Raw genomic sequence first — 141411 nt, 5'->3', positions numbered from 1 at the left:
TGTCTAACATTCCTGATGCCTTGGGTTCGATTCCCAGCACTGCGTAAATAGGGTTTGGTGGTGCATGACTGTAACCCCAGCACTTAGGAAATAGAGGCAGGAAGATCAAGAAGGTCAAATTCATCCTTGTTGTCTACATAGTAAGTCCAAAGTCATGTCTGCACAAATGCATGAGACCCTATCAAGAGAGAAAGAGAGAGAGAGAGAGAGAGAGAGAGGCAGCCAGACAGACAAAAAGAGAAATCCTCATTTCGCCCAGCTTCAAAGATACTGGCCTGGCCTCACCCTGCAGCAGCTGCAGCTGCGGGTAGAGCTGGTCTTTTTGCAATCTCCCTGTGATGGAGCCTGCGGCACAGGCGGTTGTGAGATTATGAACTCCGCCCCCTCCCTGCCTGCCCACTGCTCTAATTTGCCAAGCTCCTGCTTAATGTAAGCGTTAGACAGACCAGAACTTACCAGGAATCCCAATTTTTTCCTATATTTTCCTTTATGGCCTAAACCTAGTTTTTTTTTTTTTCCTTCCCACCCCCCCTCCTAAATCTAGCTTTTAAAATGAAACATTGGTGAGCCTGAATATCTCTCACTTTGCACAGGCAGAGCGTTAATGTCATGGTCCCCACATCATAGAAACTGAGTGAGCATGCTCTAAAACCTCACCGTGCAGTGTAAGTGAATGTGCTTCTCATAGCCCAGCCTGTATCCTGACCCACGTCTTCAGTCCAATGTTTGACTCCCTACAACTTCACACATTGCACATTTGCCCTCTCCAAGATGGAAGGGGGGAGAAGTGGGGTGACCGGAGCCAGCACGAGTTTTGTGTAAGCAGAGGGAAGAGTTAGGAGTGGGGGGCAGTGCTAGAGATGGTGGCCAGTAAAAAAAATTCATAATTGTGTTAAGATCCTGTAAGACTGATTGATTTGAACTTCATGATGTGGGTGGTGGAGAGATAGATGGCTTGCAAAGCCTAAGGACCCAGGTTCAATTTCCTAGTACCCATGTAAAACCAGATACACAAAGTGGCACATATGTCTGGAGTTTATTGGCAGTGGCTGGAGGCCCTGGTGCACCCATTCTTTCTGCTTAAAAATAATAAAAGTATTAAAAAAAAACAACTTCATGATTGTAGAGAGTTGAAATGTCACAGGTCCAATTAGCTTGGCCTTTAATATTAGTCCTTTTAATAACTTCTCAGTGCTCACCCCTGTTTTTGACCTGACATCCTTAGGGTGTATTAATAGATCACTAACTACTACCAACCCCCAAAGGCAAGAGAACACCTGACTCAGTGCAGGGGTTTCCCTGCCCTGCTGAAACCCACCTGCCTGATATTTGCACCAACATATTTGGAAAGTGTATTGATAAACGATTTTCTCTTATTGTGTAACAATAAAAACCTATTGAAAGCTGGGTGTGGTGGCACATGCCTTTAATCCTAGCACTTGGGAGGCAGAGGTAGGAGGATCGTTGTGAGGTCAAGGCCACCCTGAGACTACATAGTGAAGTCCAGGTCAGCCTGGGCTAGAGTGAGACCGTACCCTGATAAACCAATAAATAAATAAAAATAAATAATAATAATAAATTAAAAAAACTATTGAAATCATTTCTACCCAAATCCACATTCCTTGGCTATGGTCACTTATATCTAGCTTAGAATAAAGGATCTCTCTCTCTCTCTCTCTCTCTCTCTCTCTCTCTCTCTCTCACACACACACACACACACACACACACACACACACACAATGTGGTGGTTTGATTCAGGTGTCCCCCAAAACTTAAGTGTTCTGAATGGTAGGTTCCCAGCTGATGGAGATTTGGGAATTAACACCTCCTAGAGGCAGTGTATTGTTGGGGGTGGGCTTATGGGTGTTATAGCCAGTGTCCCCTTGCCAGTGTTTGGCACACTCTCCTGTTGCTATTGCCCACCTGATGTTGGCCAGGGGATGATGTCCACCCTCTGCTCATGTCATCATTTTCCCCTGCCATCGTGGAGCTTCCTCTTGAGCCTGTAAGCCAAAATAAACCTCTTTTTCCCACAAGCTGCTCTTGGTTGGGTGATTTCTACCAGAAGTGTGAACCGGACTGCAACAGTAAGGTGGTACCAGTAGGGGGATTGCTGCTAGACACTGACTGTGTGGCTTTGGCCTTTTAGAGCTGATTTTCAAGAGGAATGTGGAAGGATTTGAAACCCTGGCCTTAGAGACGCCTTGCAGTGCTGTAAGTACAGCTTGATGGACTATTCTGGTCAGAGTTGAAAGACTTGAATGTAGTAAGAACTATGGACTGTGAGGTTTGGCTTATGAGGGTGAAAAAGAGCTTTGCTTGGACTGGGCTAGCAGTTTGTGTGAAAACTTGCTGTTATGCCCGTGTCTGAGAAGTTGTGCAGGGTTGCTCTGCATAGAAATGAGCTGGTGTGAGCAAAGGGATATGGCACAGAAAGAAAAATCTTTGGGTGAACTGTTGCCCGTTCAACTGCAATTGAGAGGTTACAACCTTTGAAACTGGGTCAGCTGACCTGCACTGGTACAACAGGAAGAATGTAGAGAAGGGGCCTGAGTGCTCAAGGAGTGTCCTGTTCTTCAAAGCCTGTTTTAGTCTACACTGGATTAACAAATTGGCACCCTACCTGGTATTGTGAAGTATAAGAAATGCAGGAAAGAGAAGGTCACTGAGTTTGCGACATGGTCTTGTGTTTTGGAAACAGCCATGGGCAATGTGAAGCAGGTTTGCTTGATACCTGCATGGAGACCTGATGGAGCCATGAGGATGAACCGTGGATTGCAGTGGAGACCCAGTGGAGATGCCGGGACCACGAGATGGCTGCTAAGGAAAGCTGCCGGCCCCAATGAAGTTTCCCAGGACTGTAAGTAGCCTAGCTGGAGGGGCAGAATTGGAACTCCAGAGACTCGCTGCTGGTTAGAATTACCAGAGTTAGAGATTTGCCACTGGCTAGAGTTGTTGGACTTGAAGCTACAGAGTTTAATGTTTGCCCTGGTTGTTTTAAATCTTGTATTGGTTGAATATTTCTTTGCTATTGCCAATGCCATCTTTTGCAGTGTCAATGTTTATTCTATGACATTATGGGGTTTTTTTGGAGATTTTTTTTTTTTTTTGTATAATGGTTCAGTTAAAAGATCTTGGACTATGGGGATGTATGAATATCACTGGAATTGATAAAACCATGGGGACTTTTTTAAAAAAATATTTTATCTTATTTGCAAGCACACAGACAGAAAGAGATCGAGAAGAGAGATAGAGAAAGAATGGGCGTGCCAGGGCCTCCAGCGTCTGCAAATGAACTCCAGATGCGTGCGCCCCCTTGGTGCATCTGGCTAACCTGGGTCCTGGGGAGTTGAGCCTCGAACCGGGGTCCTTTGGCTTCACAGGCAAGCATTTAACCGCTAAGCCATCTCTCCAGCCCCCATGGGGACTTTTTTTAAAAAATATTTTTATTTTTTATTTATTTATTTGAGAGCGACAGACACAGAGAGAAAGACAGATAGAGGGAGAGAGAGAAAGAATGGGCGCGCCAGGGCCTCCAGCCTCTGCAAACGAACTCCAGACGCATGCGCCCCCTTGTGCATCTGGCTAACGTGGGACCTGGGGAACCGAGCCTTGAACCGCGGTCCTTAGGCTTCACAGGCAAGTGCTTAACCACTAAGCCATCTCTCCAGCCCCCATGGGGACTTTTAAAGTTGGATTGAATGCATTGTATTTTACACCATATATGGATGTCAGTTTATGGGGGCCAGGGGCAGAATGTGGTGGTTTGATTCAGGTGTCTCCCATAAACTTAGGTGTTTTGAATGGCAGGTTCCCAGCTGATGGAGATTTGGGAATTAACACCTCCAGGAAGCAGTGTATTGTTGGGGACGGGCTTATGGGTGTTATAGCCAGTGTCTCCTTGCCAGTGTTTGGCACACTGTCCTGTTGCTATTGTCCACCTGATGTTGGCCAGGGGGTGATGTCCACCCTCTGCCCCTGCCAGCATTTTCCCCTGCCATCCTGAAGCTTCCCCTCGAGCCTGTAAGCCAAAATAAACCTCTTTTTTTGTTGTTGTTGTTGTTTTGGTTTTTCAAGGCCGGATATCACAATAGCAGTCCAGGAGACTGACCTGGAACTCACTCTTGTAGTCCCAGGCCAGCCTTGAACTTACAGTGATCCTCCTACCTCTGCCTCCCAAATGCTGGGATTAAAGATGTGTGCCACCATACCTGGCCAGAACAAATGCTCTCTCACGCTCTTTCAGATGAAAGCTGTGTTTAGCACAGTCACACCTTATTCTCCCTTTTCACACACATCCAACTTCCAGCCTCTCTTTCCCCTTACGTCAACTCTGGCAAAGACCACACTGAACCAAAAGCCCTGCAGCCCACATGTGAGCATGTGCCCGCGTCTGGAGCCCTGTATAGTATCTGAGCTGCGTTCTACCTGAGCCCTCACAGGTGCAGGTCCGGACCCAGCCCATCTAGATGCCATGTGTCTGTATTGTTTGGACTGAAGAACCCACTTCCTCTTGTCCCAGCGCCCATCACGACCCATGTCTTGAATGATGGTAGGTTATGCAAACAAACAACCTGCCCGTGCATGTCATAATCAGCCCTTTGGTCCTTGAGTTACTTCAAGCAATGGCTATGGATTGTAAACTGAGATAGAGATTTCTGAAGGAGGATTATCATTTGGCAGGGACTTGGAGGATTGCATTAATGAACAAAGAACACGTGAGGGCTCTTCTTTATTCATCAGAGTTCTAAAGATCCTCGATTCTGGTTGTTTGGTCTGAATGGGAGATTTGGACTGATGATCCAATGAAAACAAATTTAAACCTGGATAAAGTGTCTCTTAAATCTGTTGAATGGAATTGGAGGCCCCCAAAGGCAGTAAAACCACATAGTCATAAGGAGGGAGCTAAAGTCCAGGGACGCATGCCAGCACAGGGCATTGTTTGACATCTGCTGATTGGGGGCAAAAAGCTGGACATCACTTTTGGACCCAATTGTGAGGCAGGAGATCAATAGCAGGTTCCAAAGTCTGCCAAGGTCAGGGCATTCAAGCTCCCCAAAGGGAAAGTTTCAGTGTTGTGGAAGAAGCTGGCTCACTTCATCAGACATCCACAGCAGAGAAACAAAAAAGAGTAGCCAGAGCTTGAGCTGCTCAGAACACACCTGGTGGGCTGGACTCGAGACCCGCCCCCAGTGACACACCTCCCCCAGCAGGGGCTCCGCCTGAGGAAGACTAAGTAGGAAGCATCATCTTTTATTTATTTATTGATTTGAGAGAGAGAGAATTGGCATGCCAGGGCCTCAGCCACTGCATTGAACTCCAGATGCTTCTGCCACCTAATGGGCATGTGTGAGCTTGCCTCACCTTTGTGCATCTGGCTTATGTGTGATCTGGAGAGAGATCAAACTTGGGTCCTGTGGCTTCACAGGCATGTGCCTTAACTGCTAATCTATCTCTCCAGTCCAGGAAGCATAATATTAATCATAATCACCTAAGACTGTGGGAGGAATTACATTCAAACCCTCATAGTATCTCACTATGTAGCCCAGGCTGGCCTTGAACTCGTGGCAATCCTCCTGCCTCAGCCTCCCAGAGTTCTGTAATTATAGGTGTGAGCCACCATTCCCTGCTCATCCTGGCAATCTTGAGGTCAAGCTCCATCCCATGGGGCCTAACATTTGAACTTGGGGAGAGGGAGGCCACAGAAATGTAGGGCATAGCAAGGCATCCATTTCTTTCTGGCTTTGACTGGTTTGTCCACTGCATGGAGAGCTTACAGTTTGTCCACTCATTTTTCTATTCCTAGAAATTTGATATTTTAAGAAAATTATTTAGTTGCTAGCAAAGAGAGATAGAAGAGAGCAGACAGAATGGGCACCCCAGGGCTGCCAGGTGCCGCAAGAGGACTCCAGATATATGTGCCACTCTGTGCATCTGGCTTTACCTGGGTACTGGGAAATCTAACTTAGGTTGTTAGGCTCTGCAGGCAAGCACCTTAACCACTGAGCAATCTTTTCAGCTCCTTGGATTGGTTTTGACTGGGGCTATGAGGAATAAGTGTCTATGAATATTCATATTTAAGTGTTTTTGTGAACACAGCTTTAGTTTGGAGTTACTGGGCTTTGAATTGGTAAAAAAAAAAAAAAGGTTTAGCTTTTTCTTTTTTAATGTTAGAGAGAGAGGGAATGAGAATTAGCGCACCTCAGTCTCAGCCACTGCAATCGAACTCCAGAAGCTTTCACTACCTAGTGGCACGTGTGACCTGGTGCTTGCATCAGCTTTGTGCGTCTGGCTTATGTCGGATCCAGAGAGCCAGACATGAGTTCTTAGGCTTCCCAGGCAAGTGTCTTAACCACCGAGCCATCTCTCCAGCCTTGTTTAGCTTTTTTTTTTTTTTTTTCAAGGTAGGGTTTCACTCTAGTCCAGGCTGACCTAGAATTCACTCTGAAGTCTCAGGGTGGCCTCGAACTCACAGTGATCTTCCTACCTCTGCTTGCTGAGTGCTAGGATTAAAGGCATGCGCCACCACACCTGGTGGCTGCTTGTCTTAATTTTTTAAGTAATCATTTCTTTTGTGACTCCACTGTTTTTTTTTTAATTTTTATTTATTTATTTTCAGAGAGAGAGAGAGAGAGGAGAGACAGACAGAGAATGGGCACACCAGGGCCTGTAGCCACTGAAAATGAACTCCAGACACGTGTGCCTCTTGTGCATCTGGCTTATGTGGGTCCTGAGGAATCAAACCTGTGTCCTTTGGCTTTACAGGCAAATGTCTTACCCGCTAAGCCATCTCTCCAGCCCTTGTTTAGCTTTTTAAAGAACCAGCCAAAGAGTTCTCCAGAGTGTAGATACAGTTTTACATTCCACTGGGGATCTAGGTGGAGGGAACCTCAGCAATGGTCTTGCCCTCAACAGCTACAAGGCGTGAACAGTCCAGTAGCTCTGCATTTTCCCCTACATTGGGAATTGTCTGTATGGGCTCATGGAAAGTTCTTACTATTGTGTTGATATGATGGCATTGGCATGAATATCATAACATTATTGGCAATGTGCACTGTTCCCTTGTGTCCATTTGATCTCCGGCATGGCTGCCCCCACTGAGCATCTGCTCATGGGCTTACTCACCATTCATGTCTCCTTAAAAACATGGTTTTTCAGACCATCAGACTGCATTTTTTTATTGACTTATTTGTCTCTTTAAATTGGACATTATGGGCTAGAGAGATGCTTAGTGGTTAGGGTGCTTGCCTACGAAGCCTAAGGACACAGGTTAGATTCCCCAGGACCCACATAAGCCAGGTACACAAGGGGGCACATGCATCTGGAGTTCACTTGCAGTGGCTGGAGGCCCTGGTGCACCCACTCTTTCTCTCTAACTGCCTCCTTTTTGCTTCAAGTCTTTATCTCTCTCTCCCTCAAATAAGTAAATAAATAAAATAAATTACATTGTTTCAGTGGAGTGTGGTAGTGCATACCTTTAATTCTAGCACTTGAAAGGCTGAGGCAGGAAGATAGCCGTGAGTTTGAGGCCAGTCTGGGCAACAGAATGAGTTTCAGGTCAGCCTGGGCCAGAGTGAGATGCTGCCTCAAAAACAAAAACAAAAATGTTTATAATTTCATCTTACAAAGTGGCGGCGGGTTACAAGTTCTTTATCACATATATGATATATACACATACATATATCGTTACAATATTTTGTCTCAGTTTATGTTACCTGTTAATTTTGTTGATAATTTTTCTTAAGGTAGGGTCTCACCACGCACATACATACACACACACACATATGCAAGAAGAGGTGGAGGAGGAGGAAGAAGAGAAGGAAGAGTAACATGAGGAGGAAGAGGAGCAGAAAGGACCATCAGTTGACCAGCTTAGAGCAGGTCTGTCTCCGGGCGCCCTCTCAGAACCAGAGCCCTTCGCCCTTGATGTCCACGGCCTTGAAGCAGGATTGCTCAACCCTTTGGCTTCTGTGGGCCACTGTGGATGCAGGCTTGTCTTGGTCCACACATTAAACAGGTGTGCTTAGACACCACGTCCTGTGGTCCGTGTGTTGCGGTATGTGTGTGCATGGTCATGTGTGTGTGCATGTGTGAGGGTGCCTAATTAATTCTGCTCCCATTGCATCTCCATGTCAATTCTGGAACTAACTGATAAGGTTTTACAATTCAAAAGACCTGTTGGACCTAATCTGCAGATGTTGGGGCCTTTGAGCTACCAGGATGCAGCCGCCCCCATCCAATACCTTTAACCCCCTTGCTCTTTTGCTGAACAACTTGGCCTTCACAATGACAAGCTGCTTAGAGAGCTCCCATCCCCAGAATGCTGCAGTGGCCTAGGAGTTCACACCACATCCAGTATGGGACGCTCTGGTCCTGTCTGCGGCGCCTTGGCACCTGGCTGCTTACTGACCAGTGACCTCACCTTACCCATCTGACATGGCAGCTGGGAAGGAGCTCTGCTTCATCTTGCTGCAGCTAGGCCTCTATTGCTTGGCAAATTTCCTCTGCATTGAAAGAAGTAAACTATTGCCAGCTTTATCAAAAGCAGCTGGGACAACTCCTGAGAAGACATGGGGAAGGACATCAGACGGCCCCCCACCAACACCCCAGAGATGTCAGGTGCCCCTGTGGCAGATGTACACAGTAACATGCGAGGTCTTGGGATCTCGGGGGAGAAAGGTATATGGAGGGTGAAATATCTAGAACAATGAGCTCCACCGAGGTGGTTTCTTTGGAGTCTTCATCTGTATGTGTAATTGAGCTGTCACCCCGAGGCTGGGGGAAGAGCATCCATGGGGGTAATCCCAATATAGTGAGCCCCACTGAGGTGCTGCTTTGGGGTCTCATGCTCTGTAAGGTAGCTGTCACCCCAAGGCTGAGGGAGGAACATCTGTGGGGGTAACCCTGACACAAGGGGCCCCACTGACGTGCTGCTCTGGAGTCTCATGTTCCTGGGCAGGGACAAGGAGCTTCTAGAAGCAGCCATGGAGAAGTTGACATTCAGGGTAGGATGAGGCTTCTCTGAGGTCCTCATGCCCTGTGAAGGAGCCCTCATCCTGAGGCTGAGGGACGAGCATCCAAGGAGCAATTGTTCTGGTTTTTCAAGGTAGGGTCTCACTCTAGCCCAGGCTGACCTGGAATTCACTCTGTAGTCTCTTGGTAGCCTTAAACTCAGGATGATCCTCCTGCCTTTGCCTCCCGAGGGCTGGGATTAAAGGTGTGTGCCACCACGCCCGGCTCGAGGAGCAGTTTGACAAAGTGACGGCTTTGGGCGCTTCACGTTCTTATACGTAACTGTTCTCCATGCTCAGTAAGTGACCTCGCGAACTCGCTGCTGCTGGTGTAATCACACTTTACTCCGCCATCTGAGCCCTATTCGGGGTGAAGACATTTGTTTGCATCTCCCCAGGGGAAAAGTTTCCAGTGACAGCCTCTTACTGACTTTCCCAAAGAAACCTGGCAGGTATTTGTTCAAGTTGATCCTATGGTGACAGGTGCTGCTGGCATGACCCTGGCCTTGACCCTGGCCTACTGGGTCCTTGCAGTGCTCACGGATGGGCCATAACTGTGGTTCACATGACCTGAAGTTTCCGAGTCTTCATCTGTTTGCATAGCGTGTCCATCTCCCAAAGAAAGGCTCTGGTGAAGTCTTGCATGCTTAGGATTTGTTGCTGTGGTTTGCAAGGTAGGGCCTCACTCTAGCCAGGCTGTCCTCAAACTCATGGCGATCCCCTTATACCACCCTCCTGTCTGCTGAAATCAATGGTGCATGAGCAACACAGGCTATGCTTGAAAGTTTTAAAACACTAGGGCCTGCTTAATGGTCCATGAACTTATTAAATGCTTAGAAACCAGAGCTGAAGATTGGATATATAGAAAGGGTTGGCCTCCCTCCCAGGATACACCCACTTCAAATTTCTGTTTGATGGCTTGGGGGCCACAGGTTGTGCACTCTGTTTCCCCCTCTGCTCAGCATCTCACGCCACTGAGCAGGGTCTGCTGTCACCTGCTGCACAATGAGCACCTGACCTATTCCCCAAGGACATGACCTTTTGAGATACCAGCCTCCTGCAGGGTCTCCGTGCCACAGGGCTACTGGGCTGCGCCTTGTCTCCAGCTTTGAGTCCACGTTTGCCCATCGTCAGTACAGAGAGCTCCTGCTCTGCTGAAGGAGGACCAGCGTGTCTCCCCTGGGGCTGGAGGCTTGGTGGCCTGGGTGTCCCAGGGAGGGTGTCTGTGACAGAAAGGGCATAGGGTGAGTGACTGGCCACCCCTCTGTTGCCCTGCTGACTCTGGGTGACCAGAACAGGAGATCGGTGAAGGGAGGTCTGAGCAGCTCACCTGTGCTCAAGGGACCCAAGGGACACGGACCTAGGAGCAGCCTGGGGCCTGTCCACCCGGCTCTCTTCACGCCTCCCGAGTGGCAGCTCCGTGTCTTCCTTTCCCACCTCTCCCAGCCCTGCCTGCTGCTGCAGCTGGGCTCTGCCTCTTGAGCCCCTGCGCTCATTCTTATCAGGGTCGGAAAAGGAGAGGGGGCCCTTCCAAAGCCTGGAAGTGAAAGGCAGTCAGGCAGCTCTTTTAGGCAGTTACAGTGACTCCCTGACATTAAAAAGGCAGGATGGTCTGCACTTGCTAGAAATCAACGGATGATCTGGATCCTTATGTCTTACCTAGATCCGTTTTTCCACAAACAGCCTGGGCCTCTCCTGGGAGGGAGGTCTCTCCTAGGATTGAACATTGTGGCTGGTCAAAGTCCAGGCCCCAGAACTTGGTGTCAGGACTAGCCTCTTCCTTAGAAAGCCCTTAGCCCTAACCAACCAGCTCTTTCTCCTGCTTACCTGAGCCAGGAGATAGGGCCTACCACCATAAGGTTATACATATGTTTGTGGGGAGAGGGAATACTCTCTGGGCTTCCTAACCTCTCCCCAACTTCCAGCTATTGGTGAGCTCCTCCTTGGCTCGGCCCACCTGTGCTGAGTTGAGGGGAGCCTCCTAGCCCCTGTTCTCCACGTGGGCTCTTTAATCCCAGCAGCTCCCATGTGGCAGGAGCTCTTTGAACTTTCTTCTTCCTCTGCGGTTTTCTCAGGCCTTCTACATAGGATCTCTAGCCACGTGGGTGTCTTGCTTTGGTTCTGTACTTCCCTAAATAAATAGAATAATTTAATAATTATCCTTCTCAGTTCTTTTTAATTCAATTCTTTGATTAAAAGTAGACACGGACCGAGGCTTTAGTGTTCAAGGGACTTCCTGAGCCCCTCGCACCCTGTTACAGAAGGACTAAGCCTGAGCTTTGCTACCATTCAGGGAACTGCAGTTCTGGAATTTACCCTGTTCTCTGCTCTGCTCAGATCATAAACTGAGTGGCCACTCCTGTCTTCCCTATGGACCAGCCCAGCATGGCTGAGCACTGTGGAACAGTCTGGAACAGAGGTTACAGTTCAAATATGATTAATGTCATGCCAGCCTGACGTCCCCATAATATTCCAGTGAGGCTAAGTGCCTGAAACCCTTCTTTCAGCAGCTTCTGGCCCTTGATGGTCTCTGCCTGTCCCCACAGAACTTGTGTGGCTAATCCTCCCTCCCTGCTGGGAGGTGGTGCCTCCTCCTCAAAGGGACAGTTAACTTTCCTTGTCTTTTTTTTTTAATTTGAGAGCGACAGACAGAGAGAGAAAGAGGCAGAGAGAGAGAGAGAGACTGGGTGCTCCAGGGCCTCCAGCCACTGCAAACAAACTCCAGACATGTGCGCCCCCTTGTGCATCTGGCTAACGTGGGTTCTGGGGAATTGAGCCTCGAACCGGGGTCCTTAGGCTTGACAGGCAAGCGCTTAATAGCTAAGCCGTCTCTCCAGCCCTTCCTTGTCTTTTAATGTCCCTTTGTACTAAGCCTTTCAGCTGTCACCAGAGTGCACAGCTGTTTATATGCTAGTTCCATACTGTCCCCCTGCCTTTCGGAAACCACTGGTTATGGCCCCGGTCCTTTCTCGGATCGTGGGGGTGTGATTAGATTGGTCACCTCAATGAGCGTTTCACCGACTCTGGGAGACACCTATGCAGAATCTGTGACGTGGTGACGGGATGACAACTAGCCTGGAGGGATTGTCTCTGTGAGGACAACTACCCTGGAGGCACCAAAAGTCCTGGCCACAGGACACTAGAGACAGGTCATCTCTCAGTGACATCTTGGTGCCCAGCCAGGGCCATCCCAGTCACAGCTGTGTGATCGACTCGCCCACTCTTACTCTAGCATCCATCAGCTCCTTGTCATGAGGAAATGGGCAGCGAGGGAGTGTCCCACCCCATGGGGGACTTCAGGCCAGGGCAGATCTTAGTCGTTTGTGAAACTTCCTCAGGTCTCTAGGGACCCATCACACGCCCGTCTCCCGGGGTTAGGATGGAACCACCCATGGCTGTCCTATCCCAGTGGGCAGGGCAGGGACAAGGGAGTTGGTCTCGGAGCCAGGCCTTCCTTCCTCTGGGAGCTCCTGCTGGTGTGGCTCTTTAGTGCCCGGGGGGTTCTCTGGAGCGTACAGCTTGGGCAGAGTGGACCTGGTGAAGACTCGAAATCAAAGATCACTTCCTTCGCCTTCTGACTCTTCCAACTCCTCTCAGTCTTAGGAAGCCAGTGGCTCCTCCGCCCTCCTCTTTTCTCGATAAAGCACTCTGGCGAAAGAGGTTTAGTTGATAACAGTTCTCACTCAAGTGTACATTGCATCTCTTGACGTGGCAGCCGTATGGGATGGGGGTGCGGTCTCCTGGGGGGGGGGGCTGTGTTGTAAACACCCTGCAATAAACTTAGAGGGGCTTAGGATGGTGAGGAGTGTTTGGCTCACCCTTGCCTGGCTCATCTGGACGGGGCAGATGGGCAGAGCAGGTACCAGGCGCATGTGGGCTCACCCCACGGAGTGGCTGAGAGGGCATGAAGGCTGTGCAGCCTGGCTTGGGGGAATCTGCACCCTCTGAGGGCCACAGGGAACTTTGCCCAGGAGGAAGTGAGGCTTTTTGGGGAGAGGCAAAGGGGAAGTCAGGGCATTAACCTAGCAGAGAGGAGGCAAGAGCATCCAGCTGCAGGCACAGTGGTCTGCTGTAGCTGCAGAGCTGGGCACTGAGGCTGGCAGGCTGTGTGTGTGTGTGTGCATGCACACACATGTTCCTGTGTGCCACGTTGTGAGCGTGGAGGTCAGGCTGTCACATTGATACAAATTCTCTGTCTCTTGTTGATTTTATTTATTTATTTGTTTATTATTATTTTGTGGGTTTTTTTTTTTTTTGAGGTAGGGTTTCACTCTAGCTCAGGCTGACCTAGAATTCACTATGGAGTCTCAGGGTGGCCTCGAACTCACGGTGATCCTCCTATCTCTGCTTCCTGAGTGCTGGGATTAAAGGCGTGTGCCACCACGCTTGGTGGCTCATGTTGATTTTTTCGTTGGTGCAAATGAGCAACTCACTAACTTGTGAGCTTTGGGATTCTCCTGACTCTTCCCCCAATCAGTGAGGGCACAGCGGGGTTACCTATGTGCATGCTGCTTGCGTTTGGCTTCCTGTGGGTTTGGGGGTCCAGATTCTGGGCACCAGGCTTGCACAGCAAGTGCTTCTGGCCACTGAGCCATCCCCCCAGCCGCCCGCTCCTGCACTAAACCACCTGTAGTTCTAAAGAGACAGGGACTCCTTCCCCTCTCGCCAGATCTGCACTTAGCATATTGAAAATCAGTCTACAACTGATATTTTTTTCATTCACCCCCCCCCCCCCCCACTGGATGATGTTGCAGTCAGGCTCACGCTGCTGGCAGAGATCAACCAATCAAGAGCAGCTTTTGGGGAAAAAAAAAAAAGAATTTACTTTGGCTTATAGACTTGAGGGGAAGCTCCACAATGACAGGGGAAAATGATGGCATGGGCAGAGGGTGGACATCACCCCCTGATCAACATCAGGTAGACAACAGGAGAGTGTGCCCAACACTGGCAAGGGGAAATTGGCTATAATACCCATAAGCCTGCCCCCAACAGTACGCTGCCTCCAGGAGGCGTTAATTGTCAAATCACCATCAGCTGGGAACCTAGCATTCAGAACACCTAAGTTTATGGGTGACCCCTGAATCAAACCACTAAAAACAGTGATCACTTTCATTGTGTTGTGTGACACTAGTTAAGTGTTCTAAGGTTCAAACCCGGTAACTGGCTGTCTTTCTGTAACACGCATGGTGTGAGCAATCCTGCATTTTGTGTGGCTTGAGGGGGTCCAGGTGACAAGTAGGACTCCCACATTGATTTGAACCCAGCCTCAGAGGAGCACACACAAACGGCTGTGATGGCTGCTGCCTGGAGGACCTCAGAGACACCAAACTTTTTGTTTCAGGACTTCAAAAGTCTTGCAAAACAGAGCTGGGCGTGGTGGTGCACGCCTTTAATCCCAGCACTGGAGGCAGAGGTAGGAGGTTCGCCGTGAGTTCGAGGCCACCCTGAGACTATATAGTGAACTCCAGGTCAGCCTGGACTAAAGTGAAACCCTACCTTAAAAAAAAAAAAATAAGCAAAATAAAGATTTAAAAAGTCTTGCAAAACAGACAGCGATAGATTTCAACACTGATGCTTGAAAAAAATATTGTCGGGGGGATTCAAGGTGACTGAAGAGAGGAAGAAGCTAAGAAGGCCAAGATAGGGATATTTCACAAGGGCCGGTGCCTGCTTGCCTTGTGTGCTCCAGCAATGAAAAAATATAGAAAGCAAAGAGCAAAAGGACAGGACTGGGGTAGACAGGTAAGTTTAGGGTCCTGGTGTGGAGGAAATGAGAACAGGGAAGAATTCTGTGGTGATTCAGGGTGATTCGGGCGGTACGAGTTCCAGGTGGTTTGTCTTCCAGCTGTCAGGTAGGATCAGGAGGGCGGAGAGGACAAGAGAGGAAGAAGCCAGAAAGTACACACACCGTGCCGCACAGCAGCCTCCAGCTGTTGGAGAAGGACCCTGCAGAGACAGTCACACGACCAGCAACAAGGAAACAGCCTTCCAGGAACTGGCGGTCCAGGAACCTGCCTCTCTCTCTCTCTCTCTCTCTTTCTCTGCCCAAGCGTTTTGATAAGCACGGTGAGAAACTCAAAAGGATCGTGAGCAGATGGGCGGGGGCAGCCCTGGGAATTTTCTGTGCCTTGGGAAGAAGACCCCAGTGCTGCTCAGGAAAATCCGAGGGGTGGGGGGGGTGGAGGCGAAGGTGACCAGGACACCTGGTGGTGAAGGGCCAAGCAGAGGTCAAGGCGGCTGCAGAGCTGGCTAGCATGGCGGCCCTCACACCTCCTCCAGGTCAGCCACTTCCTACCAGCACAGCCAGGCCACCTACCTGCAAGTTTTACGGGTGTTACTTAATAGAAGGCCACGGGCCCCCAGGCGACAGTACAACTCAAGGACAAAGTCAAAGGCGGTCTTGACCCCAAGCTACTTCTTTCTGGAAGCTAAGTGAACACGGGGTGGAACAGCAGCTGCAGAGCAGGGAGAGGGTGTGGCACGAGCCTTGGTTCCTGATGTCCTGGGCCAGGGGAGCCCCACCAGTCTCCCCCCAGCACCCTGCCTCCCAGGGTGTCCTCACGGACCCTCACTCCCATTCCTTTCTTTCTCCATCTTGGTGGGCAGTGACGCAGCCTCCCACAAGGCACTCTGCCCCACAGGCTCTTCTCCGACCTGTTCCTCGTCTGTCTCACTTTCTTTACATGTGTGGGGTTCTGTCCAATTATCAAGGAGCCCCCCCCCCACTTACCTGCAAATATCTCACCACAGCAGCATCTCACAGCCCACCTCCTCAGGTCTTGCCCTATGGCACCCACCTGGGGCTGTGGAAATTTTGGGACACATCCTCCTCCACAATTTGGGGTCTCCACGATGCACCAAGGGTCTTGCAACTCTGTGGTTAAAGACCTTTCGAGGGCTGGAGAGATGGCTTAGCGGTTAAGTGCTTGCCTGTGAAGCCGAAGGACCTCAGTTCGAGGCTCGACTCCCCAGGACCCATGTTAGCCAGATGCACAAGGGGGCGCACGCATCTGGAGTTCGTTTGCAGAGGCTGGAGGCCCTGGCACGCCCATTCTCTCTCTGTCTATTTCTCTTCTCAATCTCTTTCTGTCTGTGTGCTTGCAAATAAAATAAAATATTTAAAAACAAAAAGACCTTTCGAGACTCTTAGCGGAGAAACCTAGAGCCTTGGCCGTCTGGATTCAAGGGTCACAGCCAGGAGTCTTCTTCAGGCAGGCCACTATAGCAAAGGAAGGGAAGAAGCAAAAAAAAAAAAAAAAAAAAAAAAAAAAAAAAAAAAAAAGTGGAGAGATGGCTTAGCGGTTAAGGCTCTTGGCTGAGAAGTCTAAGGACCCATGTTTGACTCTCCAGATCCCACTTAAGCCAGACACAAAAAAGTGAGGCAAGCACAAGGTTGAACATGCCCACTAGGTAAAAAATGTGGAAGGCTGGAGAGATGGCTTAATGGTTAAGGCCTTTGCCTGAGAAGTCTCAGGACCCCTTGATCCTCGGGCTTGCAACTGCTGTTGGCCTACCATAAACTAATCCAATAAATTCCCTTTTTAATAGAATTCTTTCTAGTGGTTCTTTCCCTCTAGAGAGCCCTCACTAATACAGCTAGGCTGTACAATCCCAACACCTGCCCCCAGTGACACTCTTCCTTCAGCAAGGCTCCACTTCCAAAGGTTCCACAGTCTTCCAGAACCATACCACCGGCTTGGGTGTAAGAATTCAAACACGTGAGCCTATGAGGAGCATTTGACATTCAAACCACCACATGGACAACAGGCAGATTTCTGTGTTGTGGAAGAGCCCTGATACTGGAAAGTAGCTCTTCAGGGCCCCTCAACATAGCTTCAGAAGAGTTTGGCCCTGGCTGAATCCAGTGAAATGAGAGTAATATAGGGTGGCATAGGATGGCGCAGACATGCAGGAGGCCTGAACTGGGGTGTTTTCTGGCTGGTTCTGTCCCAGTGCTGGGAACTGAGGGCAGCTAATTTCCTCTTAGAGCCTCAGCTTTCCCATGTGTAAAATGATGGAAGCAAATCAAATGGTGGCTAAGGACTTCCAAGCTCCAATGTCCTTAGACACCTAGCAGGGCACGAATGACCCAATTTCATGCCCTTGGTGAAGTCCAAAGTCCTTCAGCTACTGCCAGTGGCTGACTGCTCCCTGCCTTGGGGTTGTACGGCCTTCCATGGTGACAACTGTCACTGTTGCCACTGAGTCTCCAGCATGGGTGCTGATAGGGAAAGAAAGAAATGACTTGTGTATTTCTCATGGTGGTCACTCTGCTAACGTGGCTTTCCGGGTGTGAAAAGTGGCCTTGGCCTGGATGCAGTCCACACAGACACACCTGGCTGCTAAGGAGGGAGCCACGTGCTTGCACAGACAGGGTTTCTCACAGGGCGACTCCTCCACCTGACATGGCTTTCGGTGGTGGGCCGGTTTAAAATGCAAAGTCCTGGGTCCTGCCTTAGACCCACTGACTCCAAGTCTCACAGGAACAGGATCACGTTGGCGTCAATGAGAGCCATGGCCTCCTCATGGTTAGCTGCTTCCTGGGCTTGTGAGAGACCACTGCACTCCAGGACTCTTTGGCATTGAAGTTTGCCTCAGAAGGGTTATTCACGATGCTCTGCTGCGGGCACGGCCGTGGCTTCCTCACACTGGGATCGTCTGTGCCAGGAAGCGGGGTCCAGATGCAGTGCTATTGGCTCAGTCCTTATCAGTGCTTTTAAAAATGAATTAAGATTACTGGACTCCCATGAAAGCTCATGAGTATTCCTTATCAAACCGTTTTATAACCAATTCACATATGGGATGGGCTGGGTTTTCCCACTGTACCCTTAAGGAAGTAACCCATTACCCCATAAACTGACTCATCCAAAGTCCTCCAGGAGAAGCATGGTGGTCACCTCAAATGAGCTGGCAGACCTGGTCATGAGAAGCAGAAGCAAGGCAAGAATAAACACATAAGTGCAATGCTTTCAGCGACCAATGATGGCTCCTTACCCAAGGTAATAGTGGAGAGGAGCCCTGCTCATCCCTTTGAAAGGACTCAGCAAGCTATTAGTGTCTAGAACTCTCTAGAGCCTCTCACCAGATTTACCTCTCTCCTTCCTCTGATGTCCTTGACCAACAGAACTCCAATTTCACTGTAATTGAGGTCTAAATCACTGATGAAGGCTCAACTTCAGAGAGTGGCTCAAAGCAGGGAGAATTAAAAAAAAAAAAAAAAAACAACTCCCCAGAATACCCAATATCCAGTATGCTCAAGGCCACAGTAGAATCCAGTGGCCCAACTGGCCTCTCCCAAATACATGCAAAGTCCTTGAAAAAATGAGTGAGAAAGATTAACTTAACGCAGTCTAAACCAGGTAACATTCAAACTGCTTGGAAACTGCTGCTCTAAGCAATGCTCATCTGCAGTGGACCCCTTTCCACACACAGGCAACCACAATGGATCCCCTTCTCACACTCGGGCAACCACAATGGACCCCCTTCTCACACGCGGGCAACCACAGTGGACCCCCTTCCCACGCGTGGACAGCTGCTCACTGTGAGCTGATGGAGCTCATTATTTAGTTGCTCTTGGTAGCCACTTCTGCATTCAGCTCTCCTCTGCTGGGGTCAGGAAGTGGAACAGAGATTCAGTCCTGGCTGAACACTGGAAAAATCCCAGAGATTCAAAAGTCTAGGTGCCTAGTTGGGGTGAGGCCAGAGCCTTGAAAATGGTGGATTTTAGGGGTGACCAAGATTGAGAACCACTGATTTTTGTAGTTCTTTCATTAAAATTTGTGTGGGCTGAATGATTCCAGGACTGTTGAGTCTGAGGGAGGAGGCGGAGGAGAGGTCCAGCGCTCAGCAAGGCATTATTTTCTAGAGGTCTCCAGAACTGCTTACCAGCTTCCACATTCCTCCCTCTTTGGGCTATTTACTGAGGACTCCGCCTTGGTAGGAAACAAACTGCAATGAGTGAGGTAGGCCTGTGGTTAGCTCTGTCTTTTTGCGTTTGAAGTCTTCCATTTCGCATTCAGCCATTTGGTGTCCACGGCGCGCGAGATCCGCTGGCTGTTCTCCTTTGCCTTGCAAAGGCTTTCTTCAGGCCCCTCGCACTGCCTGTTGAGACCTCAGCCCTCCGCTCTCCACTGCTGTGTGCCGTGCCTATCTTTTCTATTTGGGAGCTTTGAGATGTTAGTCCTTGATACTCTGCATCTTCATCGAAATGCATTAACGGGTTTATTTCTAGCCATCTTTCTTGCTCCTTGACATTAGCTGTCCATTTGAAAAATTATGCCCTTACGTTTTGGAAAACTGACAGATGTTGTAATGTGATTACCTCTGCTTCTCCTTCTTACTGTCTCAATCCTGGAGTCCTGGGGAGTGTCTGTTGGAATGTCCTATTTTATTCTCCGTATTATTTAGGTCTCTTTCATGTCTCTGACTCTGCTCTGTAAGCATTAAGACCTTTGTGAAATTTTTCTACCTCATGAATTCTCTCTTTTTTTTTAAATATATTTTTTTAATTATTTATTTATTTATTTATTTGAGAGCGACAGACACAGGGAGAAAGACAGATAGAGGGAGAGAGAGAGAGAATGGGCGCGCCAGGGCTTCCAGCCTCTGCAAACGAACTCCAGACGCATGCGCCCCCTTGTGCATCTGGCTAACGTGGGACCTGGGGAACCGAGCCTTGAACCGGGGTCCTTAGGCTTCACAGGCAAGCGCTTAACTGCTAAGCCATCTCTCCAGCCCTAATTCTCTCTTTTTTTAAAAAAAGTATTTTTATTTTTACTTATTTACTAGGGAGAAAGAGAGAATGGGCATGCCAGGGCTTCCAGCTACTGCATATAAACTCCAGACACTTGTGCCACGTTGTGCATCTGGCTTACATGGGACCGGGGGAGTCAAACCTGGGTCCTTTGGCTTTGCCGGCAAGTGCCTTAATCGCTAAGCCATCTCTCCAGCCCTCTAATTCTCTTTTTTACTTGTATTTTTATTTTGTTTTTGAGGTAGGGTCTCACTCTGGCCCAGGCTGACTGAATTCACTACATAGTCACAGGGTGACGTTGAACTCATGGCAATCCTCCTACCTCTGCCTCCCGAGTGTTGGGATTAAAGGCGTGCACCACCACACCCGGCTCTAATTCTCTCTTTAACTGTCTTAGGGCTTATCCTGTTATGAGGTTATCTTGATACAATATTTTAAAATTTTGTTTCCAGGATCTCCAGCTAGTCATATCAATGTTTGATTTCTGTCAGTTTGAGTTACTTTGTAGCATCTTTTTTTCTTATCCTAATCTCTCCTCTGTCTTTTGGAGCATGACATACATTAGTATTTACTCTGTCATTTAGATTTCCTCTGGAACATTCTCTGATTTTTTTTTCCCAAAGAATCATTTTTCTCCCAGCCTTTTTTTTTTTAAGGCAAAGACTGTGTCTTTTTTTTTTTTTTTTTAATTTGAGAGCGACAGACATAGAGAGAAAGACAGATAGAGGGAGAGAGAGAGAATGGGCGCGCCAGGGCTTCCAGCCTCTGCAACCGAACTCCAGACGCGTGCGCCCCCTTGTGCATTTGGCTAACGTGGGACCTGGGGAACCGAGCCTCGAACCGGGGTCCTTAGGCTTCACAGGCAAGCTCTTAACCGCTAAGCCATCTCTCCAGCCCTCTCCCAGCCTTTGAAATGCCATTTTGCAAGTTCGCTAAGTTCTCTTCTTCCTCTTTTCTTCCCATTGTGTCTGGCAAGCTTGTGGTTAACTCCACCTTAACTTCCCTCCTTCCAAAGTCAGGCAAATGGCCCATGTTCAAAGCAATGTGACCCTTCATGCATACTTCCCTGCTTCCGACAGAGAGCAGACCCCGGACTCCGGGCACACACGTGGGTACGCTGGTGCCCCTTCCCAGTGAAGTCCTGGTGGCATTGCCTTTTTTAGTGGCAAATAGATGTGAGGTTTCTGTCCCTTTTGAGTCTCCATTCCACTTCTAGTACAAAGTATTTATTCAGAATACCTTGTATATAAGATACTTTGTGCACACACACATACAAATATCACATCACATCACCACACCACAACACACCACAACACACCACATCACATCACACCACAACACACCACATCACACCACGCCATGCCATGCCACACCATGCCACGCCACGCCACGCCACATCACATCACATCACATCATCACATCACAGGATACGAAAACAAGCCAGAAAACAGCAATTCAGAGAGAACTTGCCATTGAGAGCATTTACTGTGCTCTCACCTGCAGGCTCAGTTGGTCCAGTTGCTTGGATGTGTAAGCTGCACTCTTTTGCACTGCTCAGTCCCAGGTCACATCCCTTCCTCCTTCCTGGCTGCACCTGCCCTTTGGTACTGCCCGGTCCCAGACCACATCTTTCATCCTTCCACGCTGCACCCACCCTCGGTACTGCCTGGTCCCGGGCTGCCTCCTCAGACTCCCAGGTGGGTTTGGGAACAGGAAGTCCCAGTGGGAGGGAGATAGTACAGTGGGAAAGCAGTTTGGGTTCTTTCTTCTCCCAGCTGTTTCCTTGAAGGGCCCTGTGGCTGGTACAGCCTCTGTGAAGACCACCCCCCAACAAACCTCAAAGGGCCCTCATCACATAGCCAGTCCCAGGTTCTGGGAGGAACCCCCTCTTTCAGGGTGTATATGTGTCTATGCATGGGGTTGGGCACCAACAGCTCCTCCCACTGTTTTCATTCCCAACAAGCCTTGAACCTCACAAAATTGTCACTTTGTGGCCTGGGGAGATGGCTCCGTGGATAAGGGCACCTGTTGAAGAATGAGGGTCTGAAAGGGCCTGAGACTATGTGAGTTCAATTTTCCAGGACCCATGTAAGCAGCTGGGCGTGGCCATGCATGCCTGCACCCCCAACCCTGTAGGGAGCAGAAACAGGAGGATTGCTGCAGCTCGTGAAAAACCACAGCTCTTTATCTCAAGAAAATACATAGACGAGTGATCGAGGAAGGATTCTCAACGTTTTCCTCTGGCCTCTGCACATATATGTGCATACACCACACACACACATACACACACACACCCCACATGCTACACAATAAAAAAATTCCACTTTATTAGATTCACCTTAAATCATTCTAATACAAAAGTGCAGTCTATGGGGACTATTTGAGAAAAATTCAAGCATTTTGGTCTCCGATCTGCCTTCACCCTAAAGGCTGGTGGCTCTGCTATGACTTCCAGCAGTAGCTGTGGGCTTGCCGTCCACGTAGAGGAGAGGAGGGAGCTACCCCTACAGAGAGAAGAAGTTCCTTCCCAGGAGCCCCTGCCAGCCTCCACTGGCGTTTCCTTAACCTTAATTGACTGCATGTCCATTTCTTGCACTGGGAAAATGACACGTATCAATTGGCATGTGGCACATGCATCTGGAGTTTTCTCGTTGCAGTGGTTGGAGTCCCTGACACACCCCTTCTCTCTCTGTCTCTCTTTGCTCTATCTCTCTCTGCTTGCAAATAAATAAATAAGAATATTTTACAGTAGGTGTATGAAATAGAGCATCTGAGACTGGAATGACTTTGCTTTCCTTCATTCACTCTTCCTTCCGTTGACTGTCAGTGGACTCTAAAGCCACACCGTCACGCTGAGTGAGTCTTGACTCTGAGAACGGAGCTGCTGAAAGGAAAACAAACAATGGTGTGTGTGTGTGTGTGTGTGCACGTGTGTGTGTGTGTGTGTGTGTGTGTGTGTGTGTACAGGTATCCATGTACATCTATACGTTTGATGTAAATATACGTCAAGTGCATTGCAAGTGAAATCAGGAGATTCACATATATGTAGGAAAATGCACATGTGTGTGCACAGGTATGTGATCTTGTACACGTATGAGCCTAGTTGCGCACATTTCAGAGTGCATGGATCCCCTGAGCTCCTGAAACCAAAAGTAGGATCACCTCTCTTACAGCTGTCCATGGTGACAGTGGACACCAGGGGAAAGACCCCGAGGTCTGCCAGCAGTGGCCTGTCCACTCTGCAGCAGGAAAGGAGCTTGCTGAGAACGGCAGCCAGAATGGAGAGCAAGGAGCATCCACCAGCCCTGGAATGGGAACCCATGCTGTGTGAAGTGACAAGTGGCCCAGCAGTTTTCACTTTCTGATTGGAGAGCTTTGTATGTATCTTTTTTTTCAAAATGTAATTTAATTAATCAATTATTTCCTTTTTTTTTTGAGGTAGAGTCTCACCCTAACCCAGGCTGACCTGGAATTTGCTACGTAGTCTCAGGCTGGCCTTGAACTCATGGCAATCCTCCTACCTCTGCCTCCCGAGTGCTGGGATTAAAAGCGTGCGCCACCACACCCGGCTATTTGCACATAACTTGATCTGTGCTGAGGCATGGTCACTAGCTACTGGTTGCTGCCCCCAAATACCTGACCAGGAGCCATTTAAGGAAGGATCAAGTTTATTTTGGCTCACAGTCTACGGGGACACAGACCAAATGTGGTGGGGAGGGCATGGTAGTGGAAAAACTAAGGTCAGGAAGCAGAGATTGGACAGGAAATGGAGATGGGCTGTAAAACGTCAAAGTCAAACTGGGAAGATGGGTCATCAGTTAAAGGTGCTTGCTTACAGAGACTGTGACCCAGGTTCAGTTCCCTAGGACCCACATAAAGCCAGATGCAAAAAGGAGTGCATGTGTCTTGTTTGCAGAGGTAAGGGGCCCTGGTACACCCATGCTCGCTCACTTACTTTCTCTCTCTTTCAAATAAATAATTAAAAAAAAAAACACCTTTAATCCCAGCACTTGGGAGGCAGAGGTAGGAAAATTGTTATGCGTTCGAGACCAGCCTAGGACTACAGAGTGAATTCCAGGGCAGCCTGGGCTAGAGCAAGACACTACCTCGAGAGACCAATATTAATAATAATAGTGATAACCCCCTTCAAGCTTACCCCCAGAGACCTATTTCCTGCAGCTAGGCTCTACCTCCTAAAACTTCCACAGCCTTTCCACCAAGTGACCAAGCATTCAAACTAGCGAGCCATTGGTGGAGTGGCTCAGGGGGTGGGGGGTGGCTCCGGTGCTTCACATTGAAACTGCAATACTTTGGTTGTGGGTAAGGCCTCATCCATGCCTATTTATCTGGAAGGACTTGGGGAAAACAAATGGGCTCCACTGGTATGAGGCTTCAGATTTAGTTACTAGAAAATTCTAGATCAAAAATAAAAAAAATCCAATGGGTGTCATTTTGGGTCAGTCAAACAATCCAAACTGACAGCAGTGAGATAAAGGGTGGAGGTGATTCACAAGCAGAAAGCAGGAGCAAGCGAGACCACAGCCACCTCTGACTACACGACAATGCCACAAGGCTGCGCTCAGGGTCACAGGATGGTGCTGCCTTCTGTACAAGACCTGAGGAAGCCTCATGTTAAGCCCTCACTCACTCTTATATATTTTTAAATATTTATTTTTATTTTATTTATTTGCTAGAGAGAGAGAAAAAAAATGGGCATGCCAGGCCCTCTAGCCACTGCAAACGAACTCTAGATGCATGCGCCACCTTGTGTGTCTGGCTTACATGGGATCTGGAGAATCAAACCTGGGTCCTTAGGCTTCTGCAGGCCAGTGCCTTAACCGCTAAGCCATCTCTCCAGCCTTTTTTTTTTTTTTTATTTGTGGCAGGGTCTTGTTCTAGCCTATGCTGGCCTGTAATTCATTATGTAGTCTCAGGATAGCCTTGAACTCATAGCAATCCTCCTACCTCTGCCTCCTGAGTGTGGGATTAGAGGCGTGCACCACCACCACGCCCGGCTTCACTCTTACTGCTTTTTTTTGGTTTGTTGAGGTAGGGTTTTACTCTAGTCCAGATTGACCTGAAATTCACTATGGAGTCTCAGGGTGGCCTTGAACTCACAGTGGTCCACCTACCTCTGTCTCCCAAGTGCTGGGATTAAAGGTGTGTGCCACCACTCCCGGCAACTGTTACTTTTTTAATTAATGTTTTATTGTAAAATACCTTATCAATTGATTTACTAAATTAACTGATTCCTTTTCACAAAAATCAAGTGTCGTTTTCCAGGCAGCACAGTGTCCTGAAATGACCTCAGCCAGGCTGGCCTGGATGCTCACCCAGCCACCTGGCTGAATCATTAACAGAAGAGAAAGAAGGAAAGATACTTAACTGGGATGGAAGTATTCCAGAGGGCATGGATGGCTTCACTTTCACCACTTTACTTCAATTACCCTGGGATGCCCACCCAGGTGGCACAGGGTGTGGCTTGGGCATCCTGAGATTCAGGAGTGAGGGGGCTGGCACCACAGTGAGGCAATAGGGGGACCCGTCTGGCTTGGAGGATGGTGGGCGGAGTGGCGCTGAGCAAGGAGGTGCAGACGTCCTAGCAGCCTGCAGCTACGGGCCCACCAGGCCGGAGGGTGGCCTCTGGGCCTGCTGTGTGTTCTGACCACGGTGAGCACCCCCGGACTTCTAGCTTGCATCTGTCCACAAACCCGAGCTCCTTGCCTTTGAGCTTTGGGACATACCTCCACCCGCTCCAGAGACCGGGATCATTGCAGTTTGTACATAGAATGACCCCCAAGGCTGGGGTTGTGGCGGCACATGCCTTTAATCATAGCACTTGGGAGGCAGAGATAGGGCGATCACCGTGAGTTCAAGTCCACCCCGAGAGGAATGCCTGTGCTGATGGCGTGGCCGTAGTGGTACTATTGGGAATGGTGGAAGCTTAGTTCACATATGTGGGAAGTGGCTTATGTGGCTAAAGTAGAGAAAACCTCATCTTTCTTTTTTCCTTTTCCCTTTTCTCTTCTTGTTTTGTTTTGTTGTTTTCAAGGTAGGGTCTTGCTCTAGCCCAGACTGACCTGGAATCCACTATGTAGTCTCAGGATGGCCTCGACCTCATGGCTGTCCTCCTACCTCTGCCTCCCGAATGCTGGGATTAAAGGCATGCACCACCACACCTGGCTTCTTTTTCCCTTTTTAAAATACTTTTTATGTCAGGAGTGGTGGTGCATACCTTTAATCCTAGCACTTGGGAGGCTGAGGTAGGAAGATCACTGTGAATTCAAGGCCACTCTGAGACTACATAGTGAATTCCAGGTCAGCCTGGGCCAGAGTGAGACCCTACCTCAAAAGAAACCCAACAACTTTTAAAAAAAATATTAATTTATTATATTTATTGAGGGAAGTACAGAGCCAAGGAAAAGCACTCACGTGGCTAGAGATCCCACATGGAGGGGGGTTGGGAAAACCATGGAAAAGAGAGAGAAGAAAATTCAAAGAGCTCTTGCCGTGTGGGGAGCTGGAGGGCTTAAAGAAACCATGTGGAGAGTAAGGGTTAGAGGGGTCTTTCCCCCAGGCCCAGGTGAGGGAAGACTCACCCACAACTGGAAATTCCCAAGTGGTCTTAGACACTGTGACTTTTTTTTTTTTCTTTTTTGGTTTTTCGAGGTAGGGTCTCACTGTAGCCCAGGCTGACCTGGAATTCAGTATGCAGTCTCAGGGTGGCCTCGAACTCGCGGCGATCCTCCTACCTCCGCCTCCCAAGTGCTGGGATTAAAGGCGTGCGCTACCACGCCCGGCCCCCAACGACTTTTTATTTACAAACTTCCTATATAAAAATGCTCTGATGTGACCCTCCTGCCATTCTCCTGTGTCCCCCACCCTGCCCCTCCTCCACTGAACCCCTTCTTCTCCAGCTAGTCCCATTACTGTTTTGATGTCTTCTTTTTTCTTGTCCTCCTATTACGCAGGTCTTGTGCAGGTCACATCAGCTACTGTGAGGTCAGGAATGCGAGGGTGACCGGAAGGCTCGTCCCACGTTTGGCTCCTCACCACCTCTTCCACAGCGGCGCCTGAGCCTTGGAGGTGCGTGGGGGACGTTTCTCAAAGCTGAACACCCCACAGCCACTTCTTCACAACACTCTGATGGCTTTTGAGTCTCCTCAGTGGTCACGCCCACCTGAAAAGAGATGCTTCTCTAAGCAAAAGGGAGCGTGCCATCAATATATGGGCATAAGCATAAATATTTAGAGGGCAATTTGGTTCTTGTTATTTATTTATTTATTTTAAAATATATATTTTATTTATTTATTTATTTGAGAAAGAAAGAGGCAGGGAGAGGGAGAGAGAGAGAGAGAGAGAGAATGGGTGCGCCAGGGCATCCAGCAAACGAATTACAGATGCATGCGCCCCCTTGTGCATCTGTCGTACATGGGTCCTAGAGAATCGAACCAGGATCCTTTGGCTTTGCAGGCAAACACCTTAACTGCTAAACCATCTCTCCAGCCCCATTTGTTTATTTATTTATTTAGTTTTTTGGATTTTTTTTTTTTTGTCCCAGTGCTGAGGACTGAACCCAGGACCTTGTGCTTGCTAGAGAAGCACTCATCCACTGAGCTAAATCCCCAACCCAGTAGAGAGCAATTTTGTGGCATAATATAGTCATTTAACCAAACAACAGTAGTAGATTCTCCCCAGGGCTTATGAATTTCCTAGTTGTAGGCTTTTGACTAGGTATTCAGTGCCAGGCATGAACCCCCTCCTATGAAGGGGACCTCAAATACAATCAGAGAACAGTTGTTTTCCCCATAACAGACATGCCACCAAGGGGTATAATGGAACCTGATTGTCAACCAGGATCTGGATTCAAGACACATACCATAGTGCAGGTCAATGGGGCATTTCCAGCAAAGATTAACTGAGGGGAGAAGAGCCTCGTCCAGGGTGGGCAGCACTGTCTGGTGGTTGGTCCGGATATAAAGTGGTCTGAGGTAAAAACAGTACTGTCCTCTGAGGCGTCTAGCTGCATGGACTGAGTAGCCACTGAGTTCTTAGATTTCCCAGGCTTCAGGAAGGTACGTTGAACTAGCCGCCCTCTATTGTGTAAGCGACTCCCTCTGATGACATGCCTACCTTCTATCTGTTTTGTTTCCCCACAGAACCCTGACTAATGCTGGAGGTAAGACCTAGTTGGAAGAAAAGGTCATCCTCTCTCTGCTTCCTCCACCACACGTTCCCACCAGGATTTCTCAGAAGCAGTGGAGCCAAGTCAGGGTGGACAGATGACTCTGAAACCGTGAGCCAAGCTAAACCTTTCTACTTCCAGATGACTGCGTTGAATGTTTTGTCACAGTGACAGAAAGCAGACTGACACAGTGACCTTCAAATTCAGAATTGTGGAACCTCCAAAATGCTTTTTTTTTTTTTTTTGGCTTTTTGAGGTAGGGTCTCATTCTAGCCCAGGCTGACCTGGAATTCACTACTTTGTATTCTTGGGGTAGCCTTGGACTCACAGCAGTCCTCCTACCTCTGCCTCCCAAGTGCTGGGATTAAAGGCGTGTGTCACTACGCCTGGCCCAAAATGTTTTTGAAAGACCCTTGCACTTTTTCTTTTCTTTTCTTTTCTTTTTTGAGGTAGGGTCTCACTCTAGCCCAGGCTGGTCTCGAACTCACAGCAGTCCTCCTACCTGTGCCTCTCCAGTGCTGGGATTAAAAGTGTGTGCCACCATGCTCATCACCCACCCTTGTACTTTTGATGCCCACCCTTTCTCCCTCGCCCTCTTCATCTGTCTGTGAATGATGATGAGAATGGGATCCAGGACATTGCACAGGCTGGGCAAGTGCTCCTAACCACTTAGGTAAGCACTCATCTTCAGAAAGCTGACAGTTAAATAGCTCCTATCACACATTTAATTAGTCACGTAAGAGATGCAGCGTGTTGTGGACATTTTTTTTAAATTATTTATTTATTTATTTGAGAGTGACAGACAGAGAGAGAAAGACAGATAGAGGGAGAGAGAGAATGGGCGCGCCAGGGCTTCCAGCCTCTGCAAACGAACTCCAGACGCGTGCGCCCCCTTGTGCATCTGGCTAACGTGGGACCTGGGGAACAGAGCCTTGAACCGGGGTCCTTTGGCTTCACAGGCAAGCGCTTAACCGCTAAGCCGTCTCTCCAGCCCTGTTGTGGACATTTTTAAGTTAAGTTTCATCGCCCATGAATGTAAAATGGTTCTTCTGGCCACCCAATCCCAGCCACCAGCCATCTGCGAAGCCCAGACACCAGGTCTTCTTGTAGCCAGACACCCACCCAGCTTACTTGCTTTCTCAGCTTGCTCATCCCTCTCACAGTGGACGCTGACTGCACCCCAGTATGACATGCAGAGGTTCCTCCTCTCGCCATCAGCCCACCGGCCAGGGCACGTATCCCAGGTGGAAGATGCCCTGGACGCGCTTGGCCTGCCGTACGTCCATCCTCTGTCACGCAGCACGCTCGCCGCGGTGCACCGGCTCTTTCCTGCAGCGACCACGGGCTGCTCCTGTCCGTAGCCACACTGCTTGGCTTCAAGGGAAGGCCCACTCCTGCTGCTAAGCTAGGCAATGCCAAACTCAGACCTTCAACTGTGCCGCCTGCTTTAGGTGTCGCTTTGGCACCATCATTAAGCTGGAAATTGGTAAGTGGGGACTGCTGAAGTCATAGGCAGTCTGAACTTGATACTGATTGTGATTCATTTTACTTGAAGGGGGAGAGATCTTCTTTCGCATTTCTATGTTCTAGAAAGTGGCTTCCAGGAGCCACCTGCCTCATTTGTTTTTTAAAATATTATTTATTTAGAGTCAGGCATGGTGGCACACGCCTTTAATCCCAGCACTTGGGAGGCAGAGGTAGGAGGATTGCCATGAGTTCAAGGCCACCCTGAGATGACAGAGTTAATTCCAGGTCAGCCTGGACCAGAGTGAGACCCTATTTCGAAAAACAAAACAAAACAAAAAATTATTTAGAGCTGTACAGCTTGCTTAGCAGTTAAGGTGTTTGCCTGTGAAGCCTAAGGACCCATGTTTGATTTTCCAGATCCCATGTAAGCCAGATGCCTGAAGGTGAGGTTTCACATGCGTCTGGAGATGGATTGCAATGGCTGAGGCCCTGGCATGCTCATCTTCTCTCTCTCTAATAAATAAATAATGTTTTTATTTTAGAGAGAGAGAGAGAGGATGGGCATGCCAGGGCTTCTTGCAGCTGCAAGTGAATTCCAGACACATGCGCCACTTTGTGCATCTGGCTTTCCATGGGTTTTGGGGACTCGAAACCAGGTCGTTAGACTTTGCAAGCAAAGGCCTTTGACTGCTGAACCCTCTGTCTAGCCCCACCTAGTTTGTTTTTGACATGACTCGGCTAGGCCCTGTGGCTTGGTTAGGACAAGGCCAGGCCTGGCCCATTGCTTGTCTCAGAAATGCTTAGCTGGGCTGCATACTCCCTGGATGAAGCTGAACAAATCAGGTCAAGACAACACCTGCCCCCATCCGTCGCTCCTGAGCAGAAGTGACCTAGGGTTGAGTACAGAGCAATCTGCCCCCAGCCTGGTGGCCTGGCCATCACATCCTCTGCCTCTCTGAGAGAGGCCCTTGCTGGCCAGGGTCAGGGGGCTCAGCCCGGGGACGCTGCTCTCTTCCCCTCTTGTCGCTCTGGAGAAACAGTACCTACCTGCTGGTGCACCCTGCTTCTTGTCCACCCCCAGGTTCTTTCCCTTCCTTCTTCCTCTCTCAAACTGTCAGACTTCTTTTTCTGCACGTGTTTGTGTATGTAGCGTGTAGTGTGTAGCGTGTGTATGCCTGTTCTGTGTGAGGGTGTGTGGCAGTCAAGGTCAACATTGGGGGTCTTCCTTAGTTCCTTTCCACCTTTTTTTTTTTTGGTTTTTCAAGGTAGGGTTTCACTCTAGCTCAGGCTGACCTGGAATTCACTATGCAGTCTTAGCGTGGCCTCGAACTCATGGTGATCCTCCTACCTCTGCCTCCAGAGTGCTGGGATTAAAGGCATGCGCCACTATGCCTGGCTCCAATTTTTTAAAAAAAAATATTTTTATTTATTTGTTTGACAGAGGAAGAAGGACAGAGAGAGAGAGAGTGAGAGAATGGGTGTGCCAGGGCCTCCAGCCACTGCAAACAAACTTTCTCTGCTTCCTTCTGGTTGGAGCTGGGCATATGCCTGATCTTTCAATGATGACCCTCCCTCAACAAGCATGCTTCGCTACAGCTCTAGGATGTGAGGAAGGGACTGGGGTGGAGGTCAGTCAGTAGAGTGCTTGCACAGTGTCTGTCGTAGGACACAAAACATCCTTGGTTGGGGGCTGGAGAGATGGCTCAGCAGCTAAGGCACTTGCCTGCAAAACCTAACCACCAAGGGTCGATTGCCCAGTACCCATGTAAAGCCAGAGGCACAGTGGCACATGCATCTGGAGTTCATTTGCAGCAGCTACAGTCTCTGATGTGCGCTCTCTCTCTCTCTCTTTCTCTGATTGCAAATAATAAAGGAGTCCTGCTGGGCATGGTGGTACATACCGTTAACCCAGCACTTGGGAGGCAGACGTAGGAAGACTTTCATGAGTTCGAGGCCACCCTGAGACTACATAGTGAATTGTGAATTCCAGGTCAGCCTGGGCTACAGCGAGACCCTACCTTGAAAAACCAAAGGGCGGGGGTGGGGTGGGTAGAGAAGTCCTGGGTTTGATTTGAAGCACCACATAAACCAGTTGTGGTGGCGCATGCCTATAATCCCAGCACTGGGGTGAAGGCAGGAGCCCCAAGAGTTCCTTGGCTACATAGTGACTTCCAGGCAAGCCTGGGATATAGGAGATTCTGTCTCAAAAAAAAATAATAATAATAATAATTTAAGGGCTAGAGAAATGGCTTAGCGGTTAAGGTGTTTGTTTGCCTGCAAAGCCAAAGGACCCAGGTTCAATTCCCCAGGACCCATGTAAACACAAGGGGCTGCACACATCTGGAGTTCATTTGCAGTGGCCAGAGACCCTGGCATGCCCATTCTCTCTCTCTCTCTCTTTCTATCAAATAAAGAAAGAAAAATAAAATATTTAAAAAAAAATAATTTAAGCAGTGTTTGGTGGCACAGCCTATAATCCCAGTACTCAGGTGGCTGAGGAGGGAGGATTATGAGTTCAAGGCCAGCCTCAGCTACATAGAAAGAACTTGTCTTAAAACAAACAGGGCTGGAGAGATGGCTTAGCACTTGTTTGCAAAGCCAATGAACCCAGGTTCAATTCCCCAGTACCCACATAAAGCCAGATGCATAAGGTGGAGCATGTGTCTGGAGTATGTTTGCAGTGGCTAGAGACCCTGGTGCACTCATTCTCTCTCTCTCTCAAATAAGTAAATAATATTAAATCAAAACAAAAAACCAACCAATAAACAAACCATATCACACATCCAGATAAAATAATGTACTTGTTTTTTTTTTTTAATTAATTTTAGAATACTGTGCAGACACCTGTCCCCTCAGAGCGGCACTAACTACCCAGCCAGGACTGGCATGCTCTGTCAGTGTGCCTGACCTCTATTGACCCAGGCCAAGAACTTGAAGAAGAAAACACCCAAGAAACCCAGCACTAAGGCCCTGTCCCACTGGGACTATGGTTTTGCACCGTGTCCTGTGATTGTTTTGGGGGTTCCCCCCTCTGCAGAGCACTATCAGCCCTGTCTCTCCCCTGTGACTTCCTGGGACCATTGACTGGGTGGCCACCAAAACCTCTGCCCAGCTGAGACCGATGCTAGGGCTTGGTGGTTGGCAGCAGCCACCTGCTGGAAATGGGGGGCTGCAAGGTGAATCCGAATATCCTGGCTGGACACACACAGGGTCATTGAGAAATGCAGTCTGAGGGCTCAGAGGCAGCCAAGATGTACCCAGGGAAACATTCTCTCCCTCAGGCCCAGGGTGTATATGTGGTCTGCACACATGTCCTGCAGGACTGGAAAAACCAGTGCTCCTAGGCTCTGGGCGACCACAGAAGGAGAAAGGTGCTTCCAGATTCAGTACTGAGAAAAGAAGCCGGTATCCCCACTGCATTACTGATGGTGGGGGAAAAGGTCAGTGGGGACCCCGTGCCTCACAGGCACCTTGGTCGCTCCACCCGCAGGTGGGAGTAGGAGGGACTCAGGACCCACTCCTTCCTTATGGCTCCTCTCAGCTGCCAAATAGGGCGAGGGGGTCATTCTCTTCAGACATACTTAGCCCTGGACAGGGCTTTCTTGGGAGCCTAGAAATAAATCTAGAAGTTTGGACCTACGGACTCCCAGAGCTGAATCATGTGGAGTGAGGCGGGGGGGGGGGGGGCAAGTTATCTAGGGGCTGCTCAGTGGCCCTCCTCCATGTAAGGAGGGGCTGGCCTGGCTTTCACAATCTCACCAACGCAGACGGCATAGTTCCCTTAGTTGCCTGGTGCAGTGCACAGCTTCAGGTCCCTGGGACGAATCCCCAGACCAGGTACAAGTTATGGGAGGAAGGGATTTATTGAAGCTTACAGATTTAGGGGAAGTTTGACAATGGCAGAAGAGGTTGGCCCCCTTTCCCAGGCCCATGTAGACAGAGCAGAGCCCCCACTCGTACCAGAAGCACATTTCAGGATTCCAGACAGTGCTCCAGTGCTCTGTATATCTTTAGACTGGAGTTTCAGATCCGCCCCCAGTAACAAACATCGTAGGGCTGGAACCCCTACCCCCGCAATCCACCTAGTGATACCTCCTCTAGCCAGGTGGCTGGAGATCTAAATTACAAGCTTTAATAAACTCCTAAAGGTATTGGGGGCATCCATTCAAAGCACCACATTCTCCCCCTGGCCCCCAATAGATTCATAACCATCTCTGTATCACTGTATATTGTGTTCAGTCTAAATTTAAAGATCTCCATAGTCTTTACCAACTTAAGGTAGTTTTAAAGTCCAAAGTCTTATCTGACGAGATTTAAGATTGTCTTTTAACTAGGAGTCCTGTAAAAATAAAACAGGTTATGTATTTTAAACATATAAAGGCACAGAGTAAACTTTTATAACTGTTATGAGGCATAGCAAGGTGAGACTGGAACAATGCAAACTTAATAACCACTGAGCAATCATCAAACATCTGTAGTTCAACTGGAAGAAAAAATAGGAGGAACTCTCCATGATATAGGACCGAGGAAACACTTCCTGGACAGTACTCCAGTAGCCCAAGAAATTAAACAATGACTCAACCCGTGGGATTTCATGACGTTAAAAAGCTTTTTCACAGACAAACACACCATAATCAGAGCTAATAGATTAGCCACTGAATGGAGAAAACCTTCACCAGCTATACCACTGACGGAGGCCTAATATCTAGAATCTATAAAGAACTCAAGAAATGAAACAATAAAAATCACAAACAACCCACTCAAAAAATGGAGCAGAGACCTGAATAGGGAGTTCTTAGAGGAAGAAATAAAAATGGATAATACTCACTTAAGAAAATGTTCAGCATCCTTAACCATCAGGGAAATGCAAATTAAAACAACTATGAGGGCTGGAGAGATGGCTTAGCAGTTAAGCGCTTGCCTGTGAAGCCTAAGGACCCCAGTTCGAGGCTCGGTTCCCCAGGTCCCACGTTAGCCAGATGCACAGGGGGGCGCACGCGTCTGGAGTTCGTTTGCAGAGGCTGGAGGCCCTGGCACGCCCATTCTCTCTCTCTCCCTCTATCTGTCTTTCTCTCTGTGTCTGTCGCTCTCAAATAAATAAATAAAATAAAATAAAACAACTATGAGATTCCACTTTACTCCAATAAGGATGAAAATCATTAAAAAATCAAATGACAATAAATGTTGGCAAGGATCTGGAAAAAGAGGAGCCCTCATTCACTGTTGGTGGGAATGTAAACTTGTACAACCACTATGGAAATTAATATGGAGACTCCTGAAAAAGATGAATATAGATCTATCAATATGCTCAGTTATTCCCCTACTGGGCAATTACCCTAAAGGCTCCACACTTCACTGTAGAGATATTTTCTCAACCATGTTTATAGCTGCTCAAATCATATGAGTGAACTGGAGTCAACCCAGGTGCCCATCATTGGATGAATGGATAGTGAAGTTATGGCACATTTCCACAATGGAATTCTACTCAGCAGTAAGAAAAAAATGATCCAGTGTAATTTGTAGGAAAATGGATGGACTTGGAACAAATCATACTCAGCAAACACACAGATAAAAACTCCACACGTTCTTACTCATCTGTGATTCCTAGTCTGGAACAACTTCAGTTGCTGGCTTACCTCACAGGCAACTTGAGGCCCAAATCATATGGATGGAAGGGTTTTGGGGGGGGGGGAATAAACACAAAACTAAACCCAAAATGAATTGGTACCATAAAAACCTTTCTCCTTGAAGGTTGACGAAAAGATTTAATCTTCAACAGGCGTATGGGGGAGTGCCTGGAAAGAAGGGCCTTTACTATGATGTATTTATGCATTATTTTTGTTTTCAAAAATAATACCAGGTGTGGAGCACACAGCCATATTCTCAATTTAGTGACCTTGAAGAGCAATTTTTTTCTCCAGTCAATTCCTTCAAAAGAGTTTGTATTTTTTCTGATTTATTAATTATTATTATTTATTAGAGACAGAGAGAAAGAGAGAGAGAGAATGGACATGCCAAGGCCTCTAGCCACTACAAATGAACTGCAGATGCATGCACTACCATGTGTATCTGGCTTATGTGGGAGCTGGAGAATCGAACCTGGGTCCATAGGCTTCACAGGCAAGCGCCTTAACTGCTAAGCCATCTTTCCAGCCCAAGAGCTGTGTTTTTATCATAGTCCTTTTTAGGCATTTAAAAAATTGTTTTAATGTAAAGTAGTGGGCCATCTTTCTTTTAAATGTTAATGTATTTGGCAACAGCAATTTTAGTAACTAGTCTCTGTGTCACTAATTTTAAACTTGTTTGAATTTTTCCAACTTAAAATCTCAAATCTCTCAGCCCCATATCTTTAGCCAAGCACATCAATCCATTACAAATTTAACCTTGATCAAACTCTCTGGTCATGGGGCAGCAGAACACAGCCAGCCCTTATCAGTTCCAATAAAGTCATTTTTCTTCCTTAGAAAGTTCATAATTTCAGCCTTTATAATTTTTTTCTGTACTTAACATTTTAAAACTTTCATCAGAATAGTCCATAATACTTGGCTTACTGCTCCAGAAGGTATCTTTAGTTGTTAGGACCAAGATATATATATATTTTAGCAAGTTTCAAAAGACCAAAATCCACATAGTGAGATTCATCTCAGCAACACCCCACTTCTGGTACTAATCCTGTAGTAGACTGCTTCAGGCCACTGGAATGAACCTCCAGACCAGGTACAACTTTTGGGAGGAAGGGATTGATTGAAACTTACATATCTACAGGAATTTTTATAGTGGCAGGAGAAGTTGGTCCCCTTTTATAGGCCCATGTACAGAGAAAAAAAGAAACACCAGCAGCACCACAAACAAACACACTTCAGGACTTCAGGAAAAGTTCCAGCACTTTGTATATCTTTAAACTTAATTTATATCTGTCCCCAGTTAAAAACAAAAACAAAAACAAAAACACTGTAGGGCTGGGCTCCCAGAATCCACCCAGTAACACCTCCAAATTACCCTGAAGGGGTGTGGTGGGCACAGACTCACCCTCTCCTCATCATCCTTGACCCTCGGCTGCTCTGACACCACATTAAGCTTTGGACCACAGGGTTTCCAACACCTGCCATCCACCAGACCCCAATAGGACAAGCACTGGCAGCCACTTATGAAAGTTCTGAGCCTATATCACATCCTGGCTTATGTGGGACTTGGAGGATCAAACCTGGGTCCTTAGGCTTCACAGGCAAGCGCCTTAACTGCTAAGCCACCTCTCCAGCCCCCCACATTCATTTTTAACAGGACAGGGTTTCCAGTGTACTGGCATTGCTCTACTTCCTCTGCCTTGGAGTACAACCCGGAGCCCACCTGGCTATGTGCAAAGCCTACCATGCACCTTCGGGAAAGCTCTTCTCCTTAGCTCTGGGCCCTTGCATGGTTGCCTTCAATTTATTTTGCTCTTGGCACTCTCTGGCTTGCATGGTTACTGTCTGTCTCTGGTGGACAGGGGCATGGAAGTGTTCTGCCCTCCCTGACTTTCACAGCCCAGGAGAATAGAGCTGGCATAGCTGTACCATCACCTCCTCAAAGCTTTAGGCTAAGGAAACCAGGAGGTGCCCTCAGGGAAGTAGAGATGTTGATCTTGCTGGGAGGCGGCTCCTGAATTCCACGGTGGAGGACACAGACCGCCTGGGCCTCGCTTTGGGTCAGAAGGCTTGGGTTGGGCTCTGGTGCCTTTGAGGACAGCTTGGGACAGTGGTGTTCTGGCCCCAGGCTGAACTGGCCTCCCGGTTCCTGAGGGGGGTTAGCTGTCCCTGGCCTCTGAGCTGAGCCCAGAGAGCCACCACTGCTGAGGTTTTTATTTATTTATTTATTTAATTGAAAGCAGTGAGGGAGAGACACAGATGGGGAGAGAGGAGAGAGAGAGAAAGAGAGATAATGGGCACACCAGGGCCTCCTGTCACTGCAAACTCCAGATACATGTGCCACTTTGCACATCTGGCTTTACGTGGGTACTGGGAATGGAACCCAGGTCTTTAAGCTTTGCATGCAGGTGCCTAAACTGCTGAGCTATTTCTCCAGCTCTCTGTTGAGGTCCCCCCCCCCCCCCAAGGTAGGATCTCATTGTAGCTCAGGCTGGCCTGGAATCCACCTTGTCATCTCCAACTGGCCTCAAACTCACGGTGATCCTCTTACCTCTGTCTCTGGAATGCTAGAATTAAAGGTGTGCACCACCATGTCCAGTTTATACTGAGCTTTTTTTTAAGAAAAACTTTTATTTTTATTTATTTGAGAGACAGAGGCAGAGAGAGGGAGAGAGAGAATAGGTGCCCCAGGCCCTCCAGCCACTGCAAATGAACTCCAGACACATGCGCCCCCTTGTGCATTTGGCTTATGTGGGTCTTGGGCAATCGAACTGAGGTCCTTTGGCTTTGCAGGCAAACGCCTTAACCGCTAAGCCATCTCTCCAGCCCCTATAGTAAGATTTTAAGAGCAGCTAAGAAGCTAGGTTTTAATGTAAACTGCCCCCTCACTCTGGTTTTAAGTTGCTAGTGCAAATGATTTTAAAAATGCTCTGTTTGATAAAACCTACTGTACCTGGCTTCACCAGGTACATCTAAAAAGAACTGATGAGGAGGTTTAGCTCAGTAGATAGATTTCTTGTCTAGCATGTGCCAAGTACTGGTTCCCAGCCCAACTCTACAACTACATATGTACATATACAATGAATACATATAAAGTTGATTATTTTATTTTATTTTGGGGGGTTTCTTGAGGCAGGGTCTCACTCTAGCTCAGGCTGAGCTAGAATTCACTATGGAGTCTCAGGCTGGCCTTGAACTCACGGGGGTCCATCTACTTCTCTCTCCTGAGTGCTGGGATTAAAGGCATGCGTCACCATGCCCAACACTTAATTTATTTTTAAATTAATTCTTTAAACTTTTTGGTTGGTTGTTTTTGAGACAGGATCTCATTATGTAGCCCAGGCTGGCCTCAAATTCATGCTCCTCCCCTCAGCCTCCTGAGTGCTGGGGTTACTGGAATGTGCCACCAGACCCTGCTTGACTGAGTTTCTTTCTGGCCTTTGACCATGTAGTGAGGACAAAGAACAATTAAGAATCACAATTATGGGCTGGAGAGATGGCTTAGCGGTTAAGCGCTTGCCTGTGAAGCCTAAGGACCACAGTTTGAGGCTCGGTTCCCCAGGTCCCACGTTAGCCAGATGCACAAGGGGGCGCATGTGTCTGGAGTTCATTTGCAGTGGCTGGAAGCCCTGGTGCGCCCATTCTCTCTCTCTCCCTCTATCTGTCTTTCTGTCTGTGTCTGTCGCTCTCAAATAAATAAATAAATAATTTTTTTAAAAAAAGAAACATGACTTAAAAAAAAAAAAAAAGAATCACAATTATAATCTTAGTGCTCCAGAGGCTAAGGGAGAAGGAGCATAAGTTCCAACCCAGCCTGGAGCTACACGGAGACCTTGCTTCAAAACAAGCAAGTAAGTTGGGCATGATGATGCACACCTTTAATGACAGAACTTGGGAGGCAGAGATAGGAGGATGGTCATGAGTTTGAGGCCAGCCCGAGACTACATAGTGAATTCCAGGTCTGCCTGGGCTAGACTGAGGCCCTACCTTGAAAAAACAAAACAAGAGCAAAGTAAAACAAACAAAACAATTAAAAAAAAATCAAGATACAAGCTGGGCGTTGTGGTGCACGCCTTTAATCCCAGCACTCGGGAGGCAGAGGTAGGTGGATCACCATAAGTTCAAGGCCACCCTGAGACTACATAGTGACTTTCAGGTCAGCCTGAGTTAGCATGAAACTCTACCTCAAAAAAAAAAAAACAAAAATAAAAACAAAAAACCCACCATACACACACACAAAAGCTAACTCACTATTAGAACCACATAGAGCATGGGCAGATAACCTTACCATGCAACTGCTTGGTTCTACAATATGATCTAGAATTAAGTCACCTTTTTCACAAGATATCTTATGACCACTGTTACACATCGAGAGACATCTCCATTTGTACGGTATACAACCTATTAGCCAGCCCTGAAGGTCCAACATCTCTACAGCCCATCCCAGTCCTACAGTGCGTTGGCAGTCGTCTAAATTCTCTGCTCCTTGGTAAACATAGCTTGCATTTGCTTAGCCCTGTAGCAGAGTCTCTTTCTTGTCACTGGCGAATGCAGTCCTCTTCAGTCCACACACTGCATGTATGACTGTGTCTGATTTATGCAGGAAGTCAGTCTCCAGTGGGGAACTGGTTATAGGGAGTGGAAAGTGGAAACTCAGAGTTCTGACCTCAAAGGTGCCTGGAGCTCAGAGATGCTCCACCCCACGTGGCTCTAGCATCTTCCTCCACATCCTCACCCCAACCTCCCTCCGCCAGAGCCTCCCAGGGCTGAGCTGCCTCTCCCTGCATTGCAGGGCTACTCAGAGCCTGGATGCACACAGACAGCTGCACTCAGGTGTCTGTCCTCAGTTTCTCACAATTGATAGGGGCTCCTCTCCATAAACACATACTGTGTCTCTCCACTGGTGACAGTCACACCTCTTTCGGTCTAACTCACGGTCTCAAGCTGTCTGGAAGTTCTTAACATTCCTGAAGATCCCAGATGTTTTAATGCTACCTCCGGCAGACATTTTCCCAAGGAATCTCAGGTAACAGTTTTTATTTTCTTTTTTATTTGTTGTATGGACAAATCATGTGTTGGTCCCACTCCCCTCCTCCCCACCACCATGCCACTGAGGACCCTCCTAAGAGGGGTGATTAATGATGGTCTTAATGAGTGATAAGTTATGTGAGCGGCAATCATTGTGGGGGGTGCTTTTGGATACCCCCTCTCACTCTGTGACTCTTTCTATCCCCTCTTCCACAATGTTCCCTGCGTCTTAGCGGGTGTGTTTTAAGTCTACTTTAGTGTTTAAGCTCTCAGAAACTTCTGGATTTCTGCTTTGATAGGTTCTGAGTGTCCTCAGTGTCTCCCATCATCTCCCTGGTGAAGGCTGTCAGGCTCACGGTGAGAGCAGCACTCATGCTTAACTCCCCAGGTCCTGGTGGTATCACCCCCAGTGGCTCAGCTCATGATAGGGTGTCAACCATCTTTTCTTGTCATGTTGGTGGATTTTGGTTCTCCAGTGGTGAGAACAGCATGGGATAAAAGGGATAGGCGTAGTTCATTAAGAGACATTTTGATGGGTGCATCCTCTATTTTGGCCAAAGACTAACGTGAGCTTTTCACTTGAGTTCATGACCCCATCTTCGTGGGATTCTGACTTGGATCCCAGTACGAGCTAAGAGATCCTCCCCACTGAGTGGGCCTCTTATCCAGTCAGAGAGCCTTTAGTTACCTGCCTAGGCTGAGTGCCACTACTGCACGGTTGTGTAAATCTTGTCTGACTGGTTGATTTTGTTTCTGGAAGAATCCCTTGCTTGTTCACAATGTTGGTGGCCATTTCCCCCAGCAGCTCACGGAGCACTTTCCAACCCTACGTGGGCAGGCCATCGGGGAGCTGGCTTCCTTCCGGGTTCTAGCATGATCTCCCAGGGTTCTGTGTTGGCGGCTTGCGGTGTCTTACTTTTGTGCTCAGACAGGTCCCCAAGTGCGTTGACAGAAGCCTGCCTGGTTTGGGCGGACCCTCTTAGTCTCTCCGAACAATAGCTCACTGTGGGATGTAACCCATTTCCAGTACTGGGAGTTACAAGCCAGAACCAACGGATTAGGCTTTCTCTTGCTCTCTTGTGGGTCCCTCTGCCCAGAAGATCCCCCCCAAACTCCTATTGAGGGCTATATGTTTTAGTTTGCTATCCAGGAGAAAAGTGTCTATGGCATGAATTCATGTTGGCCTTAGAGTTTTGTATATAACTACCTTCCCCCACAACCCAGTACCTGTCCTTCAAGGTGCCTGCCAAGTATGCCTTACTGGTAATGTTTGAAGGGCTCACAGGCGGAGGAGGAATACTTTTTACTTTTTTTATTTCTTTTTCTTCTGTAGGGCACAGTGATTTACTGTGTGATAGCAGATAGCTTGTACCCAGGGCTGGAAGACCTTCATGGCTGACAACAGAAGAACTGTTTCATTTTCTTTATTGGTTTTATTGAGTAACAACCACAGTATGTGACTACCATTATTGACATAAAGCTGCTCTGTTCGTATCAGATGCGGGCTTCTTGGCTATCACGAAGATCTCAAGGCACAGCCGGGTTCCCCGGGAGTCACGGGGCCAAGACAAGGTTGCAAGTGAGGTGGGGTTGCTCAGCGCAGGCTGAGGTGGGCCTCAAGCCCGTGGGCTGGAGTGGGGTGCGGTGTGGCTGCAGGCACACAGCCCCGGCCGGGGGAACAGTGGGCAGGCTGGAGGAACCACTGGGGTGGCGTCTTTTTATGTTTTCTGCAGCTGGAAGAAAGTGCCCGAGATGGCAGTTTGCACACATGTTTGCTTCGCTCACAGGTCTGGAGGCTGGGAGCAGGGCTTTCACTCTAGCAAGACAGAGGGCAGCACGTGGGGAGACAGCAAGCGTGCCAGCTGGGCTCTCACCCGTTCTTCCAGAGATGGCAGTGCCACCGTGGAAAGCCCCTCCCCATGACCTTGTCAAACTCTCATGACCTTACCAAACCCCAGTCACCGCCAAAGACTCTTCGTCCAAATCCCAATAATGTATGGATTTGGGGATTAAGTTTCTAACCAGTGAATTTGGGGTGATGCATTCAAACCATAGAAGAAGCTTTTCTAGAAGTTTCTGTAAGAAATGCTCAAGCCATTGCCTGGTCCAGGATCTCCTTTAGTCATTGTAATGAGCAGTGGGACAGTATGATGCGTCCCATGTAGACAATGAGCTCCTGGATATGGACCATCGTTTGTTTCTCCTCCCTTTCTTCCTTCCTCCCCCACTTTCCTCCTTCCTTCCTCCTTCAACTATTTCTTTTTTTTTTTTTTAATTTTTATTTATTTATTTATTTGAGAGCAACAGACACAGAGAGAAAGACAGATAGAGGGAGAGAGAGAGAATGGGCGCACCAGGGCTTCCAGCCTCTGCAAATGAACTCCAGACGCGTGCGCCCCCTTGTGCATCTGGCTAACGTGGGACCTGGGGAACCGAGCCTCGAACCGGGGTCCTTAGGCTTCACAGGCAAGCGCTTAACCGCTAAGCCATCTCTCCAGCCCCAACTATTTCTTTTTAGTGTTTTGAGATAGGGTCTCAGGTAACACAGGCCAGCCTGGGACTCTATGTAGTCCAGTTTTGCCTTGAACTTGCAGCAATCCTCTTCTCTGCCTCCTGATAATGAGAGAACTTGGGGTGTCTTTGAGAGCAACAAAGCCTTTCTCAGCTCTGGGTTGGGCTGTAACTCAGGAGTCAGGGTGCCAGAGGGTCAGTTACACAACACTTCTACTGCGTCAGTGGTCTTCGGGTTCTTATCTTGTGAATTTGATGAATGAAATTCAGAGACCATAGGGGGCAAAGTTTAAGACAATTTTATTCTATTTATTATAGAGCTTAAGAGACAGAAGAAGACAGAGCTCTTGCTGTAAGGCAGAAGGGGGAACCATCCCCGGAAATGGGAGAGCCTACCTGGTAAGCCTGTTTGGGGTCTTTTATGGGCGTTGACTGAATGGGGCTGAGCTAGTCGGAGTAACCTTATTTACATCTTCTTATCAGATTTCTAGGGAAGGGGAACTCCTTTAAGGAAGAAGAGATTAGGAAAAACCAGGTCCCATGCCAAATATTTGGGCACTTAGTAATCTTGTTCACATCCTCTGGCCAGGTTTTAGGGTAAAAAGAGATAAGGAAAAATAAAATAAAACAAAACAAATTCTTCCCCCTGTCTTCCTTACAGCCTCAAGGACATTTTCTGCTTTGATCCGAGGAAAAAAAAAAATTCTTTGGGGGACCTGTGATCCTCAGCTACCTAGTCCATTTCTATGTCCTTATTCTCTCCTCTAAAGAGGTCGCTGTAACTGTCTCACTGAGGGCTGGCATTACCAGGCTGAGCTGCCATGCCCAGCTTGACATGGTGACTTCTGTTCTCGTGTTTTAAAAGATAGATTTGACAAAGTAGCTATGACTTCCAAGAGCCAGAGAGAAAAACACGCATGTATGTGTATGTGTATGTGTGTGCTAGTAACAGGCTTAATAATGATTTGTGCTTTTGTGGATAAAATACATGCAAGGGTGGGGGAGATGACTCATCAGTTAAAGGCTCTTTCTTGCAAAGCCTGCTGGCCTGGGTTGGATCCCCCAGAACCCCCATAAAACCAGATGCACAAAGTGGTACATGCACCTGGAGTTTGTTTGCGGGGGCAAGAGGTCCCTGGTGTGCCCATACCCACTCTCTATTTGAAGTAAATATTTAAAAATAAAAAAATATATACTAAGCCGGGCGTGGTGGCCCACACCTTTAATCCCAACCCTTGGGAGGCAGAGGTAGGAGGATCACCGTGAGTTCGAGGCCACCCTGAGACTACATAGTGAATTCCAGGTCAGCCTGAGCTAGAGTGAGACCCTACCTTGAAAAACCAATAAATAAATAAATAAATAGACCATAGCATTCATTTAGGAACAAATTTGGATAAAATGCAAATAATATACCGACAGTGGAATATTATTTAAAGGCCAGGGTATGGGCATGACCCCTGAGACTGGAGGCTGGCCTTTTTTTTTTTTTTTTTGGTTTTTTGAGGTAGGGTCTCACTCTGGTCCAGGCTGACCTGGAATTAACTCTGTAGTCTCAGGGTGGCCTTGAACTCACGGCGATCCTCCTACCTCTGCCTCCCGAGTGCTGGGATTAAAGGCGTGCGCCACCATGCCCGGTGAGGCTGGCCTTTTGAGAGGTCTATTTGGCAATGAGCTATTCTGGCCTGATTGGTTCCACATCTAGAAACAACTCGAAAGCGCACAGCAGCTGCCATCACACCGCCATTGCTTGTCTGAAACTGCCGGCACATGACGAGGCAATGAGAAAGCTGATATTGAAAGAAGAAAGCCTTCCACTCACCGGGGGCCAGAAGGTACAGCCAGCAGCTCCAAGAGGGGGTTAGCAACTGGGGTGGGTCTCCCACGCTCCAAGGTGGGAATGGTCGTGTAAACAGGGGACCGCTTGAGATGCAGCAGGCCGATGTGGGGGGGTCCATCTGTCAGAGGCTGATTCAGAGATGGGCAGATGAGAAATGGGGTCGGTTCACACGTGTAGGAAGAGAACGCCTGTCATGTGCGGCTCTTGGGGTTTCGGGCGCCACCTTGGCCACATTGTGCCGTGACATGGGGGTGGAGGCAGGTGTCCTTCCATGGCTGTGGGCCGTTTTCTAGGGGAAGGGTTGTTCTGAAAGCTAGTAGCAGTCTTATGGTAAGCACGGGGCAGTGGGTGTCAAGCCCTCCTCTAAGGCATGCTTAGCACATGTGGGCTGCACGAACCCAGGAGAGAGAGGAATGTGGCTCAGCATGGTGCAGTGAACTTCCTCCAAACGTTATGAGATACTTCTAGCATTTTTGTTGTTGTTGTTTCGAGGTAGCGTCTCACTCTGGCCCAGGTTGACCTGGAATTCACTATGTAGTCTCAGGGTGGCCTCGAACTCTCAGCGATCCTCCTACCTCTGCCTCCCAAGTGCTGGGATTAAAGGTGTGCGCCACCATGCCCTGCACAATATTTTTTTATTTTTTATTTTTTTAATTTTTATTTATTTATTTATCTGAGAGCGACAGACACAGAGAGAAAGACAGATAGAGGGAGAGAGAGAGAATGGGCGCGCCAGGGCTTCCAGCCTCTGCAAACGAACTCTAGACGCGTGCGCCCCCTTGTGCATCTGGCTAACGTGGGACCTGGGGAACCGAGCCTCGAACCGGGGTCCTTAGGCTTCACAGGCAAGCGCTTAGCTGCTAAGCCATCTCTCCAGCCCCATTTTTTTTATTTTAAAGTAACTTGATCGCTCTGTTTCTGAGCATGAACTTTGCGACGGCAATGTCTGTTGCAGGGATCTTGTTGTCCTTTAAACCTAGTTGGGCTTCACAGAGGAGGACGCTAGGCTGGGTGTGGCTCTGTGATGGATCACCTGACTAGCACAGGTGGCATCCTGGGTTCAATCCCCAGCAGCATAAAAGAAAAATAAGAGAACGGGGAGGAGGAAACCAAGGCACAGAGAGGTTAAGCAACTTCTATTCCTTTTGTTTTTAATTTGCAAGCAGAGAGACATAGAGAAAAAAGAGAAGAGAGAGAGAGAGAGAGAGAAAGAGTGCACTAAGGTTTTCAGCCATTGCAAACAAACTCCAGATGCACACACCATCCTGTGATTCTGGCTTTATGTGGGTGCTGGAGAATCAAACCTGGGCCATTAGACTTTGCAGGCAAGTGACTTAACTACTGAGCCATCTCTGCAGCCCAACTTCTACTTTTGTTAGGTCTCCAGGGTTAATAAGTTTCTTGGGAAGCTTTATGGGATGAACATTTTCAGGGAGTAAGGGAAGGGTCTGGCAGAGTGAGGATTTGGGCTCTGGTCATCACCAAACCCTCTGGCCATGCTCCTGGGGAGACCTGTAGAGCTGCCTGACTGGAGGCCTGGAATGCTCTTTTTAACCTGGGATTAGATGGAACCTCAGAAAGGGGCTGAGACCATGGCAAGGGCTTTCCATGAGCATTGATTCTGTTGGTTGGATGGATGGTGGGTGGGGTCAGGAGGGTGAGGAGGGGTTGGGAATCAGCACGCCCACAGCTAGAAGTGAGAGTGCTCTGTGCGAGGGGGCTGTGATGGCAAAACCCCAGCATCCACTACACTCACTCTGAATCATGGCCAGAAACTGACCTGAACACAGGCAGCCTACACTCTCGAGGCCCTTGGGTGTCTCACTGGGGACAGTGAGTCCAAGGTAGGAGACTGCCAGTTCAGGAAATCCAGTCTATAAAAGAAAAAAACATCAGGGGGAAAAAAAACATAGATACCTGTGATCTGCTAGGGCCCAGGTGATACCCCAGAGGAAGGGGCAAGTTAAACTTGAGTGCTGCTCTCACTACTATCCTGACAACCTGCTCCAGGCTGATGGCGACAGACACTGAGGGGACTCAAAGCTTTTCAAAGCACAAGGGCAGAGATGGCAGAAAGCTCAACACTAAAGCAGACTTATGACACCCCACCAGTGCTCAGGGAACACCGTGGGGAGACAGCGGAAAGATTGTAAGGAGCGACAGGGTGGGAAGGAGTATCCTGAGGCACTGCCCACCCCCTCCTCCACCGCCACCGCAGAGACTGACTGCTGCATTCATAACTCCATGGTGAATACCAGTAACCTCACTAAGGAGAGCCCTCAGTGGAATAGGGGCAGGGAAGGGGGGACATAAGAGGGTAACACGAAGGGAATGGGACCAACACGTGATTTTTCCATACAGTAAAGTGCATAATTAATAATTTTTTAAAAAAAGAGCCTGACATGGTGGTGCATACCTTTAATCCCAGCACTCAAGAGGCTAAGGTAGGAGGATTGCTGAGTTTGAGGCCAATCTGGGACTACATAGCGAAGTCCAGGTCATCCTGGGCTAGTGTGAGACCATACCTTGAAAAAACCAAAGCAAACAAACAAACAAACAAGCCACCTGTGTCAAGCCAGGGATAGATCTCAGGTCTAAGTTGATGAGGCTGGGTCTGGAGATCTTCCAGGAAAGTTCTGCCTGTCCAGGAGGGTCTGCCATGGGCTCTGTTCTCTGTAATGCAACACCAACTAGAAATGGCCAAGCAGACCTTAGTCTTGACTCTGCTCCCCCCCCCCCCCACCCACCGCCAATGCTGCGGGGGAGCTGGTCTGACCAGAACTCTGGCTTTGGTAACTGAATCTGCAGGGAGCCTGCCAGGGACCCAAGGAGCCTTCCCGGGAAGCCCGGCGGAGCCTAGCCAGGAAGCCCGCATCTCCACCAGAGGCTGCTCCCAGACTTGTACCAGGCAGCAGGAAGTGGGCCTATTCAGAACCAGAGAGCCCCCAGCCTGACCCACCCAGTAGCAGACAAGAGACATGTCTGGAAGGCAGCGCTGGGGACAAGCAGGTGCTCACTAGGACTTCTAAGGACAGCAGAGTAGGGGTTATGACATTGCTATATGCCACCTCCCAACTCGGCCTTTTCCAAGTGGGTTTTTATTGCCGTGAGCCTGTGTTCCCTTCACACTGAACCCTGTGTGCTGGAGACGTGAGAGCTCTCGCCCACTGCCTGTCTAGGACAGATAGAGAGGACTTCAGAGGCAAGAGGGAGGGCTGGGGGTGGAGGACCAGGAGTGGGCTGGGCTTCCTCCTTCAAGGTCACCATTGTTCCCTAAGCCTTCATGAATACCCTTTGCTTTTCTCTGGGCCCTGGGAACAAAAGGAACCTGGGGCACTTGGGGGTCCCTAGTATAGAACAGTCACATCCACAGGGGATCTTTCCCAAGCCCTGGAGCCAGGAGTTCCCAGCCCCCTGCCCCCTGCTGACTCAGTGCCCACAGGCCCAGTCCTGGTCTTGGCTCCATTTTATACCTGCTGTGTGACAGAGCCAAGCGCTGTGCCTTCTCTGAAGCCCGGTGTCCTTGATGTGGAAAGGGGAAACCAATATACCTATCTTACCACGTGGTACTGTAACCTTCAATGTGACCAGCAGAGTGAGTGGTCAATCAAAGGTCGTTATTTTTACAGTGGACATGCTGAGCCTTGTGACTTGCTCCCACTACAGAATCACAGGTGTTTAAAGCCCTTTTCCTCATTGGAACAATTGGGACCGAATTACTCAGAAGAACCTGCTGGAAACATGATGCGTGTGTGAGTCTGCTTTCTGAGCAGTGCTCTATAAATTTGGGACCTCATCCATGCTCTGGGAACAGAGCCCTTAGCACTCCAGATGTAGCAGTCATGTGTGCTGGAGTCTGAGAAAGCAAACTGACATCAGTGCAATGTCTATGGGTTTGGTGGAATGGGGTGTGCCATGACATCCCTTCTAAGGTGAAGGAGAAGTTGCTGCATCTGGCCCCTTCTACAACCAAAAGAAAGCCACTATGTGTGTGTATGTGTACATATATATATATATATATATATACACACACACACACACACACACACACACACACACACACACACACACATATATATATATATATATATATATATGATTTATTTATTTTGAGAGAGAAGACAGATAGAGGGGCGGGGGAGAGAATGGGCATGCCAGGGCCTCTAGTCACTGCAAATAAACACCAGATGCATGTGCCACCTTACACATCTGGCTTATGTGGATATTGGAAATCAAACCTGGGTCCTTTGGCTTTTCAGGCAAGTGCCTCAACATGCTGGGCACGGCCCGGACACCTGCGGAGCTGGGAGTGACCTTTCGGTCTACCATCTTCTCTAGGACTTTAGTTCTCTCTCTCCTGAGAAGTCTAGAAGCTGGTTAACATCAAAACTGAAGTCCACAACTGTCTTCTCTGTCTTATGTAACTCTGGGCCAACACTGTCTGGTCACTGAAGATCGTGACTGCTCCATCATCCCCCCCCCCGAGGGACTCCTTTGGGGGTACACACATTTCAAGATAGCTTAATGACTAGACACACATCACTTCTCACATTCTGAAATATTCAATACACACAAGAGGATACACATAAATGCCAAAAAGCGTATGAAGAAAAACAAACAATAAATACCCATGCACTTGCCATCTAGGTTATGAAATAGAGATTCCCAATGTCCTTCTGCCCAGTCGGCCCGGCTTGTGGCCCCACTCCCGTTGCTCCCGCTCTGATTCCCCTTAAAGAGAACCACGTTGTTCCATGTGTAGGCAAAGTCTTGTTTCAGAGCCTCCCAGACCTTTATTTTAAGGATTCTGCAATTTCCTGTAACTCTGGGTCCCTCGTTTGTACTGCTCAGGGTTTCATCATATTTCCGTGACGTAAGGACATCAGCAATCTATACATTATCTCCCTTGAAGCTGTCTCGTAGTGTGAGCAGTAATTCAGGATCACTAGTCAGCCATACTGCTATGAGCAGAACTCCGCTGCTTGTTTGCTTTTCCCCTTTGCGGGGCAGGGGCTGGCTGGCACGCAGGGCCTCGTGCGTGCTGGGCACTCTATTGCTGTCCCACACCCCAGCCTGCTGCTTATTTTTTCATCTATTAGTAATATTGCTTTGTTTCCATCACATCGTAGCTGCTTTCCTGGCACTTCTGATCTTCCACTCGTACCTGGAAAATCAAGCATGAGTAACTGAATTCAGATCCCCCAGCACATGTAAAAGTGAGGCTTGAGTACAGGCATAGGGCCGTCATCCCAGCTCTGGGAACATGGAGAAAAGATGATCGTCCCGGGACTTGCTGGCTAGCTCGGCAGCCACATAGGTGCGTTTCAGGTTGAGTGTAAAACCCCACCCCAGAAAGAAATAGGGGGAAGCCCAGCATGGTGGCATTTAATCCCAGCACTCGGAGGCTATGAGTTCAAGGCCACCCTGAGACTGCATAGTGAATTCTGGGTCAATTTGAGCTGGAGTAAGACCCTAGTTCAAAAATCCAAAGAAAGAGAGAAACAGAGACACACAGAGAATAAGGTGGAGGCCAATTAAGGAACACATCTGAAACTGACCTTTGTTTGCACATCCACATGCACACACACATGAACTCTTATGTACATGCACTACCACATATATACACGTGCAGAGGGAAAGCAGGGTAACTGGAGGTTCAGTGTCTCAAAGATGCCCCTGGGAACTGAGGGCCCTGTCACGTTTTCTGTGCTGTGGTTCAGTAGAGGACTGATTTCTCTCCTGGAGCATTCTCTGGGCAAGAAGTAGCAGTCATGTGTGCTGGAGTCTGGGTAATCAAACTGACATCAGTGCAATGTCTATGGATTTTGTGGAATGGTGTGTGCCATAACACCCCTTCTAAGGTGAAGGAGAAGTTGCTGCATCTGGCCCCTTCTACAACCAAAAGAAAGCCACTATGTGTGTGTGTGTATATATATGATTTATTTATTTTGAGAGAGAAAGACAGAGAGAGAGGGTGGGGGGGGGAGAATGGGCATGCCAGGGCCTCTAGTCACTGCAAATAAACACCAGATGCATGTGCCACCTTACACATCTGGCTTATGTGGATACTGGAGAATCAAACCTGGGTCCTTTGGCTTTTCAGGCAAGTGCCTCAACTCATAAACCCTCTCTCCAGCCCTAGCCACTATTTTTTAAATAGTTTATTTATTTATTTATTTTAAGAGACAGGTAGGTAGGTAGATAGATAGATAGATAGATAAAGAGATAACGGGCATGCCAGGGCCTCTACTACCACAAATGAACTCCAGATGCATGTGCCACTTTATGCATCTGGCTTATGTGGATACTGGAGTCCTTTGGCTTTGCAGGCAAGTGCCTTAACTGATGAACCCTCTCTCCAGCCCTAGCCACTATTTTACAAATATTTTGTTTGTTTATTTATTTATTTGAGAGCGACAGACAGAGAGAAGATATATATATGGAGAGAGAGAGAGAGAGAGAGAGAGAGAGAGAGAGAGAGAGAATGGGCGCACCAGGGCCTCCAGCCACTGCAAACTCCAGATGCATGCAGCCCCTTGTGCATCTGGCTAACATGGGTCCTGGGGAATCAAGCCTCCAACTGGGGTCCTTAGGCTTCACAGGCAAGCGCTTTACCACTAGGCCATCTCTCCAGCCTCCTAGTCACTATTTTTTGAGTGAGATTCAAGCAGGAGGCTCTGCAACAGGCTGCTCTGGACGTCACGCCTACAGCCCAGCATATCCAGTCGGGCTGGAAGCTCCCGTAGCGGACGGTGGAGGTTTTGTCAGGCCCCTTACGAGAATCACAGCAATTCTGTCCGTTCCTCCCTAGATAGCGCTTCTCTTTTTGAGACAGCTCTTGACCTGCTGCAGAGCCTCACAGGAAACTGTACACTTGGCCATGAGCTACGAGGCTATCATGTGACCTGAGCCGCCCATCATGAACTGGGTGTTACCTGACCCAGGAAGCTGTAACGTCAGGCACATTTAGCAAGCATCCAAGGTCACAGGGGAGTGGGGTATATATGATCAGGAGAGTAGGGGCTGCAGGCATAAGTTACTTGAAGAAGTGGCCCAAATACAGCTCCCACTCCACCACACTGCCTCTCCTCTCCCAGCCCACTCCTGTGGCCTCATGGGGATTTCTTTATTATTCCTTGACAGAGGAAGGGACCCTGAGGTCTGACGACAGTGATGAAGAATCTCTCACTGGGTACAGCCTCGAGCTGTGTCCCTGGCCGTGTGCATACCTTGAATCACATACTATGTCATGGCCTGTGGCCAGCGGTTTGGCTGGATGGTGAAGGACTTGGATAGGAAGATGGGTGAGAAGGAAATTTGGGGAAAACAAGTGTATGACTAGACCTGTGTGCAAATAAGACCGTGAAGAGAGATGGCTCAGTGGGTAAGATGCCCACGGGGTGAGTGTGAACATGAGGACCCGAGTTTGGTCCCCAGCACCCGTGTAAGAAGCTGGGTGTGACTGCACACGTCCGTGACGCTAGTGATGCGGGTGCACGTGGGAGGGTTGCTGGGACTCTCTGGTCACCCAATCTGACCAAAAAGTACAGCAGCTCCAGGGTCAGTGGGAGATCCCATTTCAAGGAAATAAGGAGGAAGGGTGATCAAGAAAAACACTCTAGGGCTGAAGATATGGCTTAGCAGTTAAGGCGTTTGCCTGCAAAGCCAAAGGACCCAGGTTCGATCTTCCAGGATCCATGTAAGCCAGATGCACAAGGTGGAGCATGTGTCCTGAGTTCCTTTACAGTGGCTGAAGGCTCTGGCACTCCCGTTCTCTCTCTTTCTCTGCTTTCAAATAAATAAATAAATAAAATATATATTTTTAAAAACCTCTATGTCCTTCTCCATCTTCCACATGTGTGGGCATGGGGTGCACGCACATGCATGAGGACACCCCCACCCACGAAGATCTCTGGGTTTCATCTGAAAGCTGATAAAGGTGACACCAGCAGATTTATTTATTTATTTATTTGGAGGTACACTCTGACTCTAGCCCAGGCTGACCTGGAACTCACTCTGTAGTTCCAGGCTGGCCTTGAACTCACAGTAATCCTCCTACCTCTCCCTCCCAAGTGTTGGGCTTCAAGGCATGTGCGCCACCACGCCTGGCCAGAGGAAGCTTTTAACCATCAAGTAGATCAGTCCCTTCTTCCAGTCACCCCGGTCACCACCCAACATGCTCAGGAACAAAGTGGCAAGGACGGGGGTCATGCCTGAGCTCAGTGACACAGACTTCCACTCCTCAAAGCTGAGCTGGGTTCAGCCACCACCCAGTGCCCAGTCTTCCAGCATCAGAGCCCCCTGTATGGTACCATTCCCTAGGGAGATCAGCCAGAGATCTGGTGGCGGGCTGATTACATCAAAGCAACACTTTGTTCTTTGTTTTCTTTTTTGTTTTTTCGTGGTAGGGTCTCACTCTATCCCAGGCTGACCTGGAATTCACTATGGAGTCTCAGGGTGGCCTCGAACTCACAGTGATCCTCCTGCCTCTGCCTCCCAAGTGCTGGGATTAAAGGCGTGCGCCACCACAACCAGCTAACACTTTGTTCTTATTCAAGCTGCCATTAAGAATACAGACCCCCTTTCCTGTGCTCATCACGTCTGCTGACAATACCCCCACCTGGGATTTCCCAAACGCTTGCCCACCATCACAGCGTTCCCATAGCAGTCCTTCCAGCATGGACTCATGTCACCTATTAAGAAATACAGCCGTGGTCCAGGCTCCTGGAATTCTTTGGTCAGACCATCTTCCCACCATCCCGAGGCAGCTGGCCAAACCGCACAGTGGACTGGCATTTTGAAAAATTAAGTTACAGCTGGGGGGGGGGGGCAATACCTTGTAGGGCTCCCCAGGGGGCTGTCACCCTGACGCAGGGGCCCAGTACATGATGCCGATTAGCCCGCGGCATGAAGCCACACCTCCTGGAACCAAGGGGTAGAAATGGGAGCAGCGCTGTGACACCAGGGATCTGCTTGCAAAATCTTTGCTTCCCGGTCCCGTGGCTTTATGCTGGGTCAGCCCATAAGACCTCACCTCAGAAGGGCGATGCTCCCACCAGGAGCTGCGACAAGGATTTCATTCTACCCCACGTGAAGACGGCCACCTGGCCACCTTGGGCTCCTCATGCCTCTGAGTCAACGGGCAAAGAGGGGAGTGGATGATCTCGGCTACCAAGGGGAAAGGAGGCTCCTGCTTCACCACGCAGGTAATGAATCTTGTCTAGAATTCAAGGCATCCATTCCTTCTTTTGATCAGGCTCGTCATGAAGGTCAAGAGTAATAATGTAACCCAGGCTCACTGCTGACAGCTCAGACCCTTCAGGAATGAAGGTCACCGGACCAGGTAAACTGTCACAGTGAGCTCAGGTCTTTCTGGAGGCAGAAGGAATAGAAGTGGGAAGCAGAAGAAGGCAGTTATAAATACAGCTATGTCTTCGAAACCCTTATGGAAAGGGACACTGACGTGGTAGTTATTCCATCTTTTGTCTGAATATAACTTTAAAAATTTTTTTATTTATTTATGACAGCGAGAGAGATGGAGATAGAGATAGATAGATAGAGAGGGGGAGGGAGAGAATGGGCACGCCACTGCAAACAAACTCCAGATGGGTGTGCCATCATATGCATCCAGTTTACGTGGGTTCTGGGGAATCAAACCTGGGTCTTTAGACTTCGCAGACAAGCACCTTAACCACTATGTCATCTCTCCAGCCCTGAATATACCTTTCAGGTTTGTGTATATATCTTAGGGCGGTTCTGAAGGTTCACTGGACGGGGTTACAGATGATGAAGGGAAAACGCTAGACCGCAAGGGTTGCAGGGGACATGTAAGGTGTTAAAGAGAAGTTTTTGTCCTTACTTGTGAGATTCTAAGGAAATTTCAGGTTTGTATCTGGGAAGGGAGGCTTAGGCACTGAGGATAGTTCATTGCTATTTTAGCATTCTTTTAAAATATATATATATTTATTTATTTATTTGATAGAGAGAGAGGAGACAGAGAGAGAGAGAATGGGTGCACCAGAGCCTCCAGCCACTGCAAACTCCAGACTCGTGCGCCCCCTTGTGCATCTGGCTAATGTGGGTCTTGGGGAATCAAACCTGGGTCCTTTGGCTTTGCAGGCAAACGCCTTAAGCACTAAGCCATCCCTCCAGCCCCTATTTTAGCATTCGTATTTAGAATATCTCTGTATAAAGGGAATATCGTCTCCATGCTGGCAAATGTTAAGTGATGGGATTGTTGACGCCCAGCTTGACAACCAGAGATGTCACCGAGTCCCGGGGAGGGGCGCCTTTCCCTTTCCATGTCCCTTCCCCGGCTTTCGGTCCTGCCTCAAGTTCGCCAGGTAGAACACAGACCTCTCCTTTTAACTGAGACTTTAAGACATGAACATCCAGAGATTGTGTTCCTGTCATGCCATCTTCTGTGTCCCCTCTCCCATGCCCTCATTTTCCGAGCACCCTCCTCTTTCAACCCAGTCCTTCCTCTGTTTCCTTGTCTCATTCCTTTTGTCCTCCAGTGTTCTCTGCAGCAACATGTCTATTGTGGGGGGGGGGGGGAAGCTGGAGAGATGGCTTAGTGGTTAAGATGCTTGCCTGTGAAGCCTAAGCACCCACGTTTGACTCCCCAGAACACACATCAGCCAGATGCACAAGATGGCACATGTGTCTGGAGTTCGTTTGCAGTGGCTAGAGGCCCTGGCGTGCCCATTCTCTCTGTAATAAACAATGAGAAATAAAATATAAAAAATGTCTATGGGCTCAGTGCAGGTCTTGCGGGGGTGTCTGCAGCCACTGTGGGTTCCTGAAGGCATCAGTGTGTTTGTGTCAGGAGGACAGCATGCCATAGTGTGTCACCCGCCCTGTGGCTCTTACATTCTCTTGACGGCCTCTTCTGCAATGTCCCCTGAGCCTTGGAGGGAGCGAAAGAAATCTCCGTTAGTGTAGAGCTCTCCACAACTTCTTATTTTCTGCTCTGAGGAGATTTGAGTCTCCTCAGTGTCTACCTCCATTTCCACAGGGAAGGTTCTGTGTCAGGCAGTGAGCAAGGCGCCCACATTCAGTCTACCGCCTCCACGGCAATGCTCCCTGAACCCGGGCGGGTGTCATGGACACGACTTGTCCAGTGCTGAGCCCTGGATTTTCTCTTCTTGCCTTTTTTTTTTTTTTTTCAAGGTAAGGTCTTGTTCTAGCCCAGGCTGACCTGGAATTTGCTACATAGTCTCAGGGTGGCCTCGAACTCATGGCAATCCTCCTACCTCTGCCTCCCGAGTGCTGGGATTAAAGGTGTGCGCCACCACACCCGGCTTTCTTCTAGTCATTTTGATGAGTTTTGGATCTCCTTGGTTTTTGCCACCTTTCTGTAAAAAGAAGGTTCTGTAACCAAAAGTGAGACCAACAGTAATCAAAGGGCATAAATATATACATTTTGAGGCTTTTTGATTTAGCCAAAGTACAGTAGCTTTAGGGTCTATGACCTTCCGAGTCATGGGCTTTTGATTTAATTCTTAGTACCAGGCATGGATTCCCTCTCACTGAGTGTGGGTCATATACAATCAGAAAGCAGTAGATTACCCCCATAACTCAGACACCAGTGTTGTACCTGTGGGTATATCTTGCCTGGCTGATTGAGTTCATAGGTTATAAGATCAGCTGCTGGTTCAGACTGGTAATGACTTCTGTCTCCCAGCACCATGACAGCTAGCCATGAGAGAGATGATTGCCAGCTTGGATGTTAATGTTTTGTGAATGCAGCCTATAATGTCTTCAGCAATAGGGTCATACCATCTTGTTCTAGTGGGTGACTAAGTGCTTTGTCAATGACCTGCATTGTTTTGGGGGCTTCACGGGCCTCCTTGATCAATGGCTCACTATGTGGGGTGGAGGGTGGCCCATCTCCTGTGCTGGGATTTACCTACACCAACCTACGTCTTCAGAGTAACGTCTCTACACCACAGTAGGGTACTTCCACCTCTTACTCTCTCTTTAAAAAAATATTTTACTGGGCTGGAGAGATGGCTTAGCAGTTAAGTGCTTGCCTGTGAAGCCTAAGGACCCCGTTCCGAGGCTCAATTCCCCAGGACCCACGTTAGCCAGATGCACAAGGGGGCGCATGTGTCTGGAGTTTGTTTGCAGTGGCTGGAGGCCCTGGCATGCCCATTCTCCTCTCTTTCTGCCTCTTTCTCTGTCTGTAGCTCTCATATAAGTAAATAAAAAACAAAACATATGTTATTTATTTATTTGAGGGGGGCCAAGGAGGCAGATAAAGAGAGAATGGGAGCACCAGAGCCTCTAGCCACTGCAAATGAACTCCAGATGCATGCGATAATGCCGCCTCGTGCATCTGGCTTACGTGGGTCCTGGGGAATCAAACCTGGGTCCTTAGGCCTCACAGGCAAGTGCCTTAACTGCTAGGCCATCTCTCCAGTGGCCCCCTCTCTTTTTAAGAGAAAAATCATGTCTTTTAATTAACAGCTAATTAATAGTTTAATTAATAGTTAATGAAGGAGTAGGTTTCTAACCCTAGCTATAGTTTTGTAACACAGGTGTTTTAACTAAACACCTGGGTGTTCGGCATCTAGCCACAGAGGAATGTGAGGTGAGGCTTCCCAGGAAAGCCAGAAAGAGCCTGACAGTCACAGCTGGGAGTGGTTCAGACCTCCCCCGACCAGCCTCTCTCCCTCTCTCTCTTTCTCTCTCTCTCTCTGTGTTGTGTAATGCGACTGGCTGATAAATGAGTCCCAGTGAAGCTCCTGCCTCCGCCCTCCTCTGCACTCCGTTTGCAGGTATTTGTGACCATGCCCAGCTTTTTAAGTGGGTGCTGGGGATCAGGGATGGAATTCAGGTCCCCAGCCCCTCCACTTTGTTTCAAAGCCATCTGTTAATTTTTGTACTGTGTTGGTGGAACTCCAAGCGTTAGGGCAACAGCAGTTTCTCAGTGCCTGTCATAGAGGGAGGGAAAAAAACCCACTGTCTCCCTCGGCCCTTCTAGCTTCTTCGGTGGTCTGTGATTTAAGTTGACGGGAAAGGTCAACGTTAGAAACATTCATTATCTGGAGAACCACCAAAGATGAGACTTGAAGAGATTGCCAGACAACCTAGGCTTTTATACACGTTGTGCTACAGAAAATAAGGGTGTGTGGGCATGAGGGCAGTGGAGGCAAATCGTTGGGTTGCTGGGAGGAAAGGCCTGGCAAAGACAAGTTCTGAGGCCCTAAACGTTGACGGGGAGCAGCTCTCTTCCCAGGCAGCCAACTAGGCAGATGCAATTTCCCTTACAATGGGGCAGCATCTCCAAGCTACCGTGGAGCTAAGCGCTCCGAGTCTGAGGGCCACATAGTGTGGCTAATGTGGTCTCGCACACAGCCATATTTTGGGGAGGTGTCTCAATGAATGCGGAGTCTCCTATGTCAGTGAGGTTTCCTGGGATCACTTGGTCTTTGCTGGGACCCAGTTAAATGTCCCAATTCCAGTGCACCGGGGCCACCTACTGAGCCTGGGGAAATTGCAGCCCAGGGGACTCGATTAGCGCTCCCCAGGGACGTCCTCCTTCATTCAAAGGCAGCGCGGTAGGAGACCTGAGCGGTGCAGTGGGTACGGGGAGGGAACCCAGGCCAGGAAAGAGCCGCGGGGTCTCTCCCGGGTCCTCTCCGCATACCTGGGAGGAGCGCGCCCCGGGCTTTCCCGCCCCCCGCCTCGGGGGAAACTCCTCCTCCTTCCTGGGACAGTGGCCTCCGTTCGTCCCCTCCTCCTGGCCTAGGTGACCTGGCACCTGCGTTTAAGTTTAGGGGTGTCACCCTGGGTCCTGGGACGCCGCCTCCGGAGATTAAAGCGAGAGCCAGAAAAATTAGGGAGACTGGGGCCCTGGCCGCCAGACGACGCCGGCTGGGGCCGAGGAGGAGGAGGAGGAGGAAGGCGAGGGGCGGCGCTAGGCAGGTGAGCGGCGCGCCCAGGACGCGCTCGGGACGCCGGGGTTCCCGGCCACGGAAAGGGGACCCGGGAGCATGGGGATGAGCTGAGCACCCTGCCACCGAGGGGCGTCTGGAGGTGAAGCCGGGTGGGAGTCCTGGGAGGGGGAGGTGGCGGGGGTGCCGAGAGAGGCTGGGACCCCTTGGCGCGCGGCGTGGAGCCCGGGTCCTCTTTGCGGACCCCCTGCAGCTGGGCTGGTGACCTTGCTTGTCCCTGGCCAGTGCGTTGGAGGAGAGGTCCCTAGGGATGGGCTTGGGGGTGGGAAGGAGGAAGGTGTCCCTCGACCTGAGTGGGCTCCGAGAGTGTCCCAGCAGCTCTGGAGGCTGGGCACCCCTGTCCCCTCTCGGGAGAGGGGGACCAGGACCCCGTGGACTAGTCGTCAAGTTTCTTTGTCTGGGGGGAAATCTCGGCAGCCCGGCGTGTTACCTGAACTCCTCGTGCTCCTTGGTGCCGGCTGAGGAGAAACTGGAAACGCGCCCCGATGCCGGAGAACGATAGGGCCGGCGCGGCGGGACGGGACGGGGCCCGTCTCCTCGCCCGTGGGCCCGGGGCGCAGCGCGCGCCGCCCGCCGCTGCCCGAGGTCGGTCCTGCGCCGCGATCCGGTTCCCGCTGCCGTGGGCCCTGGGGCTCAGCAGGATCCAGCCGGGCTCGGTCGGCGGGAGCTGCCGAGCCGGGCGTAGGCCGGCCCCCTCCCCGCCCCCGGCCTCGGTCCACTGCATCCCGTCGGGTGGGACCCGGGTGGTGGCAGCGTGGCGGGACGTGTCCGCCTGGCGATGGGCGCCGCGCGCGAGGTGGGCCCGGGTGCAGAACTGTCCCGAGGCCGCCAGAGTTCGTGCGTGCACGTCTGAGGCCACGTGTGTGGGTGGCCGTGGGCACTCAACTCATGCACTGGCTTTTGCCTGCTGGGAAGCCGGGGTGGGTGCGATCCTCCGTGGTGGCCCCCTAATCCGGTTCATAGTGCGCTGGCTTAGGGCCTCCTCCTCCTCCCTGAACGGGAGGCTTGTTTGCAGAGGAGGGGAAGACAGCATGGCGGGGCCCCAGGTGGGCCTGGTGAGCTGGGGTCAACCTCCAGAGCTGGGCTTGGAGGCTTGGCTGCCCTCCGTGCAAATCTATACCATGGTCCTCCCAGAGGTAGGCTAGCGCTGCAGTGTTGGCCTGCCCAGCTCCTAAGCCACAGGAACCCTCTAAATGGTGAGAAGATTCCCAGGCCAGGAGGTGCGCGCTCACAAGGTGATTTGAAACGCAAAGTGCGGTGCGAGTTGTTTACTCGGCCGGCCTGGAGCGAGGGGAGAGGACTTCCAGGAAGCAAAGAAGCCTGCTCCCTGCAGGGAGGTTGGGGGCTGGGAACCTGTGGGGCAGAGTTTCTCTGAGGAGCCAGGGGCTGAGGGAGCCCAGGTTCCTGCTGGGCTGCTCCAGTGCAAAGTGGGCAAGGTGACTCTCCCTAGCCTCGCTGCGCTTCTGAAAAGGCAGGCCTGACTGCTTCCCGTCCCAGTATTTACTTCGTCGCATGATTTTAGGGTGGGTGCCACTGAGGCAGGAAAGTGAGCCTTAGGAATTGAGGGATCACCTCCTGTCCTGGGACCCAGGGGGCAGCAGTCTGTGGCATGTCACCCAGTGTCTGGCTTTCTTAGGCATTATACAGCACAGGCTGGGCCCGTGTTCTGAGCTCCTTCCCGGGTTTGGGTCTGAGCAACTTCTGTCCTCACACTCCCAAGGTCAGGCTTCCAGCAGCCAGGTGGTTATCTCTAGAGCCAGGCTCTGAATTTGTTTGCCTTGGGCGGCCTGGCACCCTGGTAATTGGAGGAGGCTTGGCCACCCTGGCATTAGAAGAATTGTAGAGATCATGATGTCTTATCACATGTTATTTATGTAGTGTTTAAAAAAAAATTTCCATTTACTTATTTAGAGAGTGAATGGGTACACCTCGGCCTCTTGCTGCTGCTAACTTCCAAACGTGTGCGCCATTTTGCGTACGTCTTGGCTTTATGTGGGTTCTGGGGAATTGAACCCTGGCCAACAGATTTTTTCAGGCAAGCTTCTTTAACTGCTGACCCATCTTCCTAGCCTCTGTGTTATATGTTTTATATAGTATTTAACCCAGTTATAGGGAAATGGAGGCAGAGGGGTTATATAACATGTTGGTTATCCTGGAAGCAGTCAGGGGTTAATTGGGGAAGAACACAGGCCGCCTGGGCTCGGAGGAAAGTGCAGTCAGAAGCAGGTTCTGAGTTGGAGATGCTTAGTGGGAGCTTTGGTGGCCACAGCACAGTCACTTCCTTATGAATCTCCGTCTTGTGGTCACAATGTGACAGCAGTGGATAAAAAGGGAGATGAACACTCAGAGAGAGAGGGAGGCCCAGGGAATCTGGATTCAAAGGAGATTTTTTTCTGGGGTTACTAACTCTGTGGTTCTCCTGACTTTATGGCCAGACAGGGCCTTGGGTCTCCTTACTGGGCCAATGCAGAGGGCCGAGCCCCTGGGTGAGGGGGACATGGGGAGACAGATGCTGTCGTCACTGTTCTGCAAACACTGAAACCTGGACCCACAACGTGCCTCATTCCAGTTGCTATTGTCATCATACCTGAGTGGGCTGCCCCACTACCAGGACTCAGCCCAGGACCAGGAGCCAACAGGAAGTAGAAAACAGGAGTCCTAGAGACTGGAGAGATGGCCCAGTGGTTAAGGGTGCCTGCTAGCAAAGCTTGATGGCCTAGGTTTGATCCCTCAAGTACCAAGGTAAAAGGCAGATGCACAAAGTGATGCATGCATCTGGAGTTTGTTAGCAGCATCAGGAGGCCCTCGTGTGCCCATCTTATTCTCTCTCTCATATATATACCATATACATACATATGGTATATATATATATATACAAACATATATATATATATATATATTGTATATTCATATATATATATATGCATGCTGGGTGTGGTGGCACACGCCTTTAATCCCAGCATTCGGGAGGCAAAGGTAGGAGGATAACTGTGAGTTCCAGGCCAGTCTGAGACTCCATAGTGAATTCCAGGTCAGCCTGGGCTAGAGTGAAACCCTACCTCAAAAAGCCAAGACAACAAAATTGAACCAACAAAAACACGAATCCTGCTGACAATCTTCACTTTTCCCCATCTGAACCAATGGGAAGATTCCTGGGGGAGGGGGTGTAACTTTCCATAATGTGGAATCAGCACACTGGTGCCCAATGCTGTATCAGAACCTGGGAGTGACAATCAGTGGTTTTCCTAAGCTCCGCAGAAAGCCCTGGGCAGGCCAAGGGTCCCCTGAGCCTTGCACACTGAGGCAGAAAGCAAAAGGTAACCGGTCAGTGGAATGGTTGGTTAGGTTTGGTTCTGGAAGGATCAGAAGGTGACTGTGCTGGGGAGGATGGAGAAGGCACCTGGGAGCTGGAGAGCTCTTTGGCGGGAGCCTGGGAGGCAGGGCTGCTTTTCCATCTCCTCTCTTCCACATGCCTCGCTGGCCATCCCTGAGTCTGTCGTTGCCAAGCCAGGACGCCCTCCTCTAGGGAGTTCCCATGCATTCCCCGGACCAACTGGGAGTCCTTAGGACCAGGGTGCAAGAGTATCCTGCCTGTCCCCCGCTCCTGAACTGAGGTCAGCATCAAGCAGGCTCTAAATGCTGACTTGGAAAGCCCTTGCCTCCAACTCCCAGATGCGGTGGGCTTGGGGGTCCAGGAGGCTGGCTCATGTGTAGCCTGTGTGAGGAGCAAGTCTGGCTTCAACCAGTTCCTTGGCACCTGAGGGGTGGGGCAGGAGGGACAAGGTCATTAGAAGGTCATCTGATCATAGCAATCACCCTGTGGTGTGGCCCAGAGCAGAACTGAGATTCCGGAAGAAAGCAGAGCTGGGTGTGGGCTGGGCTCTCCCAGTGACCCCTGGTTGGTGGGCAGGAGAGGGGGAACTGTAATGCACAGGTAGACAGCGGAGGCCTCGTGGGCCCAGTGACGTGGGTTTTGGGGTGGGCGTGTGCATGGGCAGTGATGCACATTGTGCACAGGGGGCCTTGAAGAGGGCATCTGGCCCAGAGATGCTCATCCTGCTCTCAAGAGAGCTTTGGGGAGGGCACATACTCTGCTTGATACACAGGTGAGCCCCTAGGCTCAGGTGGGCGTGAGGTGTGAGGACAGGAGTGTGAAGAGCAAGCGGGGTGGGGGGTGTGAAGTCTGCTTAGCCTTGTAGAAGTTCACACCAAATAGTGGAGATACCAGGGTTGAGTACATTGGCATGACTGAAAAGTGAGGCTGGAGCCGCTGATGAAAGAAACTTGTGATTGCTTGTTTGTGAGACTCAGGCTCAATTTCTCTTTAACTTGAGGCTATTGTTTTGAAGGGGCTGCTTCTCGCAGCTGCCTGGTCTGAGCTCTGTGTTTGTTTTTGTTTTTGTTTTGTTTTTTGAGGTAGGATCTCACTCTAGCCCAGAATGCACTATGTAGTCTCAGGGTGTCCTTGAACTCATGCGTCTGCCTCCCGAGTGCTGGGATTAAAGAGGTGTGCCACTATGCCCATGAGCTCACTTCCGATTGGAAGGATCTCGACTCCCAGATATGAGAGATGGTTTTCTAGTGGCCATGGTTCTGAAGGTCATTCTCCAAAATGGGTGACGTGTTCAAGTTCACTTGTGATCATGCTTTCTTTTTTAAAAATTTTTATTTATTTATTTGAGAGTGACAGACATAGAAAGAGGCAGATATATAGAGAGAATGGGCGCTCCAGGGCTTCCAGCCACTGCAAACAAACTCCAGACGCATGTGCCCCTTGTGCATCTGGCTAACGTGGGTCCTAGGGAACTGAGCCTCGAACTGGGGTCCTTAGGCTTCACAGGCAAGTACTTAACTGCTAAGCCATCTTAATGAGTTGGGAACAACTTTAAAAGATCATCCAGCCTGGCCTTGCACCTAAAGCCCAGTTCTGTTCTAGAACCCATTACAGACCCAACCTTCCTTCCTTGGATCAAATGTCTTAAGGTTTAAGAAATACATTTCCCAGTAGCTTCAAACCTTACTTGAATGTTATAACTGTTGGAAACTTGGTTTCCCTGAGCCGAGTCAAAATTTGCCTCTGATTCTGATCCTAGGTCCTGGGGCCACCCTCCGCTTTTTTTTTTGAATATGTTTTAAAAGTTTTATTTATTTATTTGACAGAGAAAGAGGCAGACAGAGGGAGGGCAGATAGAGTGAGAATGGGCACACCAGGGCCTCCAGCAACTGCAAAGGGAAGTCCAAAGGCATGCGCCGCCACCTTGTGCATCTGGTGGGTCCTGGGGAATCAAACCTAGGTCCTTTGGCTTTGCAGGCAAGTGCCTTAACCACTAAGCCATCTCTCCAGCCTCAACCCTCTGCTTTACATGGCGTGCTTTGGATCTCTTTCCCCATGGATCACAGACACTGGAAGGCAGGCCTTCCCTGCTGTGTTAACTGTGAATTTTCCACCCCGCTGAACCCCTGAGCTGAGGACACACCTCCTCACTCCATTTTCCAACCCCCTTCCCGCCCCCTCCCCCATTCATCACCCATTGCTTCATGAAACCGAGTGACCTGGGCCAGTCTGACCCGGAGCCTGTGGCTTGGGCATATGTTGGGGATTCAGCTCTGTACCTGGACCCCGTGGTCATCCCTTGTCCCTCATCGTGAGGCTGGTGATGTCCAGGTGCAGGCGTCCCCTCGCTTGCTGTTAATTTCAGCTTAAGCGGTTGCAGCCTTTGGAACTCAGCCAGTATTTGCACACTATCTTTATGGTACAAAGTCAGCTCAGACCTACCTGATTCCTGCCCCCACACAGGTTGTAGTCTCCTCGGGACAATGAGGCTTTCACAGAGGGAGAAACTGGGATGACGTGGGAAGCCTCTGCAGTGTGTTTTCCCCGCGCTCTCTCCTTTCTGCTACTCCAGTTGGCAGCTCCACACGCTAGGCTCCACCACCAGGTCTTCTGTGGGCCAAGGAAAGTAAGAAGTTCAGAGGTCCTGGCGTGAGAGTTAGGGTTAACCAGAGGGCAAGAGGTGTACGCAAAGGAGGCCTGGTTTGGATGTTCTTGGCCCTGTCCTCTGCTGGCATGTCCCGTCTTGGCTTCATTCTCCCTTGCAGTGTGATCTGATGATTTGTCAGAACGGTGAAGGCTCTTTGGGGGAGACAAGTACCCCCTCTGGCTGGCACTAGGCTTCAGCCTTTCCCTTCCCCCAGTGTGAGATTGCTGGGAACATTTTAAATTCTTTGGGGGCCATTGTTTCAGTAGCCTGACAACTGAAGTGCCTCTCTTGAAATTACCTCCTCTCCTGCTAGGGTGATTCCCTCCCTCCTCTCTGCAGAATTCCTGTGTCAATCATCATATGGCATTTTTCTCATGGTCTCACACTTTTTTATGCCAGATGGTCCCAGGATGCCACTGCTGTTGTCTGACTTTCCCCTAACAGCGCCTTATGTCCCCGGGAGGAGAGGGGAGACACAGATATTTGGGGTCTTCTACCTCCAGCAACTCAGTACCTGGTGCTCTATGGGGGCCTCAAGAAGGAGCCAGCACATATGTGTGTAGTGACGTCAGTTCTTGGGGCCACCCTCCTTGACTCTTATACTTCAGGATTTATTTGCATGCAGAGAGAAACTGGGAGAAGACAGGCAGAGAAAGATAATGGGCATGCCAGGGCCTCTTGCCACTTGGCAAATGAACTCCAGACATGTGCGCCACCTTGTGCACCTGGCTTACGTGGATTCTGGGGATTGAACCTGGGTCCCTCAGGTTTCTGTAGGCAGGCGCCTTAAGGGCTAAGCTGTCTCTCCAGCCCCACCTCTGATTGTTGATGGAAGCATCCAGAAGCCTGACTTCCTTTGCAAACGTGAGCTCTCCAGAAGCAACTATAATATGCAAACAGTCCTTGTTTGGGAAACAACTTGACCGTGCCATAGGATAAGACTGTATTCCACAGCCTCGTCCTGCTGTGTGGAGACCAGACGGGTGACTCATGGGCTCAGCCCGGGCCTGCACCCTGTTGAGACCGGGTGGGTGAGACTGTCAGTGAGGGCTTTTTGCTCATTTCCTCTTTCCTCTCAAAGTTTCTCAAAGTGCTTTTGGTATGCTTTCCAGCTGAGAACCACCGTGTCCTTTAAATGACAAGGGAAGATCTCCAGATAGAGTCGTCTCTTTGTCACCAGAGTTGTTTGCATCTTACTCTTTTTAGAAACCAGTCTGTATGATTTTCTTATATAGTTTTTTTTTTTTTCAAGGTAGGGTTTCACTATAGTCTAGGTTGACCTGGAATTAACTCTGTATTCTCAGGGTGGCCTTGAACTCATTGGGATCCTCCTACCTCTGCCTCCTGAGTGTTGGGATTAAAGGTGTGTGCCACCAAGCCCAGTTTTGTAGTTTTTTTTTAAAAATAATTTTTAAATAATTATTCGAGAGAAGAGAGAGGCAAATAGAAAGAGAATGGGCACACCAGGGCCTCTAGCCTCTACAAATGAACTCCAGATGCATGCGCCCCCTTGTGCATCTGGCTTACTTGGGTCCCAGGGAATTGAACCAGGGTCCTTATGCTTCTCAGGCAAATGCCTTAACAGCTAAGCCATTTCCTCAGCCCCCAGTCTGTCTTTTAGCTTCATGTGACCAGTTTGCCTGTTGTGAAGATGAACAGATTCCAGTGTGACTCCTGGCTCTTTCTGACATTCCCCTTGTGGGTCCCATTCCTGAGCCGGGAAACGCTCTTCCTTTCTTTGCGGCTGCAGGAAGGAGCAGGCAGCCTTCCCTTCACTCTGAAGTCCGCGGCAGCTGAGCAGGGGAACATGTCTTATTTCTGGCTCCGGTGTTCTAAGTGGGTCGTGGGATCGCTGGATGAGATAGGATTCTCCCCCAGCGGCTCCTGGGACCCATGGCTGTCCCTTGACAATTCTCAGCCGAGGCCCCCAGTGTTCTTCCCCGGCTGGCTTCCTCCTCGTGCTGTTAGGGATCTTTGGACTGAGCAGCAGCGAGCCTGGGTTTTGAGCACTTCAGTCATGGCTCCTCTCAGTGGGCTCCCCAGCTGGCAGAGCTGCCTGTGGATCGGATTTTCATTTCCGGAAACTTCAACCCAACCTATAGCTGGTGAGATCGCTGAGCAGCGGTGGGGGAGCTGCCGCTGGGAATGAGCTACCAGCCCAGAGGAGCGGGCAGTTGTCAGGCAGAGTGCCTCTGTAAGGTTCCCGGGAAGGGGTCCAGGCTCGCCCTGCTGATGGACGGAGAGTAAGATTCACTGTGTGGATGTCTAGTCTTACAGTCTGCTCTTCCCATAGCTTTAGGTAGAGTCTGTTTTTCCCATGGTGGATGCAGGAAAGATGCATTAACACGAAACAGCACACCAATTTAACATGTTTGTTTGTTTGAAATACTTAGTTTTTATTTATTATTTATTTGAGAGAGAGAGAGAGGCAGATAGAGGTAGAGAGAATGAGAGAATGAGTGTTCCAGGGCCTCTAGTCACTGCAAATGAACTTCACATGCGTGCATCACCTGTGCATCTGGCTTAAGTGGGTCCTGGGAATCGAACCTGGGCCCTTTGGCTTTGCAGGCCAGCGCCTTAACTGCTAAGCCATTTCTCCAGTGTTTAATTTGTGTTTTGTTAAATACTTTATTTATTTATTTGAGAGAAAGAGAGAGGGAGGGAGAGAGATACAGAGGAAGAAGCAGATAGAGAGAGAATGGGTGCGTCAGGGCCTCCAGCCACCGCAGAACAACTCCAGACACATGCACCTCTTGTGCATCTGGCTTTACATGGATACTGTGGAACTGAACCTGGGTCCTTGGGCTTCACAGGCAAGTGCCTTAACTGCTAGGTCATCTCTCCAGCCCCTAATTGTTTTTTTCTATCACTAACAAAAAAATTTTTTTTTGAGAGAAAGAGAGTAAATGGACACACCAGGGCCTCTTGTCATAACAGACGATGAATGCATGTGCCTTCTTTGTCAATTTGGCTTTACATAGGTACTAGGGGATCAAACCCAGGGTTGAAAGCTTTGTCCGCAAGCACCTTTAACCACTGAGATATCTTTCCTGGAAAAACATTCCTTACATTAAATTTATGGTTTTTTGTTTTTTTTTTTTTTTGGTTTTTCGATTTTTTGAGGTAGGGTCTCACTGTGGCTGAAATTCATTATGGAGTCTCAGGGTGGCCTCGAACTCTCGGCAATCCTCCTACCTCTGCCTCCCCAAGTGCTGGGATTAAAGGCATGCGCCATGATGCCCGGCTTGAAAAATATTTTTATTTGTTTATTTACTTGCAAAGAGAGAGGGGAGAGAATGGGTGTGCCAGGTCCTGCCACTGCAAAAAACAAACAAACAAACAACAAAAAAAGCTCCAGATACATGTACCACTTTATGCATTTGGCTTTCTGTAGATATTGGGGAATCAAACCCAGGCCATTAGGCTTTGCAAGCAAGTGCTTTTAACCACTGGGCAATCTCCCCAGCCTTTTCTCTGCATTTTAAAATTTTTATTTGTTTATTTTTATTTGAGACAGAGAGGGAGGAAGAGAGAGAATAGGTGTGCCAGGTCCTCCAGCCACTGCAAACAAACTCATGTGCCACCTTGTGCGTCTGGCTTATGTGGGACCTGAATAATTGAACCTGGGTCCTTAGGCTTGGCAGGTAAGCGCCTTAACTACTAAGCCATCTCTCCAGCCCTTGTTTACATTTTAAATGGTAATTCATCCCACCTATTCTTGATTCATCTTCTTCCTCATACCTAGAAAACTCTTGAGTTTATCATTTACAATAACCTTAAAGCAGTCAACCTGACTGCCCTGTTTGTTCTATTTGCTAGTGATGAGTAAGTAACTGGCCTGATGCAGTTCTACTGTGACCTGTTCAAAGTTGTGATGATAGTTTTACTCCTCAGAGGTTGTTGATTTTGAGGGCTTTTCTTATTTAATGACCTAGGGGATAGCTTTGCTTAGGAGACCCATAAAGCAGCAGGTGTTACATTCAGAACTTTGAATTTAGGCATGCCTTTAATCCCAGCACTTGGGAGGCAAAGGTAAGGGATTGTTATGAGTTCAAGGCCACCCTGAGTCTACAGAGTAAATTCTAGGTCAGCCTGGGCTCGAGCAAGACCCTGCCTCAAAAAACAAAACAAAAAAACAACAACAACCAAAAACCCATTTAGGCTGGAGAAGTGACTTAGTGGTTAAGGCGTTTGCCTGTGAAGCCAAAGAACCCAGGTTCAATTCCCGAGGACCCACGTGAGCCAGATGCACAAGAGGCACATGCATATGGAATTCGTTTGTAGTGGCTAGAGGCCCATTCTCTCTCTTTCTCCTTGCAAATGCATAAATAAATAAATTTTAAAAATAGTTAAGAAAAAAAGAACATTGAGCATCAGAACATCGAGAGCCCGTGGATTGCCTTTCCTAGCTCGGGCGAGCTTACCATATACAAACCTGCAGCTGCCACAGTCAGCCCCTTCCCCCTCCGGAGGCTGGTGGACATTTTCAGCCTTAGAATTACGTGTGTGCATGACTGTTCATATGTGTGTGTGGGATGTGTGTATGCATGTGTGCGTGTGACTATCCATATGTGTGTGTATGTGATGTGTATATGCACCTGTGCACACACGCATGTGTGCAGGTGGAGGCCAGGGGACAACCTCAGGTGCCATCCCCAGGTGTGCCACCCACTTCTTCTTAAAAAACATTTTTATTGATTTATTTGAGAGAGAAAGAGGGAGAGAGAGAATGAATGGGTGCGCCAGGGCTTCCAGCCACTGCAAACGAACGCCAGATGCGTGCGCCACCTTGTGCATCTGGCTTACACGGAGCTGGGGAATGAAACCTGGGTCCTTTGGCTTTGCAGGCAAATGCCTTAACTGCTAAGCCATCTCTCCAGCCCCTTTCACCTCTTTTTCAGACAGGGTCTCACTGGCCCGGAGCTCACCAGTTAGACTAGACTGACTGGCTCAGGGATCTGCTTGCCTTCCCCTCCCCAATGCCGCGGCGATAGGCATGCGCCAGCACATGTGGCATTTACATGGGTACTGGGGTTCGAACTCAGTTCAAATACTGGTGAGGAAAACACTTTACTGAATGAGCCATCTTCCCAGAGCCTAGAATTATTTTTATTTAACATGCGTGTGTCTAAGCACATTATCTCTAATTCACTTAGAGGTTCTGACTCCCTGTGTGGGTGGGTGGGTGGGGGGTGCTGTTCTTACTCACTTTGCAGTGGCAGAACTGGGGCGTAGACCCATGAGCTCATTCACCCTGGTCATAGCGAGGCAGGGACTGAACCTAGGTTGGGATCCGAGTCTCAACAGGAGCCCAGTCTCCAAGATCATGGCTAATGCTATCTGGGTACCTACGGTGTGGCCAGCCCTTTACATTAGGCTCAGGGTGTGGCCAGCTGCAGTACCCGGAGTCTTGTCCCATCCCCTGAACCCTCTTGGGGACATTTGCCTTGAGGGTGGATTATCCTAAAGGCCATATTCTTTGATACTTCAAGCCAAGCTGGGAGGTGGGAAGCAGAGTACTCTCTGAGGGGGGATTAAAGAAGAAATAATGCAGTGACCCATGTGAAAGCTACCTGAGGACCTTTCAGGTATGGGGACCAGACAGGGCCTTTGCAGTCGGGGAGACTGGCTCACCTCTCAATGCAGCAGGAGAGAGTGGGGACTTATAGCGCAGGAGTGGGGTTCTGCGGACGGAACTAGGAGAAGACGTGAGGTTCCTTGAGCTCCGTGGAAGGCAAGGTACCTGTTTGGGTATTGAGTGATCAGAGTGAGGGTAGGGATCCTTTCTGTGCTTTGACATGTGTAGCATGTGTGATGAGGCACGTGCATAGCGTGTGTAAGTATAATGTGTGTGTGTGTGTGTGTGTGTGTGTGTGTGTGCAGGTGCAAACACCCCCTGTACCAGCACATGGGGGCCAGTGGAGAATGTCAGAAGTTCCTTCTGCATTATTCTCCCGTCTTGTTTCCTTGAGACAGATCTCTCACTGAACCCAGACCTGCCATTAGATTGATTGGTCTGGCTGACCAGTGATCCCCAGTGATTCTCTAGTCTCGGCCTCCCACAGGACTGGAATTACAGGTGTGCAGAGCCTCGCCCAGCTCTTTTCATGGGTGCTGGAGTTTGAACTCAGACCCTCATGCTTGTGTGGCAAGCGCTCCTGCCCACTGAGCCAGCTCCACGAGAAGGTGGACAGAGAGATTCAGGAGCCTGATAAAGTTTTGCTAAAGGAAACGAGTCCGTCTGTGGGGAATGACTCTGGGAGCGAGGGCTTACTGCACAGTAGGCTGACGGCATCTCTGGGCGTTCACACATGGCTACAAACTAAATAACCCATGGCCACTTTTCATGACAGCTCATCTTAAAACCAGCCAAGATCGTTGGCTCTGGATTGTTTCCTGTTTTGGATCTGAGGCAGAAGACAGAGTGAGTGTTGTTGCAGTCAGATTTGCATTGCTGGTAGAAATCACCCAACCAAGAGCAGCTTGTGGGGGAAAACAGAGGTTTATTTTGGATTATAGGCTCGAGGGGAAGCTCCACGGTGGCAGGGAAAATGATGACATGAGCAGAGAGGATGGACATCACCCCTGGCCAACATCAGGTGGAAAACAACAACAGGAAAGTATGCCAAACATTGGCACAGGGAAACTATAACACCCATAAACCTGCCCCCAACAATACGCCACCTCCAGGAGGCATTAATTCCCAAATCTCCATCAGTTGGGAACCTAGCATTCAGAACACATAAGTTGATGGGGGACCTGAATCAAACCACCACAGGCATGAATTGGGTGTGTTTACATCACTGTGACAGAATACTGACCAAAACAACTTAAGGGAAGAAGGGTGTATTTGGGCTCATAGTTTCAGGAAACACAGTTCCTCAAGGCAGGTGTGGCGGCAGGACCCCCTCCCGCGTGTGGTGGTGGAGACGAGGCTGCTTCCTGACAGCTTGGTCAGATCAAGGAACGGTGCTCAGGGCTGGAGAGGTGACTTAGTGGTTAAGGCACTTGCCTGAAAAGCCTAAGGACTCATGTTCGACTCTCCAGGTCCCACATAAGCCAGATACACAGTGATATAAGCACCCAAGGTCACACATGCATACAAGGGGGCGCATCCATCTGGAGTTTGATTGCAGTGTCTGGAGGCTCTGGCGAGCAAATTCTCTCTCTCTCTCTCTCATTAAAAAAATGGGGGAGCAGTCTATTGGGCTTGCCTCAAAAAAAAAAACCCCACAAAAAACAAACAAACAAAGGAAACAGAGCTCGGGGCTGAAGTGGAGGTGTCTTGTGACCCTCAATCCTCCGCTCCTGTGGCCCTACATCTGCCAGCCAAGCACCAGGTCCGAGAGGTTCTGCAACCTCCAAAACAGTGCCACCAGTTGGGGACCACCTGTTTAAACACATGAGCCCATGGGGAACACCTCACATTCAAACCATAACAATATGTTGTAAGGATTTGTTTTTTTTCTGTTTATTGTGAGTGTGTGTGTTTGTGTGTGTAAATGCAGGTGTGCGCTGACAATGATGTATGTGTGCAGGTCGGAGGACAACTTCCAATGTTGTTCCTCGCCTTCCACCTTGTTTTTGCTCATGGTTGTTGAGGCAGGGTTGTTTTGTGGTTGTAATTGCCAGGCTGCTGGCCTGTGCTTTGGGGTTCTCCAGTGTCTCCCCTCCCTTTTCCAAATTGATGCACTGGGATTACAGATGCTCGTGGTATGTGTGTCCGGGATATAGATATAGATATAGATATACATACATACATACACATGAAACATGGGAGATCCCTTAAGACTTATTTAAAAGAAGCCAGTGTGACAGAGCTCCTTCATTAAGATATAGGCCATCTGCCTCTCTGTCCGCATGCACACGCTGCCAGGAAGGGGCTCTGTAGCCGCGGGTCTGAGTTCACCTGCCTCACCTGCCGCTCCTCTTGCCTGACCCTAGGAGGACGCCCTTCCACAAGCTGTCCGAGAACCTCAACTTATAATGTCAATTATCAACCAGGTTCGCTTACTTGCCCAGTGATGCCTCTAGGAAGTGTCCCTGGTAGGAGCTGCCCTCAGGTGTTTGTCTCCCAGGCCTTCCTTTAATCTCTGTGGGTGGTTCTTGTATTGTTTCAAAGTTTTTTTATTGACATTTTTCATACATCTAGACAAAACGCCATGGTGATCATAGTCATCCCCTACTGTGCCTTCTCCCTCTCAAATCCCCTTTTTTTTTTTTTTTTTTTTTTTTTTTTTTTGTTTTTTTTTAGAGGTAGGGTCTCACTCTAGCCCAGGCTGACCTGGAATTCACTACGTAGTCTTAGGGTAGCCTCGAACTCACGGCGATCCTCCTACCTCTGCCTCTCAAGTGCTGGGACTAAAGGCGTGCGCCACCACGCCCGACCTAGAATCGCTTCTGTTTACCCCACAAGGTGTCCTTTGAGTGACTGCAAGGGGAAGAAGTCGCTGGCCGTGGAGGTTACAGCAGGACTTGGAGGCCGGGCTCAGCACTGGACACTGCCCTAAGCGTCCTTGTCACGTCCAGGCCCTTCCATCTGTCCCCACTTTGTCAAGGTCAGGCTTTTAGGGTTGAGGTAGTTAGACCTGTGCCCCAGATGCACCCGCACGTGTGAGTCTGTGCCTCCAGAGGTGGCCCCTGGGTTGTGTGGCATGGTAAGTGGAAGTGGGTGAGTGGAGGGTGAGGCCCGTGGGCAGAGCCGCGGTTCTTTCTGCCGTGAGGCTCTCGGGAGTTACGCAGACTGACGGGGGGTGTGTTTCTTTCCCGCAGGCCATCTGAAAGGAGCCGGATTCGCACCCTCTCCTCATGCGGCAGCCACAGTCACCATGGCTTTGAACTCCGTGAGTGGTTAATTGTTACCCTTCTGGCCTGGTCTCTGTCCCTCCTTTCTCCTGGGACTCCCCGTGATCTGTCTTGGTTGGTAGTTTTAAGAGCTGTGGGTAGGTGGCTGGTAGATGCGAGCATGTTGCTGCAGGTGTTTTCTGGAAGGATGAGGCAGGGCTGGATCCCAGAGCGGTCTCCGGGAAGACAGGAGTACTGGGTAGAAACCAGACTGTATACATGCTCCCTTGCAGCTTTTCTTCTAGCCTTTAAAAATTTATTTTTTTAAATATTTTATTTATTTGAGAGAGGGAGAGTGCGAGCGAGTGCACGCCAGGGCTTCCAGCCACTGCAAACGAATTCCAGATGCCTGCACAGCCTTGTGCATCTGAGGCTTACATGGGTACTGGGGAATTGAACCGAGGTCCTTTGACTTTGCAAGCTCCTTAACCACTAAGCCATCTCTCCAGCCCCCTTTTTAAAATGTGTTTTGTTTATTTATATATTTGAGAGAGGGGGGAGAGAGAGAGAGATAATGGGCATGCCAGGGCCTCCATCCACTGCAAACGAACTCCAGATGCATGCGCCCTCTTATGCATCTGGCTTATGTGGGTCCTGGAGAATCAAACTGGGATCCTTTGGCTTTGCAGGCAAGCGCCTTAACTGCTAAGCCATCTTCTCCAGCCCTCCCTTACTGTTTTGAGCAAGACAGATATGCAGACAAGGGAGACAGGGTGGTGGAGAGAGGGGGTGTGTCCTGGGAAGAGAGACTGTAGTGAATGTCACCCGTGGGTGTCTGTCCCTTTCTTCCCTCTGGCTTACGGAGGAGCAGTCATGTGTGCAAGAGACGTGGATGCATCCCCTCTAGGCAGCCCACCCAGCATGGAAACAAATGCAGTTGGTTTCCTCGGCACTGTGTTTGACCCGGAAACAGTGCGTGTCATCAGCACTTAAGGGTTAATCAAATAAATTTCTCTAGATCCCACGGAGGAAAAAAAAAAATCTTCCGGTGTTTCCCTGATCCTTGCTTCTCACTGGTTCGGTTTGTAATTTGAAATGCCAAGGCTAGGCAGTCCCGGGGACAGAGTCTTTGGGGCGTTGCCGCTCTTCTTGGGTGGGGAGGGGTGCTTCCGCATGCTGGCGCGCACCCGCCTCTGGCGCCCTGTTCAGCTCAGACATTGCTTTCGCTGCTGCAACTGCTCTGGCCTCAAGTAATAATCTTTGGACTTTTGAAGGATGCTGTTAGTAAGTTATTAAGCACCTATTAACCCCGGAAGTCTACCTGCGGCCCCATTTGACATTCTGAGCATTTAGTGACTTTGGTTGAAGTCACTTGTTCTGGTGGGACAATCTTTCTGTTGTCTTTGAGGTCTGCAAGAAGCAAGGGGGGGAAGGAATGGAGCTGGAGGCAGTTTCACGTAGGGACTGTAGGGTGGGTGTAGAGAGGCGCATCCGTGATCTCCCAGGAGAGGCTCAGTCCAGGAGGGGCCGAGGAGAGGGACTGCAGGATATGGGATCCGGAGGGATCTACTGGGGGGGGGGGAGGGACTCGAGGGAAAGCTGTGTGAGTTAGGCTATTGGCGAGATGAGCATCCTTCTCAGTATTAGCCCCAGGTGGAGGATGGTGCTGAGATGTGTAGTAGGACCCTTCCTTCCCTGTTTACACAGTACACCTTTATTATTATTAATTATTATTATTTATTTATTTTAGAGGGAGAGCAAGAGGCAGATATGTAGAGAGAATAGGCACACTAGGGCCTCCAGCCACTGTAAACAAACTCCAGACATGTGCGCCACCTCGTGCATCTAGTTTTACGTGGGTACTGGGGAATCGAACTTGGGTCCTTTGGCTTTGCAGGCAAGCGCCTTAAGCGCTAGGCCATCTCTCCTGCCCCGCAGTACACCTTTTGACACCCAGGTTTCCCTGGAAGAAGGAGGCTACAGCCATACCACCGGTACTAGGTGTATCCTAGGACAGGGTGCTTCCCACAGCAGAGCTGCTGGCAGCCCCCTTGGTGAGAGGAGCTGGGTGGTGAAGGCTTAGCCTTGTAAGAGGCCCTGGGAGAGGGATGGACAGCACAGGCTCCTCCCGGCAACCTCAGCTCAGCTTTCCTGCTGCAGAACGCATGTGTCCGCTGTATCAGCACCAGCCTTGGTAGCACGTCAGGTTCCAAACAGGTGACGAAGGTAGAGACCCGGTAGCCAGGTGAATTCTCAGACATGGGATGTTGCTGACCTCAGTGTCATCCTGGTGTCGCTGGATGTTAATACTCAAGGACACCTGGATGCTCAAGGAGAGACAGGGAGGAACAGGAGGAATGGGCTATTGGGTCGGTAGGCTCCAATCTCCAATTTGTACACGTTTTCTTTTGTTCCTACTGACTCCCAGTATCAGTCACCTGTTCTTTATGCCAGAGAATAAATAATAACAAACTGGAAAAAAAAAAAGCAAGGCCGGAGAGATGACTTAGAAGTTAAGGTGCTTGCCTGCAAAGCCAAAGGACCGAGGTTCGATTCCCCAGGACCCATGTAAGCCAGATGCACAAGATGGCGCATGTATCTGGAGTTGGTTTGCGGTGGCTGAAGGCCCTGGCATGCCCAGTCTCCCTTTCTATCTGCCTCTTTCTTTCTCCCCCCGCCCATCAAATAAATAAAATAAATTAAAAAAAAAACACCCAAAAACAAAATAAAGCCATATCTGTTGAGAATTCTGGTTACTTCAGAATTGGAATCTGGTGAGCTGATGTCATTCTTCACCCCCTTGGCAAACCTGTGAGCCTTTGCCATGTTGGTTGGGCGTGCTATGTGATGTTGCCTAGTTAAGCCATTAGTGTGAGACTTTTAAGTCACTTGCCATCTTTCCACCTGTCTAGGGGCCGCCGCCTGGTATTGGACCTTACTATGAGAACCATGGATACCAACCCGAGCACGGGTATCCCCCTCATCCGGCCGTGGCTCCCCGAGTCTACGCAGCGTACCCTCCACAATACTATCCCTCGCCGGTGCCGCAGTATGTCCCGAGGGTTCCGACACACGCGCCAACACCTGCCGTCCACACGCAGCGGCCCAAGTCCTCCTTGGGGACAGTGTGCACATCAAGTAGGATTCTGCATTCATTTCTTCATAATGGACTTCAGTTCCTGGCTCTGGCTCCTCTGTCAGGCTCTTGTTCCTCCTGCCCTGGCTCCGCACCTGCCGGTCTGTCCCCACCTGCCTTCCTCTCTTCGGCCCAGTCAGAACCTTGCTCTCCCCTTAACTCTCCGAGTGGCTCTGCTCCGCTCAGCCGACGTCAGGACTGGCTCTCTGTGTCACTTTGTGCTTTACTGAGGTTTCTTGTGGAATGAATGGTAAGCTGTCAGGGGCGGGAGCAGAGCATCTTGCTTGTCTCGGGCGTGTTCGGGATAGAGCAGGTCAGGTGGAAGTGCATGGGGGATGGGGAGATGCCTCCATGGCTAAAATGCTTGCTGAGCAAGTCTGAAGACCCGAGGTCTGTCTGAAACACCCATGTAAGGTGCCACTTGCCATGGCATGCACCTGTAACCCCCGTACTGGGATCTCTGGGGCATGCTGGCTAGCTAGCGTAGCTGCACTGGTGATCTCTAGGTTCAGTGAGAAACCCTGTCTCAAAAAATAAAGCGGAGGGATGGAGAGATGGCCCAGTGGTTAGGGCACCTGCCTGCAAAGCCTAATGACCAGAGTTGCATTCCCCCAGTGCCGGATGCACAAAATGGCATATGTGTCTGGGGTTCATTTGTAGTGGCTAGATGCCCTGGCGTGCCCATTCTCACTCTCTCCTCTGCTTGCAAAGAAATAAGTAAAATAGTAATAATAAATAAAGTGGAGAATGGTTGAGGAAGGCACCTGGCGCCTCATATTGAGCATGCACACACACCACCAACACCCGGAAAGACAAAAAGGTGCCCTACTTACTTTGTGTTTAGCAGGTGACATGAGATTAGCATAGAAATCATGTTCTGTGGCCTGAGGTTCTAGAGAGTTGCCGCCGAGCAGGGGCAGGAGCTCCAGGGTGAACCCGCGAGCCAGGTGCCTCATCTCTGCAGACTTCTTTCTCCCTGTCATGCGCCTCTCAGCTTCTGAATCCAGGCTGCTCAGTATTAAACCTGTCTGACCCAAAGTATAGCGATGGCTTTAGCAATGAGCTTTCTAAGGGACCGTTTGTGTTCCATGGTTTGGGCGCCCATGTGTATGCAACCTGTATGGTTAGAAGTTCATAAGGAATGGCTGGAGAGATGGCTCAGCTGTTTAGGGGCTTGCCTGCAAAACCTAATGACCTGGGTTCGGTTCCCCGGAATCCACATAAAACCAGATGCACAAAGTAGCACATGTGTCTGGAGTTTGTTTGCAGTGGCAGGAGGTCATGGCGTGCCCATTCTCTCCCCACCCCCACCTCTCTCTCAGATAAGGAAAAATATAATTTTTTTAAAAAAGATTAATAAAGAAGAGAATTCCATGTGCAACGCACACTGCTTTATCAGTAACTGTAATGATCACCCTCGGGGTTTTGAAGGCCTGTCTGTCACCCCTAGACCTCTGCTTTTTTTTTTCCTTATGAGCTCTCTGGTTTATTTATTTATTTATTAATTTAATTTTTTTTAATTTTTATTTTTATTAACATTTTCCATGATTATAAAAAATATCCCATAGTAATACCCTCCCTCTCCACTTTCCCCTTTGAAGTTCCATTCTCCATCATATTCCCTCCCCATCTCAGTCAGTCTCTCTTTTATTTTGATGTCATGATCTTTTCTCCTCTTATGATAGACCTCTGCTTTTGACAACCACTGCCCCATGCTTGTCCCCCTCCTGACTCTCAGCCTTCCATCCTTTCCTCTCCTGCGGCTCCGCCCTCTCAGCCGTCTTCTAGCCTTCCCCTGTGCCCTTAGCATCCTCTCTCCTCACCCCTCCTCCTTTCCCTTCCCCATCTCTCCTTGGCCCTCTGCCTAAGGCGTCCCTTTCCTTGCCCAGCTATCTTCCGGCCGTGGCTGGGCGCTGGAGGACAGGTGTCACGCTGGCCCTCGGGGACAGTCTCAGTGTCTTAAGACAGTTTGCAACCCAGTTGGAGGGGTAAGAGAATGACTGGCATCTCCCAGGGAGGTGCTGGGGTGCTGCTGAGCATCCTGTGAGTGCAGGACAGCCCCCCAAAAACTCAGCCAGGGGCAGCCGTGCTCCGGTGCAGAACTCCAGTCCCTGGCCAGTGGAGGAAGCCAGGGCCACGAGGTTAAGGAACCTCAGAGGCTCTCCGCCTTCAGAAGCCACAGGGCCGCGTGGGAGCTCAGCACCCCGAAAGATGCTGCCACGCCCGTTGTGCTCGCCCCGGAGGGTGAAGGGTCTCCAGTGTACCCAACTTCTGCTCTTCCAGGGGATAGCCAGGTGACAGGATACATCATTTCTCTGTCACTTGTCTGAATAGAGTGGAAGAATACATACTGCTGTGCTATTTTTCCATGACAAAACTACCAAATAAATTAAAAAGATAATTCAAGTTATTGAACTCACCTTGATGTTATTATTATTATTATTATTATTATTATTTTAGCAAAAACCCGTTAGCAGTATGCAAGACATGAGAAAGCATGCTTTTGTTGTTGTTGTTGTTGGTTGGTTGTTTTTTAAGGTAGGGACTCACTCTAGCCCAGGCTGACCTGGAATTCACTATGTCATCTCAGCGTGGCCTCGAACTCACGGAGATCCTCCTACCTCTGCCTCCCGAGTGCTGGGATTAAAGGTGTGCACCACCACGCCCTGCAGAAAGTGTACTTTTTTTTTTTTTTTTTTTTGCCAGAGTGATTCTGAGCTTTCTCCCAGTCATTCAGATCACTTCAAAAGTACCCTATCAGGAGGGCAAAGGAATTTGTTTTGGACTTAACTGTATCTATTTGCTTTAGCAACATAGAATTTTTCCGTTTGAATGGCAGTGTGGGAGCATGTGAAAGCCTGTTTGGAGAAGTGAAAGTCAACAAACCACTGTGCTTTAGAGCTGAGTCAGATGCAACCTGTGATTGAACACTACAGCGGGACCCAGGCCTGGCCCGTCCTGACCCTGGCTGATAAGTGCCTGTCCAGAGGTGAAGGCGGTGGGTGGGGGGTGCCCTGTGCTGCATGCTCCAGTGAGAACTAGGTAGATCGCCACCCCTGCAAGGGGAGGTGAAGGACACCAGATTTAATAACCCGTACCAGTCAAGTTACTGATTCAGTATTTGTTTTTTTGCTGCGCCCAGGCCCTAAGTATGTAGGCAAGTGCTTCCCTCTGAGCCCCGTGGCCAGCCCTGAACAAATGATTTTATCTCAGATACAATGGCATGCGGAGAAGTCACCCAAGGAGGAAAGTGTGCTTGGTAATGGGTCAGGCGGCCCTTCAGGAATCTCTCCTATGCATTTCTTGGAGGCTCCACCTTGCGCCTTAAGGCACAGTCACCCCTAGCTGGGTTTTGATGAAATCGCAGCCTGCCCAGGTTCTCAGATGAGAGTCTCAGCCCTCCTCTGCGAGCCCCCCGCCCCGCATGGATCTTGCGGAAGCGCAGTTTCTCTGGGGATGGGGACCAGTCCTTGAGGAATGGGTTATTGTAGCGATGGACACTACTTACCCTACGTGGGTGAGTTAGCTCGAGCTTGCCCAGCTCTGAGCTTGACCTTCCCTGCTGCCTTGCGGACGCATGGGTGCGTGTGGATGGCGGTCTAGACCTGAAGTCACTCTCCACCCCCAGAGGTTGCTTTGTCCCTTCCCTGGTCTCTTTTATCTCTCACCAACAGTGACATCCGTGTGTGATTTGGCTAGAGAAAAATCATTGACCTTCTCCAAATTGTTTTTCCTTAGCTGTGTTACTTTCTTCTCTTCCTCTTCTTTCTTTTCTTTTTCTTTTTCGTTTTTGGGTTTTTGAGGTAAAGTCTTGCTCTAGCCCAGGCTGACTTGGAATTAGTCTCAGGGTGGCCTCGAACTCATAGCACTCTTCCTACCTCTGCCTCCCGAGTGCTGGGATTAAAGACGTGCGCCCGCCACGCCCAGCTCCACGTATTTTCTTCTTAGTTCAGTCTTCCCTCTGAGCTCAGTGCTTCTGCTCTCCTAAGCTGGCATTGCCCGATGGGTCTCATGGCAGCAATAGAAATGTACTTCTGATTCCTGTTCAAGATGGTAACCACTGGCCACCTGTCACTACCGGACACTTGACTTTTAGTTTCATTTAACGTGTGTGTGTGTGTGTGTGTGTGTGTGTGTGTGTGTGTGTACACGCACATGTGCGCGTGCCACGGTGCACATGTGGAGGGCAGAGGACAACGCTGGGCGTTGGTTTTCACCTTCTGCCTTATTTGAGTCAGGCTCTCTCTTGTGTTCTTTACCCACTGGGCGAGAGACTAGCTGGTCCACAGGCTTCCGGGAATTTCCTGCCCCTCAGGGTTTTCAGGTGTAATGCTGCTGCCGCCAGCTTTACACGGGGTCCGGGGCTTCTGCGCAGTGCCTTTCACTACTGGCCATCTCCCCAGCCTCCATTTAACGTCAACTTAAAGGTCAGTAAGTCCAAGGGGCTAGTGGCTGTCAAACGGGGCAGTGAGTAGCAGCCGTCGCCAAGCAGACTCGCGAAGACGGCTGCTTTGCCTGGAGCTGGTAACGGAGCCACGTTGGCTTGGGAATGTTCGTGTTTGCTGAAGTGAGCCGTTTTCCTCTTTGAGCTAAATAAATTATAAATTATTGGGTTATTCCAGGCCTTTATTTAGGATATCTTACTTTTTTTAAAAAAAATTAACGGCAGGGCTGGAGAGATGGCTTAGCAGGTTAAGACACTTACCTGCAAAGCCAATGGACCCTGACTCAATTCCCCAGTACCCACAAAAGACAGATGCGCAAGGTAGCGTATGTGTCTGGATTTGATTTGCTGCGGCTAGAAGCCCTGGTATGCCCATTCTCTGTCTGTCCCTCTTTCTCTTACCCTCTCAAATAAGTAAAAAAAATAAAAATGTTAAAAAAATGAATGGCAGACTTTATTTCACATTGTGACTTCTTTTGTTTTTCCCCCAAAGCGTAATGCTTTATGCTACAAAGTGAGACTTCAGGCTGTGACTGTGACATCCCAAATAACGTGTGTAATAATTTCTTAGTTGGGTAGATAAGTGGTAGAGCGCTTGCTTACCATGTAGAAGGCCCTGGGCTCGATCCCTAGCACCATAAGTACAAATGAATAAAACAAGAAATAGTTTGTTTTTATTTATTTTCTCTTTTTTTCCATGTGTATGTGTGTATATGTGTGCAGGTGTGTGCATGCAGGTTTGTACACATGTGCAGGTCAGAGATCAAGTCTTATTCTTTTTCATAAAAATATTTTATTTATTTGCAAGGAGAAAGAGAGAATGGGTACACCAGGACACACGTGCCACTTTGTGCATCTGGCTGTATGTGGGTCCTGGGGAATTGAAACCAGGCCATCAAGGATTAGGAAGCAAATGCCTTAACAGCTGAGGCATTCTTTTTTTTTTTAAAAAAATATTTAATTAAATTAATTTATTTATTCGAGAGTGAGAGAGAAAGAAAGAAGCAGACAGAGCAAGAGAGAATGGGCACAAGGCAGGATCTCTAGCCCTGCAAACAAACTCCAGATGCATGCGCCACCTTGTGCATCTAGCTTACGTGTGTCCTGGGGAGATCGAAGCACCTTTGTCACTGAGCCATCTCTCCAGCTGTCAAGTCTTATCCTTTAAGATGGGATCTCTCGGGCTGGAGAGATGGCTTAGCGGTTAACCGCTTGCCTGTGAAGCCTAAGGATGCTGGTTTGAGGTTCGATTCCCCAACACCCACGTTAGCCAGATGCACAAGGGGGCGCACACATCTGGAGTTCATTTGCAGTGGCTGGAGGCCCTGGCACGCCCATTCTCTCTCTCTCTCTCTGCCTCTTTCTCTTTCTGTCTGTAGCTATCAAATAAATACATAAAAATAAACAAAAAATAAATAAAAAAAGGTGGGGATCTCTCACTGAATCTAGAGCTGGACAGTGAACCCCAGGGATCTCCTGGCTTCTTCTCTCCAGTGCTGGGATTAGACCCACGCTACTGTGTCTGGCCTTTTTTATGTGGGTACTGGGGATCTGAACTCAGGTCCTTATGCTTTTTGGCAAGCATTTTACCCAATGCACTGTCCTCCTAGTCCCAGAAATTCTGTATTTCCTTATGGGACTCAGGAATCTCACCTTACGATTTTCTATTTTCTCATGGTATGACAGAGCTTGCCAAACCACCCCCCACTTCTCCATCTCAGTGCGGCACCCAATGGAGAATTCAGCACTTCGGTGTAAACAGGCTTCGTGCTGGGTGGCTCTGCTCACTCACGCAAAAGTGTAAGGACGGTGAGGCTGAGCTGGTCTGTGCGTTCCCTGTGCCAGATGCACGTTGGGCATGGTGATGTCGCATAACCCAGGCTGGCCTTAGACTCGCCGTGCAGCGGAAGCCGGTCTTGTACTCCCGATCCCCCTGCCTGTACCTCCAACGTGCTGGCATTACAGGCATGCACCACCATGCCTGGCTCACCTGGTGAAATTTTCGATTTCAATGGCGGGGCTGTCAGGACTCTGTGGCAGCTCCATCAGAGGTCGATGAACATCTGTACCATCAGGGAGTTGAAAAGGAGGTGGGAATGTGTCTGGTTGCCCCTCTGACCCGAGTGTCCCGCTCTGCTCTCTCCTGCAGAGGCCAAGAAGGCAGTGTGTGTCACCCTGGCCTTTGGCGCTGTCCTTGCAGGTGCTGCGCTGGCTGCTGGCCTGCTCTGGAAGTTCTGTAAGTGAAGGGCCCTGGGTCTCCACTGCTGCTGTCCTGTATCAGGTGGCTGGGAATGGTCACTGGAGGACTCTCGCTGAGGTCTCCTTTTCAGTCTTCAGACCGTCTTCTTTTCCTTTCTCTCAGCGAACCCGTCTTTCCTGGCAGATTCTCTTGGCTCCTCTTATCTTGCCTTGCCCTCACGCTTCCCCTCATCTCTGGCTTGTGCCAGTCCCGTGCCACTTCTCCCGTCCAAGCACTAACCAGGCCCCACCCTGCTTAGCTTCCTAGATCTGACAGTAGTGGGTGAGCTCAGGCCACAGACCCCAGGCTACTTCTGTAGAGTGATACACTGCAGGAAGTGTACTTGGAAAGACAGGGACACTGTGGCCACACCTGGTCCCTGTGTATACCCCTGTTCAGCAGTGGTGCCCCGGGCACACGGGCCCCTCCCTGTGCCAACTCATGTAACTGCGGTCTACAATCTTGCCATCAGCCGGGGATGATGCAGATGCAGGGGCACCTGGTGGGTCTCTAGGTCTGCTGGGTGGCAAAGTAATGAATGCCATGCAGCTCCAAGGGTCCTTCCCATTGTCTAGACAGAAGCGCTGTGCCCAGCCCTGATTCTCTCTCTCTCTCTGTATGACAGAATCCCTCCTTAGTAAGCAAGGGGAGATACTTCTTCCTTATTCATGGGGCCGGAGGGTAGATGAGGAAACTCCTGTGGGCTCTGAAATTCCTCGGTTTCTCAGCCTAATGGGAATCTCTCTCCCTGTCTCAATCCTGGGCCAGTGGCGAACAAGTGCTCCATGTCTGGGATGGAGTGCGGCTCTTCGGGCATCTGCATCAGCCCCTCCCTCTGGTGCGACGGGATCATGCACTGCCCGAACGGGGAGGACGAGAACCGATGTGGTAAGTTGGCCTTGGACTTGGGAAACAGCTTCTCTACCCGAGCTCTTGGGCTCTGCGTGCCCACCATAGAGATACCGGGTGGGGGGGGGATTACCAGGCAGGGTCTAGCTCACTTATACGTGGTGTCACGGATGCCTTAACTGGGGTCTGAGCCTCAACTTAGAGGGGTTGACAGAGCCAGCAAGGACTGTGTTGTTCACGGAGACTCACTGTCAGGACGCTGGTTAAAACAAGCAAGCTGTTGAACACATGAAGCTGGAGGTGCGCCGGGCTGTTTGGAGAACCACTGCCTTTAAGCTTTCACCGGCTGTCACACGGTGAATGCTTCTGTTTGATCTCAGGACCGTGAGTTGTTAATCTTTAGGGACAAGTAAAGCTTCCCAGTACAGTGTTTCGGTTTGTGTACCTGTGAAGTGGGAGGTCAAGCTAACATACATCTCCTCATGTTCTTACCTTATGGTCTGCTCGCTTAACGTTTTCTTTTTTTTTTTAAGCTTGAGGAATTCTTTTTTTTTTTTTTTTTGGTTTTTCTTTTTTTTTTTTTTTTTTAAATCACTTAATGTTTTCAAATGTCCACTGTACTGCATATAACACTAGTCACCATGTTGTAAAATAGACTCCTGATATTTTACTTATTTAAGTACAGTGATTGAGATGGGGAGGTAGTATGATGGAGAATGGAATTTCAAAGGGGAAAGTGTGGGGGGGAGGGAGGGAATTACCATGGGAGTTTTTTTATAATCATGGAAAATGTTAATAAAAATTAAAAAAAATAAAATGAAATATTTTACTTATTTGAGAAAGAGAGAGAGAGAAAAGAGAGAGATAGAGAAAGTATGGGTGAGCCAGGGCCTCCAGCCACTGCAAATGAATTCCAGACACATGTGCCACCCTGTGCATCTGGCTTTACATGGGTACTGGGGAATTGAACCGGGGTCCTTTGGTTTTGCTGAAAAACATTTTAACCACTAAGCCATCTCTCCAGCCCTACATCTCTCTCTCTCTTTAAAGATTGTTATTTTATTTATTTATTTATTTATTTGAGAGAGAGAAAGAAAAAGAGAGAGAGAATGGGCACACTAGGGCCTATAGTCACTGCAAACTAACTCCCAATAGATGCATCACCATGTGCATCCTGGCTTGCATGGGTACTGGGGAATTAATTGATCCTGGGTCCTTCGGCTTCACAGACAAATGCCTTAACTGCTAAGCCATCTCTGCAGCCCCTCTTTAAAAGAATATATTTGGGCTGGAGTGATGGCTTAGCGGTTAAGCGCTTGCCTGTAAAGCCTAAGGACCCCGGTTCGAGGCTCGGTTCCCCAGGTCCCACGTTAGCCAGATGCACAAGGGGGCGCACGCGTCTGGAGTTCGTTTGCAGAGGCTGGAAGCCCTGGCGCTCCCATTCTCTCTCTCTCTCCCTCTATCTGTCTTTCTCTCTGTGTCTGTCACTCTCAAATAAATAAATAAATAATTTAAAAAAAAGAATATATTTATTTGCAAGAAGAGAGGTGCATGTCAGGGCCTCAGGCCATTGCAAACCAACTCCAGATGCATGTGCCACTTTGTGTATCTGGCCTTATACGGGTACTGGGGAAATGAAAGTGGGCCATCAGGCTTTTTAAGCAAGTGCCTTTAACTGCTGAGCTATCTCTCCAGCCTCCCAAAATAGATCTCTTGTATTCATTCTTCCTGCATGATTAAAAGATTTGTGAACTGGGGCTGGAGAGATGGCTTAGCAGTTAAGACACTTGCCTGCAAAACCTAAGGACCCCAGTTTGATTCCCCAGTACCATGTAAACCAGATGCACAAGGGGGCTCATGTGTCTGGAGTTCGTCTGCAGTGGCTGGAGGCCCTGGTGTGTCCATTCTCTTTCTTTCTGCCTCTTCCTCTCTCTCTCTTTCTCTCAAATAAATAAATCCAGGGCTGGAGAGATGGCTTAGCAGCTAAGACGTTTGCCTGCAAAGCCAAAGGATCCCGGTTCAGTTCTCCAGGACCCATCAAAGTCAGATGCACAAGGGAGCACATGCGTCTGGAGTTCATTTGCAGTGGCTAGAAGCCCTGGCATGCCCATTCGCTCTCTCTCTCTTCTCAAATAAACAAATAAATAAAAAATAGTTTTAAAAAATCCAATATTTTTTTAAAAAGTTGTATCCTGTGGCCAAGATCTCCCCAGCCACATCCTCCTAGCTTCCGGTGAGTACCACCTTGCTCTCTGGTGACTTCAACTTTCAGATCCCACATGCGAGTGGGAACAAGTGCTATGTGTGTCTTTCTGTGTCTGACATAAGCATAGTGTTCTCCAGGCTGATCTGTGTTGTCTCAAGGGGCAAGACTCCTCCTTTTTTTTTTTTGTGGTTGAATACCATTCCACTGTGTACACATGCCATAGTTTTGCTCTTGCTTTCGCTTATGGAGTGTGGTACGTGCGGTGTGTGCACGTGTGTGTGCGTGTCTGCTCATGAGGTGCCCCATCCACTCTCTGGCGTGGGGTGTGCTCACCTGTGGTGGCGGGAGTGGGACATGAGGTGTCCCGCTCCATCACTCCTCAGCCTGTCCTCATTTGAGCCAGAGTCTCTCACTGTCTGGGACTTGCTGATTTTTATGAGAGCTCTGGCAGTTCCTGCGTCTGGGCTCCCCTGCAGGACTGGGGTAACAGACACGTGTGGCCCCACGCAGCGTTGAGGCGGCTGTTGGGGATCCAGTGTGTATGGCCTCTCAGGCCCCCTGGAGTGCTCATGCTTGCACTGGAAGCGCCTTCACGGCGGCGCCATCCCTCAGCCCCGCACCCCACGTTTTCTTTACCCGCGTTCACTGGTGGTTTCTCAGGTTGATTCACTATCTTGGCGGTTGGAAATAATCTGCAGTAGACACAGGGCTTCAGGTCCCTTGGGTCCTGTTGAGGTTTCACCTCCAGAAGGGCGATCACAGCATCAGATGATAGGTTTATGATTAGTGTGTAAAGGGACTCCTTAGTGGCCGGATTAGTTTACATTCTTACCACCAATGTCAAGGGCTCCACCCCTGCATCTTCCCCAGCGTTTGCGATCCTTCAGGCGGCAAGTAATATCGCATTTCTGACTTAGTTTGCATTTTCATTTTGTTCTGTTAATTTTTGCTTTTCTTTTTTTTGTTGCACGTGTATGTGTGTTCTTAAGCGTGTATGAGTGTGCATGTATAGGTGGTATTTAGGGAGGCCAGAAGCTGAGGTGGGGTGTTTTGCTCAATTGCTGTCCACCATATTTAAAAAAAAATGTATTATTATTTATTTGTAGGTAGAGAGAGCTATTAGAGACAAGAGAGAGACAGAAGGATGGGCAGGCCAGGGCCTCCGGCCGCAAACAAACTCCAGAAGCATGGGCCATTTTGGGGCATTTGGCTTTATGTGGGTGCTGGGGAATTGAACCTGGGTCGTTAGGTTTTGCAGGCAAGCTCCTTGACTGCCGAACAAGCTCTGCAGCCCTCTTTTCTTTGATACTTCGCATCCAGCCTGATGTGGGCGCTGAGGAATGCAACCCAGACCAAACAGACTGTGTAAGCAAGTGCCTTTGCCCACTGAGCCATGTCCCCAGCCCTTTTTTTCTGCTAAGTTTTTTTTTTTTTTTTTTTTTTTGAGGTTGGGTCCCATGGTAGTTAAGGCTATCCTGGAATTCACTCTGTACTCTCAGGCTGGCCTCAAACACACAGCGATCCTCCTCCCTCTGCCTCCCGAGTGCTGGGATTAAAGGCGTGCGCCACCACGCCTGGCTTCTGCTGATGTTTGAAGGTTGCTTCAAAGATGGTAAGGAGGCCGATGGGAAATGATGCCCAAGTCGAAGGGTTTTGCTAACCATGACTTCCCTAGATTTTAAGATCAGGCTGGTCGCCATGTCCTAGCACTGTCGGCTGAGGCTTCCTGGTGTGTTTCTCTCTTTTTTTGCATATTGAAGGGGTGGGGTGATGAGATGAAGGGACCTCATTTGCAGACCCTGTGCTTCCCAGGGAGCCAGTGTCTCAACTCAGAAACGCTGGCTCATCCTGTTTTTCTGCCTCCCCCGGAATTCATTTCCCAGCCACTGTCCGTGCCAAGACTGATGCCAGTGTGCTCTCTCTGCCTCCCCCAAACACACATATCTACACACCACAAACATACACACACAACACATGCCGTGTACACCCCCCCCACATAGATGCACACATACTACAAACAAATTTACAGTGCACTCATGTACACACATGTGCACACACACCACACACATACACACCACCATACACACCACATAGCAGAAATTGCTCAGTGTCCTTCCATGGCTTGATATAGTACTTTTTCTTTTTGTGGCTGAGTAATATCCCAATGTCCAGCCATAGCAGAATTTGTCTTTCCATCCACCTGACGTGTGGCCAAGGTGGCATACTTATTGTGGAAGCCATGGAAAGCAGTCTAACCTGAGGGTGCTCACTCCCTGGGGCACAAGTCTGATGGCTCAGCCAAATGGGTGAGAAGCAAGCTGGGTCTTGACCAGGCCCCTGTTTTGTAACATAAACCTTCACACATACCCCAAGGACCCACTGACGTGCGTTTAGGGCTTACCTAAGTGACACACCGATCATATCATTTAGTATCTCACTCTGCAAGGTTCTTGGTGTGAATTTGTCACCCACTGAGTAGTCCACAGGTGGCTGTATGACCCAGCTGTGGTGATAATTCGACCCACTGAGAAGTCCTCAGGGTTCTGGACTGTGCCCACTTCTAGGTTTGAGGGAACAGATGACTGCACCATCATATGTTATTTTTTAAAGAGCTGAGGTCATTTTGACAAAATGCTGATAAAAGGAGCAGCATTTCAAAACTTTCTGATGCAAGGTCATGGCATGGCCCTGGGTGTCCTGCCAGGGCCTGGGGTTTGGACATGAGGAGATCAGTTTGTGCAAAGTGGGTGCTTATTTTCATCCACTGTTTTATTTGTTTATTTATTTATTTGAGAGAGAAAGGGGCAGACACAGAAAGACTGAGTGACGGGCGTGCCAGGTCTGCCACTGCAAATGAACTCCAGACACATGTGCCGCTTTGTGCACCTGGATTTTACATGGGCACTGAGGAATTGACTCTGGGCCATCAGGCTTTATAAGCAAGTGCCTTTAACCACTGACCCTTCATTATTATTATTATTTTGGTTTTTCGAGGTAGGGTCTCACTGTGGTCCAGATTGATCTGGAATTAACTGTGTATTCTCAGGGTGGCCTCGAACTCATGGCAATCCTCCTACCTCTGCCTCCCAAGCACTGGGATTAAACACGTATGCCACCACGCCTGGCACTCATTTATTTATTTATTTTTATTTTTATTTTTTTAAAATTATTTATTTTTTTATTTGAGAGCAACAGACACAGAGAGAAAGACAGATAGAGGGAGAGAGAGAGAATGGGCGTGCCAGGGCTTCCAGCCTCTGCAAACGAACTCCAGACGCGTGCGCCCCCTTGTGCATCTGGCTAACGTGGGACCTGGGGAACCGAGCCTCGAACCGGGGTCCTTTAGGCTTCACAGGCAAGCGCTTAACCGCTAAGCCATCTCTCCAGCCCATTTATTTATTTATTTTTAAACCAGCTTTCGTGAGATAATTCACCTTGCATGGCAGCCACTGCAAGAATTGCCATCACCTCTGAGAACCCCCAAATCCTCCCAGCCCTTCCTTCAAGCTTCAGCAGTCACATGTCCCCTCTTTCTTTGGGTTTCTACCTGGACATCTCCTACGCGTGGAGTCATGTAGTTTGTGGGTCTCTTGTGTCTGGCTCTTTGGCTCTGCCTCATGTCCACAAGGTGTGTCCATTTACCTGCGCGTGTCGGAGCTTCGTTCCCACTCGTGGCTGCGTGGCCACGTCACGGCATCATCTGGCCGAGCCATGTTTTCAGCCGTTGTAAAGAGTGCCAGCCACAAGCTTGTGTCTGAGGAGAGCCCCTTGCAGTTCTTTGGCATAAAGAGCCATTTTTTTTTTTTTAAATTTATTTATTTGAGAGCGACAGACACAGAGAGAAAGACAGATAGAGGGAGAGAGAGAGGATGGGCGCGCCAGGGCTTCCAGCCTCTGCAAACGAACTCCAGACGCGTGCGCCCCCTTGTGCATCTGGCTAACGTGGGACCTGGGGAACCGAGCCTCGAACCGGGGTCCTTAGGCTTCACAGGCAAGCGCTTAACTGCTACGCCATCTCTCCAGCCCAAGAGCCATTTTTTAGTAGGGAAACAAACAGGTTCCTGGCTCTGTTTCGTGTGTGGTCAGGGCCGTGGGTACAGTAAGACCTGTTGCTGCCACCTCTGGTGCTTGATGCCTGCGGGGCGGGGCGGGCTCAGGAGATGGCACCGTGGTGTGAGGCTCACGGAGAATCTCGCTCCTCCTGCAGTTCGCCTCTACGGACCGAACTTCATCCTCCAGGTTTACTCATCTCAGAGGAAGTCCTGGCACCCCGTGTGCCAAGACGACTGGACTGAGAGCTACGGGAGGGCAGCGTGCCAGGACATGGGCTATAAGTGAGTACGGTGCCCTTGGGAGGGGAGGTAGCGCTCTCGTATCACAGGGACAGAGAGCCAAGACCGAAGAGAGGCTGTCCCTCTGCCGCCTTTCACGTGCTGGCGCCTGATGCTGGACACGCTCGTCACCTTGCAGTCCCAGCGCTGGGAGACAGAGACAGGAGCTCGCTGGTTAGGCAGCGTAGCCAAATTGGTGACCTTTAGACCAATTAGAGGCTCTGTCTCCAAAAAAAGTAGATAGATAGTGGGCTGGAGAGATGCTTAGTGGTTAAGGCGCTTGCCTGTGAAGCCGAAGGACCCATGTTCTACTCCAGGCCCCACATAAGCCAGACACACAAAGGTGAGGCAAGCACAAGGTCGTAAATGCCCACTAGGTGGCGCAAGCGTCTGGAGTTCAGTTACAGTGACTGAGGCCCTGCAGTGCCAATTCTCTCTCTGTCTCTCTAAAATAAAAAAACAAAATTAAGGATTTTTTTTTTAAAAGGTAGACGGGCTGAGACATGACACCCAACACAACACATGCATGCACACACACACGCCTGCACACCCGTGTGCACTCAAAGAAGTTCCTTTCTGCACAAAGCCATGAGGCATAGTGGGAAGGGCTAGGAAGGAATGTCCCCGGCCAGGAATTCCTGGTCAGGGGCTCTGCAGCATTGCCCCAGGGTCTTCTGCTATAGCAGCACTCCTGAGGCTGCTTCATTTGTAAGGAAGCGGGGTTCATTTTAGAGTGCAGTCATGAAGGCTGAGAGACCCGAGATTGTATACTGCCTTCTGGCTGGGGACCTGCGACGTGTTGTTTCATGGCTGACAGAGCTGGAGAGCAAACGTGGTGGGAGTGAGATCGAGAGAGGGGGAAAGTATTGAAACTGCTTACTTTAGAGCAATCCACCCTCAAGAGAATTAACCCATCCTTATAAAATGGCATTGACCCCTTCATGAGGGCAGAGCCTCCACAACCCAGGTGTCTCTTAGAGAACCCCCCTCCCCCACCTCCCAACACTGCTGAATTGGAGGCCTCTCAGCCTGGTTTGGAGGAGACAAACTCCATTCTAACCACAGTACTCATGAGGACCTGGCCCTTGGGTGTGAGGAAAGAGTCAGTCACATTATTATTATTATTGTTGTTTGGGGTTTTTTGAGGTAGGGTCTCACTCTAGCCCAGGCTGACCTGGAATTCACTCTGTAGTCTCAGGGTGGCCTCAAACTCACAATGGTCCTCCTACCTCTGCCTCCCGGGATTAAAGGCGTGCGCCACCACGCCCGGCTGAGTCACATTTTTTTTAATCTCTTCCGTGGGGTGTCAACGTAAGAGTTTATGCAGCATCAGGGGCTCTGTACATCAGTTTTCAAGGTGCATTAATACGTGATAACAAATGTGGGCACGTTAGCTAGTAAGACACTTCAGAATGCCACCCTGTCATACAGAGTTGAGTGATGCTGATGAACCCAGAGGAACTGAATTCTGGTACATCTTAATGTCTACGTTTTATCAGATTCTGCGTGGCCATGCACACATGGCCATGGAGGACTTCAACCCCGCACCTGCAACTTCTGGGTTGGACAGTGGCCATAACAGCTGGGGTTTTGTTTTTCCAGAGTACCCTCTTATTGTCCCCAACGTCCCAAAGCAGCTTTCTGACGTCACATCCATCTGTGCATGCGTACGTCTGAACTATTATTTTCAGTAAAATTCCCTTTTCTTTTCTTTTTAAGGAGCAGTTTTTATTCTAGCCAAGGAATAGCAGATGACAGCGGGGCCACGAGTTTCATGAAGCTGAACGTGAGCGCGGGCAGCACAGATCTCTACAAGAAACTGTTCCACAGGTGCCCGCGGCGTCTTTCTCTCGCAGGCTTTGGTGGGAGAAGGCCCTGGAGGTGCGAGGGCTGCGGGCATCCAGGAGCCGCGGCGCAGGGGCATCGCGCCCAGCTGCTGGGCTCATTTTGGGAAATCAGCTGAGGCCTCTTCGCCACTTTGGTTGCGGCCCTCACTGCTGGTCCTTCTGTTGGTAACAAGAAAGCGCAAGACTGAGGTTTTCTTTGTTTTCCTTTTTGAACTGCAGGCACTGGCAAAGGTGCCTACTTAGTAAGGGTGTGTGTTGGTAAGCTTTTCATTTCTAGAACAAAATGCCTGTGGGAAGGCTACTTCGTTTTATTTATTAGAGAGAGAGAGAGAAGGAGAGAAAGGGCACACCAGGGCCCCCAGCCACTGCAAACTCCAGATGCATGCACCACCTTGTGCATCTGGCTTTACGTGGGTACTAAGGGAATCGAACCTTGGTCCTTAGGCTTTGCAGGCAAGTGCATTAACCGCTGAGCCATCTCTCCAGCCTGGAAGGCTACTTTGTAAAGAAGTGGTTTGTTTTGGCTCACAGTTCTGAAGATACAAGTGTCATGGAGAAACTTCTAGCAACATCACAGAGTGGCAAGAATCCCAGGCCTCGTATAGTATCTCTGTCCACCGGGATTCGGTCACAGAGTCTTCCCCTCGTGAACGTAATCTAGTTGCTTCACAAAGCCCTCTCCCTTAAACCTTCACTCTCAGTGCCATGAGCACATGACTTTGGGGATCATGCTTGGGTATGAATTTGGCATGTGGAACGATAGGAACACAGAGCGATATGGCTCCGGGAATCGGTATCTCGGGGTCTCTACTAGGGTGACCGGCTATCCTATTTGCTGGGGACTTTGTGTTTCCCAAGGAGGCCCCAACTCATGACTAATGGTGCGAGAGGATGCTACGGGAGGGCGGGACATCACTGCGCTGGGTCCCAGGCGTGAATGGCTAGCTCCGTGTAATAACCATTTCCTGTTCCCAAGTTTGACTTGTGACCCAGAGTAGGTGACAATGTGTCCAGGGCCAGATGTTAAGTGGAGCCGCAGGTCACATGGCTAAGTGGCTGCCCTGGCTGGGAGGCTGGGTTGGCAGCGGGGGGGCTGGGGGTGGGAAATGGCTGCTTGGGCTACCATCTCGTTTCGCTCATGAACGCCTGCAGGACCATCACTCTTCTGGATGCTTCTGATGTGAGAGACAAAAGATTCGACCCCCCCCCCACCCCACCAGGTCCCTGGAGGTCCTCCCCAGGAGGCCTAGCCTTCCCCTCTGAGTGGGAGAGGGAACATTTAAATTAGCCTTCCCTGGTGGCCACTGGCCAAGGCGTCCTGCAGTAGACTAGCTGTCCCTGGGAATGTGGCAGGGCTGGCCTGGTCAGAGGGCGGTGGTTGGCCAGGTGTTCTGCCCAGACAGCAGAGCTCACCGCGGCTGGCACGGCTCTTGGTTGAGTGCTCAGTGGTTCTTTGTTCTACATGAGGAACTCAGGGAGCAACTTCCCCCCCCCCCCCGCTGCAAAAAAGAGAGAACGAGAGAGTATGAAAGTTGTCAAGCAGGAGAAGGGGGGGAGCAAGCTGCCAGCCCTTGGCATGTTGGGAACCCGTGAGGCGGCCTGTGAGTTGGAGGAACAAAGAGAAGGTCATTGCTTTTAGCCCAGGGCCTCTTAAACTCTTCCCTCTTCCCCTACACAATGCTAGGTATATAGGTGTATGAAAATGGTATACAAATTAAACATTCACCAATGATAAGCCATAAGGAAATTTATTTGGGGCTGGAGGCATGACTCAGCAGTTCAGTTGCTTGCTTGCGATGCCTGGAGGCATGACTCAGCAGTTCAGTTGCTTGCTTGCAATGCCTGACAGCCCAGGTCTGAGACCCCAGTACCCGAGTAAACCAGATGCACAAAGTGGCTCGTATACCTGGAGTTCATTTGCAGCAGCAAGAGGCCCTGGAGGGCCTATTCTCTCTCTGCTTCTCTTTTCTTGCAAATAAATAATTTGTTTTTAAAGAAAAGAAATTGATGAGTTTATTTTAAAGCAAATTTTTGGTATACATATAATTTGATAATTTACTAACATCGAAAGCAAATTTGCATACTCATGAGATGAATGCGCTTGTCTGTCTAACGCAGTGCGACCCAAACGTGTACTAAGGTGAGACTTAAATGCTGAGGAGTCACGGTAGGAAAGTATTGAAGTTCTTTTTTCATCATTAAGCCACGTTGTTTCTATAAGGGTAGAAAACTTTGTGTACACAGTATAAACACTGCAGCTGGGCTGGAGAGATGGCTCAGTGCTCGAGGCGTTTGCCTGCGAAGCCTGAGGACCCATGCTCGACTCTCCAGATCCCACATAAGCCAGACGCACAAAGGTGAGGCAAGCGCAATGTCTCACATGCCCACTGGGTGGCGCCAGCATCTGGAGTTGGATTGCAGTGGCTGAAGCACTGGCGCGCCAATTCTGTCTCCCCAACCCCTCTGTCTTCTCTCTCTCTCTAAAATAAAATAAAAGAAAAAGAAAAGAAAACAAAAAACACCACTGCAGCTCATCACATAGTCTCCAATCCCGGCTGTGGCATTTAAGAAGCCTTTGTTGGGCACGTGACCGCATGCTCAGTGCAGAGTCCATTCTGTGTGTTCAGGCCGAGGCTGCTGTGAAGACACACGAAACAACGTGGGCGCTCTAGCACCCCAGAAACACCTCACATTCACTGCACATTTGGTTTTGAGTTAATTTTTGGCTAATTCACTTTCAGAGACCTTCTACCGTTGCCAAGCTTTTCATGACCCTCATCTTCAGCTACACACCCTCACGTGGGGTTGTGACCCACCAGATAGCATGTGCCACCTGCCTGTAGGGCATGGCAGTGGGGTGGGGACACTGGAATTGCCCGGTGATGTGAGCATCTCCAGGCATGACCCTTGCCAGGCTGGCCCGCCTAGTCAAGACATTTTCAGATGCTGTGGGTGCTTGGTGGCCCCGGCTGCTCGGTGATATCCTCATTGGCCCCAGGAGTCTCAAAAAATGTCCCTTTTGGGCTGGAGAAATGGCTTAGCGGCTAAGGCGTTTGTCTGCAAAACCAAAGGACCCCAGTTCCATTCCCCAGGACCTACGTGAGCCAGATACACAAGGTGGCGCGTGCGTCTGGAGTTCGTTTGCAGTGTCTGGAGGCCCTGGTGTGCCCATTCTCTCTTTCTTTCTCTCAGTCTCTCTGTCCCTCAAATAAATAAAATATATTAAAGAAAAGCAAAAAAAAAAAAAAAAAAAGTTTAATGTCCTTTTGACAGCAGCATGCTTCTCCTGGGAGTTTTTTAGTGCCCCACAGCCAACAAGCCAAAGATGAACCCCATGGCCTGCAGGGTGACTGCAGAGGGACTTCCGGGGAGCTGGTGCAGGCTCAAAGGAGCTGGACCTTGCTCTGGAAAGGACACTAGCAGGAAGTGGGGCCCTCTGTGCTGGGCTCCCCTGTGTTCCAGGTAGTAGTTGGCTTAAAGCTGGCTAACACTGTGATTGGTCAAGATGCACCGATGCCGTGAGGTACCAGGACATGTTAGTTTATTTGGTTGTAGGACAAGGCCCTGTTCAGCGTGTTCATATGTGATTGTGGGGTGGGCTGGGGGTGTGTCTGGCTCCATCTCTGTGCAAGCGGCCTAATCCGTTATCATTTATGCCCGGTGGAAACGTGTATGTCCCACAGAGCGCAAGCTCGCGGCCAGTACCAAGTCCGCTCTGGGTCTCAGCCTGTGTTCTCCTCAGAGCCTTGGGGACACTCCTGACAGGGACTGAGCGCACTCATTTTCCTTTTCATTCAACCTAGGGAGTCTGACTCCCAACTGAGGAGCTGTTTTCTCTTCCTGGGCCGAGTGGCAGTTATATCGTCTTCTGTGTCATAGATGTTCACCATTGTGTGGAACCAGAAGTTCCAAACTGCTTCCTCACAGTGTTAGTGGATGCCTCCTCCTCCTCCTCCTCCTCCTCCTCCTCCTTCTCCTACTTCTTCCTTCCTCCTCCTCCTTCTCCTTCTTCCTCCTTCTCCTTCTTCTTTTTTTTTTTGAGACAGGATCTTGCAATGCAGCCCAGGTTGGCTTCAAACTGATGAGCCTTCCAAGTGTTGGAATTCCAGGCGTGTGTCATGACGCGCAGTTTTAGAGGAGGGTTTAAATGACAAGGCTGCAGCAAAAGCTTATGTCATTGGTGTTTATCCTCTGCAGCCTCGGAGTGGCACCTCAGACTGAACTCTTTGTGCCTGTGATGCTTGTGACAGGAAGTCTTTCAGATTTCATAGTTAAAAAACTTACACTTGAGACGTTGGGACTGATACCCAAATCTAAACATAAACTTCATTTTATGTTTCCTATATACACACACCCTGAAGATAATTTCAAAAGCTGTGTCTTGCATACTGACATCTTGACTGTGATCCTTTCATGAAGCTAGGTGTGAAATTTTCCACCCAGGCATTCAGGTTTGGGAATATTTCAGTACAGGGATGCTTAACCTATGTCCTTATCTTAATTCTTTTTTTAAAAAAATTAATGAATTAGTCAATCTATTTATTTATTTGCAAGCATAGAAAGATATAGAAGAAAGAGACAAAGTGGGGCGGGGGAGAGAATTGGCACACCAGGGCATCTAGCTGCTGCAAATGAACTCCAGATGCATGTACCACTTTGTGCATCTGGCCTTATGTGACCACTGGGGAATCAAACTTGGGTCACTAGGCTTTGCAGGCAAGCACCTTAACCACTGAGCCATCTCTCCAGCCCTTAGTGTTCTTGTGGGAGGAGAAGCAGGGACGTTAAGAAACTTGCCTAAGGTCACACGGATGGGACTTGAACCTGCTACTTGACTTGGTCCACTGTTTGCCACTGCCCTCCAGTGTAGGTCTGTCACCTTTTAAAGTCATCAGTTGTGAACCCTTCCCCCCTGGGGGACAGGAGAGCGAACACTGGGAGGAGCCGCTCCTTTCTACATGTTTGCTACCAGATGTCTTTTCATTGGCTGCTGGTGACAAGAGCTTCCCTTTTCTTTTCAGCGACGCTTGTTCCTCTGGCCTGGTGGTTTCTCTGCGCTGTATAGGTAAGGGCTTCCTGATGTTTCTTTCCGTGTTTCTGACTAGGAACCAATCAATGGCTTTAGGAAATCATCTCTTGGTCTTTGGGAAGGGAGGGCATGGGGAACCAGCAGGGATGCCCACACCCAGATCTTGCAGTTTATACTTTAGTACCCATGGTGGGTATGTGATATCCTGAAATTGATAGGCGATCGATCAGTGGGGACACACAGCTGCTGGGACTCCCGAGGAGAGATCCTGGAGCCAAGTGTGTCCTTCTCTCTTCCTGGGGGCTGTGCAGTGGTTCTGATGGACTTGTTTCTGTGAGGGCGTTGACCGTGTCTGCAGCATGGGTGACTGGCCGGCTCCTCCATCTGGAAGCTCACCTCTTTGCCCAAGAGCCCAGGCTAGCAGGCTTGCAGCTGTTCTCAGTCTCCCCTAGGGCCCCAGTGGCTGTTGCATGACCAGGAGAGCACCTGCTATACCCCTGTCCACTCCCTGAGCGTCAAGCCACACACACAGGAAGACCCACGGAGGGCATGCTCACAGAAGTCCTGCCTCACGCCCCAGGCTGTGCTGGGGTGCAGCAAACACCGGGCTGGCCACTAGCCCGGAGAGCCCCCAGCTCCACTCCTCATGTGCCCTTGGCTCTGGGCAGTAGAGAATTTGCTCCCTGCCTGTGAAGCTTCTAGAACCCCTCACCAGGCTGTCAGAGACTGCTTACTCTGGAGAGGATCTCTTGCCCAAGTTGGGGAACAAGTGGTTGTCAGAGGACCCCGGCTCTCTTCATCCTGGGGGGCTGAGTGCAGCGCACCCGGACGGGCCCCGTGCTCCTTACGCCCACTCAGCCTCCACTCATCTCCTTAGCATCTCACCTCCTGAGTCAGCCCTCACTGTCCCATTTCCCCGCATTCACCTCCTCGCTAATCTCCTTCCTCCTTACCTTATCACCACTCTTTACTCACTCACCTCCTTCCTACCTCACTGAACACACGCAGTCCTCACTCCCCTCACTCATTTCACACACCTCCCCATCCACTTCCTTGCCACACACACCTCCTCACTCACCTCCTCACACTCCTCACTAGCCCTTCTCACTCACTGCCTCTCTAACTTCACTTATTCATCTCATATAACCTCCTCACTCAGCTCACTCACCTCCCCTCCTCCTCACACACCTCATCACTCAACTCTCTCACCTCTTACTCAGTGCACTCATCTCCTCCCTCACTTGCTCACTCACAGGCTCACCTGTCTTTCTTTTCTTTGTTCAGAAGTCTTGGGGGGCTCTGAACATGTCAGTTTTCATGACGCTCAGGACCACCCAGGACTTCCCCATTCCTGAGTATCAGGAGACACCCACAAAACCACTGGCATTACCCAATGAATGATGCCCAAGTGCTGCAGCCTGGGAAAAAGTGTTCCTGAAGGGCCTGACAGAGGCCCCACTTTATCTTATTCCGATCCTCAATGGTAGGGACTGAGGGGCATCGATGGTCATACCACATGTGCCTCTGCCTGGTGATCAGGATAGGCAGCTGTGTGGCACATCTTGCAGAGGGCATTGTGGCAGCCCAGGGAGCTTTTGCTCCACTCACTGCCAACTGGCATGTGCTTGTCGCCCTCAGAGTGTGGGGTCCCCTCGAGTCGCCAGAGCAGGATCGTGGGTGGATCTAGCGCTGCCCCGGGGGACTGGCCGTGGCAGGTCAGCCTGCATGTCCAGGGTGTTCACGTCTGCGGAGGCTCCATCATCACCCCTGAGTGGATCGTGACAGCTGCCCACTGCGTGGAAGAGTAAGTTTGTGCCGGCCGCCTTCCTTAGGACCTTAGTCCTCTCTCTCTTCCCAGTGGGTTGGTGAGGTGGAGCCACACGATCAGCTCAGGACCAGACCTCTGGATTTGGGGCGTGGCTTTGTTGCCATGTGACCCACACCCAGTCCCTAGCTGTGGGGAGCGCTGGTGCCCTGCGCATAATGGGGAGAACAGCGGTGCTGGGCAAGCGTATGGGGCAGCATGTGGAGCGCATGTCCTTACCCACCCCTCTGTCTGGGGCAGCGTGGGACGAGCAGAGAGATCGGGAACCTCTGCTCCGCTGTCTTCTCAGCTCTGTCTACAAGCTGTCTCGGCATCTCGTCTCTCCTGGATGCTCAGGACAGAGCCCATCCGACACGCTCATCATGATCACTGACCTCCCCCTGCCCCAGTAGAAGGCTCTCCGGGTGTCCGTCTAGATGTCCTGGGTCATAGCAGTGCTTTTCAGATGGGCAGGGAGGGGTGAGGGGAGCCCTTCTTTTTCCCTCCTTCCCTTCCTCTCTCCTTTCTCTCCGTCCCTCCCTCCCTTGCCGGGTAGCACAGGCTAGCCTCAAGCTCAGGATCCTGTGCCTCAGCCGATTAGTCTTGGGGTTACTGTGTCCGCACCTGGCTCTTCCAGAGACCGCGCAAGCTTAGGGAAGCCGCTGGACCCTGAACTGCTCCCTCCTTCCCTTCACGTCCTAGATTCTGGGAGCTGGGTAAAGGGACTATCATTCTAGGTGTTAGACTGAAAGTGTGTCCATCAGCACGCATTTATGAAGCACTTACTGTATACTGGGACATGCTCTGGCATGTCCAGTTTTGGCAGAAATGGGGCTTGCAACCTCAGGGAAGAAGGCAGACCCCCATCTGTGGCCGGAACATAAGGAGCAGGGATGTGGTGTGCTGGAAGAGTGGGAGTGGGGGGGGGGAGGCCAAGGGAAGCCCCGGGGCCCCTGCGGCACCGTCTCGCTCTGCGATCTGGAGTTTCATCTCCCGGGCTTGGCCTGTGGAATTCAAAGAGAGTCGAGGGAACGTGTCACGCCTGTGGTCCTCAGGTGCCGCGTGTTGTCCCTCTGCTTCCCAGACCCCTCAGCAGCCCTCGCTACTGGACAGCGTTTGTGGGGATTTTGAGGCAGTCTTTCATGTTTTATGGAGATGGACACCGGGTGCAAAAAGTGATTTCCCACCCCAATTATGACTCCAAGACCAAGAACAATGACATCGCCCTCATGAAGCTGCAGGCGCCGCTGACGTTCAATGGTATGTGAGGCCCAGAGGACACGCTGTTGGGCATGCCGGGGTCTCTAGCCCTGCAAGAGAACTCCAGATACACGCGCTACCTTTGTGCATCTGGCTTTGCTTGGGCACTGGGGAAATGAATCCCCTGTCGTTGGCCTTTGCAAGCAAGCCCCTGGACCACTGAGCCATCTCTCCAGCCCGGAAAGCAAGATATTTAAAAATGGAAAATTTAAACAAAGAGTTTTCCCTAGCTTCTTATTGGCCACTGTTGTAGTCCATGCAAGAGTCTGGAATGTTCCATCCCTGGGTGGGTATGGATGAAACAAACCCCAATGCCTCATGAAGTGTCTGTATTCAAGTTTGGGCTGTTACTCACACACGGGACGGCTGGTCCGTGAGCGATATGGCACTCAGCAAGCCCAGGTCGGCCTCTTGGCTTTTCGGCCACTGTCGCTGCTGGTTTTTACACCTGGTCTCCTGGAGGTGTCCATTGTATGTTTTAGGAGCAGAGTTGGCACAGGACTCAATCTAGAAAGTGGAAAGTGTCCAGAGGAACTGTCTTGCATGTGAGGAAGCAGGGCCTGCCACGGTGGGAGTGAGAATGCCAAGACATGGGTGGCACGTTTCTGGGAGGAGTCCGTGAGACACGTGTATTGGAGCGCACAGGGCAAGCCAGCTGTGACCCTTACCAGTGCCATTCGAGATTGAACTGGCTTATGCTTTTTAAATTTTATTTTATTTTTGGTAAATATTTGAGAGAGAAAGGGGGAATTGGCGTGTCAGGACCTCAACCACTGAAAACCGAACTCCAGACTTTTGCACTACCTAGTGGGCATGTGTGACCTTGCGTGTGCCTCACCTTTGTGTGTCTGGCTTCTGTGGGATCTGGAGAATCAGACATTGGTCCTTAGGCTTTGCAGGCAAGTGCCTTAACCTCTAAGCCATCTCCCCAGCCCTTTTTTGGTTTTTCTTATTTATTTATTTATTTATTTATTTATTTATTTATTTATTTATTTGAGAAAGAGAGAGAGGTAGATAGAGAAAGAGAGAATGGGTGCACCAGGGCCTCCAGCCACTGCAAACAAACTCCAGACACATGATCCGCCTTATGCATCTGGCTTACATGGGTACTGGGGAATCAAACCTGGGTCCTTAAGCTTCAGAGGTAAGCACTTTAACCATTAAGCCATCTTTCTGGCCCTTATTTTTATCTATTTATTTGAGAAAGAGACAGAGAGAGAGAGAGAAAGAGGCAGAAAGTATATGGATGCACCAGGGCTTCCTCTCACCATGAACTCCAGATCCATGTGCCACTTTGTGCATCTGGCTTTATGTTTGTACTAGAGAAGCGAACCTGGGCTGTCAGACTTTGCAAGCAAGCGCCTTAAGTACTGAGCCATCTCTCTAGCCTCACTTTTTTTTTTTTTTCTGAACAGACATAGTGAAGCCCGTGTGTCTTCCCAACCCAGGCATGATGCTGGACCCCGAGCAACAGTGCTGGATTTCTGGGTGGGGGGCCACCCACGAGAAAGGTGAGGCTTTAGGGCATGTAGGATGGGGCGCTGGCTTCATTCAGCATTGGGAGAACCAGGTTTGGATCTCAGTTCTGCTATTCAATGGCTAATGACTTTGGGCAATTCACCTGGCCCATTGATTTGGTCCTACCTAGCACACCAGGAGACCAGGAGAGGGCTTGGTGTTAGGGTGGACGGAAGGAGGATGGGAGAGGAGGTTCTGATCATCTGGATGCTGTGTGAGTGAGTTGATCTCAGGGAAGGCACCCACTGTTATGTGCAAACAGCTGTTTGATGCCTTTGTCCCTAGGGAAGACCTCAGATGTGCTGAATGCGGCCATGGTGCCCCTGATTGAGCCCTCAAAATGTAACAGTAAATATGTCTACAACAACCTCGTCACACCAGCCATGATCTGTGCTGGCTACTTGCAGGGGACTGTTGATTCCTGCCAGGTAATCACAAGGTTATTACTATTATTATCTCTGTGTGTGTGTGTGTGTGTGTGTGTGTGTGTGTGTGTGTGTACGTGTGTGTGTAAGTGCAGGCACACACATACCATGGTATACTGTAGGGGTCCAAGGACACTTTGGGGATTGGTCCTCGCCTTCCAACTTACTTCAGGCAGGATCTCTTGGTCACCAGTGCATATGCCAGGGTGGCTGGCCCACAAGCCTCCAGGGAGTCTCCTGTGGGTGTTCTGGGAGCACAGACACTTGCCACTGCCCCCTGCTTTTGTGTGGGTTCAAGGAATATGAACTCGGACCTCAGGTCCTTAGGCTTGCGTAGAAAGCACTTTTCCCCGTTAAGCCTTCTCCCTGTTCCCTATCCCAAAGACAAGCTTGTATTCAGCGTCAGGGTGTATAACTCCCACTGAGCTCCCGTGACAGGTGGAGCTCTGATGCGGCCAGGGATGCCTCCTTGGGGACAGGAACCCCGTTGGGGTAAGTTGTCGGGAGCTACGGCCACTAACTGTGAGTGCCTCCGCGGCAGACCCAGGTGCTGCTCGCCCGTCCCACACACCACAGCTTCCCAGAGAAGCTTTTGTCTGGTACAAGTGTCTGTAGCAGAAGTTAAATTTTCTGATCACCTTAAACCGTGAGCAACAGTGCACTTGGCAGAGGCTGGTTGCCATAGACCGCGTCTCCGCAATCAGTGATTGCTCCTGGGTTGGTGTGTGTGTGTGTGTGTGTGTGTGTGTGTGTGTGTCCCACATATGCCCCATCTGACGGGTGTGTGGCAGCTGGCAGGTTGCAACGAGCCTTTCTCTTTTCTGTAACTGGTTTTGTTCTCTAGGGCGACAGTGGAGGGCCACTGGTCACTTTGAAGAACCGCGTCTGGTGGCTGATTGGGGACACGAGCTGGGGATCGGGCTGCGCCAAGGCTTACAGGCCTGGAGTATACGGAAACGTGACAGTATTTACAGACTGGATCTATCGGCAGATGAGGGTAACTTTCCGGCCTCCAATGGCAGGAAGCTGATGTTGTCGTGGCTGGGAGATGTCCTCGTGACCTTTCACCCTCCTGTGCTCTTCTTCTCCCCCAGGACCCACCCCTCCCACCCTCTTCCGGCAGTCCCCACCCTTAAGCTGCCACCTACCCCTTTGGTACCACTGTCCTCCCAGGACTCCCATTCTCCCAACTGGCCTCCCTGTGTGGTTCTTTCTATTTTTTATTTTTATTTTTTATTTTTTTTTTTTTCTGTGTGGTTCTTTTTTAAAATTTTTTATTTATATGTAAGAGAGAAAGAGGCAGAGAGAGACATAGAAAGAGAGGGAAAGAATGGGCGGGCCAGGGCCTTCAGCTGCTACAAACTCCAGAAGCATGCACCACCTTGTGCATCTGGTTTATGTGGGTCCTGGGGAATCGAACCTGGATCCTTTAGCTTTGCAGGCTAGTGCCTTAACTGCTAAGCCATCCCTCTAGCCCTACCATTTTTTTTTTTTTTTAATTTTAGAGTGGGAGAGAGAGAGAGAGAGAGAGAGAGACAGACAGACAGACCACTGGGGCACCAGAGCCTCAGCCAACTGCAATCAAACTCCAGGTGCTTGCGCCACCTAGTGGGCATGTGCAACCTTGCACTTGCCTTATCTCTGCATCTGGCTAATGTGGAATCTGGAGAGTAGAGCAAGGGTCCTTAGGCTTAGCAGGCAAGCACCTTAACTGCTAAGCCATCTCTCCAGTGCCCCCTGTGTGGTTCTTGCTGGTACTGACAGTGGAGCTGAGCTCCCTGTCAGGATCCTCCTAGGTTCTGCTCCCTACTTTAGTGTAGGTCTGAAGAGCAAGATTTCATAGCTCAGGTGTCCAGTGTGGGCAGAGAATAGAGGGAGGAGTTAGGATGGGGGTCTCTCCCCATAGGGGGCTCTTGAGGAACATTAAGGCAGCCTCCATGCTCAGGGTATAAAGGGGTGTCTTGGGATCTCAAGTCCCCACTCTGGTGCCCAGAGGGCTGCATAGAGAGGAAGGGATCCAGGGCCCGTTATTCCGCCTGTGTGGCTCTTACCAATCTGTTGGAGCCTTGGCCTTAGGGTGAGAGCCGCATTGTGTACCTCAGGGCCAGACCGGAGGTTTTCTCGTATCCAACCACGTCCAGGTTTGCGGAAGTGCATGCCTGACTGTCTCCTCTCACCTCTCCTGGTGTCTGGCCATTGGTGTAGCGCTAAGAGCGTGGGCATTGTCACAAGGCCTGACCATGTCCAGTCAAATGACACCTGGGCCCAGGACTGCCACATCATCTTGCGGCATGGGCGGGGAGCCTCACTGGCAGAGGCAGGGCTGGAAACAGATAAGCAGGATTATCCTGGAAGGGAGGAAAAGGAGGAAGCCTGAGGCAGGCTGTGGGCAGGGTTGTGGTAGAGAGAGCTGACCAACAGGTGTGTTGAGTCCTCAACATACAATTATTCATTGTGGCCTCAAGGGAAGAGAGTGCCGAGTGGCCAGGGACACTGTGGCTAGGAAGTGAAGGCTCCCAACAGTAACACCCCGAGGTGGACAGTGGTCTCAGTCTACCGTGGCCGTTCTCTGACTGTAGCCCTGAGCTCACGCTGCATGAGGACTGGTCCCGTGGTCTGGAAGCCTGTGCTCAGTTTTGAGTCGCTCACGTCACCCCAGAGAAGAAAACGAGTGTGTGTCACCTTTGTCTCAGGAGAGTAACGCCACCTCTTTCCTGTTTGAACAGGCGAACAGCTAATCCGCGTGGACTTTGTCCCTGACATCTTTTGTCCTGGACAGACATCCTTCCGCAAGAAAACCGAGGGACCGGTGTTTAATTCTGTGTACACAATGTCCCTTTTGAGATGCCTCAAAGGTCCTTTCATTTTTAGTAAACGGTGACTTGTCTGAATGAGCTGCCGCTGGAGTGGCCTCATTTAGAAGGTGCGATTGAGCCCTGCTGCATTCAGGCACACAGGGCCAATCCCCATCGGGCCTTCTTTCTGAACCCATGTTTGGGACCTTTGTGGAGGAACAGAGACTATGACCTGAGCAGTCAGAGGTCCTGGAACGAGTGTGGTGGGGACGCCAGTCAGGGACACCTTGTGGGAGAGCCAACTGCCATCTGTGGCTGGGGTCTGCATATGCAATTTGTGCTGGTCATATGTCAGTGCTTTACTTACAGCCCAGCTGGACACTGGCTGGAAACGAAGGGCCTAGCCACTCAGGGTGGTGATGCAACACTTGCTTTGGAGGGCAGCAGAAGCCTTCCTCTTCGGGAGTTGATAGCCCAGGCAAAAAGCCCCCAGAGCAGGAAGCGTCTGCCAGCTTGCTCACCCCAGCCACTGCTCCCTTGGGTGGGCTCCCCACAAGGCCACCCAGCCTCACTCCCGGCTCCTCCCAGCCCCTCAGCCTGCACCTGTCTTTGGGCCTGGCAAGCTGCTGGAGGCTCGATAGGATCACATGGAGGCTGAGTCCCACCGGGGTCAGGGCCACACAGTTCCCGACGTCCTGTTTCTGAGTCACGGTTCCTCCTCTTACTACCTCTGTGCTCCTGGAACCCCGGCTTGGAAGCCGCTCTGGAGTTCACGTGCGTTTGGACTTTGTGATCGTCTGTGCCAAGTGTACCCAGCAGACACTGGGTCTTCTCTTCCACGGTGGCCGGCTTGTTCTGCAGAGGACTGGGGGCGGGGAAAGGAAAAGTTCCCAGCTTGCAACAAAGATGACATTGGGGGGTGTGGTCATGACATCTCCTCTGACCCTGTGATTCCCCAGGGGTGTCACGCTTGGCTTGTATTCCCAAGCATGACGTGTGTGGTGCCTTACCTCTGGCACAACGCCACAACTCTGCCTCCTTCCCGGTACGCGGGTCCTCAGAGGGCAGTGGGTGGAAATGCCCCTCACAGCGGAGGCTCACTTCCCACTGCTGGATGCTCCCTGCACATCCTCCATGTGTTTGAGTCGGCTCCCAGGGTCCATGTGTGAGCCTCTTGTGACAACAGCCTCTCCTCAGGGCTCTGGGGCTTAATGTCTGCTCTGAGCTGTACCATTCTTGTGAAAGATTAAAAAAAATAATAATAAAGTATGTCATTTTTCCAAAGAGCACTGAGTGTGCAGCTGTACCCGGCTGGCAGGGCCGGACTGCAGCTCCTAGTAGAGCGACGGTGTCAGGGCTGCTGCCAGCACGGGGCAAGGAGGGGCCCTCAAAGCAGGCAGGCCCTGGCTGGCCTCTGGGGCTCGGGAAACACAACTCTCCCGTGACTCCTGGAGGGGAGCCCCCCCGCTCCCACTTCCCTCAGGGTCAGACTGTGGGGACCGCCGTGCCCACCTCTCCACCTAGCCTCCTCCCCATCTTTTCTTCCCAACTAACTTTGAGCCCGCACTTGCCCCCCAATCCTGGCAACAGGCAGCGCTAGCTTGTCACACGAGACCCTTAGTGCGAAGGACACACTTCCAGGGGCTCGTGCCATAAGGCTTCTTGTCAAAGTCCTCGCTTGCTCATGGTGGCCCACACACCACCTGCCCTGCTGTTGGGATCATGGGCAGGGGAGAGGCGGGTGGGTTCCTGCGTGGGAATTGGAAGCCTCTTTACTCCGTGGCCTTTCTCAGAGTGTGTGTTTTTCTGCCCGGCCATCGGATTTGATAATGCCATTGGACCACATCCACCAGCAGCCCATCCTAGTTCGGTCTGAACAGAGTGTCTCTAGCGTGTTTCTCTTAGAACCGTCTAGTTTCTTCAGCTGAGTGCATGCCACAGCCCACGGCGATGCGCGATGGCAAAGTAATAAAAATGTACACAAAGGACACCGAAACCGCTATGGGTAGGGTACACATCAGTGTGCGCTGGGCGACAAACAGCGCCACCTGCTGGCCTCCACGGAGCGTACCAGATGCCCCCCTCTGCACCCCACGCACGTTCACACAAGGCGCTTCCAGTTCACTTGGGGCTGGCTAAGTGACGAGAAATTGGGAATGGGGAGGGGTATTGTTGCCCCAAAGTAATGAGCAAGGCAGCTGACATGTTTGCAGGCACCTCATTACCGGGACAAAGCAACTGACCAAAAGCAGCTAATGGGAGGAACATGATTTTATTTTGGCTTACAGTCTCAGGGGGAAGCTCCATGAATGGCAGGCGAAAGGATGGCATGAGCAGAGAGAGACTGGACATTGCCTCTGCCACAGCAGGTGGACAACAGTAGCAGGAGAGTCAACCAAACTCTAGCAAAGGGGGAGCTGGCTACAACACCCCTGAGCCCACCCCCAATGACACACTTCCTCCAGCCAGGCTCCAATGCCCAAATTGCCATCAGAACCCTTGAGTCTATGGGGGACACCTGATTCAAAATACCACAGCGCTCTTCTATTTTGTAAGTTGAAAACGGATTTCTTTAGAGCGTTGCTTTGCCCTCTCACCACTCTCGCTCCCCTTGGAAGGTGCAGCCAGAAACACGCCAGGAGAAACGTGCTGCTGCGTGTGCATTTCCACGCTGGTCAATATCACTGCCAATCTAAGCATAAGTCAGCCCGGGAAGCTTATTTTCGCGAGGCTCAGAACTGGTGACTACTTCTCACGGCTGGGTGAGTAGCCGAATCCAGCCTTCGAACGAGTGTGCTTCTGGCTGAGTTTGCAGGGACAGTGCTGTCCCAAGCTCAGGTCTCTGGGCTGTACCTGCCCTGGTAGGGGCTCCATGCTGGCCACAGTGCAGAGAGGAAGCTACTGTGTGGCATGATGTGTGGCCCGAGCTCACAGCTGCATCTGGTGGGGTTCGGTCTGGAGACAAAGGGCTACTTGGAAAAGTTCCCCCATGTAACCACTGGCTCATATAAAACGTGTCAGCCCTTAGGCAAGACACACTCCGTGACCAAGGAGACATGCCACATCACTGATGGCCCCTGCCAGACTGAAGAGTAGGACCTTATCCCTTGAAGGAGAAACAACGCCTGGGCTGTGCCCCACTTAGGGCTCATTGCCACCTGGCGCAGGGCTTACGATACGGATCAGCGCCCTTCCTGAGATCAAGCCTGCTGGGGGGAGAGGTCTGCCGGCTGGCTGGTGGCACTTGTCTGTTTCTTTGCTTGAAGGGGACGTGGAGAGGCAGACGTGGCCCAGCGCAGAGAAGCACACTTTTGGAGCAGGGCTCATGCGCAGTGTGGCTTAAGGCGCCCGTGGCTCACTAGCCCCTGTGTTCTGGACAATCAGGCATTCTGCTTGTCTGCTCAAGTCTCCCAGGGCCTTTTCTGGGGTTCACTGAGCCACAAATCTTCCCAGAGTGAGACTCCAGGAGGAGACTGGAGGTTCTAGAGTGGGTCAGTGCAGGTGTAAGACAGCCGCAGAACTGGCCTGATCCCATCCTTCCCAGAGCTGGAGTCACACAGAGGGGTCTCTGGGGCTCTCGGAACATGGGGTGACACGCACTTCTCCCTTGGATGACCAGGTTGGGGATCCCCAGACACTTGTTCTTGATGGCCCAAAGGAACACCTAATAGGTTCACCCCAGATAAACTCGCTTCTCTGTGCCACAGACTGTGGTCTCCCCTCCTCTCTAGGTATCTCCAGGAAACGCATGGAGCAGAACAGGTTCTATACAACACGTGCATGATTCTGACCCTGTGTTGGCCCCACAGCATCTGATGTCTCTGGAAGATGGAGTGTGGTTGGGACTGGTCAGGGGAGGAACCTCGGGAGCTTCCACAGGAGGCATCAGACAGCACCCAGGACGGTGGTAGTGAAGCCAAGCTGTTTTGTCTACTGGAGGAACACACATCAGGGCCAAGTTAGGGAAGCTCTCACTGGCTGCCAATATTATTCTCCCAGAATTCTTGGTGTAGGCCTCAAGCCCTTTAAAGCTCAAGTTCATAGCCTGCCTTTGGGATATCAAGCATCTCTGAGACCACCTGCAAGCCCCACAGTCAGCCCCTGGAGAGGCTAATTGGTACCATCTAGACCTAGCTATTGACTTGGGACTAGGGCAGTGACCGCTGCCTTCCCCACATGCCTCTTGTAAGCATTTTCTGGAACTTCCATCACATGAAGGTCATAGAGTGCGCTGTGGTTTGAATGTGAAATGTCCCTCACAGGCTCATGTGTGAACACTTGGTGCCTAGCTGATGGCACTCTGTGAAGGTTGTGGAACCTTCAGGAAGTGAAGTCTTGCTGGAGGAAGGGACTCACTGGGACCCCAACTTGAGGTTTTATAGCCCAGCCCCACTTTCTGTTCACTAATTTTTTTTCTTTTCTAGGTAGGGTCTCTCTCTGGTCCAGGCTGACCTGGAATTAATTATGTACTCTCAGGGTGACCTTGAACTCATAGAAATCCTCCTACCTCTGCCTCCCGAGTGCTGGGATTAAAGGTGTGCGCCACCATGCCCAGCTCTAATTTTTATTTTATTTTATTTTTTAGAGAGAGCAAGAGAGAGACAGAGAGAGAATTGGCACATCACACCTAGTGGGCATGTGAGACCTTGTGCTTGCCTCACCTTTGTGCATCTAGCTTACATGGGATCTGGAGAGTCCAACTTGGGTCCTTAGGCTTCTGTGGCTGGGGTCTGCATATGCAATTTGTCAGGCAAGTGCCTTAACCGCTAAGCTATCTCTCCAGTCTCCTGTTCCTTGATTTCTGACTATGCATGCAATGTGACCAGCCACCTCTGTTCCTGTCACTAAGCTTTCCCCACCATGATGGGATGTCCCCCCTGAAACTGTAAGATAAAATTAAACCATCCTCCCTTAGGCTGCTTCTTATCAGCTTCTGGTCACAGCAATGAGAAAGTGACTGATAGTCCCAAGGGCCAGAAGAGGTGTGGGAATGGGATCTGCGTGGGAGGGAATAAAGGCTCTGGTCCAGTCCTTTCACTATGATTCACTGTATAGTCTCAGGGTGATCTTGAACTCATGGTGTTCCTCCTACCTCTGCCTCCCATGTGCTGGGATTAAAGGAGTGTGCCACCATGCCTAGCCCTCCCCTTGGGTCCAGAATATTTGTGTCCTGTTTGGTCTCTGATATTCCTGATGTTCCAGCTCTCCCTCTGGAGGACATGGTATCAGGGCATCTAGTGCTCATCTGACCTCTGAAAATGTCCTATGCCTTGTCCCCAAGGTCTCCTAGCTTTAGAGGGAGGAAGGCACCTGGCCACAGTGTGCATTTGGAGTTGGGTCATGGAAGAGTCAGTGTGCAGGAGTGGCTCGCATCTGTCCATCTCTCTACCAGGGGGGCTCTCCTGGGAGACAGCTGAGCTCTCCCGCTTCTCTCTGCCACCCTTGGCTGTTCTGGGCACTCACAGCCTCCTGCAGCCTCCTCTCCACTGGGATTCACGTTGCCTCCCTATTATGCCAGTGTCTAGAGCATGACTAATAGTAAGTCCTCACTGGACAAAGGGTGCATGGCTACCATGCTGCTTGTCTTTGGAAGCTTACTCCCCTTCCACACAACCCCCAGCAAACAGCTGGATCCTTCTATGGCCCTCTCCCCACCCTCCAGGGAGGATGGCTTTAGCGACCACCCTTGCTCTCCCTACAGTCCTGCCAAGACCCTCCCCCAATACGAGAAGCATCCTGCGGGGCTTATTCGGAATGGGAGATACACAGATCCCATGAGCCTTCCTTCCAGAGCCTAGTTCCTGGGAGCGTTACCTGCCTTCGGGGTTGAGTTCCTTGTCTTCTAGTCAAATGACAAATGCCAAGCAAGAACAAGTGAAAACATTTTATTAAAAGTGAAAGGAAGCCGAGTGTGGTGGTGCACACCTTTAATCGCAGCACTTGGGAGACAGAGGTTATGAGGATTGCAGTGAGTTCAAGGCCACCCCGAGACTACATAGTGAATTCCAGGTCAGTCTGGGCTAGAGTGAGACCCTACCTTGGAAAAAAAGAAAAAAAAAAAAAAGTGAAAGGAAAGGAAAGCTTCTCGTGATGGAGAGGAGTCCTGAAAAGTGGGTGCCCAGCGAGCATTCTGGAAAACGTATTTATGAGGAAGTTTGACTGGTCCCTCCCTGCATGTGTGTAAATTAAGTATTGAGTTAGAGTGAGCTTTATTGGTTAATCTGAAATGTATATAGAAGACCTTAATTGGCAGGTGGGTCAGAAAAAGTCCATCTGCAGGGGAAAAAAAACCCTCCTCCCAAAAAATTTCAAGAAGGAAGCAGGAAGTAGGAAGAGGAGGGTGCTCACAATCGCTGCGTGGATGAGTCAGGGTTCACTCTCATCTTACAAGGGCAGGTTGATGTCGATGTTCTTTGGGGCCCACGCGCCTGCCTACAGAAAAAGAGCACGCTTTGCTCCTCAGCTCCATCAAGTAGGCGTGAAACAGCCAGGGCTCTGGTGCCGCGTGGCCTCACGACAGAGAGAAGGTCCTGGGTGCACAGTGCACAGGGTCAAGCCGCTGTCCCATCAGGAAGGCGGCCTCCTCCAGCTGTGTACCACCTGTGCTTCAAGGGGCCACACCTCTTAGGCCAGAGCCCCTTTGTCCTCTGTTCCTTGGGGTAAGCAGAGAGCTGGCCTCCTCAGTTTGACTAGTACACATCAGCATTGGCTAAGCAGGAAGGGAGAACGGGGCAGCTATGGGGAAGGGCGTGTCTTTCTCCGTGGGGACAGCCTGTGGATCAATGGGATGGAAAGTGTGATTAGCCAGTGAATTTGCCCAGCTGGCGTCGAGCCTGGGTCAGCCGTGCCAGCCGCTCTTTGAGGAACATTCTCTTCTCCCTGGTGTCGCTGCGCTCCAGGAGGAGCTGGCTGCAGGCGTCCGTGTCCTGCAGGAGCTGGAGCATGCTCTTCTGCAACCGCTCCCCGAACGTCTGCAGGACGAAGTGCTGGATGATCAGGGGGATGTGGCTGGAGATGCGGCTGTGGACTTCCTGGAAGAGGTCACAGAAGGGTTGAGGGAGAAGTGCACGGGGACTCTGGGCTCACCATGGAGAGAGACACCGGCAGGTGCGTGGTCCTGGCGTGATCTCAGCCCCGCGGTGTCCTGGCAGAGTACCACTGAAGTAGGATTCAGGGCTCATTCTGACCACTCAGTGGAAAGGGGGTACACCGTGCTCCGACAGCGCCCATGGACGCACTCAATGCAAACTCCATCTCCAAATGACCGTCCTGTCTACTGAGAAGTTCACCTTGTTCCTTCAAGTCTCAAGCTACTTAGCATCAGGAGGGAAGGGATATCTGGAGCCACAGAAGGTACCCCAAGTTAGTTGCCTGAAGAGAGTCTGTTTTTACCTTCTCCATCCTGGCCCCCAGACTCCACCCCATCAGCCTACTCTCCCTGTCCTGAGGACTGACCTCTCACTGAAATGACCTGCGCTGGTGCTTCCATAAGCTTTATGCCTTTGTGGGACTCAGTTTACTTCTGTGGGATATAAGGATACTATAGGCACAGGCCTCTGGGGATGATTAAGGGGATTCAAGGTGCCCCAAGACAAGTAGTGCAGGAGGAAACCAGGCTGGTGGTGAGCACCTGATGACAGCTTGGTGACAGTGAGATGTAGCAGAGCATCAGCTATGAGTTCTAGGACCTGAGCCAACCAGCGTGCGGCCTAGCCGCCCTACGGTGATGGAAGAAAGAAGGGAAGGGCAGAGACAGACGGCCAAGAGACGTGAAGCTTCAGACACCAGGCCTGGGGGCCCCACACAAGAGCAGGACCACAGTGAAGAGGAAGGAAGGAAGGAAGGAAGGGCTGGACATCTGCAGGCACAGAACTCTGATTCAAGCTACAGAACAGAGGCCCTCGAGGGCATTATGAAGAGAAGAAAGCCAGGGATGAAGTCCAAATGCTCTGTGATTCCACTTGTGCAAGGTCCTGAGAGCTGTCAAGTTCAGAGACACGCACAGTCGAAAGGTGGGTGGCCTCACAGGACAGGCATGGAACCATCTGGAAGTGAGACCAGGCAGCACGCACACTCACTCCCTGGTTAAGTCGCAACAGGTTGGAGCTCTCGTGAGCCCGCACCGCGTCACCCCAGGACCAGGCACAAGACCAGGGCGGGGCTGCTGCCAGCTTGGTGAAGCACAGGGCAGGTGGAGACTGGCTCCCATCAGTCATTCTGTGCCTGGCACGCTGAGTCTATGAACAGGCACCTGGCACCCTGAGGCAGCAGGCACTGTGGCGGTAGGCGCGAGGAAACAGTGTGGCACCTCTCTGCCCATCATCAGCTCCGCTTTCCTGCCTGCCACCCTGGAGCTATGGCACGCTGAATTAAAGCCTTGTCGCTCCAAGCGTGCTCTCCCTCCAGGAGCACGGGCCTGCCCTGCCCGCCCTCCAGACACGCGCACGCCACGCTTGCCACCCACAGGAGTATGGCTGGCCACAAGCCCGGGGTGTGGTCCCGGCCACATGAACTGAGAACGGGGCTCTGGGTGCCTGGGAGTTGCTATGGCTTCCCCCCATCTGGACACGTTCGAGTCTCCAAGGGTCTGGTTGAGCCGGACCTGCTGCGCCCAGGTTACTGGACATTCTGCCCGGCGTCTGAGCAGGTGTCGGGAGCTGATTTCCAACAGGGGAGCGCCAGGGCGCCCAGCCCCGCCGAGACGGCCTCTGCCCGAGGGGAAAGCTGAGGGTCAGAGAGGCTGCATGCCAGCCCGTCAAGGCCACGTGGCAGTGGCTCCAAGGCACCGTCTGTGTGAGGGGGAGCCACCTCCCGGAAGCTCCCTGGGGGCTGAAGGATGGAGCTGGCAGAGCCTTACAGGCTCCGCACCTCTCCAGAGAGGCCTATGGGAGGAACGGAGGTGACCCAGCACCCCGATACTGAGAGGTTTTCACATTTACCTCATAGTAAGCATTCAAGTGCTGTAAGATTTCAGGCATGGACAAGTCCTCAGTCTGGAATTGATGGTTGGATTTTCTTGACTGGTTACTGTTCTTTTCCTGTTCTTCCTTCTCTCTGACCTTCTGCAAGGCTTTCCTGTACACTTGGTCCTCACAGTAGACGATCTGCTCCATCTGGAAGTGAAGCCGGATCGACTTCTCCGCTTCCATCTCTAGTTCTAAGCGAATGTCTTCAATTTTGGACTGTGCAGAGAGACAGAGACGTGCACGCGTGCGCTCAGGACGCCTGCTCCAGGGAGAACATGGAGCCCCTGGTGCCTTTGCAAGCGCTGGGCCACTAGGCAGGAACAGAAGAAGCTGATCGCTGGGAGCAGCCTGTGCACCAGCCTGCTTGGCCTGTCCACTCAGGGGTCCTGTTGCCTGAGGAGGGCAACTCGGTGAACCCCAGGCCACAATGAGAGCAGATGTCACCCAGGGCCAGGCACTTGCATGGATTCTCCTAGCCACAGCCCATCACCCCTCTTTGATCCCCTAGGGCCCTTAGCACCCGTACTGAAGAGCTAGATTCCACCCAACAGTGCAGGGATGAGAAAGGCACGATTTAGGTTGGCCACACCCCGTAAGTGTGATGAGCTGGGCTTTTGGAACCGTCCTGGTGGATGGCCTTTGCCTGGAACGCATCCTGACCTGGCTCTTGAAGATGGCCACCTGTGTAGTGTGCAGTGCCAGCGGTTAGGGTGTGCCACACACTGCTCCTCCCTGTCCGTTAGCCCTTCTAGTTCCTTCATGGTAGGAACATAGACCTCTGAGGCGGCATGGCATGGCTTTAGGCTGCAGTATGGCAGGGCCGACGGCCATCTGTTTGGGGAGCCCAGTGTCTGCCTAGGGAGGAAACTGGAACCTCGGCCACGTTGCTCTCATGGGGAGAGGGGTTCTTCCCTCTTTGCTGTGGTTACTCTCTTACTACCACTTTCTGAGTCTGGGCTGGGGCTCCTTCCTCTACGTGGGACCAAGATCTTCCCTGACTCAGCTCTCCGGACCTGTGAGCCTCAACATTTCATCTTTGAATTCATCTCCATTCATTTCTCCCTCCCTCCATTTTACCCAGAGAGCACCGGGGACATCATCACACGATTCAAGCATGAGGTGTTGCTTCTCCAAATATACCCAAGAATTCTGTCACTTTTATGTGTTATGATTATTATTTTTTTAAATAACAGGTGAAAACATAAAAGAACATGTGGTTGGCTTTACCTTTGTAGTTCTGTGGAGGTTAAAAAACTCCTCAAAATGCTTTTCAGAAGTGTTTGTAAAGGTGAGTCGGATCATATCTGTTTGAAGAGAAAATGACAGTTCACCACGGGCCAGATCTGCTATACTCTACACAGAATGAAAAACCCTGGGGATAGAGCGCCGTGAAATGAAGGTTCCCTCCCTTCTCGTTCCCTCCCTTCCTTCTCATCCTCTTCCCTGTGTGAAGAGGAAAGCATATCCTGTGGCTTGAGAACTCCCTGGAACATCTTTAAAGCCTCAATATACCTGGCTGACATCTACACTTTTGTCCTGAGGAGAAACAGTTACAAACATGGAATTTCTTGTATAGTAGAAATAATATTTACAGGGCTGGAGACATGGCTTAGCAGTTAAGGCACTTGCCTGCAAAGCCAAAGGACTCAGGTTCGATTCCCCAGATGCACAAGGTGAAGCATTGACTCTGGAGTTTGTTTGCAGTGGCTAGATACCCTGGTGCGCCCGTTCTCTCTTTATCTGTCTCTATTGCCTCTTTATTTCTCTCTCTCTGTTTCTCAAAATAAATAAATTAAATGAATACATATATATATATGTATTTATATATATATGTATTTATATATATATATAAGTGTGTGTGTATATATATATATACACACACACACACATTTTGTGGGGGGGATTGAGGTAGGGTCTCACTCTAGCCCAGGCTGACCTGGAATTCACTATGTAGTCTCAGGGTGGCCTTGAACTCATGACGATCCTCCTACCTCTGCCTCCCAAGTGCTAGATTTAAAGAAATTAAATATTTTAAAAGAGAAATAATATTTACAATGTAAGTGTTCCATCATCTTTACTTTGTCACTAGAATTACTCATTTGAGCCGGGTATGGTGGCGCACACCTTTAATCCCAGCACTCGGGAGGCAGAGGTAGGAGGATCGCCATGAATTCGAGGCCACCCTGAGTCTATATAGTGAATTTCAGGTCAGCCTGGGCTAGAGCAAGACCCTACCTTAACTCCCCCCCCAAAAAAATCACTTATTTGAATAATTCAATTAGTTGTGAAACCCAAATTTCTACTCTACTTCCTAATGGAAATTAATGCTGTCGTAACACACACTTCCTCATGCTGGGATATCTTTTAGTGATTCCTTTGGTGCTTCCTTCTGAGGTCGAAGGACTCATGCAGACACGCTTACGTTTTAGCACTTCCAGTCACGTAAGTGGAAGGCCCAGTAGTGGTTTTGTATAAAATGCCCCCATAGGCTCATGCGTTTGAATCCTCAACGCCCAGCCAGCTGTGCCGTCCTGCGAGGCTGTGGAGCCTGTAGGAGGTGGGGCCTTGCTGTGAGAAGTGGGTCACGGGGAGGCTGGCCGTGAGGTCATCTTGCTGTTTTCTCTCTGCTTCCCCCTTGCTGTTGTGGTGGTGGTGTGGCCTGGGCTTCACATTCCTGCCAGGCTTCCCCTGCCAGAAGGACTCTCCCTCTGGAACTATAAGCCAAATTAAACTCTCTCTCTTTTTTTCTTCATTAGCTGCTTCTGGTCAGATTTTTTTTTTTTCCCCTCGCTGAGTTAGGGTCTCACTCTTGTCCAGGCTGCCCTGGAACTCACGCTATAGTCTCAGGCTACCTCTGCCTCCCGAGTGCTGGGATTAAAGGCGTGCACCACCATGCCTGAATTGCTCAGGTATTTTGTCCCAGCAATGAGTAAGTAACTGATACAGGCCCCAGGTGTTCGCAGTTTTTTTTTTTTTTTTTCTGTGTCTGAGCCTAGTAGACAAAACAAGTAGACTGCAGAGGTCAGCGTGTGATATTCCACTGGAAGGTGATGTTCATCGGCCCTGTACCTGCTGATGGTCTGGCAAGACAGTAGTTCCAGCCCAGGCCATTGGATTCAGAATCATGAGTGATGATTTCTCCTTTCTAAATTGTGGTGGTGGAAGTCTGGGGGATGGGGAGGCTAGGCACAGGGAAAAGTCACGAAAGAGTACATTCTGTCCTGTCTAGAAACCCAGTAGGTGATGTTTCCAATAGAAAGAATGGAGGGATGACATGCATGCCTCCCCTTGGGGACTGTCACCAGACACCATATGCCAAGTACTCAGGAGTGGAGTGCAGGCACCTGGTCCCTGACCTTTCCTCTCAAAGAACCCTAACGAACAAAGGCCATCAGGAGTGGGGAGAGATCGACAGCCTTGCAGCAGAGAGGAGGGCTGTAGGAGGAGAACCATGCTTCTTTTCTGTGTGTTCCAATGAAGAGTTCCTGATGCCTGGGGACGGCCTTCAGGGTAGGGTCCTGTCTTCTTCCATGGAGGTGACACTTGGTGGCCCCAGGAAGCTCCAGGACGGGCTGGCCACCAGAAAGCCCTAGCCAGGGTCAGAGCATGGTGACGTTCATCCTCCCTATGTCAACTCCAGGGAGGGAAGCAGGTGGGCAAGGGAACCCCTCAGTCACATGGCCACAGTGAAACCTCCAGGAGACAGAGCCACGTGGGGTCCAGAGAGGAGTGCACAGAGCTTCCAGGTCAGGGACCCCGGCATGAGCCAGGAGAGAAGTGCACCCCACCTCCACGGTGACAGAAGTGCCTGTCCCCTCTGTGATACCCTCACAATGCAGTGTCAGTGAGACCCTGTCGCGGAGGTCTGAGACCACCAAACTGCAAGGGAGGAGTGGAGAAGCCACACTGACAGAGGGTCAGCTGGGGGGACGCGAGGCCCCAACCACGTGTGTGTGCCTGGGAAGGCTTGTGAGCTGAGTCCTTGACCCGTGGGGTCTGTACCAACTCCATGAGGTAGAGAGAGCAGAACGCTGCCAAGGCTCAGTGAGGGCCTCGGTGGGTGCCAGAGGTACCAGCCCTGAGCCCAGAGGAGACAGAGCTTCTCTCCAAGCTTGGGGACAGAAAGGGAAGGCTCCCACTGACCCGCTGTGGAGGCTGAGGGCGGGCACCGGCTTGCTAAGGACTCAGGGGCTATTCTCTAATGGTGTCAGTTCAGTCCAGGAGGCAGTGGCCCTGTCCTCTGGTGGCAGACCTTGATGGCCTCAGTGTCACAACAGAGGTCACTTCATGAAAGCCAAGCAGGTGCCTGAAACATCGGGGACCTGGCAGCTTGCCTGGGGCACCCATGTGGTCAGCTTGGGCACTGCTTCCAGCTTTTCCTGCCCCGCAAAACATCCGAGAGTAAAGCCAGACACTCACCAGTGACCTTGTGCAGAATTTCCACAGCTGGCTGCTCCAGGGCTTTGACTTGCTTTTTTATGATCATCTCAAATGCCTTGTAATTCACAAATCCTGGCAGCTCCCGGCCACGATGTTGCTTTTCCAATCTCCAGACTTCTTTTTTTAAAGCTTCATAACCTACAGTAGGAAACAAGATCTGGATTATTTTACAAAAAGAAATGAGGGCTGGAGAAATAGCTTAGCGGTCAGGGTGCTTGCCTACAAAGCCAAAGGACCCAGGACCCATGTAAGCCAGATGCACAAGGTAGTACATGTCTCTGGAGTTTGTATGCAGTGACCAGAGGCTCTGGTGTGCCCATTCTCTCCCTTTCTCCCTTCCTCCATCTTTATCTCTCTCAGATAAATAAATAAAAATTGAAAAAAGAAAAAGAAAATAATAATCTTGTAAGGTTTTCTAAACAGCCCCATTCTGATCTTTCTGAAAAGATGAGTATCAAGGTAAAATGAAATTCCATACATCTTGACAAAATGAAAAATAGTCTAGCATATTTTAAAAAGCACGGTCTCCAAGGTCAGTTCACTCAGTCAAGGCCAATAGGTGGTACAGAACCAGACACTGTCCAGAATCCAGCAGTGACAGTAAAGAGAGAGAGACATGTGTGAGCGCTTACCAATCCCATGTGATTTGTCTAAATAATAAGGATGGCCATGGTGACCGTGCTTCATCCAGACCCTGAGGCTCCGACATGTCATGTGCTCCTGAGCTGGCAGCAGGAGGGAAACTCATCTCAGTAGTTGCCCTGGGCAGCCTGACTGTGGCATGGCCTCACTGTCCAACTGGTTCTTTTCTACCTTCTGGAATTATCTTTGTTTTTAAGAGCTACCACATCAGGAACAGACTGGAGGTCCTGTCCTGGTTCTTGACCAGGAAGGGCCAGTTGTCTGCTATTATCTCTAGGTTGGGAAAGATTAATTCACATGTGATAAAAGTAATCTAGGGGCTGGAGAGATGGCTTAGCGGTTAAGGCGCTTGCCTGTGAAGCCTAAGGACCCAGGTTCAATTCTCCAGGTCCCACGTAAGTCAGATGCACAAGGTGGCACATGTGTCTGGAGTTTGTTTGCAGTAGCTGGAGGCCCTGGTGTGCACATTCTCACACACTATCTCTTCATCTCTCTCTCTCTCTCTCTCTGTCATAAATAAGTAAAATAGATAAATAAAATAGGTACCAAAAAAAACTGAAAAAGATCTTTAAAAAAAGAGTAACTGAGCTGGGCGTGGTGGCGCACGCCTTTAATCCCAGCACTCGGGAGGCAGAGGTAGGAGGATCGCCAAGAGTTTGAGGCCACCCTGAGATTACATAGTGAATTCCAGGTCAGCCTGAGCCAGAGTGAGACCCTACCTCGAAAAAAATAAAAAACAAACAAACAAAAAAAAAACAGAGTAACCTAGGGCTGGAGAGATTTCTCAGTGGTTAAGTGCCTGCAAAGCCTAACAACCTGGGTTTGATTCTCCAGTACCCAAGTTAAAGCTGGATGTACAAAGGTGCACATGCATCTGTTTTTTTGTTTTTGTAGTGGGTAGAAGGCCTGGTGTGTCCATTCTCTCTCTCTCTGTTACAGATAAATAAAAATATTTTTTAAAGTTATCCACTTAAACGTGACTTTGAGGTGGAGATATGGCTTAGCAGTTACGGTGCTTGCCTGCAAAGCCAAAGGACCCAGGTTCAATTCCTTAGGACCTACATAAGCCAGATGCCCAAGGGGGCACACGTGTCTGGAGTTCGTTTGCAGTGGTTGGAGGCCCTGATGCACCCATTTTCTCTTTCTTTTTTTTTAAAATATTTTTTATTTTTATTTATTTATTTGAGAGTGACAGACAGACAGAGAGAGAGAATGGGTACACCAGGGCCTCTAGCCACTGCAAACGAACTCCAGACACGTGTGCCCCCTTGTGCATCCAGTTAACGTGGGTCCTGGGGAATCGAGCCTCAAACTGGGATCCTTAGGCTTCACAGGCAAGCACTTAACCACTAAGCCATCTCTCCAGCCCCATTTTCTCTTTCTTTATGTGCTTCTTTCTTTCTTCTCCTTTCTTTCTTTCTTTCTTTCTTTCTTTCTTTCTTTCTTTCTTTCTTTCTTTCTTTCTTTCTTTCCTCTCTCTCATAAATAAATAAAAATAAATTTTTAAAAAAGTGATATCATGAGACACTTATATCACCCCCTCCACTCATGTTCATATAGGCAACCCTGATTAAACTTAGTAGGTCATGTACAAGAAAAATACCAAACACTAAAGTAGAAGAGGGAGTAGCTGGGAAGGAGAAAGGATTCAGTGGGAGAGGAAGGGAAAATTAGAAGGTAATGGGGGGTCAAGGAGAGTTGCTGGCTCAGAATGGATTGTTTCCTGGGCTGTGAGCAGCCCAACTGGAGGGTAAGAATTGGAACCCCAGAGACTTCATCACTGGTTATAGATGTCAGACTTGGAGCTACAGGATCTGATTCCTGTTTCAGATCTTGCATTGGTTCAATCTTTCCTTTTCATGCCATCTTTTGCAGTGTGAATGTTTACTCTGTGCCATTATATGTTTTGGTTTTACAGGTTTACAGTTAAGAGACCTTGGACTATGGAGATGTTTGAACAGGTTTGGGACTGGTCAAAACTATGGGAACTTTTTAAAAAAAATTTTTTAAATTTTTATTTATTTACTTGAGAGAGAGAAGGAGAGAGAAAGAGACAGATAGAGAATGGCACTCAGGGCCTCCAGCCACTGCAAATGAACTCCAGATGCATGTGCCCCCTTGTGCCTCTGGCTTACATGGGTCCTGGGGAGTTGAACCTGGGTCCTTTGGCTTTGCAGGCAAATGCCTTAATGGCTAAGCTATCTCTCTAGCCCTTGTTTTGTTTTTTGAGGTAAGGTCTCGTTCTAGCTTGGGCTGACCTGGAATACACTATGTAGTCTCAGAGAGGCCTAGCACTCATGGTGATCCTCCTACTTCTGTCTCCCGAGGGCTGGGATTAAAGGCATGCACCACCACACCTGGCTCTATGGGGACTTTTGAAGTTAGACTGAATGCATTTCATTTCACACCATGGATGATCATTAGTTTATGAGGCCCAGGGGAAGAACATGGTGGTGGTGATTTGAATCAGATGTCCCCTATAAACTCATGTGTTCTGAGTGCTTGGTCCCCAACTGATGGTAACTTGTAAGTTGGAGCCTTGCTGGAGGAGGTGTGTTCTTGGGGCAGGCTTAAAGGTGTTATAGCCAGCTCCCCCTTGCCAAAGATTGGCTCATTCTCCTGTTTCTGTTTTCTGCCTGCTGTGGCAGAGGCAATGTCCAGCCTCTGATCATGCCATGCTTTCTTGTGCCAGCATGAAGATTCCTCTCAAGACTGGAAGTCAAAATAAAAACTATCCTCCCATCAGCTGCTTTTGGCTAGACACTTTTTCCCTGAAACATGAAGATAAATAACTACAACATATGGTGTGGGGTGCTTGTGTGTAGTTTCTGTCACTTACCTTCTATTGTCAAAGCTCATACATGTTGGAGCACATATCAGTGCTTTATTTAGTTTTTGGTTGGAAATGTTCCACTGAGAAATGCTGTGGGCCAACTGTGTCTTTCTTAAAATCCATGTGCTGTGGTCCTAACTTCTCAGTACCTTAGAATGTGATTCTGTGTGCAAATAAGGTCTTTAAAGAGATTACTAGATTGAAATTAGGATATGAGGGAGGGTGCTACTCCAGTGTGATTGGCATCCTTATAGGAAGAGATGAGCACACAAAAACATCTAGCTTGAGGGGCTAATGAGGGCAGAGGAAGAAGGTGTCTCATATAAGACAAGGAGATGGTCTTGAAAAAAAGGCTTCCTGTGGACATCTTTCCAACCCCCTCATGTCTTCACCTAAGAGTAGAAGTGCTGGGCTACATAGTCAGCTCTCTCAGGGACTTCCAAATTCCTATCCAAAGCAGCTGTACCACTTTGTGTTCCCTGTAGCAATGGATGAAGGACGCTCCTCCTCCACCTCCTCTCCCATACCTGCCACTGTCTGACTTTCTGGTTATAATCACATTAGGGGCTGAGAAATAGATTTCTCATTGTGTTTTTGCTCATATTTCTAATTACTGATTAATGGCGGGCATATAATGGTGTGTGTGTATGTGTGTGTGTGTGTGTGTGGTGTGCCCTATGTGCATTTTTGTAGAAGCCAGAGGAAGACCAAGTACCCTCCTTTGTTGATCCTCTACCTTATTTCCCTGAGAAAGAGTTCCCTCACTGAACCTGGAGCTCCCTATTGTTGATTATACAGGTTGATCAAGGAATCATCCTTAGTTCTGGGGTTACCAGCATGCACAGTCATGCCTAGCTTTTTACAGAGGTGCTGGAGGTTGAACTTGGGTTCTAATGCTTGTGTGGCCAGTGTCCCTACATGATGAATCATCTCTCCAGCCCCTGGACAACTGCCCCTACTTGCTAAGTCATCTCTCCAGCCCCTGGACAAGTCTGCCTACTTGCTGAGTCATCTCTCCATTCACTGGACAAGTGCTCCTATTTGCTGAGTCATCTCCTCTCCATCCCCAGAACAAGTGCTCCTACTTGCTGAGTCATCTCTCCAGCCGCTGGAGAACCCTTTGAGTGCTTTATGGCCATTTGTATGCTTTATTTTTGGAAAAGTATCTTTCCCAGTCTTTTGTCTATTTTCTCATTGAATTATTCATTCCTTTAGGTTGGAGTTGTGAAGTGCCTTTTTTTTTTCGTTTGGCTTTTAGACCCTCCCTGATCACATACACGTGATTACAAATACTGAGTGGCCTTCCCTGCAGTGAGGACCCACCGCACAGACCACACCGCAGGGTGCAGCCTCCACTCTCTGGACTCAGTGGTGGTGTGCATGATGGGCACAATGGGAAGTCACAGCTCCCAAGTGAGTGTCCCTCAAGGCTCTCAGCCAAGACATGCTGCCATCCAGCCTCCCCACCTGCCGTGCCCTCCACTAGGGAATGCTGCATTCCGTGGTGTGGACTTCAAGAGATAGACACTCTACTTTCCCCACATCCACCACCTGAAGCCAAAGAAAACTGTTCGCTTGGACCCCTGGTGGTGGAAATGGATTGCGGGTCCCCAACGGGCCCCTTGTGTGAAGGTACGGCCACTGAAGATTCATCAGGCTGGCATGGTGGTGCACACTTCTAATCCCAGCACTCAGGAGGAAGAGGTAGGAAGATTTCTGTGAGTGCAAGGCCATCCTGAGACTACATAGTGAATTCCAGGTTAGTCTGGGCTAGAGTGAAAGCCTACCTTGAAAAACCAAAAGAAGAAGAAGAAGAAGAGGAGGAGGAGGAGGAGGAGGAGGAGAGGGAGGAAGAAGAAGAAATAGCCGTAGTAGTGGTGGTGGAGGAGGAGGAGGTGGTGGTGATCAGTTCACCAGGACCCCATCCTCACAAATGAGATGTGTGTCCTTATAACAGAGTCTCAAGGAAGCATCTTTCATCTTCCTCACGTGGACCAGCTAGATGGCATCATCTTGTAAGCAGAAACTGAGCCCTCACCAGACAAGAAACTGGTGCCTTGAGCTCAGACTTTCCAGCACCTGGAGCTGTGAGCAATGAATTTCTATTGTTTATAAAAACCCACTCTAAGGTGTCAAGGAAGAGCAGACCAGATGGACTGAAACACTCACCTTTGCTGAAGCTCTGGTTGATTGTGACACTCCAGCAGTGGAACTCACTCCGAAGTTTAGTAAACAGACGGAAGATACCCTCCTTGTCTATGCTTTCTTCCCCTTGTATGAGAGCAGTGATGTCCTGATTAAAACCATTGATTTTCTGTAGAAAAGAAAACCATCCGGATAAATAGAGATGTTTGCAACACAAGAGTCAAGATGGTTAAGGGGATTGTGTTCACTGGTGGGGAGTGGGTAAGCCAGATCTTCCTCTCAGGCCATGTTGAATAATAGGGAAAAGAGATTTTTCTTTCTTTCTTTTCTTTGTTTCTTTCTTTCTTTTTTTTCAAGGTAGGGTCTCATTCTAGCTCAGGCTGACCTGGAATTCACTATTGTAGTCTGAGGGTGGCCTCAAACTCATGGTGATCCTCCTACTTCTGCCTCCCAAGTGCTGGGATTAAAGGTGTGTGCCACCATGCCTGGCGTTTCTTTTTTAAATATTTTTATTTATTTAGTAGAGATGGAGGGAAGAGAGAGAGAACATAAATGGGCATGGCAGGGCCTCTAGCCGCTGAAAACAAACTCCAGATGTACATGATGCTACGTGCATCTGACTTACATGGGACCTGGAGACTTGAACCTGGATCCTTAGGCTTCACAGGCAAGTGTCTTAACCACTAAGCCATCTCTCTAGCTCCAAAAGAGGTTTTGATATCAGGAAATGCCCCTCTCCTGAACACCACTGGGATCCGGAGAAAAAGCACTGTTGTCAGATTGGACGAAATAAACACAGACCACCTTCCGTGTCAGGCCCAACCTGTATCCATCCAGAGTCTCACCCGAGGTCCATTTTAGAAGGTGTTTGGGGTGAGCCATGAAGGGGAGAAGGCGGGTGAGCACCAGGTAAAAGTCCCCTGTGTTTACAGGAACTGGGATCCTCCCACGCAGGACCATATGTGATGCGCACCTCTATCAGAAACAGAGTTTTCTCGTTGTTGTCTTGCGGCACACCCATGCCATACTTCTGCAGCTCCTCGTTTGTATTCTGGTATTTCTCCTGGATTTCATCTTCTAACAGCGGCAGACATTTCTGAGACAAAGTTGAGAGAGATGAGCGAGCCACAGAGATATGGATGGGCAGCGAAAGGCCATCCACCCAGCTGCAGAGACGCTGAGACACACATGAAGCATTCCCACGTCCTCTGACTATTTCCCTTGTGTAGAGCAGAGAGCTTTAGGGCCATTCCCTGTCCACTCTGGTCTGTGCATGCTCCTGCTCTGGGCACAGCTCCATAACCCTGTTCACCGCACATAGTTCCCACTGCTAAGAGCCACCGAGGAGGGCTTCCTTCTGTCAATGTATGTGAACTCTGCAGGGAGTTCCCATGGATTCACCTGTCTAGTTCATTTTGAAATACTAGAACAATGTGAGAATCCACACTCTGGTATTGTTATCTACAGACAGAAAGCAGACTGGGACTCTTGCTTCTCTCCAGGGTACCTGAGAGCTTTGGTTATACCCAGGCTGGCTCAAGGTGAGGCGCTCACTAAGGGTTCCCTCTCTCTGCCTTAACATGGCCCATCAAGGGTCACCCTTAAGACCACAGTGCCCTAGAGACCATCCTATCTCTTCCTGGATCCTGAGGGTTTCGGGCAAGACCTTGTACATGGACAGAAGGCTCAGGGAAGGTTTGCCACAGAGACTCACCCATGAACCTGTTCTCAGACAGGCATGGTGCCCAAATGCATGTGTCCAGAGGGTCCCCAATGCCCAAGAGGAGCGCTAAGGTGGTGTGAACTGGACATTCTAGCAGGATGGAGAAAAGTGGACATTGTGGCTCTCCTAAGAGTCCATCTTCCACCTGGTGACCATGGTCACGCATGGTGGCACTTTCAGGAGTGACTGCTCACAGCCATGCCAGCATGCTGAGAGCAACAGTAGTGAACCCAGGCACCTCAGCCAGTGAGGGCCACTGTCAAGAGCACAGGGTCCTGACACCTCAGTGCTCTCCGCCTGGATCCTGAGGTTTGGGGGAACATGGGCCAGAGCACAGACAGAAAAGATTGCTGCTGAGGCTGCCCAAGAGCCCATTATTAAATACGTCTTGTGCCCAAATGCATGTGTATACTGAAGGTCCCCAGTGCCCAAGCAGAAAGCTAAGGTGGTTGTGAGTTGGACATTGTAGTGGGATGGAGAGGAGTGAACATTGCGTCTCTCCTGAAACACCATTGTGAAGCTGGCTACCACGATCACCCAGAGGGGCACTGCCAGGCAGGGTGGGCTCACAGCCATGCCAAGCATACCGAGCAAGACAGCAGCAGAAGCCCAGCACCAAGGCTTCTGGTGTGGAGTCGTCAACTCCCAAACACAGTGTAAGTCTCCCAAGAAATCTTGAAGGATGTCCATGTGTCCAGGACCGTCTCTAGCACCAGCTCAGAATGGTGTCTAGAACCCTCTCAGAGGATATGCAGCCATCCGTGGGAACTTACAGAGATGTGGGTGATGAGCTCGGTGGTCAGTCGTTCTGCCAGGCAGGGCACAGTGGCCTTCCCATCCTCCAGAAGAGTCCTGAGAGAACACAAGCGGGGGCTCCATCAAACACGAGTTGGACAGGCTGGGGGAGGGGAGGTCAATGAGAACACAGAGGACTCCCTCAGAGTCTGGACAGGCTGGAGGAGGAGGTTCATTCAGCCACCACTGGGAATGGAATGAATGCCTTGCGGTTGGATCCCAGGCAGCATTCAGACTCGGGCTGCACAAAGACTGCCAGGGAGGCGGCTCAGACATCCCCCAATGGACTGGGATGCGCCACTCCAGCTCCTGGAAGAACTGTGTCTCAAAACAGGTGTCTCTAGATGTCATCTTCACAAAATACTGACACACAATTCCAGGTACCTAGTCACAGCATGCACACATATACACACCAGTGAGTAAAACACGTATGAGCACACACGCATCCATGTCCTTCCATGTGGGATACATGCGCAGGTGCATACAATGTGCATACGTCCAGGTCTCCATATGCATTCATCGATGCGTGCATACACATATGATGAACAGGGCACTGGGGAAACACACCCTGGCCCAAGAAAAGACTTAAGCCGTGGGCTCGTAAAGGGAGGAAGGCACATGTGTTCAGATGGGCTTCAGCCTGTGTTCACAGGGACTGTCTGCCAGGTCAGGGGACGAGGCAGCAGAGAGGCAGGAGACCGGCCTATGTGAGACAGCAGCTCTCCCACACTGGGCAAATTCTTAACACTTTGAGCAAAATACCGATGACGGGAGAGGGTTGATTGCTACTGTTTTCAGTGGACAGCTCACAGGCACCGAGGCCATTGTGTGGTCAGGTGTCCCACCCCACCACCCACCCAGGGCTTCCTCATCCTGCAAAGCAGACACTGTCCAGTGAACACAAGCACACCCTAGCAGCCTCCCCTTGCTCCCCAGCTTCTTTTTCTCTTTCTCCCTCCCTACGTTCCCCTTCCTGTCCCCGGGGCCTCCCTCAGGGCAATCCTCAGACATGCCTTTTCTCTTAGCCCCACCTCCTCCATGCCCAGCCCCTCGCAGCCTAGGCTGGGATTCCCTGTGCTTCCCAGGCTGACCCCTGAGCCGCCCATCCTCCCTCGGTACCTGTCCCCCTCCGCTGCGGTGGAGAACGCTGCACCGGCCCACCTGCCCCTCTGCCTTCAAGAGAAGAGACAGTACTGATGCGCCCAGTGCCGGGAGTGCTCCTCACTACGACCTGACAGCACGTCCCGGCCTTCTCCTTTCACAGAGTTGTCCTGCGCGATGAAGGTGCCAAAGGTCTCAGCATGCGGCGGGTCCCTATACTCATCTCTTACCCTGGGGAGCTTTAGCACTCGGCGTTGATGTCTCATTACAACCTTGACTTCCAGTTAGCTGCTGTCATGTGTTAGGTAGGGCTCCATATAACTGACTCCAGACATTCAATAATTATGCCCTGACCATGGAAGGTGAACACTGGCTCCATGCTGCTTTAATCACAAACCCAAGATAAGGGTCCGCATCGAGGACTTGCTACTTTTCCTCTCCTCTGTCCCACTCACGCTCTTCCTCTGGCTCCAGCACCGCATGGTTGGGTCACAGCAGGACCCCCCTGCTCGTCACTGTTTACGATTGTATTTCTAGCATGACAAAATGCTCCCGTTCTTCCAGAGACGCTCCACATGGTTCCCAAGGGGCTCTAAGTCACACCACACGTTCTCTCTCCGTCTTTCCCTCTCTCTCTCTCTCTCTCTCTCACACACACACACGAAGTCCTCATGTCTACATGTGAGCAGCAATTTCCCGGCGAAGGGCGGGGCAGCAGGACACACCTGAACTGCGGGTGATCCTTGAAGAAGTCCTCTTCCTTCCTCAGAGCCTCATCCAGGCTCAGCTGCATCTGGATGTCCTTCTGGCTCCGGCACTTGACGATCATGTACCCCTTCTTCAGGTGGCACACGAGGTTCCGCACCACATCAACGACCTTGTCCTCAGTGCCCTTGTCCACCAGGTCAGGCTTGGTCAGGATGCCTGGCAGGACACACATGTCCCTCAGAGGACACTCACCACCACAAGGCAGCGGGAAGCACAGTTCACACCCAGCCGCCTGCACCCCAGGGCTTCCTGTCATGCTTGCCTGAGGACAGACAGGGTCTCTACAGACACTGGGCAAGGTGGACCACCATCCACAGAGACACCTGCACACGGCCATACGAGGACGGTGATGGGTCTCCTCAGGCCACCAGCTCGTCCCCACCGCCATCACCCAGAGACACCACAGTGTGCGTCCCTCTCCGTATACAGACTTTCACCGAGCTCCCACCTCTGCCGATGCTCCACATATGTGGATTCCGTCCTTCAGCCCTTGTCCCCACGCCTGTCCTGACAGGGGCTAAGGCAACGAGATCACCAGTGGCCACAAGACCTTAATGTGCCTCCTCTCCTCTGGCCCCAGTGGGGCTCCTCAGTGCTGACCAGACCTGCCTCATCTGACTTCGGGGTTCATTCTCACAGCACCCACAGACCAAGGCTACTGCGTGCTTTTCTCACCTATGGTCCTGTCTCCTTCGGGGTCCACCTCCTGTGCCATGCTCAGAGCCTCCGTGGTGGCGATGTCCACATTGCTGGGGACAACCACCAAGTTGATGGTCTCCTGCTTTTTGATGTATGTCCTGATGAGTCTCTTTATCTATGAGAACAGTGACAGGATTTGGGATGAAGATGGGGAAGGAGGGTGCGTGGGCTCCTCACCTTCCACTGGCCTCAGGATCTGGGCCTTGTGGACAGGCCACCAAAGAAGTGAGGAGTTCCAGTGACCGAGCACAGCACGTCCCCGAGGCTCCAGTCTGCGAACGCCCTTTGCTCTCCCGCCAGCTGAACCGTTTTGGCTCAGGCCGAGCACACTCGGGGCTTTTCTGTCTGTCTCTCTAGTCTTTTGCTAATGTGTTCGTGAAGTTGAGCCAAGCATCCACAAAAATGTGTCTACTATGTTTTCTTAAAGTGTAATCTCGGCTTGAGAGACAGCCTAGCACTTAAGCACTTGCTTGCGAAGCCTAAGGACCCTGGTTGGAGGCTTGATTCCCCAGGACCCACGTAAGCCAGATGCACAAGGTGGCACAAGCATCTGGAAGTCCTTTGCAATGGCTGGAGGCCCTACAGTGCCCCTTCTCTATCTGCTTCTTTCTCTTTCTATATGTCTGTCATGCTCAAATAAATTAATAATAATAGACAAAAAAATGAAGTGTAAAGGGGTGCACTAATCTGGAGTTCGTTTGCAGTGGATGGAGGCCCTGGTGCGCCCATTCTCTCTGTCTCTGTCTCTCGCTGCCATTCTCTCTGTGTCTGTCTCTCTCAAATAGATAAAAAAAATTAAAGTGTAATCTCAACTAAGCAAGCTTGGGTGTGCCCCCCCCCCCATATAGATACGTACAGGCCCCTGAATGAAACCCGACGCCTCCTTTGCCTCAGGGTCAGCCCGTCATGCCGACGGCTCCCACACTGTCCTCCCGCCTGCTGGGAACAACCATCAACTCTGTCTGTCTTGGTTGTGCTTAGGTTGACTTCTCACCCACCAAGATGCCAACCCACTGTGCTTAGGGACAGAGAGATGGCACCGCTGCCTCCTCCTCCCTCAGACAGGGAGGGCACAGGGAAACCTGGCTCTTCACCCTCAGCCCTCACCGGTGCCCTCTGCTGACCCAGCCCCGCTCACACTGCAGGGCGCTGACCCTGTGGCGCTGCTCAGGGGGGAAGGCGTCTGGACTCTCACCTGCTGTCCGATATCTGCAGGCTGGTTGCCCACAGGCACCCTGGTGATCCCAGGCAAGTCGATCAGAGTCAGATCAGAAACACGTGGTGACCTGACTTCAAGGTCAATGAGGTTGTGGCTGATCTGTAGTCCTTTCCCAGCAATTAAATTCTGGGCTGGAAAAGAGGGTTGACCCAAAAGCCTTGCTGAGCTTTGAGGAAGTATCTTACTCGTGGGAAGCGTAGTGACCCTCAAAGGCTCCGGTAGAAAAGTTGGTCCCTAGCTGGGGATGGGATTTGGGAGCTCCTGGCAACGCGGCAGCAGGGCCTGGCTCGGGGACGCAGTTCCCAGGGTAGGACCTTGGTGGTGTGTGATGGTGAATCTCACTCGTAACTTAACGCCTCTAGAGTCATCGTGAAATACATCCGTGTGCACAGCAGTGAGAGAATTTTCTAGACAAGGTTAGTTGAGGTGAGAGGATCCATCCTAAGACAGGCAGACCCTACCATGGGCTGGGATCCTGGAGTGCGTGAAAAAGAGACGCTGGCTGTGGAATTCCTCTCTGCTTCCTAACTTTGTATTGACTGTGACCAGCCATCCGTCATTGCTTCCCCACCACGACGGACTTAATCCTTTTAAACTGTTAGCCAAAATGGACCCTTAGGACTGAAGTTGCTTTTGCCTGTAAGTTGATTGTGTCAGCAACAATAATCACAATTAACAAAGGGCATATTATTCCTAGCCCCTTCCTATCACACAGGCAGTTTAAGGTTAGCAGGGTCCCTAAAGAAGAACCAAATGTGGCTAAAAGTGAGAAATGTCCTTGAGCCTTTGAGGGGACCTGACAAGTCACTGTTGGAGGGTTGCAAGACAAGAACTCAGGAGACAATGGCATGGGGGTTTCAGTGATTGTCGGCGGTGCAGAATTCTGTCCCCCACACTAAGCTCGTCCAGAGCTGAGGAAGGCTCTGACACTCTCAAAGCTGCTGTCACTGTCCCCATGATGCTCTGTGCAGGCTCAGGGGACAGAGCAACTTGGGAAGGAGCTCCTGGCTCCAGACCTGCTTCCTCTGGGGCCAGCCCTGTGGAGGCCTCAGGTGCGGGAACGACTGTAAATTCCAAACTCCCCTCCCCCTCAGACCCGGCCTTCTGTGCTCTCATGGTTAAGCGTGGTGGTCAGCTTGGATGGACCCAGAAGCACCATGGAAGCAAACCCGTGGGCACGTCTGTGAGGGACGATCTGGATTAGCTCAGCGGGGCGGAAGGACCCACGCGACGTGTGGACCTCACTGTCCATGGGCTGGGGTCTGGGGCGGAATGAAAGGACGAAGACGCACACGAGCGAAGCAGTCTATGGCTGCTGTCACATTCTGCCAACCACTCTGGCTCTCATGAGGAAAGAGAGGGGTACACAGGGTGGCTGTAGTGTCTGGGGTCCTAATAATCAGAACCCCAAAAAGGAAGGGACCCCCAGAGCACTACTGACCCAAACAGGGACACTGACCTTTATTGATCTCCTCTTCAACCTCTGACGGCTCTGAGAACTCTCTCTGGATTCCCTCATAGCTGATCTTGGCGCTCCAGTCCTCTCCCTTCTTTAGCTTCTTCAGTTTCAGTACCAGCGGGCACCTCGTGACGATCCCTAGGAGGGCACAGCCGGACCAGAAGGACATAAGGCCTGGTTGAGGGGCAGCGAGGCTACTGCTATTGTTTGTCTACACGAACACAGGATGTCCATCAAATTGCTCTCTAAATATTTGGGTTTGTGCCCATCTATTAACGATGCTCTCACTTTTGATTATAGAAGCTTCTTTCTAGATGTGGTGTTTACAAGGGGAGATTCAAAACTCATCAAAGTGCTTAGAGGAAGTGGGAGTGGAGTCTTCAGCACTGAGTCCTCTACCACAACCGCGAAGGCATAGAGCCCTGCAGCAGAGGGAGTGGCAAACATGTAAGAACCAAAGTTAGGGGAGGGTTGTTGTACAATGTTCCAGGTACAAAGTGGCTGATAAATAAGACCTGCGTAATGTGAAGGCCAAAAAAAAAACATTTACATTAAAATTCAAGAGGGACTTGTTGGAAAAACGAAGGGTTCAGTTGAGGGGAAAATGGGAGGGATGACAAATAAAGAAGGCTGGTGGGAGAAATTGTAATCAAGATACAAGGTGCATGTGCATGGAGATTATCAATAAAAAGTGAAAAGAAAACAGTAAGTAAGAAAATACCAGTTGAAGAAAAAGAGGTAACTTAATTGGTAGATGTCATAGGTCACACTGAGGAGCCCTAACCACCCTGACTGCTACCTTGCAAGGAGAGGAAGAAACACCAGGGTCTTTATACAGAGGAGGCCACATGAGGTCACAGTGGGGAGCCACCACCAAGCCAAGGATGCAAGACCTCAGGGGACATTCAGTCTTGATCGTGAAGCTCCTCGTCCCCACCCAAAATGCATGAGAACACACGTTTGTGGTTCGAGCCCCAGATTCGGGCAGCCCTGGCCGAGGAGTCACACATGTTCTCACCACTGCCTCGGGGGAGGGCGACTCCAGACAGCGCTTCCAGCACAGAGCTCTTCCCCGAGCTCTGGTCCCCGATGACGGCGATGGCGGGCAGCGCCAGGTCCTGCTCCACACCCAGGGCCCGCAGGGAGTCGATGAGGTCGATGCAAGGGCGCACCTTCTCCTCATAGTGCTTGCAGAGGTTGCTCTCAGAGCCCTGGAGAAGGGGAAGACCAGGCCCTGGGTCATGTGCTCCAGGCTGCAGTCCACCAGGCACGCCCAACGTCAAGTACACAGTACACATAGATCAGAATCCCCAAAAGGAAGTGAGAAATGGGATGAAAATCATGAGAAGAAATAATAAACTCAGAGTGTTCAATTGTAATGACAACCACTGACCTAAAGATCTAAGGAGTAAGGGACGCTCAGGCACAAGACACACAGTAAAGGGCGCAGGCGAGACACATTAGAAACAAACTGTTCAAAGCTGCTTACCAGCAGAAGGGATCAGAAACAGAGAGAAAACGACATGGGATGTTCACAGGAGCAAAGATAAGCATGACAGTAAAACATTTTAGCAGAGAGAATGTCAGTGAGAGGACAATGAGGGGACATTCACCTATTTAATTTTCAGCGCTGGTGACTGACCCCAGGGCTTCACGCATGCTAGGTAAGTATGTCCTACCACTGACAACATCTCCATTCCCAACTGCGTTTCAATCACCGACCAGATACCATTGATCTTGAATTTTATACCCAGCAAAAATGTTATTCTGGGACTGGAGAGATGGCTTAGCGGTTAAGCGCTTGCCTGTGAAGCCTAAGGACCCCGGTTCGAGGCTCAGTTACCCAGGTCCCACGTTAGGCAGATGCACAAGGGGGCACACTCGTCTGGAGTTCGTTTGCAGAGGCTGGAGGCCCTGGCGTGCCCATTCTCTCTCTCTCCCTCTATCTTCCTTTCTCTCTGTGTCTGTTGCTCTCAAATAAATAAATTAATTAATTTAAAAATATGCTATTCTGAATGAAGGCAGGAGTGAAGGACAAATGACCCTGACAGGAAACACACAGGTGACTGGTGGCAAGCGTGTCTCCAGGACAGAAAACGTGGCCTTTATCCAACAGTGAGGAGTCACAGAGCGTTTTATTTTGCCGTTTTATAGGTGACGCATGGATTTAACTTGCAACTTTTTTAGGGGCAGGAACAGTGAAAGTGAACGTGGGAAGCTGATGTCTTGAAAGGAACTGCACGCTTTCCACACAATCCCTCTCTGCAGCCTCACAACCCTGGACGCAGACCGGGGCGACCGTCCGCACTGCACTGCGCAGAGCTCACGAGACAATGGAGACCAGAGAGTGTCAGTCACTTGGCCAACGTGCGATGGGCAGGTCAGGTGTCAGACAGTGCAGCCTGCGGCCCACTCTTAATCTCTCTCCTACGCAAATCCTAGATGGTTATTACACATAAAAGGAAACTAGAAAAAATCAAGACAGGATGCAGGGGAGAAGGTTCAGTGGTTGAAAACACTTGCTTCATAAGCCTGACTGCTATACCTCAGACCCCAGCCTGCATGTCAAAGCCAGCACATGCTGGGTCCAATCACTATTTAACATGCCTGTGGCAATGACAGGCGGAGTCACAAGAGTCCTCAGGTTGACCTCCACATGTGCCTGTGACACATGCATATGCACCCTCACACATACGTACATTTTGTAGACACATACACAAATTATCACGAACTCTAGACTGTTTAGACACACAGCACCTGAACAAAGTCTACTCTACAGAAGTGTGACGGAGCTGGCAACAGAGGGGAGGACACGAGCGGAGACCAGGAGACCCACCGTGGAACCAACACAGGAGTGCCAACCAGAGCGCTCCTGTCACTGAAAGAGCCCTGGGAGGTGGCTGAGGAGCTCAAGCAGAGCAGTGTGCTGTGGGCTCTCGGCTGCAGGAGGGACCTCCTGTGACATCAGCAGGGTGAGGGTCTTACACCACACAGGAAGCGGCTGTCGCCCAGGGCTGGCTCAGGAAGTCAAAGAGGGATGCTGTCAACAGGACAGTTGAGCAGCCAGCAAAAGGCATGTCTTGGACTAATAAAACAGTTGTTCAGGCTGGAGAGAGGGCTTAGGAGTTAAGGCGCTTGCCTGCAAAGCCTAAGAACACATGTTTGACTCTCCATGTCACCTGTAAGCCAGCCGCAGAAGGGGACACAAGAGTGCAAGGTCACGTATGCACACAAGGGGGCACAGACATCTGGAGTCCTATTGCAGTAGCTGGTTCCCTGCAGGACCAAGTCTCTCTCTCTCTCTCATTCTTGCTCATATATATACGTATATGGCTAGTCTGTTGGCCTTGCCTCAAAAGAGTGAAAATTAATAAAACATTCAAAAAATGTATTTAATACAAAAGTCTGAAGAATCCTCAGAACTGGTGTTGAAACCATGCTTCACGCAGAGAGCACACAGTGACATTTTTTCTCAAACTTAACAGCGACTGGTCTAAATCCTTCCAGAACAGTACAAATTACTCTGAAATAGAACATCTAAGTGGGAGCGTGGCGCCTGACCCATGCTTGATAGGAAGGGGCAGCCTAGAGGGTGTGGGCTGTACAGAGCGGGGCAGGAGAGGAGGGGCCCTCAGGGCCCAGTCTCAGTGTGCAACAACAAGGAAGCACTCTGCCCGGATACAGAGTGGAAGGAAGGTCTCTGGAGGCCCATGGCCACAAACGTAGAAGAGATGGAGCCGGGCCTGGTGGCGCACGTCTTTAATCACGGCACTCGGGAGGCAGAGGTAGGAGGACCGCCGTGAGTTCGAGGCCACCCTGAGATTACAGAGTGAATTCAGATCAGCTTGGACCAGAGTGAGACCCTACCTCAAAAAAAAAAAAAAAAAAAAAAAGTAGAAGAAATGCAGACCAGGACGTGAGAAAGATATCAAATCTCCTCCTCCCTGGCATTGCCACATCTTGCGCCATGGGTGTTGTTAGCCGACAGAACACAGAAAACAGCAGAGTAAAAACAAGGCTCTCGCCGTGTCTGTGAAGTGTCAGGTCACTTCTCAGAGCCATGACGAAAGTCACGAATGTCCCAGCAAGTGGTTTTTTTTTAATCACACAGAGAAATATACACAAAGCACACAATTTGGAGGCTGGTAGTAGCCACACTTCCAAGAATGAAGTGGACTGTTCTGTCCTGTCCCTGAGGTGCCAAAGGACTCCTTAAAGAAGGAGTTCCTGGACCCAGACAGGCACTCCTCTCCTCAGTGGTACCCAATGTTCCAAAGGTTGCTGAACCAGACGGAAAATGATGTCTGTTTTCCCTTTTTTCACAGTTCCTACTTTGAAACGAGTTGTATAATATCCATCAATGCTCACTGTAATGGCTTTTGTCCAGGAGACAAACAATTATTTGTATTGGATGGAGGCAGTTCCCACTTGGGGCTGTCCAGGTATCTCAGGAGGGGCAGAATCCACGGCCACTGAGGCACTAGACGTCACTCCCCTCTCAGAGAGACACAGCTCATGTCTATGAAAGGTGGCTGTAGAGCAGACACTTACCCTTTCCTGATGTTTCTCTGACTTGTCATGAAGGTCATTTTTTGCTAAAGATGATTTGACATTTCCAGATTTCGGTGAGGAATGACTCATGCTTTTTTTTTTTTTCGACCTGTTGGAGTCTGTGTTGAACACAAAGGGTTTAGTTCAGAAAATTCTGGAAGTCTTATATCTGGATATTGGACCATGGCTAAAGAACACATGCATCTGGGACGCCAGTATTGGAAATGGCCCTTCCTCCTTTGTCCAATCAACGTGTCTGTACTTTCAGGCAAAGCCCTTCCATTCTGCCTCTGCCTGGACAGGGAGCGTGTGGAGAGCTCCTCAGTCAGACGGGAGGAATAGCAAGAACCTTACTTTAAGGTACTTAAAGATGCTGTCAATCAGAAATCCCACCCCTTCCCTGCTTAGGACCGACCTCCTGTCCCCATCAAGCCCCCTCCCCCACCCTCGGATCCAGAGTGAAGACCCCTTCACCTAAGACCTGGAGTCCCAGAGCACTGGGCCATGGCTGCCTGAGTTGGCATCACAGTGCCATCAGTGGCATCGCTGGTCCCCAGGGCTTGTGCCCCATGGCCAAGGGTTCCGTGTGACAAATCTTGGGGCGTCTGTGTGCCTTCCTCTCTTTGGCCCCCTGAAATGTCAACCCCGGGTTCTGTCTGCAGTCCACAGGCCTGTGATCTTTTCCAGGGTCTCTTGTGAGACTCGGTGGACATCAGGAGCAGAGCCAACAGAGGGCGCACTTGGTGCCCTGAGCAGCCAGCTGCAGGTCAGCCTGAAGGAGCACATCCTTCCAGCTGGCCCCTGTTCTGTCAAGTGCAGGTGAGCTCCCGCTCTCCATCCTGAATGTACTGCGGAGCGGCAGGACCGCGGCCTCCCTGGCCTCTGCTCCCCACCCGTCCCTCTACAGAGCCAGTGCGCGGAGACCACACGGCGGGCTGGCCACATTTCCTGCAGGCAGGCGTCAAGCACAGGCTCCTGCCTCACCCAGAGGTCAAGGCCAAGTGGAGGCCAGGGACCAAGTGTAGGGGTCTTGGCTGCATTTCTACCCAGTGAGGTCTGGGGCCTCTCAACCCCTTCTGTCCTCAGAGTGGCTGGCTCTAGGGATAAATTGGGGTAAAGAACTACGGAAACCTTTCTTATGAAATTTACACTTTCTCTGAGATTATTGTGTGAGATGCCAACTTTTTTTAACTTATAAGACTCTGTGTGATAATGATGTAATCCACTGGTTTAAAGTAATGTGCCTGGATTTCCTGTGCCTTGGTGTTCCTGTGGCCTGGACCGATGACCAATAATGACCGCTGATGTTTAAACATGCTGACTGATCATAACCTATGCTTTTCGCCCTATTTCTAACAACAATAAAGAGAAAAATCTACCACCCTGTGCATCTGGCTTATGCGGGATCTGGGGAACCGAACCTGGGTCCCTTGGCTTTGCAGGCAAGCACCTTAACTGCTAAGCCACTTCTCCAGCCCCAGCCTGGGATTCAGTCTGCTGGGGAAGCACCCTCAGCTCAGCCGGGAACAGCAGCGGCCCAGAGGCAGGATTCCATTCCCTTCGTCCATCCTGACCTCGAGCCAGCACACTGCAGGTCTAGTAAAGGCCTGAGCTGCTGAGACCTGAAGCTGCCCAGGGTGGTCAGTCTGGGTTGAAAGCAACCCCATGTGACTCAAGCTCCCATGGGGCCCTGTGAGGTTCCTGTCCTAGGTCAAAGTGTTTGTGAACAGAGAGTCAAGCACCCTGTTCTCTGCAAAGATCAAGCTTTATCCACACCTGGCTGGAAGGAGTGTCCACAGCCAGACAGGCTAGAGGAGGGGAAGGTGAGTCCATAGGAGCCTGTGGGTTTGGGCTGAGGGAGCTAGCTGAGCTGAGCAGGGCTGAGTCCTTCACACACTTTGGGACCCTCTGGACTGGGAACAGAGGCAAGGCAGGGGAGGGTGGTGTTAACATCACTCCTGATGCCCTTCTCCGCAAAAGTCCATTCCCAACTGATCAAATCAGTCCAAGATCCCCATGGAAGTGGGTGGTGGCAACTCTAGGAGGTGGAGGGCAAGTGGCAGTTTGTACCCTCTCTGTGTCTCTGAGAGTGGCCCAGCCTCCCTCCGCCCCTGTCCCGCACGAGGACAGACTGCTGCTCCACACACTGAAACCTAGTTCAGGCTCAATGGGAAGTCCCTGGGTATCTTGCAACCAAGATTTTCCTGCCCACTGGACCTGTCAGCCCTTCCAGCACAGCCCCCAATCCTATTTTTCCTGGGGTCACCTGGCTGACTCCCAAGCCTGGGCAGAAACCAGAGCTGATGTCTGCATTCGTGGCTGGCTCCCAGGCCAGGCTGGGTACAGTGAGACTTCTCAGTGTCTTTCAACCCCAGACACCCCGGGAACTCTGCTGCACCATCCCCCCACCCATGCCAGCAGAGGGGCCTCGAATTAGGGGTGTTGTTTAAGGCACTGCCCTGGGGGTCAGTGGTGGGGATGGGGACTGTGGTCTGGGGTGGTCAAGCCCATGCAGCCGACATGGATGAGGAGCCTGGTCGCTTTCTCTGATCACTGGCAGGGACTGGCTCACGGAAACACCGATGCCACCTGCTTGCTCTGGCAGGACTAGAACCCATGTCTGATCCAGTCTCCTCAAGACTCCTCAGCAATAGCAGCTTCCTGCTTCTTCTCCAATTTCCTGGTGCTGGCCCCTGAGGGTGCTCCTCTGGGGCGCAACAACCAATCTGGTCCCTCACTTACACACCTGAGCCTAAGGATGAGGTGTTCTGATTAGATGTCCGATCCATGGATGTGACCCGACAGGTCTATGTAAGCCCCTTGCCTTTCCTTGGCCCTTCCTGCTCCTGTGAGGGGATCTTCTTGGTCTCCCCTTCTGCTTCCTGCTGGGAGAGGGGACAATTTCCTTTCTGCCTGCGTGCTGGTCTGCGTGGGTGACCAGGTAAGATGTCTCCAACCCACCCTGGCTCTGACTCCCTTAGCCCCTGCCCCGCTGAGCCCGCCCTCCCCTCCCCTATGTGAAGCTCCTCCCCATCTCACAGCCAGGCTGAGGGAGGCTTTCTCTTGGTTTGGGCTCTCCCTCTTAACCTTAACTCTCCCTCCAGTAAATCTCATAACTCACCCTTCTCTGAGCCCTCGTTGGCTGTTCTTTGGTAACTTGGACCACGACTGGAAGTTTGGTTCAAGATGCAGGGGTCGCCTGCATCTTTTTTTGTTTTTTTGTTCTTTTTGTTTTTTGAGCTAGGGTCTCACTCTAGCCCAGGCTGACCTGGAATTCACTATGGAGTCTCAGGGTGGCCTCGAACTCACAGCAATCCTCCTACCTCTGCCTCCCAAGTGCTGGGATTAAAGGCGTGCGCCACCACGCCCGGCTGGTCTCCTGCATCTTTCTGGGGGTCGGATCCTGCCATGCTGTCCAGCCCGGCATCACTGGCATGGCCATGCCCAGCAGTCCTTACCTGGGTCCGCACCAGGAGCTCTGCTGCCAGTCTATCCAGGCTGGGATGGTCCAGGTCCCCCTGCAGCAGCACAGTGCCTGGATTGCAGGCTCCTGGGCTTTTAGTAGTGCTGGGCTGGCCCGCCCCTTCCCCTTTGAGAACTTACAGGAACTGCGAGGGGCGGGGCTGAGATGGGAAATGAAACCCATCCCCAGCCCGCCGCCCCCGCGGTCTGGGTGTAAGGGCTCAGCTCACCGCCTGCCTCCTCTGCAGCTGAACCTGGCTCCCTGTAGACTTCCATTTTCACCGGGTCTTTCGGGCTCCTCCGTGATCCCACGTGCTGTGGCCAGTCGGGTCCTGGGCCCACGCCAAGTCCCTCTCCTCCCCCATCAGCTCCCTCTCCCTTGCTCTGTCTGCTTTGAGGCTTCCCCTCGTCAGGCCTCTCTGACTTGTCCAGGCTGAGAACTGACAGGCTGCGCTGGGAATGCAAGATGTCACGGGTGGCCTCCTTATGGGGAGGGGGCGCCCTCTAGTCTCTGCCTGGGGAGAGACATTTCTCTTCGAGGGCGCGCAGCCTTTCTCCCTCCAAGCTGGCCTTTGCTGCACGCAGCAGCGCTGGGCATGGTGGTCTGCGGAGCCCCGCAGTCTCGGGAAAGACTCAGCAAGCTGCCTAGAGCTTCTGAGCCCCTCGCTTCCTGCTCAGGATCAAGAGGGGCAGCAGCACCTGGGGGCTGTGGGCTCACTGGCGCTGGTCAGGGTCTGGCACTCAGGGGAGACGGGGTACAGGCTCGTAGCCCACCCCACCTCCCTGCACAGCCTGGTCTTCGGGACTGCGCCTCCTGTGCAGAGGACTCCCTCCATCTCAGCGATGCCTCTCCTCCTGGGCACCCATGGGACTCACTTGCTGAAGCTCTTCTGAGCAGGGAGCTGTCAGTTTCCCTGTCTCCCCATGGCGCATGGCCCTGTCTCAGGGCCTTGGCCTCAGCCACCAAGCTGAAGATCAAGTCTGGGGCAGCGATTCTGCTGGCCCCACCGCAGCCTTGCAATTCCGGGGCCTGCTCAGTTTCAGTTTCAGTTTCTGTTTCCTTCGCTTTTCTGTGGTTGTTAGGAGAGGACAGTCCAGCTGTGCTGAGAAGTCACGTGTGTGGGTCTGGGCCTTGGCTCATGTAGGAGGTCGGGGGGGCTCTCTGATGGGTGGGAGGTGACTTGGGGTGGTGGCGATCTGGGGGGAGGGGCAGCTGCATAGGTTTAGAGGAGGCAGCCTAAGAGTTGGCCTGTCTAGGGGAAGAGGCGGAAAAGGGGAGGACTAAGGTGTGGAGCTGGTGTCAGGGCCCCTTCGGGCGGGGAGGACCACCAGCTGCAGGGCAGCCCAGGACTGTCTGTCCCTCTGCACTCTGGGAGCCTGACCACAGGAGCTGGAGTGGCCCCCATATATCCAGCTCCCAGGGGCTGAAAGAACTGCAGAGTGGCCCCAAGCATCTGCTCCTTGGGCTCTTGAGTCCCTCCTGGGCTCAGGGGAGACCCACCTAGTGCCACCCCAGCCCAGCTGGACTCTCCAAGTGAGCCGGGTATGGTGACGCACACCTTTAACCCCAGCACTCAGGAAGC

At 50.4% G+C, this 141411-nt stretch overlaps 2 protein-coding genes and 2 long non-coding RNA genes across 9 annotated transcripts; 1 reads left to right on the top strand and 3 right to left on the bottom strand.

Moving 5' to 3' along the window:
• Positions 1-41476: 41476 nt before the first annotated feature.
• LOC123460892 lies at positions 41477-58923 on the bottom strand. The gene is made up of 3 exons (XR_006637267.1): positions 58808-58923; positions 44399-44544; positions 41477-41801 (listed from the first exon to the last, which is right to left on the bottom strand). It is a non-coding gene; the product is annotated as an uncharacterized LOC123460892 (long non-coding RNA).
• LOC123460893 lies at positions 48960-55609 on the bottom strand. Its single transcript, XR_006637268.1, has 2 exons — positions 55289-55609; positions 48960-49580 (listed from the first exon to the last, which is right to left on the bottom strand). It is a non-coding gene; the product is annotated as an uncharacterized LOC123460893 (long non-coding RNA).
• Tmprss2 (transmembrane serine protease 2) lies at positions 58196-106311 on the top strand. 4 transcript variants are annotated; one of them, XM_045151075.1, is made up of 14 exons: positions 58196-58348; positions 73131-73201; positions 76055-76280; positions 82872-82958; positions 83730-83849; positions 90224-90350; positions 92067-92177; positions 97216-97259; positions 98862-99027; positions 100112-100287; positions 101703-101798; positions 102091-102233; positions 103075-103227; positions 104957-106311. In XM_045151075.1, the coding sequence occupies exons 2-14, from the start codon at positions 73187-73189 to the stop codon at positions 104966-104968; spliced, it is 1476 nt and encodes a 491-aa protein (XP_045007010.1). In that variant the 5' UTR covers positions 58196-58348; positions 73131-73186; the 3' UTR covers positions 104969-106311. The 4 variants fall into 4 exon arrangements, with proteins under 4 accessions (XP_045007010.1, XP_045007011.1, XP_045007013.1 ...); XM_045151076.1 differs by lacking the exon at positions 58196-58348 and adding an exon at positions 58349-58459; XM_045151078.1 differs by lacking the exon at positions 58196-58348 and adding an exon at positions 59490-59513.
• Positions 106312-111074: 4763 nt separating this feature from the next.
• Positions 111075-140880, bottom strand: LOC101612640 (interferon-induced GTP-binding protein Mx2). 3 transcript variants are annotated; one of them, XM_045150588.1, is made up of 15 exons: positions 139825-140880; positions 139113-139251; positions 136367-136485; positions 132834-133026; positions 131816-131953; positions 130333-130487; positions 129114-129252; positions 128396-128594; positions 126548-126626; positions 125025-125147; positions 124076-124220; positions 118411-118569; positions 115219-115295; positions 113965-114207; positions 111075-112056 (listed from the first exon to the last, which is right to left on the bottom strand). In XM_045150588.1, exons 2-15 carry the CDS (start codon positions 139153-139155, stop codon positions 111826-111828), a joined length of 2043 nt encoding a protein of 680 aa, XP_045006523.1. In that variant the 5' UTR covers positions 139156-139251; positions 139825-140880; the 3' UTR covers positions 111075-111825. The 3 variants fall into 3 exon arrangements, with proteins under 3 accessions (XP_045006523.1, XP_045006522.1, XP_045006525.1); XM_045150587.1 differs by having other exon boundaries at positions 139113-139248; XM_045150590.1 differs by having other exon boundaries at positions 139113-139248; positions 140059-140880.
• Between the last annotated feature and the right edge of the window lie 531 nt (positions 140881-141411).

Source organism: Jaculus jaculus, chromosome 5 (genome assembly GCF_020740685.1).
Source record: "Jaculus jaculus isolate mJacJac1 chromosome 5, mJacJac1.mat.Y.cur, whole genome shotgun sequence".
NCBI classification, from domain to species: domain Eukaryota; kingdom Metazoa; phylum Chordata; class Mammalia; order Rodentia; family Dipodidae; genus Jaculus; species Jaculus jaculus.
This window is presented reverse-complemented; position numbering and strand designations above follow the sequence as displayed.

Bases quoted from the DNA above. Each gene is read 5' to 3' on its own strand.
- Tmprss2 (XM_045151075.1), top strand. The intron at 76,281-82,871 runs GTAGGATTCTGC...TCTCTCCTGCAG, and splicing joins GGGGACAGTGTGCACATCAA to AGGCCAAGAAGGCAGTGTGT. The intron at 82,959-83,729 runs GTAAGTGAAGGG...ATCCTGGGCCAG, and splicing joins TGGCCTGCTCTGGAAGTTCT to TGGCGAACAAGTGCTCCATG.
- LOC101612640 (XM_045150588.1), bottom strand. From the start codon at position 139,155: ATGGATCGGACATCTAATCAGAACACCTCATCCTTAGGCTCAG. The intron at 129,253-130,332 runs GTGAGAGTCCAG...CTGTTCTCATAG, and splicing joins CTGCAGATATCGGACAGCAG to ATAAAGAGACTCATCAGGAC. The intron at 128,595-129,113 runs GTGAGAAAAGCA...GTGTCCTGCCAG, and splicing joins CGAAGGAGACAGGACCATAG to GCATCCTGACCAAGCCTGAC.